This window comes from Pipistrellus kuhlii, unplaced genomic scaffold (genome assembly GCF_014108245.1).
Source record: "Pipistrellus kuhlii isolate mPipKuh1 unplaced genomic scaffold, mPipKuh1.p scaffold_m20_p_8, whole genome shotgun sequence".
Classification (NCBI taxonomy): Eukaryota; Metazoa; Chordata; class Mammalia; order Chiroptera; family Vespertilionidae; genus Pipistrellus; species Pipistrellus kuhlii.
In genome coordinates, this window is record NW_023425584.1 from 28,281,806 (window position 1) to 28,425,984 (window position 144,179).

The following is a 144,179-nucleotide window of genomic DNA, read 5'->3' on the forward strand; positions in this document are numbered from 1 at the left end:
TGGCATGTCAGCTGGGAAGAAGCCGATGTCCAGGGCCACAAGGACTCTATGTGGCCCCAGCCCTCTGTGATCTGCCCTTACCAGGCTGGGCACCAAGGACCGTCCTCTCCGCAATGTCCGATGACAAGCATGGGCTATGCTGTTTCTTGCTCTCCCACCCCACTCCTCACACGTGTACCCCTAAATGTGTTCAACACTGTTGTGGGCAGGGATCTCTGAGAGCAGATGCTGACACAGACTGTGAGTTTATTAGAGAAGAACACTTGTGAAAGGAAATTGAGGAAGCAGCACTGGGCAAAGGGAGCAGATGAATTATGATGTAAGCCTCACAAAACCTCAGGCAACCCAGTGGGTAGCTCGGAGCCAGCATTGCCCATCCCAGGTTGGGTGGAATGGTGGAGCCTTACCCCGCTGAATAGACCTGCCCAGAAGGGTGTGACCCAGGTGGGGTGGGCTCTGCAGGTGAGGCAGATTCTGAAGGCGCTGCTAGCATGAGGCATCTGTTGCCAGCATTCCCTAAGCTGGGCAGCAAGGCCATCCTTGAAGGGGCCTAAGTGGCATCTCTGTGCCTGCCATGGAGAGTATCCAGTGGCTGTAGGTTGTTCAGGCAAGACCCACAGTCCCTCCCTCCCAGGAAGGGTTTCTGCAACAGGCTGGCTCTCTCTAGGCTTCCCGGCCAACTGGCCTGATTGGCTCCTGAACAAGCCACTGGCCGTGCAGCAGAGCATCTCTGCAAATTCTAGGAAGTGCTTGAGGATGGAGCTAGATAATCTGAAATTCATGTAGAGGGCTATTTCGGTGCATTTCAGCAGTGACATGTCATGGAAAGATACAGGCTTTGTGGTCAGACAATGTTCCGATCATGTGTCTGCCACATAGCTCTATGAGCCCAGGCGAATGAGCAGACCTTCTGGAATTATTTTTTCTCTTTGTAAAATACCTGGCATGATGTTCAAAAGATAGGCAACTTGAGGTTAAGGGCTGTGTCTTAGTAGCCCTGTTTCCTGTTTGTCAGGTATTTAAGGTCTTGTCTTATGCAGGCCACGGCAGCTGTAAGCTGGAGGGGGGCGGGTGTAGGAGGGAGGAATTGTTATTCACACAGGTGTGAATAGGAGCTGCCTCAACTTTAGTACTTCTCACATGGTCTGAGGTTTATTCATCTGACTGCCACTTCAGCTGCCTGAGGCTGGCCCACAGTTAGTGCCCGCCATGTTAGCTGCTATAATTGGAATCTGCCTTAACACACTGGGGTGTCAGCAGCGTCCCAAAAATCAGCTCACCACATCCTCTGTAAATAAGGCCCAACCTTACCCTGGCCTCAGCCCATCCTTCTGGAACCTCATTGGTATGGTAGACAGCATGCTGCCCCGGCTGGATTATAGGGTTCTTGATGAGGGAAGCATTTGCCACTGCTGCTGGTTCACTGGTGATTTAACTTCAGCCTGGTGAGCCCTCCCAAGCTCCTTCCTGTCAGTTCTCTCCCACACACAGACATCTGCTTTTTCTTTAGGTCGTTAGAACAAAGACTTTAGTGCCACAGAGGAATACCCCGCCTTTGGTAAGACTACAAAGAATCTAGGTTTGTTCATTTCAGGAAATTTCCCCCTACTTTTTCCAAGCAAGAGGCCTTCCTTTTGCTCCATAAAGTCTGGTGTGCTGGGATAAGCACCTGCTATGAATCTTGCAAGACCTAAGTTTAATTCCTGGGTGGTAGTGAGCAAGTCTGCCCAGCTTCTGAGAGCTTCCATCCCCTTATCTCTGATGCTGATCTTGCAGGTCGGTTGAGGGCTTAGGAAAGTAATTGCTTGAGATAAGGCACCTGCTCACTAGGTGAGGGGACAAAGGGTGAGCAATGCTAGTGTCTGTCTTACACAATGCCATGTCTTACACAATGCCATGTGACTGGAACTGGATGTGGGAGATGGAAAGTTCTGGCATCTGTGGCACATCATGACTGAGGAGGTGAGCAGGGGCCTGGAAGGGCACATCTGTACCCTGGTCCTGAGAGGACTGTCACAGGCAGTAGGAGTCTCTGACTAGAAGACAGAGTAGCACTATAACTCACATGTGCACTATCCTCTCTCCAGCGGGATGAGGAATGAGGCCCAGACATACCCTCTGTTTTCTACCTGCAAGGGAGGATGCTTTATTCCCCAAATACTGAGAAGCAAGCTCTCAGATTTCTCCACATGGTGAAAAGGCAGGAAGTTGAGCCTCATAAATTTATAGGCTCAACTGGAAGCTCCTTAAGAGCAGGAACCATGACTGTCTGGTGACTGTTGAATTCTTAGCACCTAGCATAATGCCTGGCACATAAGATGTAGGTAATAGCTGTTGAATCTAGGCATTGTATACAGATTTTTATCCATCCACCCATCCATCCATCCACCCATCCATCCATCCATCCACCCATCCATCCGTCCACCCATATCTATCCATCCACCCATCCATCCAGCCATCCATCCAGCCAGCAACCATCTGCTTAGTGCATCCTCTGTTTTCAGAGACAAATAAAGCCAGTCTCTGGCAGCTCACAGCCTAACCAAGGGGGGAAGGCATTTTAACAGACAGTCCTATGTTGGGGAGGGACACTGTTCTGCTAGAGGGAAACTGAGGGAACTATGGGAGAACAGGGGACATACTCCACCTGTGAGGTGGGGAGGGAGGGCAGGAAAGCTTTCCCAGAGGAGGAGACATCTCATTTTTTCATTTGATTTTTTAAAAATCCTCCCCAAGGACATTTTTTCCCATTGATTTTTAAGGAGAGTGAAAGGGAGGGAGGGGAAGGAGAGAGAGTGAGAGAGAGAGAGAGAGAGAGAGAGAGAGAGAGAGAGAGAGAGAGAGAGAGAGAGAGAGAGAGATATGTGAGAGAGACACACTGATTGGTTGCCTCCCCCACATGCCCCCAATTGGGGCAGGGAATGAACCTGGAACCCAGGTAGGTGCCCTTGAACAGGAATCAAACCAACAACCATTAGTTGTGCAGGCCCACGCTCCACCCCTGAGCTGCACCAGCCAGGTCTGCCCATGGGGTTTTTAATTCTGTGCATTAAGTTTCCAGGTTCTTGGTCTACACCCACCAGTGATACTCTGGAATAACAGGCTGGGAGATATGTGACTTCTGAAAGGCTCCTTGGGGTCTTCCATAACTTCTTGGTCAAAAGCAGCCATTGCTGGAAAGCCAGGCATTTTATATATATATATATATATATATATATATATATATATATATATATATATATATATATATTGATTTTTTACAGAGAGGAAGGGAGAGAGATAGAGAGCTAGAAACGTCCATGAGAGAGAAACATCTACCAGTTGCCTCTTGCACACCCCCTACCAGGGATGTGCCCCCAATCAAGGTACATGCCCTTGACCGGAATCAAACCAGGGACCTTTCAGTCCGCAGACCAACGCTCTACCACTGAGCCAAATGGGTTTCGGCGTAAACCAGGCTTTGACACACTGCTATTTGAGACCTGTGTCTCCTGGCCCTATCTAGAGGATTCAGTCAAACAATGGGATAGGGGGTAAATTTAACAATTGCCAGAAATGCCAGAGAAGGTTATTGTTGGAAGTTGCCTGTTTGGGACTATATCAAGAATGTCCAGACAATCTTCCCTTTGGTTACCATGACACTTTCAGATTAAGATGCTGTCTCAAAGGACAACTTAGAATAAATGGATAAATGTCTAGAAATATACAACCTTCCAAGACTGGGTCATGAAAAAAAAGAAAATCTGAACACATCAGTTAGCAGTAAGAAGATTAAACCAGTAATAAAAAATCTCCCTACAAATAAAGGTCAGTACCAGACAGATTCACTGGTGATTTTTACCAAACACTCAAAAAAGAGTTAATATCAATCCACCTCAAACTCTTCCAAAAACACAAAAGAGGAGGAAATACCTCCAAATTCATATTATGAGGCCAGGGTTACCCTGATACCAAAACCAGACAATGACACCACAAGCAAAAATAATTACAGGTAAATATCTCTGATGAACACAGATGTGAAAATCCTAAAGGAAAATCAGCAAACCAAATTCAACAATACATTACAAGAATCATGCACCATATGATCAAGTAGGATTTATTCTACAGATGCAAAGATGGTTCAACATCCATAATTCAATCAATAGGATACACCAAATTAATAAAATGAAGGATAAAAATCATCAGCAAAATGAAAAGATAACCTTCTGAAAATATTTGCAAATCATATATCTGATAAAGGTTAATACCCCAAATATATAAAAACCTCATAACCCAATAGCAAAGAAAAATTATCCTATAAAAGTTGGGCAATGAATCTGAACAGATATTTTTTCAAAGAAGACGTTGAGATGGCTAACAGGTACATGAAAAGATAGTGAGCATCACTAATTACCAGGGAAATGTAAATCAAAACCACGATGAGATATCACTTCACATCTGTTAGGATGGCTATTCTGAAAAAGACAAGAAATAACAAGTGTTGGTAAGAATGTGAAGGAAAGGGAACTCTTGTTGGTGGTAATGAAAATTGATATAAATTGATATAGCCACTATGGAAAACAGTATGGAGATCCCCCAAATATTAAAAAAATAGAACTAGTATATGATCCAGCAATTCCATTTCAGAGTATTGATCCAAAGAAAACAAAAACACTAACTGGAAAAGATATACACCCCACCCTCATGCTCATTGAAGCAACATTTACAATAGCTAAGAAAAAAAATACGTAACTATGTATGGTGAAGTTAACTAGACTTATGATTATTATGTAATACAGTTGGCCCTTGCACAACACAGGTTTGTACTATATGATCCACTTATATGCAGATACTTTCATCTTGTAAACAGACAACTTAAAGTTACAATATCAACAGGTACATACAGTACTGTGTGTTTTATCTTCCTTGTGATTTTCTTAATAATATTTTCTTTACTCTAGGTTTACTGTAAGAATATGCTATATGATACATATAGCATATAAAATATATGTTGACTGTTTACTAGTATGTTATCAGTAAGGTTTCCAGTCAATAATATGCTATTTATAGTTAAGTTTTGAAAGAGTAAAAAATTATCTATAAATATTTGACTGCATGAAGGGTTGGTGTCCCTAACCCCTGCCTTATTTAAGAGTCAACTATATATGCAAACATCAAATCATTATGTTGTACCCCTGAAAGTAATATAATGTTGTATCTGAATAATACCTCAATAAGATAAAAGTAAAAATAAAATAAGAACTTCATTATTTAAAGAATAATCGATTAATTAATTAATTAGATATTAATGGTAAATACCAAGAAAGATGTGATAAAGAATTGAGAAAACATATTAGATCATACATATTTTAGGTTCCCCTTGAGAAGTATTTTTGTTAGATTGATACTACCATGGAGTATTCACAAGAGAGGACCAATCACATCAAAGGAAAAAAAGAAAAGAAAAATGATTGCTTTAAAGGAATGGTTTTAGAACTATAATCACTTGATCTACAGAAGGGAAAACTAACATATAAAGTTAGTTTTAATTAGCCTATGTAATAAGAGTCTAATATGCTAAATGTCCAACCATTCATTCTACTGTTTAATCAGTTGCTTTGACTTGCACTGACCACCAGGGAGCAGATGGTCTGACTGGTGTGTTAGCTTGCTGCTGGTGTCCAGCAGATTGGGACTGGGTGAGAGGAGCCAGACACGCCCTAGAGTCCTCCATGGTTCCTCCCCACCCTGATCATGCACCAGTGAGGTCCTTCAGCCTGGCTTATGCCCTGAATCAATGCACCGGGCCTCTAGTAATATAATAAATAATTTTAATTATAACAACATAAAAACCCCAATTATTTTATTCTTTTATAAAATTTTTCTTAGTCCAAGTAATACATCTACTTAGTTTCAAAAGGTAAATAAATAAATAAATAAATAAATAAATAAATAAATAAAATTGTTGTTTCAAGAAGTCCCTGTTAAAACAGGAATACATACAGTACCTGGTAGTTGAACACACTAATACCAGCTACTCACAGTTATGCAGGAAGTAGATCACATAGTCACCAGGAAGCTGCTTCAAAATTCTGTTGAATGAAGGTTGGGAGGGAGGCAGCAAAGATGGCAAAGGTGCAGCAGATGGAGCTCTGCTTAGCAGGGCATTCCTGGGGGCAGAGAGACAGCAATGAGATACGTTAGGCTGGAGCCCAGAAAGGAGGCCTCTGGCAAACTGCGCTCTCTTCACTTATCAAGGTGTGGCCTTGACTCCTTTGCAGCATCCCGGTTACCCCTCCTACCAGCTTACCTGGGACAGCTGCAGAGGACAGCTGCTAGGTGGGGATTAGGTTGGAAAAAATTCTACTTCCTATTCTTTCCTAAGATAAATCCAAGTAATCTTTCTCGAAGGGATGATACCAACCTATTAGTTGACACTGCAGTGTAGTGTTGCTGGCATGCTGTCTTTTATTCAAGCCAGGGGGCGGGGGGGGGGGGGGGGGGGGGGGGGCCTAGAACCAAAGGGAAATCTTTTTTTGTGTCTTTTCAACTTTGTCTTGTGATTTCTGACAGTGCTATGGTCCCATGCAAGAGTGACCCTTCAGATGTCAGCAGAGCCCTCTCCTGGGGAGATGAGAGCAGGACAGTCAGGCTGGGCACAGCATTTGGAACTTGCTTTGCCAATACTAAGCTTTTTGAGTGCCTTTATTTTCAGTGAAAACTTTCTCAGTCATCCTGGTGTGCAAAATTCCAACTAGATTTTTCATCCATACTGGCTCTCAGAATCCAGTGTGGTCGCATTCAAGAGTCCCTTAGCTGTGCAGGTGGAATAACAGCTCTGGCTCATAGAGAATGAAATGAGGGGCTATTTCCAGAATCTGGGACCCAGCGTCTGGTCTCTCATGCTATATGACGTTTGAGTAACAATTTCAGGCTCCCTTTCCTCAAAGGCAAAAAATAATAATTCAGAGTGGTGCCATTTTGTTTTATTTCATTTTTCAATGCTTATGTTTATGTAGTGTTTTCAAGCTCCTGGGTGTTAAGGGAAATAAAACCATTAAAGTGAGAATTGCAAAGGCAATGATAATAAAACCTTATTCAATAACAGATGGAAACTAGGAGGGTGTAGACAATTGTTGGTGAGGCTTCCTCATAGCTCATTGGATGCAGCCCACACCAGTTCGACATGTAATAAGACCAGACTTTAAAGATTCACTCTAAATCTCACCGCCTCTTGTCCATGTACAAATTCCATTCCAGTTCGGGGTAATTTCTGCAAAGTGGCTGTGCCTTTCTCATAATTTATGTTCTCTTTCACTCCGTGGGGATGAACGCAGATGCCTGCAGGAGTATGCATTTGATTAAGTCCCCACAGCTTTTGGCCTGCGTGGGTGGCTCTGTGCTGCTCCCAGCTGGGCTGGCACTTCCAGACCCCACGGGGCAGAGGGCTGAGGAGGAAAGCGCTCGGTCTGTGCACCAGAAAGAGTGTGACAGCCCAGCTACAAACCCCAAAAACTTCAAGGAAAAGAGTGATCCTATATCCCCTTAACCAGAGAAAGCTCTTTTACTGTATATTCCTCCAAGGGGCACCCTGGGCCAGAGCAAGCTGTTGGAAAAGTCAAAGGATGATATAATGGGTCTATGTAACAGGTCTGAAGACAGCTGGAGAATTTCCTGATCCAGAGGCATGGGGGTGGAGTAAAGGGAGGGGGGGTGTGCACTGGGAAGGCAGGATAGAAGAGTCTGCCATTGCTGAGGATCCCCTCCTCTGGGGAGTAGGTTGCTTGCATCTGCAATGTGATGAGGCACGAGTCCCAGAAGAGCTGAGTTCACAGCCCCCTCCCAGGGAGCACCAGGGCCAGTGCATGGACTCCCAGACATTTCAGGGGCAAGGTCTCCTGGCTGCAAAGGGGGTGAGGTCTAAGGGTACTAAGCTGACTTAGTCCATGTGGACTAGGCTGCCAGTGCCAATTTGTTTAGCACCTGCTATTGCCAGGCATGGGAAAGACAACATTAATTATTACTAATAAGGTAATGGAGATTGTAGTCTATAAAATGAAACGATACTACCTCATCTCAATAATTAAGAACTAAAAGTAGATGAAAAGGTGAGTAGCAGGATCTTCCAATGTCAGCTGAGACACTATTAACAGATTCATGCAAAGATTTTTTTATATAGACTCATGAGTAACGTGCCCGTTTGATTTTGCTATTTACTATAGATATAAAATCAGACTTGTGTGAAGTTAAATGCATCACATATAGGTATCTATCCAGTAGAAAAAATATAAGAGGGTATATTTTTTAATGGCCTATAGGATGTTAATAGATTGGATCTCTATCTCGGTGTATTCGTTTTTTATTGTTTGCATAACTAATTATTACAAACTTAATTGCTTAAGACCATGGAGATGTTATTATTTTATAGTTCTGAAGGTCAGAAGTTCAGTACAGGTCTCACCAGACTAATGCAAATTGTAGGCAGACTGTGTTTCTTTCTGGACACAATAGGGGAGAGTCCTTTTCCTGCTTATTCTGCTGCTGGAAGAATTCAGTCCCTCCGGGTACAGGACAGAGGCCCCTGTGTTCTTGCTTACTGTAACTGAGGTCTACGCCCAGCTGGTAAAGGCCACTGTGTTTCTGGGATCAGGGTCCCCTTCCTCCACTTCAAAGCCAGCAACAGCAGGTCCTTCTCAGATGGCACCTTTCTAACCTACTCTGCTGCCTCCCTCTTCCATTTTTAAAGTCTCACGTGATTAAAGTGAGCACACTCAGATAATCCAAGATCTCCCCATCTCAAAATCCTTAACCTAAATTGCATCTTCAAATACCTTTGAAGGTAAGGCAACACTTTCCCAGGTTCTGGGGATGAGAGCGTTGACATCTTTCGAGAATCAGCTTTGGGCCTACCACGTTATAACCACTGCCATTGCTTAAGGATACCTTTGGGGGCAAAACTGTTGTGCCAAGTGCAACTCCAGCGTTACTGCCTAACCGGTTCCCTTGTTAATGTCAGTAAATCTTTGTCACATGTTCATTCTATACTTTTGTACGTTTTAACTTTTTTTAAATTGTAAAAACTATAATTGTAAGTTTTGATGGCTTCGCTGAGATTGCCAAGTGGACTAGGCTGTCAGTGCCAATTCAACTAAGCAGCACGGGAGGGGCACCTCAAGAATGGTGCAGCCTAGCATGCTATTTTGGCTCTAGGATGGTCCCCATGTGCTAATAAAACTTTGTTTCATCTCTCTCTCTCTCTCTCTCTCTCTCTCTCTCTCTCTCTGATTTAATTCTGTTTTTCTTTTATTTCTGGTCCTTGAAATAGTTTTAGCTGTGGTTCTGATTTGAGCATGCCAGCATGTCATTCCGTACTGGTGGCTGCAATGACTGGGTCAGTGTTATGGTCTGGTTATTTGATGGTTTCTAGTGGGATTATGGAATCTGTTCTCTATTGGGTGGGAAACAGCAGAAAATCCAGCTAGTTAGTCTTTTCAGCCCTTGGTGAACTCAAATCCACCAAGGAAGTGTTTTGTGCTTCCTGGAATTAAGAATAGCCCTGTGAGGTCTGAGAGGTGAACATTGGTGTTTCTGTGTCTGTTCTTGATCTGGGTCTGAGTTTGCAGAACTGACACTGCAAGTTCTCTGTAGGTTTGTGTGTCTGTAATAAAGAAAGTTCTCATTATGTGAAGTGTTTTCCTCCTCCTGAAGGATATTAATAAATTAGATTACAATGTTTGTCAAATTTAATTAGCTGTTTCAGAGAGATTTTAAGAACTTACATAAATAATATTCCAAGAATTCTTCCAAAATAAAATGAATTTTTACTATTTTAAATACTTAATATTGTAAATGATTTACAAAAGTTCTTTCTTATAATAAATGCTAGCTAAGAAGCATTTTTATAATCAACATTCAAGTAATCAAGTTGAATTCATTTAATTAATTTTGGCATATATATATATATATATATATATATATATATATATCTCCATCCTCTGGTTTCATCAGAATGGGGTATAAGATTTTTTAAAATTAAGAATTCAGTATGCTTTTCATGAACGGACAGGTTAATCTGAACTTCCAAAACCTTAACACTAATTTACTAATGGTAATAGCTAATTTTATAACTACATAATATTTAGAATTTTGGAAAATGTAAAATTGTAATCAAATTGAATTCTATATCTAACAAACTATTTATATCAACAGCAATTAGGACTGTAGCATGGCAGTTTGAAGATAACTCCTAACACTTGAACTTGAAAATCACAAGCTAATGTAAAATTAAGTTAATTAATGAATAATTTTGATACTTGGATAATTTTTAAGTAAACTAGAATACTTCAATCTTGGTTATAGAGTATATTCTTAACATATAAGTATACGTACTTTTGTTTTTATTCTATTTTTATTGAGACACTGCATCTTTGAGTTATGTTAATGGATGTGTTCCTTTTTGCCACGGTGAGAAGGTATAAAGGTATGTGGGTAATATTGTATGTTCTTATGAGCTTTTAGGTCTGTTTAAATGCTTGTGTAAACAGGTAATTCCCAATTATCCACCTGCCTGTTAGTTATGTCTTTAAATTTGGTCATTTTAGCTAAGTTTTAATGAGTAAGACTATACACTGGGAGTAATGGCAATGAAATCCAACTGTTTGAAAGACAATGAGATGTTTCTCCAGGGAAGACTGGGCAGTTTTGACCTAAAGTGTCTGGCTGTTTCTAAATGTGAAAAGGAATAAGGAAACCTTGGATTGTGTTGCAGAAGGTTGTAGAAGGTTTGTAGAAATGAAATTTTATTTGCCTTAGTTTATAATATTTGCAAATACTAAGTCTAAATAATTTCAAAGTATTGTGCTAAGATTTTGGAAAAGTTTGTTCAGTATTGATGGGCTTATTCCTAAGATGTTTAATAAAACAGTGGGAGTGTCTGGAAAAGCCTTACTGCCTAATCTGTCACTAATATAAATTTTATTTCTCTGTTAAAATGATAAAGTGATCTTAGCGCATTTAATCTGCTTTTACAAGAGAGAACAAAAGATCATTCTTAAATTCTGTATTAGCCATCTGGTCAGTGAGGATTAATTCTCACCAGAATAATTTTCTGTCCTTGTAATGACTTTATGCCCTTGATTTTAAAGCTAAGCTTCTATAAAACTGTGTCATCTTCTTCTATGTTTGGAAATATTATATTGCCATTTTAATTAACAGCTAACTCATGTAATTATTGTTTCTATCTTAATCGAGTGCCCAAATTTCCTTTTATAACTTTTGCTTCCCTGAAATTAGCCACTTTTGGTGCTATCACCAAATTAGACAACAGATTAGAAAAAAATTGGAATTTCTTTTACACCTAAACATCGTTGCAGTGACCCAAAGCTCCCACAGGAACTCACCAAAAGTTATTCTCTAATCTTATTTTAAAAAGGGGGAGGTTAGAAATAATTGGGCTTGTTTTACATATTTCTTAATTAGCTCCACCAGTTGTAAAAACCGAATGACAGAAACTGTTTTGTCAAATCAAAAAATAGTTTTGTAATGGCAAAATGTTATTAATAGTAATGTTTCAGGAAGCGGCCCTGTGACAGAAGGGGTTGGAGGTGTAGAGATTCACCAGTGCCCTCATTCCCCTTCAGGCATTCTTGCCCAAGGAGGGGACTTCACTTGAATTCTCGGGGGAAAGTCATGTATTATACCCCAACAAAGAAATGAACTCTCCTCCATTTTGATATTATTTGCTATACAGATGAACCACAGACACAGTCTCATCTCCAGGTGATTTCCACTCTCCTCTGGCATTTCCCAAAGGCCCCCAGATCTTCAACCAAGAACAGACTCAGTCTGAGGAAGGACTGGATGGGGTGTCACTAATACTGATATCTCAAGTATTAGACCTTTGGGGATGAGCTCTGAAGTGTGAAGCTGACATTTAGACAGCAGCCGGACTGTGTTGGGGGACTGGGCACTATGTCCAGGGTGTTTTCCATTCAGAAGAGGCCAATTTCAGGGAAGCAACTCTGACTCCCACCCCAGAGGAATGAACTTAATGACCAAGGACTGAAAGTCATTTACTTTGGCATATTGCTTTTTTAATATTCTGTTTCTGATAGGTTCATGAGGAAATCCTTTTTTTTTCTTTTTAATCTATCTCTAATTTAGCAGACTGTGCTTTAGCAAACTGAAATATGACACTTTCTGATTCTTACTGACACCTGATAAAACAGAAATTAATACCTCTACTGAGTTTCTTTACTCTGCACAGCAATATAATTGTTTGCTTAAGGTCAATGAAAATCTGGTCTCTGTTCACCAAGATACACTTTGACAAATTGACTGTATTACCCAGGCCATATCTGAAGTATCATGTTAAAAATTAACCTCATTTAATAAAGTGTGACAAGCTCATCTTTAAAACGGTATATTTAACATGCAATGTCAATACTTATAAGGCGCTCCAGGAAACCTGGCCCGAGGCCTGCTCTATAGCTTACAGGGTCTCTCTCTCTCTCTCTCTCTCTCTCTCTCTCTCTCTCTCTCTCTCTCTCTCTCACTTGCTCTCGCTCTCGCTCTCGCTCTCGCTCTCGCTCTCGCTCTCGCTCTCTCTTCTCTCTCCCAGACTCAAAGGAGGTATAGACGGGCACTTCCTGGCATGCCAGTGATCTTAAGATCTTAATAAAATTTGCAGGATCTTGAAGAGAATTCACCAATACCTATTGTCACTGCATGTGAAGTCTGGTAGTTTCTTGGGCCTAGTTTCTAGCCTCAAGTTACAAGAACAAATAGTCAAGCCTTTTAAAAAGACTAGCCCGAGATTCCTTAATGAAATTTCCAGACAGAAATGAATTACCTGGCCTTAGTACTCTGTCAATACTATCTGCTCAAGGAGTTTTAAATGATTAATTGATACCTCTTGCTTCACTTTTGTTAATATATATATGTGTGTGCGTGTGTGTGTGTGTGTGTCAGAACCAGCCTTTTCTGTTATCAAGAGTAATATTTGAATATTATTTATAATCAAAATAAGTGGGCTGTTAGAAAAAATCTTTTAAAACTTGGAAAAGAGGGGGGCAGCATGTGTCTTTAATGTTATACTGGAGAATCATTTCAAAGGCTTCTGAGGATTAACTAACTAACAGGCTATCCCTGCATTTGGCTCTGCTACGAAGGGATTAGACCCACTGAAGTGACATGTAAAATGTAGATTTCTCTGGGGTAAAATGATAACCCCATAGCTTATGTTTTATTGCTCTATAGAAAATTCCAGTTGTACTTCTAAGGCAGCACATGTATTCCAGAGGCCTTTTCTGGTAGACAGTGTAACCCTGTTTTTCCAAAGGCTCTTTGAATCAGCTTACAGGCCCCCTCATTATTTCACTGATGATCTTTGACACACATTCATCCCATATTACAAGAGAGTCATGCTTTTGATTGTTTTAAAGTGATTATTGTACACACCTTGCCTATCAGGATAAAAGCATGGAGAGGAAACAGCCACTCACTCCTTCCCAATGCCGATGTTTGCGGTAATGGCACTTGCACATCTCTCCCCACCTTCCTTCTCCCTCCCCAGAGCTGGGCCCTTGTTAACTGCCACAGAGTCCCGAGCCTGCACTATGATTTATGCCTCGCTTCTCTGTGAGTAAATCAGCCGCTGCCCTAAACTGCTCCAGACATAGCCAGGCAGGCACAGGTCATCTCACCCACTCCTGACAGGGCTTTCGTTTATTTATTCATCCAATGATGTATTTACTTCTCCGCTGTTTATCTCTGCAATGATTTACTCAGTATGCATTCACTAAGACCTCAGAAACTGCCATCAGAACCACAGTGGATGGTTGAATTAATTAGGTAAAACCTTAAAAGCTGCTAATTAAGTGTATGCAGTGAAGTAATCAATAAAGCAAATAGCTTTTCTTGGTATATAGCCAGACATTTTTACGTGCAACTGGCTGCTGTGAGAACCCCGTTTCTGCGGCTGAGCTTGGAAGTTTCTCTCTTACTCTTCAGGGTCCAGTCTGCAGTGGCCACACATTCTCTGCCATGGTCAATGTGTGGCAACTTCCTAAGTTGCCCTGGACACTGACACTCGGTTGACAGATGGGTGATGAGAGAGACTTAAAGACTGGGTGAGAGGTTTGCATGAGCCGGGCTGGAAAAGGTATCTATCTTCCACCCACATCCCACAGGACAGACCTCGGTGACAACGTCACACCCACCTGCAAGAGGGCAGGGCACTTGTCCAGCTGTGTTCCTGGTAGAAGAGGGAAAAGGTCTGATAAACACCACAGAGCCTGTGCCACAGCTTCTAGTAATCACCCAAATCCCAGGGTGCACTCTGGCCAGAGGCACTGACTCTGCAGGTTACCAGAAGGAAGCTGAGGTCAGTCCATTGAAAAGCTCATCTCCCTCTACCTCCAGCAGGTAGAGGACACTGTGTTTCTGGCATCAGGGCCCCTTCCTCCACTTCAAAGCCAGCAACAGCAGGTCCTTCTCACATGGCACCTTTGTGACCTCCTCTGCTGCCTCCCCCTTCCATTTTTAAAGTCTCACGTGATTAAAGCGAGCACACTCAGCTGAAACCAGGTTGGCTCAGTGGATAGAGCACCGGCCTGCGGCCTGAAAGGACCCAGGTTCGATTCTTGTACTTTGGTTGCGGGCACATCCCTAGTAGGGGGTGTGTAGGAGGCAGCTGATCGATGTCTCTCTCTCATTGATGTTCCTAACTCTCTATCCCTCTACCTTCCTCTCTGTAAAAAATCAATAAAAATATATTTTTAAAGTGAGCGCACTCAGATAATCCAAGAGGAGCACATGGTGAAAGTGGAGCACCTCTGTGGAGCACGTGGTGAAAGAGACTCACTTCTCACCTGCAGATCCTGAAGGCAGAGATAGTGCTCTCCTTTCCTTCTTCCTCGGAGACAGCGAGCTTCCACATCAAATAAGAACTCTGTCGGTGGGCACTGGAACCTGGCAGATCTGGGGAGGGGACCGACACGATCACAGCTGGCTTCCTGAAGGGAGCTCTGCTGACGGTGCTGGCTTCGCCTGCGGCGCCCGGTGGATGCTTCAGTGCGCCTACAACTGCAGGGTTTCAGAGAGTCTCTGGCACTTTGGTTTCAGTTCAGCAGAGGTTGAGAGGTCTCCCTAAACCTTCAGCCCACACTCTTATGCCAGGCACTACCTCCATCAAGCAGTGAATGACTGATTTTTTAATTTTATTTTAATGCAAAATATAATGAAATGTCGAGTCGATAGAAATATTAGTGAATATAGTATTTTCTGAACTAAATTTTCTAGTTAACTCATTTTAACCAGAGAGGTCTTTTATTTCAACCTCTGGGGTTGAAAACTGCTCTAAAACAGACCGGTTTGGCTTCCCCACCTTAATAAGCAATGTTCCAAATGAGCAAACAACATTGCCTCGATGTTTTCCTGTTGTCCATATGAATAATTATTATTTGAAGTGGGGAGGGGATGGCCATTTTTAATAACCATGGTGACTTAAATAAACTGTGAAAGTCTGTTTTCAGGTGTTTTCTCCCCTCAACAACCTTTAAATTTCATAATTCAAATCAGAATGCCTGAACTACTAAATGTACTAGGCAAAGCATTCTTGCTATTAGCAAAGGGAGCCTAGCAAATTAATACATCTTTACCTAGGCCACTTCCTTACCCACTGTGGGGAAAAGGCCAATCCATCTAGGTCTCTGAATACATTTTAAAAAATAACAGAGTTCACTTTGTGCTTTGTTTTTAAGTAATATTCATCAAATAAGAACCATGCTAATTATGGTTCCCATAATCATATTTCAGGGTGACTTTTAGGTCATAAATCCATTCAACAAGTATCTGTATTGAATAATAAAACATTTTCCTTATAGTTATCATTGCTTCTCATAATTTTAGATTGCTTTTTTCTTAAAAATATATTATTTTATTGTTACAAGAGCTTCAGGCATGCTTCCTTATAGCTATGAGGAGATGAGACCTGGAAATGGGAGGTCACTTGCCCAGGACAACAAGATAGAACTTGTGACAGCCCAGTGCTCCTGCTTCAAGTTCAATCTCTCTATCCATGATAAGAACTACACAAAATCACCCATTTTCAGCTAAAGTCTTAGAATGTTGCCAGAAATAATCATTGTCTCACTAATAGAAAGATGTAAAAGGTTGGTCAACCTTGAAGCTCTGAAAGGTCAGAGCCAACTACTCCCTATCTAATTAAGACAATGGTAACTGAGGCAACGTCCCCATCTTGTAATCATGTAAATCCTTACTGGTATGATAATCTGATTATTACCTGCCTAAGGGCTATGGGTGTATCCCATAGTCTCAATAAGAGGGGGAGCAAGGCCAGAGCCTAGAGGCAGTCCTCCCACTAGAGGTAGGCTCCTGCCTGGCCCCCCCATATCGCCAAATTAAATTTCTTCTAGTTTCTTTTTAATTTGTGTATGGCCCTTCTACAGAACCCAAACTCTGAACTGGAACCCTGAACTATATGGGACGTGAAAGGGCTTCCCATATAATGTATCACCCCTTTTTCCCTGGTACTTGGACAATAATCATTTGTAAAGCAAAAATCCTATGGCCATATAACTGAGTACTGGATACTGGGATGGAATTTCTCTTTCCAAGATGGGAACAGTGCCAAGGAAGAGAACAGAAGAGATGTTTGTCTTATTTGGGTCAGGGAGCACCTCTTTTCATTTTCATGTTACAGGAGAGATGTCATCATCTACACTTTATAGTTAACAATATGGTGGCGCTGAGTTACAAACTTGCCCCAAATCACAAAACTGGTCCATGGTAAACCAGACTGAAACTTGGCCTATCTGGCTACATCCTGCATGGGACTATTCCCTTCCCTTCAAGCCACCAGAGTATCCTATTCACTCCCTAGTTCCCTGCTAGTCTTCTAGTCTAGCTACATTGCAGAGAGGGTCTCCTGAATATGGCTCTTCCCAACCTGGCCATAGGGCCCACAGAGAAGGAACTCCCAGAGGTCCCCAAACTCTCTTACTGCTTAAAACATGACATAAAGTTCCCAAATAGTGGGAGGACCTTCACCCAAACCTGACATCAGATGTGTATTCTCAAGAGAAATCAACGGGCTGAGAAAATCCTTGTAAACTGGGTATGTGTGGGAGTCTTCAAACTCAAAGCCTTTTCTTCTATTCATTCTCATTCAAAAATATCTTATTGTGAAATTATTTGGAACACGCAGAAAAGTACTACCACCCAGTCTTTCACTTTTAGGTTGGTCTCCTGTCATGCTTACTTCAGATTTTTCTTTTTTAAAGGAAAACCCGAAACTGATGTTTATCCTTCATCTGTGTTTTCATATTCTTACCAAGATATGTCTCCATACTGGGTCTTATTTTGTCTTTTTAAAATTTATAAATATGATTTTAACTTTCTGCAGCTCTGCTTTTGCACTGACATTATGTTTCTTAGACACACCCTTGTGGATCCACTTAGCCCGAATGAGTCAGTTTCCTGAGCCATTCTCCTCAGGAAGGACACTTAGGCTGCCTTTGAACTGAGATGTTTGCTTTTTCAAGGTGTGAGAGATTCCAGTAAGTGTTAACGTAGCCCTGCCCTTGAGGAGCTACAAGTTCGGCAAGGGTGATGCACAGGTAAACAAACCTCATACATGAAGGTGGGGCCTGCACACAGGGAGCCACACCAGGTGGGAGAGGCCCTGAGAGGGAGTTGGGCCAGGCTCACTGTCAGGAAGGGGAGGGCTGTGAGAGCAGGATTTCTGGAAAAGAAAATCTGCATCTAGGTTTGAGGGCGTGTGGGGATTTCTCAGCTGTACCCAGGAGGAGAAGAATGAAAAAGACATTCCAGCAGATAGAAGAGTTAGTATAAAGCTTGGGGCTAAGAAGTAATTGAACATGATCCATTCAATTGAGCAGAATGAGGCCTGAGAAATAGGCGGGGAGGGATGTTGCAAGCCTGCTTCCCCAGAGGAGAGGCCTCTGAAGACGTCAAGTGGGACCATGTCCTCCAGGTCTGGGCCACAGTGGCTCACTGCTCACCTGGTGTGTCTAGCTCTCCTTCATCGCTAACATTGTGACAACTGTGGAAGAAGCTGTGTGATGCGCATGCCCCCACGGGTGAGATTTATATGTAACAAACACTTCAGCTAGAAAAAACATGAAGTGGTTCCTATTTGGATTTCCAGATTTTTCCTTAGGATCACATTTCTGAGAGTGAGAACGGAGCCATGAACCTGACCTGGTTTTGCCTCATTTGTTCCAGGGAGAGGCGGGGCTTGGTTGGGGGCATGAGACCTGAGAGCTGTAAGAGCTTCCTTTTGACAGGAAGGACCCTGAGACCATCAGAGACACCAGCTCTTTTTTCAGAAACACAACTGATTTACTTGACTCATTTCATCAGCATTTTCTTAAACTAATGAGGAAAAGAAAATTCATTTCATTTTGAGAAGTGGCTGTTTTATTAGATTTTCCTGACTCATTCTCCTAAAAAGGAGGTTCCCTTAATTTAAGGACAGAAAGTGGGGGGAAGGGGGGGAAGGGTGCGGGGGGGGGGGGGGGGCTGCCAGTGGGAACCTCACTGACTTCAGGATGCTGTCACTGCAATGGGATTAATTCACTGAAGGAGCTTATTTCTACCTGCTGTTAAAAACCACCCACATTATGGCACACAGGGTAACAAATGCATTTTGTGGGTGTGACTGTGACAGCAGGCCTAGCCTAAGAGATAAGGCCAGTTCTTTGTCCTGAGGGGCTAACCAGGGTGTGACAAACCATGTGACAGTCAATCTAGCGGGCCCAAGAGATAGGGCCAGTTCCTTGTTCTGAGGGATCAATCAGGAGTGACTTACCAGCAGTGGAATGGGAAGGGAGGTATAAGAGGAGGGACTGCCCCTCCATCAGGGCTCTCACCTGGGTGTTTGCCGGCTGCTGCGTCAGCCAAGGTTTGAGCCCGGATTCGAATCTGTAATAAACTCTAGCATGCTTAATCAAATTGGCTCCGGTGGTCCATCTCTTGGGGACTCGCTTCGTAACATTTGGAGGCCCCAGCGAGATCCCACCAGGGGGGCTTCTCAGTAAGCCCCTCTAAAAAAAAAATTTAAGAAATTTCACGTCCTCTGGAACATCGGACCACGCCCGGATCTGCCTGCTCGGCGCCGGTAAGTCAGGCCTGGTTTTTCTTTTAAATTTCTTGAAGCTTCTTGTCCTGGTTTGGTACGTACCCTGTTATCGTGAACTCGGGAGGCGGGACGCCGCTAAACTCCCGGTTCGCAACCGAGGTGGTGACGACCACCGAGGCCTGGTTTTGGAGTCTGGAGACTCCCTGGTTCTGGTTGGTTTTGGAATGTGGAGATTCCATGGTTCTGGTCTGAGTGAGTGTTGTTCTGGTCTGAGTGAGTGTTGTGAGTGTTGAGAGAGTGCGGCCGCAATCAAGTGTGTGAGAATTGGTAAAAGTGTTTTCGTTTTTTCTTTTTTGGATTTGTTTTGGACTTATTTGTTGCCTAACTGTTTATAGATTGGGAAGAAAGAGAGAAATGGGGCAAGGAAACTCGAAGGAGAGTCACCTAAGTCCCCTTGAATGTATGATTAAAAATTTTTCTGACTTCAGAAAACGGGGTGAAGGCTATGGTGTTTCTGTAGATGCCTTCACTCTCCGGAGACTCTGTGAGTTGGAGTGGCCGAGATTTGGTGTTGATTGGCCTTCAACAGGGACCGTAGACATGGGGCCCTGTACGGGAGTCCGGCGGATAGTTTATGGAAGCCCCGGGCATCCGGACCAAATTCCATACATTGATATCTGGATTGATGTTCTTTTTGATAACCCCAAATGGCTGAAGAAGTGTGGTTGTCTCCCTGACAAAGGAAAATTGGGAAAGAGACCTCCCAGGTCCGTCTTACTCGCCCGGCCACAGGCGAGCAGAGAGAAGCCGAGTCAGGCCCCTTCAGCACCCCCTGTTTTAGAGGCTCCTGAGGAAGACCCGATGTCGGGCCTGAAATTCCCTTGCCCACCCCCTTATGTGGCCGCAGCTGCCTCCACTACCTCGCCAGGCGAGGGGAAGGGGCCTGACCGCCCAGTGAGATCCCAGATGAGAGTGGAGTATCCCCCCCTGCCCAGAGAAGGAGCCGCCGAGAAGGAACCCCCTGTGTCACCTGACTCTTCCAGGTCTGGTGAGGGGGATAGGAAAGGGACCACCCTTGATGAGCTCCCCCTCAGCCCTCCCCACACTCGTTCGGGAGCTCAGTTTAGTGAAAGCCGACCGGCTGCCCTGTTACCGCTTAGGGAGGTGGGAAAAACGGACTCCCATGGGCTGAGCCTAAGGACTTATGTTCCTTTTACCACCTCGGATTTATACAATTGGAAGAATCAGAATCCCCCCTTTTCGCAGAACCCCCAGGGGCTGATAACTTTACTGGAGTCTGTATTCTACACTCACCAGCCCACCTGGGATGACTGCCAACAACTACTAAATACCCTGTTTACCAGAGAGGAGAGAGAGAGAATAAAGACTGAAGGGAGAAAGCAAGTTCTTGACGGCCATGGGGAGCCGGTTACAGATTCAGCCCTGATTGACACCGTCTTCCCCTTGGCCCGCCCTAATTGGAACCACAATTCGATGTCAGGAAGGGAGGCTCTTGACCATTACCGCCAGGTTCTCCTGAGAGGCATTCGGGCTGCCGCTCGAAAGCCTACCAATCTCTCTAAGGTGACCGAGACCAAACAAGGGCCAAATGAGAGTCCGGCGGCTTTCCTCGAGCGACTATGTGAGGCCTATAGGACGTATACACCTATAGATCCTGATGCCCCGGCAAATCAGGCAGCCCTTGTGGTCCAATTTGTAGCTCAGTCAGCCCCAGACATCAGGAAAAAATTACAGAAACTAGAAGGCTTTGAAGGGAAGTCTCTTTCTGAGCTGCTGGCTATAGCCCAGAGGGTTTTTGAAAACCGAGAGGACCCATCACAGGCCCTGACCCAGAAGATGGCCAAGGTCCTCATAGCCATAGAAGAGAGGGACAGAGGAAAAGGGGGAAATGGGCAAGGAAAAGGAAAAGGAAAAGGAAGATGGCACAGGCAAGGTCAGAGACAATTGCTCGGGCGGAATCAGTGTGCGTATTGCAAGAAGACAGGTCATTGGAAGAATGAGTGCCCTGAGAGACCAAGGGAAAAGAGGTCGGAGCCCAGTCCAGTCTTGGTGGAAGAAGTAGACTGAGGACGTCAGGGCTCCTCCACCCCCCGGGAGCCCCGGGTAACACTAACCGTGGGGGGCAAGCCTGTTGACTTCTTGGTAGATACTGGGGCCACCCACTCTGTCCTCCTAGAGCCTGAAGGCCCATTGTCCTCCCGAAGAACAGCTATTGTGGGGGCAACTGGGAAACTGAAATCTTACCCTTGGTCCCAGGCCCGCATCACCAACATAGGAGAGAAAACGGTCACTCATTCCTTCCTTGTCATCCCTGAATGCCCCGAGCCACTCCTGGGAAGGGACCTCCTCCAAAAGTTAAAGGCCACTATCTCCTTCACAGAGGAGGGCCCCCAAGTCAAAACGGGGGAAGGAAAAATTCTTGTTACGTTCCCGCTTGAAGAAGAGTACAGGTTACTCGATGAGCCTTCCCCGGGGATGGAATCTGACCTCCTAGCAAAGTGGCACCAGGAGATCCCGGAGGTATGGGCTGAAACGAATCCGCCAGGCTTCGCAGGGCACCGGCCCCCAATAGTCGTCCAACTCCTGAGCACTGCTCTGCCAGTCCGTGTCCGCCAGTATCAAATCAGTGGAAAAGCCAGGGTGGGGATATCCAAACATATCAAGAGGCTTAAAGAAGCAGGGATCTTAGTTCCGTGCCAATCGGCCTGGAACACTCCACTCCTACCTGTGCAAAAACCAGGCACAGAGGACTTCAGGCCAGTCCAGGACTTAAGGGAAGTCAATAAGCGGGTAGAGACAATACACCCAACTGTTCCAAACCCCTACACCCTGCTCAGCCTCCTTAAACCAGACCAACAATTTTATTCAGTGCTGGATTTAAAGGATGCATACTTCTGCCTCCCCTTAGCATCCCAGAGTCAGCCCATTTTCGCATTTGAGTGGGTAGACCCAGAGAGAGGGGACTCAGGACAACTGACTTGGACACGCTTGCCCCAGGGGTTCAAGAACTCTCCCACTCTCTTCGATGAGGCTCTAAGTCAGGATCTCCAGGACTTCAGAGCCAGGCATCCGGAGGCCACATTACTCCAGTATGTGGACGACCTCCTCCTGGCTGCCTCATCTTTATCGGAGTGTCAAGAAGTCACCCGGGACTTACTAAAAACTCTAGGGAGCCTCGGCTACCGAGTCTCAGCTAAAAAGGCCCAACTCTGCAAGACTGAGGTTACGTATTTGGGGTACCATCTTCGCCGAGGAGAGCGCACCCTCTCTCAGAGCCGGATTCAAGCCATCCTGCAGATCCCCACTCCAACCACCAAAAGGCAAGTACGGGAGTTCCTCGGGGCTGTCGGGTACTGTAGACTGTGGATCTTAGGCTTTGCAGAGATTGCTAAGCCACTGTACACCGCCACTGGGGGAAAGGATCCAGCCCTTACCTGGACTACAGCAGAAGAAGAAGCATTCAATGCACTCAAGACAGCATTGGTGAGTGCCCCTGCTTTGGCCCTGCCAGACCTTGAAAAACCATTTCACTTGTTTGTAGCTGAGTCCCGGGGAGTAGCGAAGGGGGTGCTAACCCAGACACTAGGTCCCTGGAGACGGCCAGTTGCCTACTTGTCAAAAAGACTGGACCCTGTGGCTGCTGGGTGGCCCGGGTGCTTACGCGCCATTGCGGCCACAGCCACCCTGGTAAAGGAGGCATCAAAGTTGACTTTTGGCCAGAACCTTCAAGTTACGGCTCCCCACAATGTGGAACAGCTATTACGGGCCCCCCCAGAAAGGTGGCTTTCAAATGCTCGAATAACCCAGTATCAAGTCCTCCTTCTTGATCCTCCAAGAATAAGTTTCCTCCAAACTGCTGCCTTAAACCCTGCCACGTTGCTGCCAGAGCCTAGAGAGGATGCCCCACTCCATGATTGCGGCGAGATACTCACGTCCCTGACTTCTCTAAGGGCGGATCTCACTGACATCCCTCTACCCGAGGCCGATGAGACCCTCTTTACAGATGGGAGCAGTTTTGTGGAAGAGGGCACCCGATATGCAGGAGCGGCCGTAGTCACTCTGGAAACTGTCATCTGGGCGCAAGCCCTAGGACATGGGACTTCTGCTCAAAGGGCTGAATTGATTGCCCTAACCCAGGCGCTCCGATGGGGAAAGGGAAAGAGAGTCAATATCTACACGGACAGTAGGTATGCCTTTGCCACTGTTCATGTACATGGAGCCCTATACAGGGAAAGGGGCCTCCTCACGGCAGGAGGGAAGGACATTAAAAACTCTCAAGAAATCCTGAACTTACTGTCCTCAGTTTGGGGACCCAAGGAGGTGGCAGTCATCCATTGCAGGGGACACCAGAAAGACAACTCTGAGATATCCAGGGGAAACCGTCTAGCCGACCAAACAGCTAGGGACATTGCCAAAAGACCAGTAGGGCCCCTGGAGGTCCTGATCCTCCAGAGGGATGTCACTCCTCCGAGCCCTCATTACACCTCAGAGGAGGAGGAACTAGGTCAGAAGCTCCAAGGGACAAAGAACGAAGGAGGATGGGTCCGCCTGCCCGATGGGAGGATCTTCCTTCCCCAGGCCTTGGGAAGGAAAATAGTTGAGCAAACACATCGGAACACCCACCTGGGAGGAACTAAACTGGCCGAGCTCCTCCGGAAGAGCTATTTTCTAAAGGGACTGTATAAACTCACTCAGGACATTGCTCGAAGATGCCACACGTGTGCCAGGGTGAATCCTAACCCTATTCAAGTTAGGGAACCTGGAGTTCGGTTCAGGGGAAGCACCCCGGGAGAGCACTGGGAGCTGGACTTTACGGAGCTACCTGCGGTGAGAGGAGGCTACAGGTACCTCCTTGTATTAGTGGACACCTTCTCGGGTTGGCCAGAGGCATTTGCCACCAGAAAAGAGACAGCGCAGGTAGTGGTTAAACAATTAGTCTCTGAAATTCTCCCCCGGTTTGGCCTACCACTATATCTGGGGTCTGACAATGGTCCGGCGTTCACCGCCCAGGTCACCAAACAATTGGCATCCTCTCTAAAAATTAACTGGAAACTTCATTGCATATACAGACCTCAGAGTTCAGGACAGGTAGAAAGGATGAATCGGACCCTCAAGGAGTTTTTAACAAAACTGAGACTCGAAACTGGCGGTGATTGGGTAAGTCTCCTCCCTTTCGCCCTCCTTCGGGCCAGATGTACCCCTTATTCACAGGGTTTTACCCCTTATGAGATCATTTTTGGAAGGCCACCCCCAATCCTTCCCAGGCTTGGGGAGGAACATCTCGGGGCCATTCACAACCAACATCTTCTTAAGTCATTGCAGGCACTCCAGCTTACTCGGAGAGCAATCCAGAAGACAGTCAGAGGAGAAGAGACAGGGAGAAGCCAAACTTCCAGAAACCCAGTCGTCGAACCTGGGGAGCTGGTCTGGGTTAAGAAGCTCAACCCCGGTCAACTTGAGCCTCGGTGGGACGGCCCATTCACTGTTGTCCTCAGCACCCCCACAGCGGTAAAGGTTGCAGGGAAGCAACATTGGATCCACCACACCCGACTGAAAAAGGCAGAGGGTGACCAGAAGGGAGAATGGAGAATCCAACCCACGTCCGACCCTCTAAAGGTCAAATTTTCCCTTTCCTAGTCGTCCTCATCTTGAGCCCTACAGGGGCAAGTTCCTCTACCCCCTCTCGGCCTACCCTCTATCGCTGGGAAGTTACTCGAACTCTAGATGGATCTGTAATAGCAAATACTACAACAGCCGGGTACCCTACCCTTCATTTTGACCTATGTAAAATGTTTGGAGAAGATTGGGGAAGATCGAGGAAGGGGAACTCTCTAAGATTTGGATACCGGGGAGGAGGAGGGGCAGCAGTCCAAGGCTACGGCTGCGGGGATCATAGCCTAGAAAAAGGACTATGGCACAGTGAACATTACATCTGCCCTCGGGAAGGTCCTAGTGAGTGCGGGGGTAAAGATAGTTATTATTGCGCTGCATGGGGATGTGAGACTCTTGCCCTCTGGACAACTAGAGATAGGGATATCAGATTCACCAGAGAGATACGCCCAGGGGCTCCAGACCAAGCTGGAACTTGCCGTGTAGGTAACTGCAACCCAGTGAAGCTCGAAATCATCACGTGGAGAGCAAGTTATTGGATGGGAGGGAAGACATGGGGCCTCAGACTCTACGTTTCTGGAAAGGACCCTGGGATTCTCTTTACAATACAAAGAAAATCCTTACCACATCAGGGAAGTCCTATAGGCCCCCTGAGACCCATTCTAGGGCCACCAACTCCCACCTATCATCCCCCATTGAACTTTTCCCCTAGAGTAGCAATTAGAGTAGCAAATAAACTGAAGCCTGGCCAACTGGACGCACCTCTCTACTTCCCCACGAATGTATTAAGAACTTTAGAAGCCATGTTCAGGTTCCTAAACAAATCCTCCCCCAACCTCACGGATGACTGTTGGTTATGTCTCAACCCTGAACCCCCTTATTATTCAGGGATTGCTGTTAACATCTCTCTTGGAGATACCCCACAGGACATAAAGAACATCTCCATGGATGCTGCGGAGGATCACTGCCAGTGGGGTCGTAACCCGAAACTCACCCTCGGGGATCTACAAGGACAAGGGACATGCTTGATGCCTGCTAATTACCCTCTGAAGGACTCTTTCTACGCCTCATCCTGCGCCTCCACCATCCTGCTACCGGAGGAGCCATCTCGGGGAGGAGCAGCCCTGCTGGCTGCCCCTGAAGGGACTTGGTGGGCTTGTACCAATGGGATAACTCCTTGCGCCTTTCCCCCGTTTCTCATAGACAAGGAATCGCCAGGCCTTTGCATCTTAGCACACATACTTCCTCAGGTCTATTACTTCTCTGGGGAAGGGGGCCGAGAACACTTAGGTCTCGCCCCAAACCGGGTTAAGAGGGCCCCAGTCCTTGTTCCCCTTTTACTGGGAATTGGAATTGCAGGATCAGCGGCTGTGGGAACATCAGCCCTTGTTAAGGGGAACCAGGACTACAAAGAATTGAGCCAACAGATAGATACTGACCTTAGCACTCTTGAGAGTACAGTCAGCAAGCTAGAAGGGTCACTGAGCTCCCTAGCTGAAGTTGTCCTCCAGAATAGACGAGGTTTAGACCTACTTTTTCTCAAACAGGGAGGGCTTTGCCTAGCCCTGGGTGAAGCTTGTTGTTTTTATACCAACCACTCTGGAGTCATAAAGGAGAGCCTTAGCCAACTAAGAAAAAGATTAAAGGAAAGGGAGGAAGCCAGGGCCAGCCAGGGGAACTGGTATGAAAACCTCTTTACGTGGTCCCCTTGGCTAACAACTCTTATTAGTGCCTTAGCCGGCCCCCTCCTCATTCTATTGCTAGCTCTAACTGTGGGACCTTGTTTGTTCAGATCTCTGGTAAGTTTAATACAATCCAGAGTCCAGGACCTTAAGATCATGGTTCTCCGAACTCACTACCATAACCTTGCTACGGAAGACAGGGAAGAGGATGAATCAAAGATTTGATTCTCCAGTAAGACCAGTAGGGAATGTGACTGTGACAGCAGGCCTAGCCTAAGAGATAAGGCCAGTTCTTTGTCCTGAGGGGCTAACCAGGGTGTGACAAACCATGTGACAGTCAATCTAGCGGGCCCAAGAGATAGGGCCAGTTCCTTGTTCTGAGGGATCAATCAGGAGTGACTTACCAGCAGTGGAATGGGAAGGGAGGTATAAGAGGAGGGACTGCCCCTCCATCAGGGCTCTCACCTGGGTGTTTGCCGGCTGCTGCGTCAGCCAAGGTTTGAGCCCGGATTCGAATCTGTAATAAACTCTAGCATGCTTAATCAAATTGGCTCCGGTGGTCCATCTCTTGGGGACTCGCTTCGTAACAGTGGGCTCATTTCCTTTCTCACCACCAAGCTATTCAACGTACTACCCTCCTTGCCTGAAGCCATTCCACCCTTGCAGCTTGACACAGTCACTGCAGGGAAGAAATATCTGCACAGCATACGTTCCAAGGGACCTGGCGAATATGGCATGCTGTTTTTAATATGTTTGCTCCCCTTCTTAGCGCTTATGTGCTCTTACCAGGGCCACCTCCCCTGGAAAGGCTGTTTCCCCAACTGGGAATGTTTTCTTAGAGTTGGGGGTTCATGGGACTAGGCAAGGGAATGAATCAGTAAAACCCCCTAGTGTCACAAAAAAACCACTGCAAATAATCCAGGCAGGCTCCTTATCTAAACATCTCATGCGAGCTATGCAAGCAGAAAGACTCAGACTAGGTGTCAGACAAATGGTTAACCACTGTAACTAAGAATAATCGTGCTTAAGCTACATAACCTTTGCTTAAGCCATAGAATAGGAAAACTTCCTGCAGTTATTTCCTTGTAGCTTAACAGTAGAGCAATAGAATAGTAACCTCACAACAGAAACAACAAACTAGCCCTTATAATGGAACATAGATACTAAACTTTAGAATAGAATATAGAAACATAGACAATAGATAAGATTAAAATCAGCAGAGCTAAATAGAAATAAGAATTTTAGCACAGGTCAAACAAGAAACTGTAAACATAAAACAAGAAACTGCAGTCCCAGCATCAGAGCAGGGACATTTCTGATAGGATCACCTGGCGGTTCCCAATTGAGGCTGCAAACTGACTGCTAAGAGCTTCCCTTCCACTGTCATTTGAGGTCAGGTAAGGGCATTGCAAATCAAGGCCATTAAAATAAGGATGAATGAGATCACTCAGTGGGAAGCTAGATTGCCTACCTTTTTCCTGTTGAATCATGTATCATTTAGAATTGTAGAAAACATCTCCTCTAAGGCAAAGATACTTCACAAAGAGAAAAAATGCGTAACATAAACACTGTGTTTATCCGGTGTTCCTGAGTCATGGGGATGGTTATCTTGCCTTTCTGCAGGCTGTTTTGACCCTTTTTTTTTTTTTTTTTTTTTTAAAGTTCCTGTTATGGTTTTTGTTCTTAACCTACAATGTGAGTACAAGAAGGTCAGCCAGCCCTGTGGGTCTGTAGAGAGCCAGGTGACAGGTCAGAGAAGGCCAGTGTTTTGAGAAGCTTGTCTCAGGTGTTTGCTCCGTGGGGAAGGTCATGCTGGCTCAGAGAGGAGCTCAGACAATACTTACAGAGAACAAGAGGAAAGGAAGGGAAGGGGATGCAAGCACCACTTTCTTTTTACCCACACACTACCTGGATACTGGCCATGTTTACGGTCTTCAAATTTGGTTTTACGATGCCTCGGGATAAATGGCTGTTTCAAAATTAATTACAGAAAATGTAAATGTTTTTTAAATAAAAGGCACTTGCTAATGCATCCTCCCTCAACCCAGAGAGAGGCTGTGGTAACCAGTTTACCCATGCTCAACAAGGTAAGGAATGCTGTTGACGTTTTCTGATTGCATAATGGGTGCCAGCACCTCAACCTACCACAGATAACAGTTTTGGCTGTCTGTGCCTTTAAGACCAAAGGAGGTAGAAATTCTAAGGGGGAAATTGAAGATGGCCTTGGCCTCTCTGGCCTTCAATCCAGCCTAGAGTGACTTTTTTCCCTGCTGGCCAAGGATCTGTCCTGAAATCTGGTCTTGTCTCCCTTAACAAGCTCTGCTTGCCCTTGAATCTGACTCTAAATTCTAATTTACACACACTGCTCAGATTAGACATCTCCTGTGGAGCTGCTCTAGCCTCAGACTCCAGACCCCTCCATCCTCCCTGCCCCAGCTCAGCCTCATGTCACACTTCCAAGTCTGACATTCGGCCCTACCCCTCCCCCGCACTTGCCCTTGGCTCCTGGCTTTGTGTTTCTCCTAACTCAGTCCTGACAGCTGGTGTCACTGATACCAATTCAGCATCTCCTTCCCTCCTGGGTACAACTGAGAGTCCTGGAGGGGAGATGGGGGCAGCCTATGCCCTCCAAGCTGTGCTTCTGGCCTCACCCAGGTATTAGAACAGAGCAGCCTGCCCAGCTTGGGCCCACAGCCCCATGATTCTATCCAAAAGCAGACCCAGAATTCTCTGCTTGGGAGGAGACCACACATGCCCATATTCAACGATTCATAATATAGGATCCTATAAGGATTGACCTATTTTGCAAAACCCTTAATTTTTTTATTTTCTTTGTTTTCTAGTTTTGTTTTGTTTTTTTCTCATCATCAACCCCTCCCTCGAAGAGGCTGAGGTATATGTGGTTCTGTATCAGAACCAGAATTCTCTAAGTTATGGCTCATGGGCATGCAGGGCCACTCTGTCCTGATTCTTGTCCCAGGATTCTGAATGTGTCTTCCCTCACAAAGAGCAAGATATCATCAGATTCATGTTTCATAAAATCACATGGCTTCAGTGTGAGGGTGGAGCAGAGGAACACAAGGCTGGAAAATTAAGAGACTTACAGAGTCATATTAAGAGTCCTGAGAAGGGACATTGAGGACATCTATTGTCCTTGAACATTAGTGATTATTTAGTTCAGCATAAGTAATTAGACAAAAGAGGCTATCAGAATAGTCTGTCTATTCCTCACCTTCCACTCCCCCAGCAGCCAAGTCTTGAAACTTATTGTTATTAAGACATCCACCAGCTACAGTGGGAGAGACTCTACCTGTCCACTAGAGCCTGTTTATGCCCTTATGTTGGTAACTTATTGGAAAATGAGTCCCTGAAATCAGACCAATCAGATAACTACCTTCTGCTGAGTAAAATCTATGGAATTAGAGGGAAACTTTGATTTGATCTCCATTTTTTAAAGGAAGAGGAAATTATTAGTCAATTCTTAGGAGTCTTTGGGCTTGAGGGTAATTGAGGTCACTTATGCCCGTTAATTGGCGCCTTTCTCTGACTTCCTACCAAGGCAATAAAGAGAGATTTAGGCCAAACCTGGAAAGCCAAGGAGAGAAAGGAAGTGTTTTAACAGAGGCAGGAAGGTTTGAGATTTCATTGAGAGGAAAATTATTTAACAAGAGCCTCGAAGACAGCATGACAGAGTGGGGCATAAAATATTCCTGGGACAGTGGGTGACAGCATTATTAGTTATAAATTAAGAGACACTAGAGTCAGAGGTACAAGTATGTTTATCACATAAGACTCTGTGTTATTAACAATAAAATAGAAGGACTAAATTACTCTTTGTTTAAACTTCCAAAAATTTGATTTACATGAAAACCATTTAAGAATATGAGCTGTTGGGGAAAGAACAAACAAATAACAACCCAAACAGAGAGAGGGAAGACACAGGTGAAGAAGACAAGAAAACAATGCTCCCTCATCAACAGTGAATAGGAGTTAAGATGAAGGAAGAAGAGAAGATACATGGCCAAGCATTAGGGACTCAAATTATTAAGCGACATCTTTCTTAACAGGGTGAAATCTATGGATATACAGTCAAGTTTAGAACAGCAGGAGAATGGGAAGCTATAAGATGAGGACAGTACAAAGTAAGGTTCGCTTATCTTTTATGATTAAGAGTGGCTTAAAACTGCACATTGAAAATCTGAGGCAATGTCTGGATCAACAGTAGAGTATTGCAGTTGATTAGTGAAGTTTCTCAAGGGCCCAGGGTTGGAGAATGGGCACAACTAATGTGAGAGAAGGAAATTCTACTTGTTTCCCGGTCTCCTTTACTGGCATTCTCCAAATTGGGGTTTAGGGTCGAAAGCCCAGCTAATACTAAAATAAATCTGGCTTTATCTTTGTCCTATACATTATTTATTATGAGGATTCCTATGGTGGATAGGTAGTATTCCTGGATCCCCTGGCATTGTAAAACCTACTCTTGATCCCCCAAATTTAATATGCTGATAGTTTGGATCTTATAGGGTCAGATAGCGCTTGCAGAGGTCTTGGTGGTAACTTGGGTAGTGGAATAGGAATGGGAACTCCAGGTGAGCTTCATTGAGCAAGAATTGTTCCTATGCTCCTACCCTCTCTCTCATCTGAGAAAAGTGCTGCTCAAGTTTCTTGTCCTACAACGCAGGGCATTATGGATCCTGATACCCCAGGCCAGGAGCACCTAGGGGGATTTAAGGACTTTAGTTGAAATGATTCACCTTCATTTAACACACAAGTATCCTGTGGAGGAGGTTGACGTTATCTATCTGAATCTCACCATTGCCTTCCCCCTTGACAGACAGAGATAGATGTTCAGGCATCCATGTGAAAAGCTTCTTGGAATAAAAGTAGATTGAGTATTGATTCTCATTTATGGACTCAGGATTCCCCCTCCAGGAAACAGGACAAGGAGTCTACATGGCAGACCCATCAGCACTGACCTTTCTCAGAATGACAAGGCCTAAATGTGAAAACACACACACACACACACACACACACACACACACACACACACACATACAAAATGCCTTTGGGTCAGAGCTCATTTTATTCCTTCATAAGAATATATAAATCAAAAACCTTGGCCAAGTGCAAAGTACCAGGTCAATAAAACTTTGGTTGTGTTGTAATGTTTTCTCTTTGTCATCAGGAAAATAAAACAAACAAGACAAAACCACCTTTTTAAAAAATAAAAATACACATTCATCTAGGTGAAATGGTGAACAACATAGACTAAAGAACAAGAATGGACCCAGAGATAAGGAGCCATGGGTCAGACTGTTGGACCTCAAAGGGAGGGTGGGGATAAAAGGGAGAGATCGACCAAAGGACTTGTGTGCATACATATGAGCTTAACCAGTGGTCAAGGACAATGGGGGGGGGGGGATGAGTGAGAAAGGGTGGGGGATTGGAATGGGGGGATGAGGACAAATATGTGATACCTTAATCAATAAAGAAATTTAAAAATACAAAAAATACAAAATTGAAAGACCACAAAATTATTTGTGTCTGTATGTTAAGTTCCTTTCCTACATAACATGTTTTGAGGACAGCACTGTATAACTCATTTCTGTATTCCCCCAAGTGTCTTGAGCTTGAAAGAATTGTTAAACTGAAAAGAGGAGTTGCATTGTTGAGTGGTAGAGGGAGCCCTCTAATTGCATTTGAGTTTGTTTTCTGCTGTATTCCCAGCCCCCTGAATGATGTCTGGTATGGGCAAGCTTGTAACCTGTCTGAGCCTTAGTTTTCTTAAAAGTAAAATGGGGTTACTTCATGCCTTTGCTCAACATAACTTTCTCTTCCAAGAATGTCCTTGACTCTCTCATTTCAAAACCTTGCTTGGGGTAACTTTCCCATTGAAGCTTTCCTTGACACCCTCTGTTTCCCAGGAATAAGTGTCATCTCCCTCCTTTGGGCTCTGCTAAATCCCATAATCATTCTATCAAGGCACCCACAGCCCTTCGTGACATTTACCTACTTACAAGTCTATCTGCCTCTGTCAAACAGTGACTTCCTAAAGGGTAGGAACTATAGAACTATATCTTCGTATTCACTCCTAGATGCCAGGAACAATGGAAACCTGATATAATTTCTGAGCGAATAAAAGAATGAATAATGAAGGTCTATAATCAGCTGAGCGATGTGATCCATTTGAGGTTTTAGAAAAATCTCCCTGGCATGGCAAAAAAAAAAAAAAAAAAAAAAACGGGGGGAGGGCGCGCTAGAGTTCAGAGGGGTTAGATAAAAAGCATCAAAACTCCTTGGAGCTCAGACACGATCTCCAAGATGCTTCTGTTAATTTCATAAGCAACCCAGGATCATGCACCCAATGTCTGAGTCTACAGAGAGGAAGACACAGAACACATGGCGTGAGGGGCCCAAGAAATAATTGCTGGAGCACAAAGCCCCTTGGGAATGGATCAGCCTTGGTGGGGTCCTGGGTGGGTGTGGTCAGAGATAGCACTGGTTGAGCAAGTGGGCACCTGAGACCCTTCATTCACTACACAGCTCTCCCAGGGTGCCTTGAAAACATCTTTTGCTCAAGGGTAGTTGGTAAAATAAGACTTGTTTCTCAAAAGCAGGGACACATCAGTCTTTTATTTGGGTCATGAGAGTCCCCAAACTAAGTGGGATATAGGGGTCACCGATGCCCAACACTGCCTGGAGAAAAGGAGGACATGGAGGCAGCATCTAGTCTTGTCCTCTAAGCAGGGTCATACAGGAGCAGATGTTATCCCAATATTCTATCTTTTAAAAAACTTTATGGGGGTATGGATTATCTAAAATAAACTGTACTCAGCTAAAGCATACAAATTGATGAGTTTTGACAGATTATACACCCATTAATATGAACTGAACCCTGACCAACTCATATGAAATTCATATGTTGAAGCCCATGCTCCCCAATGTGTTTGCATTTTGAAATGGGGTCTATAAGGAGATGACTAAGGTTAAATGAGGTCAGAGGTGAGGCCCTGCTATGATGGCACTTATAGTGTTCTTATAAGAGGAAAAGTCAGCAGAGCTCACCTGCCTTCCCTCCTTATTACCCCCTCCCTTTCTCTCTCTCTGGGCCAGATGAGCACACAGGCAGAAGGCAGCTGTCTACAAGCCAGGAAGAAAGCTCCCTCCAGAACTTGATCATACTGGCACGCAGATCTCAGACTTCCAGCCTTCAGAAAATTGTGAGAAAATAAATTTCTGTTGCTTAAGCTATACAGCACATGACAGTGTGTTATAGCAGCCTGAGCTGACTAATACACCCATGAAATCACCACTCAAGATATAGAGCCATTCCATTGTACTCCTGTCTTGTTATTCTTGTTTACAATACATGAAAACTCTAACCTTAACATCAGGAGAGAGATGTCTGCTGTAGGAAACAGTGCTAACCTTTCTAAAATGCCCCTTGAAATGATCTGTTGCCTATGATATCATTATGCCAAATTCTAATGAAGAAAGAAGCCATTATGCTTACGGCAATGAATTCATGCTAACTCAACCCTGAGCATCCAATTAAACTGGTCATAGTTATAGCTCTGAACTGGTTCTGATAACCTGCAAAAATCTTCCAGATGAAGCTTTTCATCAGTAGCAATAGGTTCCCTAAGAGGAGAGAATTTCAGAATGTTTTGGAAAAGGGAAGCCTTTGATTTTTTTGGCCTCTTCCTCCCTCACTTCTCAGAAGCCAAATTCCTTTCTCCTCCTTCTATAAATGTTAACTTAACCCTTGTCATTCCTCTGAGACCTCTGCCCCAGGCAGAGTCATGCAGCAGACTGACTGGCAGAAAGCCTCCTGTGCTCCCTGCTGTGCCCCTAGGCCTGAGCGGTGTCCACCAAGAGCTGCTGCACGGGAAATGTTTGAGGAGGGAATTACTGATTAAATGAACTGAAAAGGAGTTGGCCAAAGGAATGGCAGCCCGATGACCCAGAGCTGGATTTTAATGCACATTAATGCAGCCTGGAATGTCATCTGGTTAGTTGTCTTTTGATATTTATCAGGTCTCTGGGCCAGCAGAGCTGGCAGAATAGAGAAAGTATTCTCTTTCCTAGAGGAAATGTCCTGGCCACTGTATGTCCAAAGCCCCTTTGCTTGGTCTCATCCACACTTCTCACACCATCTCCCACCTCCCTGCAAGTACCCTGTAGAGCAGATACCACAACTGCTTATTAAAACTTAAATTTATTGGTTATGCTGAGAGGCAAATGATTCATTCTGTAGTGAGTTTCTTTCTGGGCCAACAGTCCTTTTGAGTCCCAATTTCAATATCAAACAGTTCCTTATGTGTACATGTCAGCAACGCATTTGCCTCTCAGAATAACCATTACGGCTTGTCTCATTTTTGGTTCTTATAAGTGTATTCCTTGTATCACATGATCTCATGCATCTAGGGGAAATAATGAACAACATAAACTGATGAACAAAAACAGACCTGGAGACAGTTAAGCATCGATCAGACTACCAAACCTCAGAAGGAGGGTAGGGGAGGGTGGAGGTAAGGAGGAGAGATCAACCAAAGGACTTGTGTGCATGCATATAAGCCTAACCAGTAGTCATGGACAGCAGGGGTTTGGGATGGGAATGGGGGGATTAGGACAATTATGTGATACCATAATCAATAAAGAAATTAAAAAAAACCCTTACATGTATTGTATGTTCTGTCTCTATTCTGCCCAAATCCAAGCTCTAAATCTCCTTTCCTTTGGAACCTTCTCTGACACCAATCTCACAGCACACTGTTTGCATGACTACTGCAGGTTCTTATGTGGTTTCTAATATCTGCCTCTGGTTTGACTTTCACACTAGATACTGAGCCCCTGAGGAATGCTGCTGAGTCTTAATAGTGTTATAAGCCCACCACCTAATTCAGCACTAAGTCCATAAAGGCTCTCAATAAACACTTGTAGAATTTAATTGCCCAATAAACTCTCTCCCTTTCTCTTTCCCACGTTTACCTGGAAATTCCCTTTAGATGATCTCAAAGTCAACCTTAATTAGACCTGTGTACAGTCCTTCTGCCATATAACATAATCTAATTATGAGTGCTGCCCCATCAGATTCATAGTTTCTGCCCACACACAAGGGGTCACTGGGAGTCACCTTAGAATCCTGCTCACCCCGCCTACTCAGGCTGTTTCCCCCATTTAATGTCAGTTTCCTTGGCTGGAACACAATAATAAATAAATCTACCTCCTACACTTATGATGAAGATTAAATAAAAGATACAGGGCCACTTGGTGACAGGTCTTTTCTCTTCCTATTTTGTCTGGGCTTCCATCTCATGACTATTCCCAGGTTACCCAGAGAACACACACCAGCTTGACTATGTGCCTATGAAGTGTCTCTATGAGACCCTTAGTGGCACATGCAGACTTAAAAAAGAAAAGACTAATTGATTATAACCAGTGATCTGATTTTTGGAGAACAGAAATAGTTGAGATCTCTAGGATTAGCCTATGACTCAAGTGATGATGATCACTTGAGATCCAAGCTTCGTAAGTATATTACTGCTACAAAGTCTCAAACCTTTGTTTGTCTTCATAAAACAAAAACACTTGCCCATGCCACCTGAATTTTAATGAATTGGATGACATGAGAAAGAAAGCCCACAACACTGGGTTTTGATGAGCTAGATGCTTTGAGCCCAGCCATAAAGATGCTACTGGCTTTTAGATACAGTGGATACTGGGTAAGGCTAAGTTGGTCCTCTTCAGCTCTCTTTCTCAGACAGGCCTTGCTGCAAGTAACTACTGCTTATGCTAACTGTCTGCCCAGCTGCCTGGGGACCTTCACAGTAGTGTCCCATATTGTTCTCCCCTGGACATTATTTTTTTAAATATATTTTATTGATTTTTTACAGAGAGGAAGGGAGAGGGATAAAGAGCTAGAAACATCGATGAGAGAGAAACATCGATCAGTTGCCTCCTGCAGGCACACTGGGGATGTGCCCGCAACCAAGGTACATGCCCTTGACTGGAATTGAACCTGGGACCTTTCAGTCTGCAGGCCAATGCTCTATTCATTGAGCTAAACTGGTTTCAGCTCCCCTGGACATTATTGATTCCTCTCCACAAAACTTATCACTCCTGTGTTGTAGCCCTTCAATGCCCCACTTGGCCCCTGACTAATTAGGTACAGGATGAATAAAGATGTCAGCCAATCAGAACAGCTGAATATGACAGCCTCTTCCTGGTTACATCTGCACTCCCCAGAGACCTTCTGTGTTATTCAACCAGAGTATACTTATTCCCTTTCAGGTTTAGCTTCCCCAAACACTAAGAACCACAGATCCCACCAGCTGCAATAGAAATCTACTGCTTACAGAGCTCAGGGCGGTCTGGGAGAAATGCCTACAGAGATTCTGGTTCCATCACTCCACCACCTCACCCTAGATGGAAACTTATCATTTTCATTTTTCAAAGGGCTCTTGTCCTTCATTTCACAGCTATAAGACAAGATTGCACCTCTTGGTCAGAGAAATGCAAATAAATAACAGTAAAATGCAATTTTTAAGTACGAATTGGAACCTAAACCATTTTGTACCAGTGGATTTTTAGATGAAAGAAACCTTGACTATATCCTCTAAAGTCTATACTTTCAAGCATCTGTTTTATTTAGATAACCAGGAGGAATAAAACACCAGCATTCTTCCTTTTCTGGCTTTTTATAATGAATTTAGAGACACAAAAATCCAATTAACCCTCATCAAATGTGTGCATGCTTCAGTCAGGGACCTGTATGCTCTAAGGCTGAGCTGGGCAGAGGCAGGCTGTGCCCAGCGGAAGCACTGAGATGCTGTATCACCTAAGACAGCTAGGCTGACCCAAGGAACCAGTGGGCCTGGCTGGGTGGCTGGAGAAGGCTAAGGCTTGACAATTGGAGCTGTGAAGCTTCATGGTCAGCTCTGGGGGCTCTTTGGGGACAATGTGGAAGCAGTAAGTGGCACCTCTTAGAACCCTGTAGCTATGTGGGGGTTGGGAAAAGAAAGAAGGACCATAAAAACATGAGACTGACATATCTTTGAGCAAAGCAGATGACTAGGGCAGTGGTTGGCAAACTCATGAGTCAACAGAGCCAAATATCAACAGTACAATGATTGAAATTTCTTTTGAGACAAATTTTTTAAACTTAAACTTCTTCTAATGCCACTTCTTCAAAATATACTCGCCCAGGCCGTGGTATTTCGTGGAAGAGCCACACTCAAGGGGCCAAAGAACCACATTTGGCTTGCGAATAGTAGTTTGCCAAAGACAGTGGTGTACTTTCTTGATAATTTCCTTGTTTTTAAGTAGTTATATCCTTGTTCTAATTATAAAAGTGGTTTGCCGACCAAGGGGTTAGGGGACATGGAGGAGTGATGAGGCCATCTGAGCTCTTAGAACATCCTGAAGAATGACAACAGACACTCTGCACCAGCACCTCAGTGTACCTCAAGGGCAGGCAGCCACCCTGGCCAACAGCTTCTACCATACACTTATTATGAGATCCTAGACCTGTCCTACCACCAAGAAACGTCTCAGCTTCCTGTTGTAGAATGAGTGGTTCAGCTGGATTTCCTGGCTTCTCCACTGATCCACCAGAGCCCGAGCCTCCTCGCTGCCCAAAGCTTAGCTCTCTGCCTTTGACTGAGTCTGAGGGGGCTCGTGATCGAGTTAATAAACGAGCATCTCAGACCTGAGGTTCCACCAAATAAGATGGCAGTTTGTTTCCGCCCTTAAAATGACAAATGAAAACTGACTGGAAATTATCAGGAGATGTTTTCTAGGTCAGGTCTGTTAGTTTCTCCATTAATCTGTTCCATCAGCAGCAGTAATACAAGGCTCTCAGAAGAAGAGTCCATGCCGGTTTCACAAAGCCTCACTGGACTCAGTGAACTGGTCCTCGTCTGGCACAAATACAGGGCAGTTTGTGGGCTAAATGTGGGTTCTGTATTTTACAAACCTGTGTTAACCTCCTTCCCTAGTTCCACACAAACCAGGGAAGAAGGTAAGGGGCACATCCTTTGTTCTCATATCCCTTGGTGGAGGGGCGAGGAGGCTGTAAGCAAGGGGTTCATTTCACTTAACTAAAAATGCCTGATAAGAGAGTGACAAATAAACTAGGAGCCATGCTCTCACATTTATAATTTACTTTGGACAGTGTTACATAAAACAGGGGAAATGCTTGTATAAGATCATTTAAGTGAAAGAGTAAGATCCAGATTTGTATTTGTAATGTGGTCATAATCATGCAAACAAATAAAAGCAAATTTCTCAGAAACCTATATATGAGGACAATGGTGGAATCATCATTGAAAATTATTTTTTCTCTACTGGTATTTCTGAAAAATGACTATATCCATTTATAAGGAAATATTTTAAAAATGAGGAAGAGACTTTAAGGGTCATTTCATCCAGTGGCACCCAAACATGGTTTTGCTGAGCACCCAGCTGGCTGCCTTTGCATCCCAGGGAAGCTTGTTAAATATGCCAGTGTCCAAGCCATAGCGCTAGAGGTCCCAGCTTAGCAAGCCTGACACTGGGTCCAGAGATCTGAATTTCTAAAGTTAAAACTAAAAAAGCTTTCCCAGTACTTCAAAGTGGAACCAGTTTGGAAGTGGTGTTTCTAATGCAGAATGAGGAACCGGAGGCCCCAGAGAGTGGGGTCAACAAGAACACAGCTCAGTCCCCATCCTGGTACAGCACAGCGGATGCTGGGTGAGCAGATAAAGAACTGTGTGCTGTGTGGACTCTATGACCCTTCTGGAGTAGCCTGACCCTCGAGACTGCTCATGAATGCTTTTCTGAGTCAATGTACTCTTCCTGTAACCTCTCATGACAAAGGCATTTGGCTGTCGGGATCTGAAATGTTAATATGGAGGAACTGCAAGGAGGGGCTCTGATTCTGCCCCTCTCTCTAAGGGCTGGCATTGAGATGCCTGTTTATTTTGGCCTTCAGGGCAGAAAGTGTAATTGCTCATAAAATGGGATGTGAGTAAATGAGATGCTGATAGGGCAGGTTGGCCCCAGCTTCCGGCCAGACCTCCGCTCAGTGAGGGGCTAGCCTTTGGCCTGGAAGGGGCAACACAGTCAGAGCTGCTTAGTCATTGGAACAGAAGAGATGCGGAGTGCCAACCTGCATCATCCTGCCAGCTGTCAAAACAGCCGTATCTGCATGGTGCTTCCTTCTCATCTCTGCAGCCCACAGTACGGAAATGAAAGGGTTTGGGCATGCGACCATGTGCTCGCCAGAGGCTCCCTCAAGTCACTTCAGAGGCAGAATGGCTTTATTGTTGGGATACCCAAGGTCTGGAGCAGGGCCAGAGAGCAGTCAAGAAGCATTCAGGTGTAGGTGCCAGCATTAACAATGGATGATGACAACAATAATCATAGCTAATGGGCACCATACGTTTCCTTTCATCCTCCCATTGTCTTACCTTGCACTCCTCCCCCTGGGGAAGCGGGTGTCCGTGATGAGACAGAGACAGAGGTTTTCCTGAGCGTCTCACAGGGCTCAAGGAACATCTACTCTGCAGTATCTAACGACTCCCTGTGGACAGTCAGGAGGAGGTTCAAAATGGCCACAGAGCGGGCACGCCTCTTGGATGAAGATGGGGCAGGAGGAGAGGATGGAAACTTGGCTTGACAGAATAAAGAGACAGAAAGAGTTAAGGGCAGGGTGAGTGGAGAACACAGGGAAGAAAGGGTCTCCTACACGCCCTCCAAGACAGCAGACTATTTATACTGCAAGCAAGTCAGGGGAAGAATTAAATATTTGCATTATTTTTCTATTCTCTTCACAGAAATTTGAATTATGAAATAATTGTCAAATGAAGGAGGAAAGAGAATACAAACAAAAATAGGAAAATAGATGATTCAGCCAATTAATAAACATGTTAATTATGCAACAGGATGTTATTTTTCTATTTTTTCTATGTTTGGGATATACCAGTATGTCAGTCTTTTAAATTTTATTATCTTTTGTGATCTGTTTTCTCAGTCTAAGTAAATTTTCCCTCTCTGTGCCTTACTTAGTATTTATAACTTAGTATTACCTTTCTTAAATACAGTCTCCCAAACTGTGGAAGCTTCATGCCCAAATCCCTCCTGGGTGATGTCACCAGCCCATCCAGACCTGAAGAAGGTCTGGGAGCTGGACCCAAGCGTGTCAGCTGAACAAGGCCCAGGAGTGTAAGTTGCCCATAATTGCATCAGGATTATTGAAGCGTGTGCAGGAGAAGATGGATGTGAGTACATGCTGGGGAACCGAAAAGATGACTGAGTGGACACTACTGCGTGTCCACTCAGCAGCCATGTCCCCTCTTCCTTCCCTCAGGTCAGGCAGTGGTAAGTAACCCTTCTCTCTAGACCCGGTGACAGAGGCCCAGACAGCATTGCGTTCTTTCTCCTTCCTCATTTATAGCCCATATAGTCACAGTTTTCCTCTCCATGTACTTTTATACTGTTGTGTGTGTTTTGTGCTTAATATTTTCATAAATATTTGCCCTGTGATATTAGGTACTTTATATTTAAAACCATTTTTCAAAGGTGCTTCAGCATCCATCCTGAGCATGTATCGTTATTATTTAGCATCTCCCCAATCTCCAGCCATTGGAATGCTGCCATGTACAGATATATGCACAGATCTTTCCCTAGCTTTCTGTTTTCCTAACACAGACCCCAGACAGTGCAGTTTCTATTTCTTAGAAAGCAGAAGATCAACAGCATGTTGTCTACAAATAGGGGTTCTGGAGTCACAATAGGGACCGGAATCTTAGCTTAGCCATTTTTAATGAAGGACTTTGCTCTAAGCCTCAGTTTCCTTATCTGAAAACAAGAGAATGCAGGGTGTAGATCACAGGATTTTGGTAAAACTTAAAAAAAATAGCCTAATCAGTTTGGCTTAGTGGATAGAGTGTTGGCCTGCAGACTGAAAAGTCCCAGGTTCGATTCCGGTCAAGGGCATGTACCTTGGTTATGGGCATGCTCCCAGTGGGAGGTGTGCAGGAGGCAGCTGATTGATGTTTCTCTCTCATCGATGTTTCTAACTCTCTGTCCGTCTCCCTTCTTCTCTGTAAAAAAATCAATAAAATATATTTTTTTAAAAACTCAAAGGAAATGATGCATGTGTCAGCAGAGCCTTCAACACACCAGCAGCATTCAGTAAATGATGTAGAATCATTACTGAACAAGAAAATAGTAACAATATGTATCTTGAGAATTTGAAGAATGCCCGAGTAGAAATAAGTCACCCATATTATATTAACTTTTCATATGTTAATATTTGCTTCAAATTTTCATCTCTGGAATTACTCAAATCAATATGAATACCCTCTCCCTTAAAAATTACATTACAGATAAATATCAAGCCAAAGTATCACTTTCCCAATCTTAGCAAAATTACAAGTTCAGTTATATTTGTTTTTATTAATCCATCTTTGTGCCAACTGTTTGGCAGACTTTGGAGTCACTTCTGCTGTCACCTATACCTGAAGTTACTCATCCTAGGCTTCCACTAGCCGATTACATGGAAATGCACGTAAAGTCTATTGCTGCCCTTCACTGTTGCTCACACTCCTGAGCCATTCCCTACCATTCCAGCCCTGGAGCACACCCTTCTCTTTGCTTCTCTCAGAGTAAATGATAGCTGTGCTCTCTGCTGCAGCTGAATCAGCAGGGGGCCACTGGTTGAGGTACAAAGGACTGTCACCTGCAGTGCTGTCAGGAGGGCTCCCAGGGAACACGCAGTTTGTGCAGGTAACCGCAGTGCTCGGGCTGAGGGCTGGCCACCAGCCTTTCAGGTGCAGGCACCTGATTTTGTCTCTTGGGACAGATTCATATCATTTCGTCTCTCAGAGCTTGAAGTAAACTCACTGGGCCAATTTTTACGGTGAAAAATATCACTTTCCTGGTGCCATGCCATTCCCAGTGCTGCCTCTCCCTAAAAGAGGTAAACATACCAATCCAAATTTAAGGCAGAAGTTGCTTATGTTTATAAAATTAAGATTAATATTGCCAAGTCTTTCCAGGAAGGTGGTGCCAACTTGGGATCACCATGGTTGTAGATCAGTGCCCGTTTAATACACCCTTGTCAATGCCAGTGATGACTGAAACGGTTTTGGTTAATTTGCAGGCCAACACCATTCTCATGTCAACTGGCATCAAGTAACATTTGAAAGCTCTTTGCGTCTTTGGGGTATACTGTGTCCTGACAATACCACATCAATCAAGGTATGCGCAGCTCTATTGAAGAGGCTGTTTGGTTTTTTGGAAGGTTCCACAGTATTGGAGAGATTTTTTTTTTTTTTTTTTTTGGCCTGGAAAAAACATGAAAACATTTCTGATTCTCATGCTAGAGCACTAGGTTGTAATCCTTCCCAAACCTCATGCACATCTTGTGTTTAAACTTCCTGAGCACAGCATCACTTGAGTTAGCTTTTATAACATATACCTTCTAGTTCTATCATCATAAGAAGGATAAACTAGGGCTGAAAAGTAGAAAAGAGTGAAATAGAATGGAGATGTTTATGATGAAGGCTAGGGAGGAGGAAGAAAGGCTGCCAGGGGTGGACCAGGGCTCAGAGTGACCCCTGACCCCGCTGGGAAGAGAGCCAAGTCCAGCGCACAAATCTCTGAGAAGAAGGACGCTGACAGGCTCTGTGCTTAGGACTCCGCCACTGGGACTACAGCGAGCCAGGCAGATGGCAGTGAAGAAGTCTGAGTCATCTAATAAAAAAGAAATTAAACATTTGGAATGAAAATCAAGGAGAAAAAAGTAATATGATATTCATGACAAAGTAAAATGAATTTCCAGGCATTCTTCTGAAGCTTCAAGGAAGAATGATGCAGAAATTAAATACAATACCAGTTACTATTAATTTAAAATATACCAAACACAGTCAGTAGTGTTTTAACTGGATCAGGTTGTATTTATTTTGTGTTGATGAATATAAAAGTTTTACAAGGGCATTTATAGGTTTTTCTGTGATGTTGGTCCTGGCAACTCTTTTAATTGTGGTTTTAAGATCCTTAGCCATGCGTTTTTCTTCAAGTGTGGAAATTTTTATTTTTAAAAAATATATTTTATTGATTTTTTTACAGAGAGGAAAGGAGAGGGATAGAGAGCTAGAAACATCGATGAAAGAGAGACATCAATCAACTGCCTCCTGCACACACCCTACTGGGGATGCGCCCGCAACCAATGTATATGCCCTTGACCAGAATCGAACCTAGGACCTTTCAATCCTCAGACCGATGCTCTATCCACTGAGCCAAACCGGTTTCGGCAACCGTGGACATCTTTAGAGAAGAGTCTATATACAGTGAGTGGTGCTGGGACACCATGCTTTCTTCCTCCTGCTGTGGTTCCATTTCCACAAGCATCTCCTGCTGGAACCAGTCAGCACAACACAAGACTGTTTCCATTTCCACGGAGGAGCCATGAGAAGCCCTTGGGTCCAGAGCCCTGCTGGGTGAATCATTAGGGGCTTCACCTCACCTTCTAATCCTCTGACTTCTAATCCAGTTGCCTCAGTTCACTACTTTTCTTGTTTCATGTCAGTGTCCTAACACCCCTATGCCCCCTCTGCCCACCTTCAGGCACACACCCTCTGGTCTGTAGTCATTTCACACAGAGCTATTCCAACAGAGACTTCCTAGCACCATTTAACTTTTCTCTCTTCCTTCGCTGGCCTCATTGGAGAAAGTCCCACAACAATGAGATAGGTCAAACTGACAGGTCAAATTCATAAGCTTGGACATTAAACTGATATGGCTTCTATTTTAAAAATGAGAATTTATTAATGATATTGACTTGACCTTAGGCAAGTCAACCTGTCAGAACTTCAGTTTCCTGAATTTCATCTATGTCAAATAGATATAGTAATAGCACCTACCTAGAATGTTAAACTAAATGCTGGGCATTCAGCCGGTGATCAATAAGCATTAAATGTTATTACTAAGCCATGATGCTGGTGATGAACTAGATGGCGTGCTAGGAACTGTATCTCATCTAATTACTCAGCAATTTTTTTAAAGATGATGATGCCTCCACATTATAGATGAGAAGGATGAGGTTCCCAGGGTAAATTAAGAGGTTACTTTATTAAGTAGTGTCTCTGAATCACAATTGTAGGACTCCAATGCCCGTTTTCTTTCTCCCATATCACACTATCCCCTTAGTGTGCATTTTAAAATAAATAGAAAGTTATTTTTTAAAGTAGAATTTACTGAGCTAAATTGTGTTGGATGCATTCCTTCCATCATCTCATTAAAGCCTCACAACATCTATTTATCAGTACAATTGTTAGTTACAGGCAGTCCTTGGTTTACATCGGACGCGATATACATCATTGCGTGGTTATGTCGCCATCTCCTATATATCTATATAAAAGCCTAAGCGACCATCGCAACTGAACAGACAACCAGACAAGCTGCGTGGGGTGACTGGCCAGCAGAAGGGTTAGTGAGGGATGAACAAATGATGAGCAGCAGGCTGCGTGGGGTAACCAGGCTGGCAGGGGAGTTAGTTGGGGGCAACCAGGCCTGCGGGGTGTGGGGCAGTTGGGGACAATCAAACTGGCAGGCAGAGGCAGTTAAGAGGGACCAGGCTGGCATGGGGGGCAGTGAGGGGCAATCTGGCCAGCAGGCAGAGGTGGTTAGAGGTGATCAAGCTGGCAGGAGGGTCAGTTAGGGGTGATCAGGCAGGCAGGCAGGTGAGCGGTTAGGAGCCAGCAGTACAGGATTGTGAGAGGTCTGATTCCCAGGATCGGGCCTAAACCAGCAGTTGGACATCCCCCGAGGGGTCCTGGATTGGAGAGGATGCAGGCTGGGCTGAGGGGACCTTTGCCCCATACACGAATTTTATGACCAGGCCTCTAGTTTATTTATTAAAAAAAGGTTCCATCATTTCAACGTATGCACATATGTGCTTTATAATTTATTTACCACAAGTAAAGGTCAGGAATTGTTATCTTTCTTTTAAACTTTTTTTACTGTTTCACTTCATTACTGCTTTGTATGTGCTCCATGTGAGTGACATAGGTGCTTACGTAGGTGGGTTCTGACTTACAGTGAAAATTGCATTACGCTGCACTGTAGGAATGGATCTCGTAAGTAACCCGAGAATCTACTGTATACACAATTTTGGAAAACCCATTCGCAAGTCCAGTAAGCAGTGCAGACATGAAGGACAATAATTTTCCTCTTTCCCCAGGGGAAGCTCCAGGGTCCGCCTATGCCACATGACCCCTGCAAGCCCAACAGGTTGCTGAAAGCCCCAGGCTGCAGCTCTTATTCTGTTTTCCCCTGGCTTCTCTGCCAGCTTATTTTGTGCTGTTTTTTTCCATCCCCCTTGAGTTGGAATACTTTGAATTACTGCCACAACAGATGCCAATGTTTCAGTGGTAAGACAGTGCAACTAGAATAAAATTAAAAGTGTGTCAACAGTGATGCATAATGGAAGCATTGCTGTTGTTTTCTGGTGAGATGTTGTATTTTGTTTCATTGTAGGATTTAAATTAACTCATAAATATTGGCCGGTATGTGATAAATATCCCATCTAAGTGAAGAACAGAGATTCCTCAGGAGTGTGACCTTGGTTTCACTCAGTAGGACCCACCCAGAAGCTTGTTGGGTGCATGGCTCACTCCAGCAAGTGCTCAGCATGGCAGGTAGGCTGTGCTCCTGAGCCCAGTGGTTCCACCACCACTCACATGGCTTCCTAGTGAACATTGAGCTGGAGTACTGAAAGGTAGGAGATCAAAGCCCACTTGCTTGAACGACTGAGCACCCTCATGGGGAAGTGCATCACCCAGTTACAAAGCTTTGCTATCAGAATGGAGAGCTGCTGTGGGCATAGCATAGTACCTGCCCTGCCACTGGATGTCCCTAGCTCAGCCTCACCCCCCTGCACTCATGCCTGGGTTTTAAGGAGAGAGGACACTGTCAGCAAATACTGAAAGTGCCACACTTCTAAAATAAAACAAAAAACAAAACCCAAGATAGGAAGCCTTGATAGAATGATGTGCCACCATAAAGTGGTGGGAACATGCTCCCCCAGGTCAACCCAGACATGATACAGCGCCTGGATGGTGCTGGCAGTCCCCATAGAGGCGGGGGAAGCACCAGCAGTGGATTATGGGAAGTGGTAGTGTTTGATGGAAAAGTATAGGTGTGTCTGGCAGAAGTGTCAGTGGTGCAGAGGTGGTTTAGGTCTGCACAAGGCAGTGGTTTTCACTGGACTTGATGACGCCTAGGTGAATGGGATGATGGTATATAGCAATCCACTACAGTGGCTGACTGAACCTGCCCATGAGCATAGGGGAGGCCCTCTAGTGCTCCCAGGAACAGTGTCAGAGACTTTATGGGAGGTTGTAACAAAGGGAAGAAAGAGCCTAGAAAATTTAGTTCGTTACTATAACCATGACTCCATACGTCCAGGCTGCCTCAGACATTAAGAAACTATGTCATATATTTGGGTATAAATCTTTCTATACACATGTTTTCATTTCTCTTGGGTAAAGGCCTAGGAGTGATTCATAACATACACATATATTTATTTCATATTCAATCATAAAAGTGTGTGCCACAAATGAATCATAAACATAAATGTTATTGTAATACCTGAAACTACTGTATAAAACTCAGAAGAAACCATAGGGGGAAAGCTTCATGACACTGGATTAGGCAATGATTTTGGGGAGATGAAACCAAAGGCATAGGTAACAAAAATAAAAACAGACAATTGGACTGCATTAAAAACTGCACATCAAAGGACACAATTAATGAAGTGAAAACACAACTATGAAATGAGAGAAAATGTTTGCAAATCATATAGCTATTAAGTGGTTAATATCCAGAATATATAAAGAAACCATACAACTCAACAAGAAAAAGCAAGTAACTCAATTAAAAAATGGGCAAAAGAAGTGAATAGAAATTTCTCCAAAGATATACAGGTCAGCAAGCATATGCAAAGATGCTCAACACCACTAATCATTGAAGAAATAGTATATTTCCTCCCAAATGCTTCAGCATGAAAATCATCAAGTTTAATATTTGTGCACAGTTTTTATTTTTAATGAAAATTAACATACAATGAAATGCACAAGGTTAAGAGTACATTCTGAGTTCTGACAAATGTATACACCTGAGCAGCCCGAACCCCTATCAAGATGAAGAACATCACCATCAGCCCAGAATGTTCCCTCAAGACCCCTCTGTAACTCCTGCTCTCAACCTCAGAGGCAACTACTGCTCTGATTTCTTCTAACAAGTTAGTTTTGCCTGCTCTGGAAGGTCATATAAATGGAATCATACCCTTTCACTCAGAATGTTCCATGCCATGGTGTGTATCAATTGTGTGCTCCCTCTTACTGCTGTGTGAGTACACACTGCATGAGTGCTCAGTTTGATTATACATTCTTGTATTGGTGGATGCTTAGGCTGCTAGGTATATTTGGGTATAAGTCTTTCTATACACATGTTTTCATTTCTCTTGGGTAAAGACCTGGGAGTGATTCATATCATACACATATATTTATGTCATAGGAAATGGAAAGCCTTCTTTCAAAATAGTGGTTGTACAATTTTACCCTCCTACCAACAATGCAGGAGAATTGTCTTTGCTTCAAATTCTCACCTATGTTTAGTGTTGTCAGTGTTTTATAAGTTATTTTTGAGTTGAGTTGGAAGTTGGAAAGTGCTTGTGGGGAAGGCAGGCATGGGAAGGGTATGCAATGTTGGTAGAACACCATGGGCCTGCTAAGTTGTGAGACATTTCCTAATTAATCCAGGAAGGCACTGATTCGCTTTCTTTGATATTTAAGAGCTGTGATATCCCTGGAACCTGGTAAAAGTACGTGAGAAATCAGTCGTTGGGAGCTACATTATTAACTTGTGGCAGAACAGGTGAAAATGGGGCAGGTTTTCCTCTGCCTCTCATCACTGAGGAAGGGACCTCAAAACTGAGCAATTGACAGTGTAGAGGCAAAATTGCAACTGCTTTTACCCTGGCTGAGAAAAACGTCTAGCTCTCTATTCCTTTAAAACACTGGCTCGCACAATCGGTGCTCAGAGACAAAGCAGGATGAGGAGGAAAGTAGGCATCCAGCTGTAAAGAACACAGTGACTCATTGCTAAACTGATGGTGCTTCTGAGGGTGGTGAAGCCAGAAAATAATTTCAGGTGCATGTGTCCAAGTGTGCTCAGTGTTGCCGAGCCCAGGACTAAGGAGGGTAGCGACGTGAGGAACATGCCACATGTCTACCCTCATGGACCATGCAGTTGGATGGCAAATATGGCGACCGAGGCTAGTAATGAACAGCATAAAAAAATGTGCTCTTGTCCCTCATGGGAGGGATTACACTACTCTGACAGGCAGGGCCAATTTCCAAGGCAAGCTAGGAAATCAAAGGCCACAGTGCCAGAAGGATGGTCCTGTTGATGTTCGATAATCCAGGGAGCAGGACATGAAAAGGCAGAAATACTTAAGAAACTTCAGTGCAAATGAAGATGAGCCAAGGAAAAGTCAGCAGAGTGGCGTCCTGAAAACTATGATCTGGAAAAATGAGTCAGAGTTCAAGGTAGGCATGATTAACAGACGATATTGGAGCTTCTAAAACCAGCTACAGGAAAGTCAGAAATCCATTGCAGCAAGCCAAGGAAAAGGAGGTCAGGGCGGAAAGGAGACATCAGCACAGAGGCTGGAACAAAGGCGATGGCAGGAGAGATACTGAGGGTAAAATAACTGAGGTGCTTGCGCATTACCAAAGGGCAGAAACAAGCAGTCTCTTCCCAAGGGCAAGAATCCTGCAGGCCAGCGGGAAACAAAGGCCTGTAACTCTGCTGGCCCCCAGGCCAGTGTCACACCAACCTCCACCCTCCCAGCTGCCTCATCCCTCAGACACAGAAAACCAAGCTGATGTGCAGCAGACACCCTTGCTGCTCCCTCCCCCTCGGGATGCAGGCAGAAGGTGAAGTTGGTCAAGTGGCTGAGAATGCTGAGAGCCATCCCCTCTCATCTTCACTCTGATACCCCCCATCCATTTCTGCTTCTTCAATCCTTTATCCTCAGAGAAGGCAAAGGTTGATCATGTAACCCCTAGACCCACCAGGCCCCACTCAAACCACTGTCCAGGCTTCCCATGGGGCTCAGGATAAAATCCTAAGTCTTCCTCTTCCAAGGCACTCGGTCTTCTGACCTTGACCTCTCTCTTCCACCTCTCCTAAAAACCTTAATAGCCTTCTTGGCTTTGCTCATTGGCTCTGATCATGCTAATTCCTTGAGGAACGTGTTAAGCATCCCACCACAGAGTCCCCTTCCTGGAATACCTTTCCCAATCACATCTGCCTCATCCCTTAGACCCGGGTGGTTGCCCTGATCCTCTCCCACAATCCAATAGCAAGGAGATTCCTTCTACTATTTCCTATATTAGTAACACCCTCCGCTCCATCACCGTTTGTAGTTAGTTATACTTTATTTGACTTTCATCATGTCACATCCCTCCTCATTGGCCTGTGAGCTCCATAAGGCAGGGGCTGGTCCCAGGGCCTGGCAGAGGCTGGGCAGGAGCTCATGGTATGCACATGTTAGTGGAATGGATGGAGAGTGAGTCCTGAGCTCCGGTGTTCCATGGCCACCTCTCCACCCTCAAAAACTCATCTGACAGTTCAGTGGGACTAGTTTGCATTTCAGACTCTTTTCTGAGAAGGGGCTGGCCTTCCACAGAGAGGAACCAGTCATTTTCTCCGGAGTGGCTGAGTCTCCTCACAAGACATTATGCATGCTCATCCACTGTGATCTTACCTGGAATGTAAATTAAACTTTTCCTGGCCCTGCTAGGTGGGAAAGGCTTCCCAGAAGCATGGCAGGTGGAAGGCAGAGATAAGTAAGTGGGCTTTATCTTTGCTGTCGTTGCACAGGAGCTGTGAGTATTCCAGTTCCAATTAGCACCGACTTTAGAAGATTAAAAACTCTATATTTTTAGAAGAGCCTTTCATATTACAATGGCATTTCCGAAGTGCAGCCTCAACAGCTGTAGGGATTAGTATAAACAGCCTGAGACACAGCGCCAAGCCAGTAGACCTCACACATGCCCAGTGAGGAAGCATAAGAACAGGGATATGGAGCTACAGGCACTTGAGCGATGCTGTGTTACAGAACTGTCATATATGTGCCATACACTTGCCAATCACACCACAAAGGAGGTGGGTGGGAGCAAAGCTGTGTTGGTCCAAGAAAATCACTAGAGATAGAGCAATAATTACAACAATGTGTTCTTGGATTTATAACATGAATAGATGTAATATGCATAATGATAATACCACAAGTAAAGTGGAAAGAGAAGGAGCTCTAGAGCAGCGTTTTTCAACCGCTGTTCCGCGGCACAGATGTTGCCGGTGTGCCGTAGGTGCAGACAAGACAAGAATTTTATAATTTTTCACTATTTTGTTTACTTAATATTTCATAATAAAGTAATTATAAAATACTTTCTTTGTGTTTATTTTATTCCTATTCAAGAGAATTACTTTATATATAGTCAATATAGGCATAGAGTTAAATTTTTTAACATTTTCTAATGGTGGTGTGCCTCGTGATTTTTTTCATGAAACAAGTGTGCCTTTGCCCAAAAAAGGTTGAAAAACACTGGTCTAAAAGGTCCGGGGTTTGATTTCGGTCAAGAGCACAAACCTAGCTTGTGGACTCAATCCCCAGTGGGGGCATGAAGGAGGAAGCTGATCAACGATTCTCTCTCATCATTGATATATCTATCTCTCTCTCCCTCTCCCCTACTCTCTGAAATCAATAAAAATATACTTTAAAAAATAATAAAATAAACTATGAAATAACTAGCGTGTTTTCCCAAAAATAAGACATCCTCCGAAAATAAGACCTAGCTCATGGAAAGATAAGACATTCCCTGAAAATAAGACCTAGCGCAACTTTGGGAGAAAAAATTAATATAAGACACTGTCTTATTTTTGGGGAAACAAGGTAGTATAGATAATATCTATCTTCTCTGTGACAAAATACTTACTAAACATAAAGCAAGGAAGAAATCAGAAAAATATTTATATGTTAAATACAGAAAATTTTCAACATGTGGAAAAAGTTTGGATATAGAAAACATATTTGTAGCACTTACAACAGGGGGTTAATATTTTAAATATAAGATACTTTTATAAATCAGTATAAAGGCAATATCCCTACAAGAAAATGGCAACAGACATAAAAGGCAATTCTCAAAAGAAGCAACAAAAGTGGTCAAGTTGAAAACAAATTTAAGCTTGCTGTAATCAAGAAAACGAAAATTAAAACCATTACATATAATTTGTGCTTATTAACCAGGTGGGACTTTTTCATTGCAATTTACAGAAAACCTGACTACATGTAGCTCAGAAAATCAGAACGTTATTATCTCACACAAAAGAGTCTGGTCTGGAGCTGGTCCCTGGTGGTTAATTTGGTGGCTCACGGTGCTGTCAAGGACCCATTTTTTCCATCTTTCCCTCTTCATCCTCTGCATATCTCTTGTCCTCCATGGCCCCTATGGCTTCAACAGCTCTAGTTTCTAGACATCCCCTTCCACTTCAGGAACTAGTTTCTGACCTCCCCTTCGGCATCTCTTTTCATTGAAGAGGAACCCTCTTCCTAACAGCCTACAAAGAGATGTCCCTTTCAGTCTAGAGCCAGAATCATGTCATGTGCCCACGACTAGTCACTGAAAGGGATATGGACTTACCACCATTGGCTTAGACTACCTAACGTGTATCTCAAGATGAATTAAATCTCAGAAGCTAGTGGTGAAATAGAAATTGATTACAAACCTCCCAGGTAGAATATATGTCAAAATCATTAGAACTATATACACCTATTATTCAACAATTACTATTCTTCCTGAAGAAATACTTTTGGATGAGCTCACATATGTAGCTAGAAAACTGTTCATCACTTAGTTCACATGTGTCAAACACAAGGCCCGCGGGCCAAATCTGCCCTGCCAGGCCTTGCAATGTGGCCCGCACCGCGCTGTCATCACTGCACTCCGCTGCGTTTCCATCACAATGACAGTTTATGACTGTTCAGTAAACCATTCGGCCTGCGATTTAGGCTGGATTTTAGATTTTGGCCCCTTCTCTGATTGAGTTCGACACCCCTAACTTAGTTGTTCATAAGAATAAAAAAAAAAATCAGAAACAAGCCACATATACAAAAATTAGAGGCTGGTTAAGTAACTAAGAACAAGGTGGAATACTGTGGAACCACAAAATTCTGTTTTATATACAACCATTCTTCACAGAGGCACTGGTGACACACGACAGGATGGATGGATCTGCAATCAGTCCTACAGCCCAAACTCCAAGGGTTTCCTGACCCCTCTGTGTCCCCCCCACTCACCTGAAGCCCCTAAAATAGTCCAGGCGCCCAGTGCTCGGAGGCTCCCATGAGCTTGTGGAGGCGGGCCTTGGTCATCGGTTTGTTTGTTTTTTTACTACATTTCTCCTATGTGCAGTGATCACACTTCATCTGGAGCAGGGCGGGCTCGAGTGATCTTGTGGAGTGACCTTGTAGAGCGTCTAGGGAGGGGAAGTGGCTGCAGTGCCTGAGGTCATGTTCCAGGAGGCCGGCAGGATCGTGCCAGCAGCACTGGTCCATCATCGCCTGGCCTGTCCTCTTGATATTGAACCTGGAGGACTATGAAGGGAGCCAGTCCCCAGTCCCATCCCACCTCCGCCACTGCTTGATTGGAGTCTGAGGGCTGGGATGAGGTCTGCCTTTCAGCCACCGCTGCCACTGATTGGTCAGCTCCTGCTCCCTCAGCTCCCTAGCCTGGCATTTGGTCGAGCCTTTTGACATTTTGGACATTACAAACCCTGGGTTTTTATATATTAGAACCAGAGGCCCAGTGCATGAAATTCATGCATGAAGTGGGGGGTGTCCCTCAGACAGCCTGCACCCTCTCCAATCTGGGACCCCTCGAGGGATGTCCTACTGCCAGTTCACAATTCAGAGCTGCTGCCTTCCAACTGCTTACCTGCCTGCCCTCCTGATTACTTCTAACTGCTTCTGCCTGCCAGCCTGATCACCCCCTAACCACTCCCCTGTCAGCCTGTTTGCCCCTAACTGCCCTCCCCTGTAGGTCTGGTCACCCCTAACTGCCCTACCCTGAAGCCCTGGTCACCCCCAACTTCCCTCCTCTGCTGGCCTGGTCACCCCTAACTACCCTCCCCTGCAGGCTTGATCATCCCAAACTGCCCTCTCTTACAGGGCTGGTGCCTCCCAACTGCCCTCCCCTGCTGGCCATCTTGTGGTGGACATCATGTGTCCACATGGGGGCAGGATCTTTGACCACATGGAGGCAGCCATCATGTGTGTTGGAGTGATGGTCAATCTGCATATTACTCTTTTATTAGATAGGATGATGATAACATTAAAAAGGAAAGATACTTCATTTTGTTATGTCTTTTCTTTCCTTTTACAGCTGAGATGAAGGAATTGGCCACTATACTATGATAGTCTGGGATGTATGCCTCAATAAAGCAGAGACTGGTTCAGCTCTGTGGGGCTTATTCCTGGCACCAGGAGCAGAGAGGGCTCAGGCTCACTCTGAGCCTGGGCCATATCATCCTTGTCACAGGAGATTGTCTCTCCCTCATTCAGTTCTTAAAATGAAATAGGAAGGTGGCTTTGCATTATTTTTCAGGAAATTTAAATGGGTATACATGCTTATTCTCAGAACCAGCTAGTAATAAGAGAAAAGAGCTGAGGGAAAGAAATCTATAAAGTGTCTAGTAATTTCGTTTTATCATTAAACAGCACAAATCTCCATGCTCATATCTCCTTTCTGAGTGAGGTTTGCTATCAGACTTCTAAGTCGCTGCCAAATCTATTTGGAAGGGTTTCAGTAACAACCGCAGTGAGATGTTACAGCTGCTATACTTACTCTGTCTGCCTTGTTAAATTCTTTGCACATTTATTACATTTAATCCATGTAGGAAAGTGATGCTGTTTTCATGCTCTTTCCTCTGAAAAGGAAGTTGGCGACTTTTTATGGTCACCGTGCTAGGAAGTGGCAGAGGCCAGAGTGTGTCTTTATCTGTCAGGCTCTGAAGCATAAGCTGTCCACCTCTTTACTGTGTTGGTGTTTAAACTCGGGGAGAAGGAGTTTAGGGTTGTGACATGCAGCTGAAGAGCAGGGTCAGAGAAGGTACAGTATCTGTGTCCCAGGAAAGGGTGCATTGGAGAGTTAGCTGTCAAATTGGAGGCCTTATGTTGGGGAGGGGGAGGTGTTCCTGTGTATGCGTGTGTTTGTGTTTGTAGCAACTGGGTCTGTTTCCCTTTGGTGAAACATACAGCATTTCACTTGGCTTTGGGGCTTAGAATCAAATCAATTGCAGCTACATTTCTCAAAGGCTATGGACAGTCTTATCAGTTTTAGTATCCAGGTTTATAACCCTTAGATCCTTGGTTCATAAAATTGTAAGACTGTCACCCTATTACCAATGATTTTCCCATATGCTCCTGTTAAGGGAAACATATTCTCACACATACTCACTCACACACCAGGACTAGTCAGTTTAAATTTTTTGGGTCCAGGAGGGGTGGACATGTAAGCCTTAAGGAGGTCTGGACATGGGGCTGTCTGATCCCCTGGACACATTACCTTACGGTAGAGGTTTCCTTCTGGGTATTTTACTTTGAATGCTAAGCCTAGGGACACCTTAAACACAAAAGTCGCCATGGCCACCACCATTCATGCAATGGCATTTGTACAACACACAAAAACAGAAATGATGTAACAATGACCTTACTAGTGTATGTCCTATCTATCTATCTATCTATCTATCTATCTATCTCTCCATATTTATATACAGTTGTGAATATGTGTAAGTTTATTCTTGTATTATCATTGTATTATTTTCCATATGAACAATTGTAAACCTATTTTGTCCCATTCTGTGACCTTTATACATATTACATATCTCTGAACTTCTGAATTTCTTTGTATTACTATTACTTTAGTGTTCTGTACATATGACTTCTAGAAATGTCTTTCCAGATTCCTTGAAAATCTTAGGAAATTGGTTCAGGTAGCATTCTTCTGTGAGCTGTGATAAATCTTCATATTTTAGGATGGAAAGATTATCATCCACTATCTCATGATAACAATTTAGGGCCTAAATCTTCAATTATCACTGTGTTTACATTAGAATTCCCTATTCAAACCACCATTAGATGTCCACAGTGCTCTGTGCATCTTTAAGGCTGGATCTGTGCTACTGCAGATAGTTTCTACTGTGAGGAAACAATTGTCAATCATTGTTGTTATATTTAATTTTTAGTCCTGAAAGCCAATGAAATGTGTTAAGAGCAAACGTATTTACATCTTTGTACCATACCATCTATTTTTATAGTTTAAAAAAGTTTATAAAAGTTTATAAAAGGCAGTTCAATAAAGAGGAAAAGCCAATAAATGTGTGGACATGTTAAAAATATGTAAATAAAAAATTAAGTAACCATTTTTATCTTTCAAATTGGCACATTTTGTAAAATGATTACACCATAGTTAGCAATGGTGAGGGGGAAACCAGAATTCACCTGACAAGAGTATAAATTGGTCTAGAATTTCTGGTGAAAAATTTGACAAGATGCAACAAAAGCCCTTAAAAAATGTGCATATTTTATGACCCAAAACTTCTTCATATAAAAGTTCTTATAAGAACAACTATAGCAATATGTACACGTATGTTTTGAGATCTTTACCCAAACATCATTTTAGAATATTTAAAAAATAGAACTAAGTAGCAAACAATTTATGAAGTTTTGACAGCTATTAATTAGGCAGGATAATCATTACTAGTATGGAAATACAATTATTTTACTCAGCAAAAATAAAGGGCTACAAATATTCTGCACATTATCCCATTTGACTTTATATGATACTGTAATACTGTGTGTGTGTGTGTGTGTGTGTGTGTGTGTGTGTGTGTAAATAAATGGAGGGATAGAGGGCGGGGTGGACAGATACACAGAATGGAAGAACATATGTCAGATTATTATGCTCTCCATCTAGTCGTATTAGAAGTAATTTAAGGATTGGCCAAGAAAAGCTTTAAGGCCAAAAATGTTATTTCATGGCACAATTTTCTGTGTTAAAATAACCAGTTGTGCTGTGACTTCCCTGACCCAGTCAACACCTTGTGGAAGCTGATATTTAATTTCCTGCTATTGCAAATCCAACTATAGGCTCAGACAAGTCCCAGTGTCGGGGTCTCAGTAAATAATGGTCTATAAGAATGGACAGCACCCTCACTGAAGTCCTTTTTATTAATAAAAAGCATCTTGTGATGAATACTTAATATATCCTGAGCTCAGTACACTGTTTGGTATATAAATTCACACTATGCTTTCACTATCCCTGAAACCCAGATACAATTGGTATTACCGAAAACCCCAAGCTTGAGAGAGATCAAGAGGCCTGCCCAGGCCACACAGTCAGGCATTAAAAGAGCAGTCACTGAAATCCACACCTCTGGACATAGCCCCTCTGCAAGGCAGTCTTCCCATCCACAGGCCCACAATCAGAGTTCAAGGTACTCTCAGGGCAATCATCTCATTCACCCTTCAACTCCATCACTCCCCCCAAACACACCAGTTTCTCTGTTCTTCTGGCTAAATGGAAGTCAACTGGAAGTCAACCATAATTATTAAAGATAATCTGGTAAATATCTAGTGAACAAAGAAGAAAAGGCACCCACTTACCAAAAATTCTTTAGGTATATGTTTATAAGAACATGTTTGGAAAGAGGCCCAATGAAGCTAATGGGTTTAGCATAAATATTATTATTCTCATACCTTGGAGTAAAGCAAATATTAGTTTATATGTTGCCTAAAGAGTATAGAGGAGAAATTAGTATGAAAAGCATTTGCTTCTTAAATACAAAACTTAGCTCACAAAGTCTGGCTGGAATAAAGATGGCACAGTGAGATAAATGTGACAATAAAGATCTCCGAGATGACTGAGGAGGACAGAGGATCTCTAGAAGAGTTGGTGAAATTGTCCAGTTATCTGGTGGTGGTCCCCCTAAGGCCTGATGCTCTGCTCCTCACTTTATTGACTTGTCTGGCTGGGAGATGTTATTACCCTAGGCAGTGGAAAACAGTGATGTGATGGGCTGCCTCCAGAGCCAATGTATGTCACAGGAGGAAGAGGAAAGCACACTCAACCTAGAAACAGCTTGCCAAGGGCCAGGGGGAAAGACTGGAATGCTGATCTTTCTTGGTGCTGGGTCCTGCAGCATTCACAAAACTTGACCTGTTCTAGGACCTGATTTTATTATTGTTGTTTAGTCCTCACCAAAGAATATGTCTTATTGAATTTAGAGACAGAAGAAGGAAGAGATGGAAAAGGAAGGAGGAGAGAGAGAAAAAGAGAGAAAGAGAGAAAAAAAGAGAGGGAGAGAGACAAACATTGGTTCCCTCTCTGCACACTCTGAGTGAGCATGGAATCCACTACCCAGGTATGTGCTCTAACTGGGAGTTGACCCACAGGGTTTTGGTAAACAAGACAATGCTCCAACCAGATGGAGCCACCAGTCCAGGGCCCAGGGCCTGGTTTGAGACGATACAAGAAGAGCAGCCTTGCTGTCCCCTGGCATGTGCTCCTGGCCGATCTGTAATTGCTCACTTTCCAGAGGCAGCTGTGTTGTAGAGCTGTAGACCCATCAGTTCAAAACAAAGATGCCCTTGAGACCTAGTTCTTCTCCGAAAAGCCCACGGTCCTGTTCAGGTAAGAAAGTAAAGGCAGCAGTTAGGTTGGGGGTCATATTCATATTTCTGGCCAAATTCACTGGGGAGCCCCAGCCTTGAAAACCCCCATGGCCTTGCTTTGCTACTCAACGTACCCTTCTGTTTGCTTTGTCTTTTTACACCAGCACCTCAAACTACTAGGGACTGGCTAGCAACTCTGTGCTGGCTTGTCATCATGTCTGACTACACTATTGTCCCTATCCTGTGATCAGCCAAAGAGCAAGGTCCGTAAAATGGGAGGACAGAATAATCCATCATCTACTAGGTAGCGGACTGATCACAGGGTTGGCAAAGCGATGCAGACTAAGAACTGATGCTCTGTATCAATCACTAACAACTTGGGAATAATGTTCAAATAGCAACATTTATAAAAGAAGTAACAAACAACCCTTTCCTGACATAGCCTGTAGCCTGTCACAATCATCCACATATTGGAATGATATTGGGAAGTCAGATAAGTATCTGAGTTGGGCCCTTTAACTACCATCTGTTCATATTGCAGAATGAAGTCTTGAATGTCTCATTTTCACTGGGTAAAAACGGAGAGAAGAGCTTACTCTGGAAGACAATATTTATAAACAGACGCCCGAATCCCATAAAACTGCCTGTTGCTGTGTTGTGACTGAAGTTATTTTCCCTTCAGGAAAAACCTCGCTGCTCTCACATGTGGATTCTCAGCAACATTCATTCATCTACCATTTTATTGCAATTTTCCTCTGAGGGAGGTAGAGAGCGAATCATTAAACCGATGGACTTATGGTGATCAAGGAATAGTGCCAAGAATTCACTGGGGGAGAAAGGAATGCTTCATTACACTACTCCCTCAAGGGGATTATTTCACCACCACTGGTCCACTAATGCCTATAATCACACGCAGCTCCTTGTGAATGTCCGGCCTGGATCCTGCATACCTGTCTTACGAGGTAAAATAAGAATTAAGTGTTCTTATAAAGCAGGCTGTTTAACTTCTCAGGTGGAATGTACAGGTGGGTATGGTAGCCACTTATTAGGAACTGGCAGTTTTTTGCAGGCCAAACTTTGAAGGCCTGTTGGTTCATACCATGTACCTAACAGCAGTGGTGGGATAGAGGGTTTGCATAGAGCTTCCTACCTTCAGATTTGTGCTGAGACCATGAGCTTCTTGAGAGATGGGGACAGGGGGCTGATGCAAAAAGGACTCAGCTTGGCATGGCCACTAAACGCACCACAATTTATTGATAATGATGGCAATAGCAGCTTCATCATCCTCATCAAACGTGTGGACATTCTTGAGAAATGACGACAAAGCTTATCCTTTTGCAAGGCTAAATTTCTGCATAAAAATATTTATCATACAGCTTGTAGAGCTGGAACTGGGAAGTGATTGTTAAAAGGGGAAAAATATGTTTAAAGATGTGAAGTGAAATTTGAAACTTGTGTTCACTTTAACTGTCAGAAACACCAAATCCCAGTTTGGCAAGATAATAGCTGGTGAGCCATCTTACAAGGACGCTGCCCACACCCTGAGCTACAGCAGGTGAAGGATGAGAGTCACTATGATGTGGTTCCTGAAATTATCCTTTGCTCTAAAGTTTAGAGCAAAGAAACTAGAACACTAAGGAGGATAATTAAACTGGCAGTTCCATAAAGACCAAAATTCTATTGCCTGACAGAGTCACCTTGCTGGTGCTTTTAGTAATAAATTACGTTTTATAAAACCAATCCTTTTCTTTGCTAAAAGAATGGCCACCATAAGTCAGAAATAGCCTGACATAAGAGTGAATCTGGGTAATCCAGGTAATGCCACAGAGCCCTTACTATGAGGCGAGTACATAACAAGCATATAATATATTGCAGGGAGTAGTGGTCTTACTATTATCATTCACCTTTTGTTATCATTTCCATTTCACACGTGTCTAAGTCATGAAAACAGAGCCTTTACAAGTATTATGAGATTAAAGGATTGGGTAGAAAAGTGAAAACATAGAAGTGCACTGGTGACTCGGAGAGTCACTTGCCATACCTACCTGACATACTGTGATGATGGACAAGTCAGAGCTTGTAAGAAAATATAAGAAGCCATGTGTACCTGGACACTACAAAGGTGGAAATCTTAGAGAGGCCTGGGAAACTCCCGTCTCTGTGGCATTAGTTGCCCCTTTGGAATCCACCTCAGCCTTTGGCCAAGCACCTGGTGTTAGACTGCCATTGGGTGTCAGAGACAGATGACTTACAGGAGCACAGGGAGACACAGGAGCTGGCTGAGGCTTACCAGCAGCTCTGTGCTGGCTTGTCATCGGGTCTGCTCCACCTTTGAGTGGATGGCCTATGCCTCACTTCCACTTCCCAGATCTCAGCTAAGTTCCTCCTGTGCCTAACTCGGCACTATAAGAGGAAGAAGTCCTGAGAGATATTCCCGCTTTAGACAAGAGGAGCAGTGCCATGTTAACATTGTCTGTCTCAGAGTCATGATGAGCTCCGGAACCAGACTACACCTTTCATGCATGCCTCAACCACTTACTGGCATTATAACCATGGCAGGTGTCTTCCCTTCATGAAGCTTCAGTTCTTCACATGGGAAATGGAGGTGATAACAGAATCGATATCATGTAGCTGTTGAAAGATTAAATGGAAAAGGACACATCAAGGGCTTTGCTCAGGCACAAAATAATCATCAGCAGCAGCATTATAGCTTGCCTTGTAATGGCCAGGACATAAAATCCAATCTGGTCTTCTTCAGTCAGTACTCCAGAAATTGGCCAGGGCTATACTGATTAATAGCTAGAGCAGTGCAGTCTGTTACATACTGAGTCTCTGACAAGATGCCATGGTCTACATGAGAATATGTGTTACCCTATTCTTCTAAGCATGAGCCCTTGCCAGTAAATTATAGGAAGAAATGTGCTTGAATCCCAAGAAAACCCTCGGGTCAGCTGTGGGCTCAGTGAGATATGGAAGAAATGAAGATGACACTCAATATACTTTTTGGCTTGAAAGTTGCCACAGGCTGACTGTCAAACTAGACACAAGGAAATAGTTTTAAATATTGTGAGTTGCTTCTTATGGTATCTAGCCAATTCAATTCCACTCAATCCGACAGCCATATATGAACACTTTGTGTGTGTGTGTGTGTGTGTGTGTGTGTTCAGTAAGCTAAGAACTTCCATTTATTGAGCAACTACTAAGTGTCAGGAACCAAGTTAGGCATTCTCACTTCATTATATGTCACATTAAAATTAAAATTTAGCTTGGCCAGTTTGGCCCATGAGCATGGTTGAGCATCTACCCATGAACCAAGAGGTCAGGGGTTTAATTCCAGATCAGAGCACATGCCCAGGTTTTGGATTCAATCCCTAGGAGGGGGCATGTAGGAGGCAACCCATGGATGTTTTTCTTTCATCATTGATGTTTCTCTCTCTCCCCTTCCTTTCCTCTATCTCTAAAAATCAATAAAGAAACATATTTTTAAATACAATTTAAATGTATTTCAATGTAAGGGGTTAAATAAGACAGTTCTTGTCCTCAAAAAGTTCATAATCTAACAGACTAAGGCACATGTGTCAAACACAAGGCCCGCGGGCCAAATCCGTCCCGCCAGGCCTTGCAATGTGGCCCGCACCGCGCTGTCATCACTGCACTCCGCTGCGTTTCCATCACAATGACAGTTTATGACTGTTCAGTAAACCATTCGGCCTGCGATTTAGGCTGGATTTTAGATTTTGGCCCCTTCTCTGAATGAGTTCGACACCCCTAGACTAAGGCAAAAGAAATACCACATGGATCATGAGAAGTATTTTGCAAGTGGGGCAAATACACTCTTTCCCAGATGAATGAAAGAACACACCTTCAGGTATTCTAGTGTTGATCCACATTACCCTCTCACCAAGGTCTTAGTCTACAGTATCCTATCTGCCTTTGTCACAATACTCTTTATTTTTTTCCCATAGCCACTTGGTGATTTAAAAAAAATTTTCTTTACTATTGTCACTTTCAATTGGAAGACAAACTCCACAAAATGATAGAATTTAGCTATTTTGTTTGCTGATAATTCTTCCAAGGACTAAGACTGTCACTGAAAAGGTGCTCAACAGCTATGTTAGATGAACATTTAGTTGATAGAGCAGAGGAAGCTTCATAAAACGAGTGACATCATTTCAAATATCTTTAGAGAGGAAGGATTTCAAAACAGTAGGGTTTGGAGTTAGAGTAGAGGGTCATTATGGCCAAAAGAAAGAGTGGGGACAAAGGTCCAGAGGTGAATCTCTCAATTCTCAAGGAAACCAGATCGTCAGCAGAGGTACATGCCTTGGGGTATGAATGTATGAGTGCATGTGTTCAAGATGCCTTGACTATTTCATGTGCAAATATAACTCAAATATAACTGTGCATCCAAAGTGGGCTGTGCTTCCTGGGATAGCTGGGTTTGATGCAGAGTCATTCTTCTTGGGAACTCACACAGAAGCCCAGAGGCGCCAAGCTGCCACAGGAGGTACATGAGATGAGCTCTCTGAAGGCAACAGACTCTTCTAGCTAGAATTTAATGATTAGCTTACTGCCTGGGGCTGAGCTGCTCCTCCTCGCTAACTTTTCAGTAAGCAGCTTGGTGTAGGGGCCACGTGACTAATAATTTAACCTAAAAGATTTGGTGCCCCTAGTCATAGGCAACTAAGAATGGGAACACTTTCTTTTTGGTTCCTCTTTGGTTCCTCACTCACTCCAATTGCTCCTATCAGAAGAAAAGACTCCAAGATAGTGAACTAGCAGGATAGAAGAGGCCTCAACCCTGGAGTCAGTGCCTGGAGGAGACGCACTCAGCAAAGTCCCTGACCCACATCAGACTGATATAAGCAAGGGACATACCTTTGTTGCTATAAGCCTAAGAACTGGGGGTGTTTATTTTACTGCAGCATAAACTAGACTAGCCAACCTGACTGATTGTAGTAAATTCTTTATAAAAACATAAAAAAACTACTTTTATACATTCTCCTATTTTTGTGGGGGGAGCTCAGCTCTGACTAAATTTTCATATATGTTATAGTCATAATTGACAGTCATTAAGCTATTTAGCCAATCAGACTAATGGCCCTGTTTTAAATCTACTATTCCCAATTCAAACTTGGCACATGGCAATATAACATTAGTAATATATAGTATTGATTTGATCACTATTTTCCATAATTATAGTCAGTAGACATCTATTTAGGAAGTGAAGTTTGAACACTATTTTAAGGATTACAGAATCTGATGTGGATAAGGTCTTCAGATTTCCCCACATTTTTTGACCACCTCCACTTCCTCCTATGATGTCTACATTGACCCCTATTTCATGGTTGATATAAACAATTCTACCTAACTGGATCATGGAAGTATGATTGGAGGAGAGAGGTGAGGAATCAAGTACAGCAGGAATTTGTGTGAAAACCAGAGCTCCCTCTCCTCTAAGGGCACTGCCCACCAGAATGCTGTGTGAACAATGCTTTCTCGGAAACAGTCCCTGAGGTGCCTGGGAGAGAGTGCTTCGGGTGTGCAGGGGTGCAGCATGGCTGTGCAGAAATGTAGCCAAATCCGAAACCCATAATGAGTTATAAATGCCAACCCCCACAAATACAAATGGATGAAATTAGAACAAGGTCTCTGAGTTAAAATAAGCTTGTCTTTAGAGAAAGACAGAGACTGATTAATGCACACACTGAAATCTCATCTTCTGAAAAGGGAGTAACATCTGACTTCAGAGCCTCTGGCTCATTTCATTTGCACTCACAACATGACTTCCAAATAATTGGTACAATTATTCTAGATATTGGTTCAATAACTATATAAGCTTTGAAGTTTGAATTCACAGAGAAAATTAAATAAATGTGAAAATTCATATTCACTTAAGTCTCAATTATTCTCCTCAGAGTTTAAGTAATCAAAGCTCTAATTTCCACAGTCTAAAGTTCTTCTAATATGAATTTTTCAATAAATATGTATGTGTGATTCATGTTCACTAATGGAAACTTAGACAACATAGAAAAGATAAAGCATGGGAAACAAATGTCACTTGGGATCTGCCATTCACAGTTATCTACTGAACATTTTTATGTGTATTTTACAGAATTATGATTATATAAAAAAAGTATTACATTATGAATAAAATGTGTAAATTAGTTTTCTTAGCACAATATCTGCTGTGTTTCTCTCCAAATCATTACAAATCTTTTTAAAATATCTTAAATGGCTGCATAATAGTCCACACTGTAATGGTACTGGTATTAATTTAATCCTACATATACTAATTCTTGCATATTTAGATTATTTTTAAAGTATACTCATCCACTGTTAGTAATAGTTTTTTTATATAATCATGTTTATAAGTTAACATATCTTCTTTTCATGTGCAAATATAACTCAAATATAAATGATATTAGAACTAAACAATTTCTTTTTATATTGAAATATTTTGGTACCCATTTGACTTAGCCACCAGATACCCAGATGTGGGCAGATAGGAAGAATGGAATGCCCATCCCTAAGGCTAGGACTGAATTTGCAAACGAAGGAATGGGAGAGCTTAAGTGGACCATGCTGGCTGTGATGAGAGCAATCTGCTTTGAGCCAGCCTTCTTGCTCAGACCTCCAGTTAACATTCTCCTCTGAGCCTCCTTAGAAAGATTCTGTCACTTTACTTCTAAGTATTTTCTGCCTGACAGCAGAACTGGCTTCTCTTCAGATACCATCAATAGAAATCAATGTGGTAGTAGTTGCCCATTCCAAAAATAATCACTTTAAAGATGCCTTGAATATATAAAATCAATAACAGAGCAAGCCATGGCAACCCATACAATTCAATCACTCCCAAGCACCCCATTTTTTTCTCTAAACAATTGTGTTAGGAGTCTGGGCTGGTGGAATCTCCTTGGATGCTCAGCTGAGCTCCAGAAGGACCAGAGTTTGATTCAGATTCAGCTTGTCCCTGTGGTAGTCAGGCTTCTGGCTCAGACAACAAAGCCAGAGCTCCAGGTATAAAAGGAGAAAAAGTTCAGGTGGGAAAACAAACACTCCTACTCTTGAGTGGCCAATGACTATCTGGTGGGGTGACTAGTCACATTGGCTTTATTAATTGACTAATTAATAAATTAGAAAAGCCCTGACAAGTCAGATCAAGTTAAGAAAATGAAGAACAGTGCCTGGTCAGTGTGGGCCAATGGTTGAGCATTGACCTATGAACCAGGAGGTCACAGTTCAATTTCCTGTCAGGGCACATGCCTGGGTTTTGAGCTCCAGCCCCATTGTTGGGTGTGCAGGAGGCAGCCAATCAATGGTTCTCTCCCATTATTGATGTTTTTATTTCTCTCCCTCCACTACCTCTCTGAAATCACTAAATATATATATTTTTAAAAGAACAGAGCAGAATGGGAAAACAGGAAATTTATAGAGGACAGACCTGGAAGACACTACCTTAATCAGGTGATGAGGGTTAACTTCATCACTATTATCATGTGAATACTGTGTGTCCTCTGATATAATATGACTTCAACTTCCTATATTTCAAAAATCCCACAACACCAGTCTAATAATGAAAAAAACATTGGAAGAACTCAGATTGGGTTACTTCACAGAATACGGGGCTAATAATCCTCAAGATTGCTAAAATCCTGAAAACCAAGGAGAGTCTACGAAACTGACACAGATCCAAAAAAACTAAAGAGATATAGCAACTAAGTACAATACGGTTCCTTGGATTTCTCTAAACCACAAATAAAATGTCAATGTAAAAGCTAATGAAATCCACATAAAGTCTGAAGTTCAGTAATGTGAACATTCACATTGGATGAGGAATTCAGCCTGGAAAGATGACATTCATCAAGGCCAAGATCCACCTGTAGTTGATCTCCTATGATCACTAAGAGGCTACCTGATCTCCACCTGCCTTCTTACAATAAGAAGGTAACTTCCTATAAGTGTTCCTTAGGAAGTTCTTCCCTACATTTTCCTAAATACTTTGGATGAAGAGCTGTCCCAGGTGCTAATGGGCACATAGGACTGGGTACTGAAAAAGTAACACCAATGTCCTGTAATCTTCTGGATGGATATCTTTCCCCAAAACAGTTTCTGACTCTTCCTCACTATTCCCACTGCTGACAGCTTGGGAGCCTGGGCATCTTGTAGTGTGTAATGAGCCAGAATCAGTGCAGGATGCCTTTAATTTGGACAGTTGCAGGGTCACTCAAGAGGTTTATGACATGTCTAAGAATATAGTTTGGGAAGTTTTCTCTTTATCCTGAAAGCTTGTAAGCACCTTATGTTGTCAGACAGGAACTCCTGACTTTTTTAATAACAGCAGGAATAAAACATAATTTGGAAAGGAAGTCAAATGTCTGGATTATTGTTAATTTGATGTTATTTGGAAGTTTTTCTTACTTCTAATGTCTTAAAGAGAATTTTTTTAGAACTGTAGTATATGTCTTAAGGAAGAATGATATGGTGATAAGATGCTAAAATTAACAAATATCATGAATAGTGGCCTTGAAGTTAACATATGTCTTGAATATGTATTATGTAATCTGTTAAGTTAACATGTCTTGAATATGAGTGTGTAGTACCTTGAAATGACTGAAGACTTTATTGAAATAAACATTCTGTGGGGATGTGCCCATTCTATATGAGCTTCACATTATCATAGAAGCAACAGGAAGGGATCCTTGGAGACAGCCAAATGCAACCATTTCCTCTTACAGAGGTGAGACCTAAGATTCGGTAGAGTGAATTTGCTGAGAGTCACACAGTGAGTTACTAATACATATGACTGGAGCACATTCCCTGCTACTCCCAGTCCAGGGCCCATTCTCAGTGACGTCTAGATATAGTAAGACTGCTAGCTTTAAATTATATATAAATAGTTGGCCACTGCCAGAAACATCCCATCCTAATCCTTTTCCATTAACTCCTGTGATTGCTCACTTTTTTCCCACAGATTTTTTTCTAGGCCTCATAAAACAAACAAAACCAAAAATAAAAGTAAAGATCAGACCAAGATGGCGGCATAGGTGAACAGCTGGTCTGCCGCTCGCACAACAATTTAAAAAAAATTAAAACTAATACAAAGGACATCTATCATCCAAAACCATGGGAAGGCTGACTGAAAGAGAGGGGAGTGCAAGTGCTGAAAAGCTGAAGGGCCTAGCACAGGCACGCGAATCAGGCTGGTGGCGGGCGACTGAGCATGCGGCATGGTTTTTCTTTTCAACCCGAAAGGAAACAAGCTCCCTATCACTTTGAAATCCAGTTTCTGGGGTCACATGGAGGACCCAGACGCCTATGGGGAGAAGCTGGGCCATCGGGGCCAAAGTGAGGGCGACTTGCAGAGGTGCGTGCTGCAATCATTGTACACTGCCCTGGATCGCAGGGAAGCGGGGATTTGGAAACGCTTGGGGCTAAGACAGTCATTGCTGTTAGCCATGCCCCAACCTAGTGATGTCCTGAGACCCTGCCCCACCCTAAGGCCCTGCCTCACCCTGAGACCCTGCCCTGAGGCCCTGCCTTCAGATTCTACAGACCTGCCCAAGCACCACAAAGCTACTTTTACATATGAATGACCTGTATTGAGGCAGCTTAATCAGATATAAACTGCAGCTCCAGCAACAAAATTACCAAGTCCCAAGCAAAAAGGAAAAACTGTAGTTCTCCCTGTAGCTCCTGAACTGAATCCCATTGGAGATCTAGAAGCCAGTGTTCCTAGTGGTCAATTTCAACCATTCACACCCATAAGTCACACAGTCTGGAGACAGACTCAGTGAGCACCAAAGCCCCACTGAAACAAACAGTGTCTCCAGCGCAGCAGTTCTTCCTTTATAGATAAGAGCGGGTCCTCACAGACAATTGGCCTGGAGGTCAATTCCTCCCAGTGTACCAACAGCAAACAAGGCTTAATTACACCAAGACTGCACTCAGCCCACAAAGGGATATACCAAAAGCGACCACCCCAGGTGATTGGGGAAACTGATAGGTCACCTACCACACAAAGTCACTCCATCAACACAGGGAGGAGACACAGAAACATGTCACAAATGGGAGAGATGGAGGAAAGTAAACTACTGGATGACACAGAGTTCAGAATCACACTTATAAGAATACTCAAGAATCTTCTAAAAACCTTTGAGAAACTTGATGAGACCTCCAAGAAGCTTGGTGAGACCTTCAAGGACCTTAAAGAGAATTCCAAAAAAATGGAAAAGGACCAGTCAGAAATTAAGCATACAATTTCTGAATAAAGAATATACAGAAACTCAACTATAGATCAACGTACCCCAAGAATCAAACCAAAGATCTGGAATATAAGGGAGAAAAGATCACCCAATCAGAGAAGCCGAAAGAAAGAAGGATCCAAAAGTGAGTGTGAGGATAGTGTAAGGAGCCTCCGGGACTGCTTAAAGCATACCAACATCCGGATTTTTGGGGTGCCAGAGGAGAGCGTGCAGGATATTGAAGGCTTAATGGAAGAAATAATGACAGAAAACTTTCCTTTCCTAGTAAAAGAAATAGACTTACAAGTCCAGGAAGCATACAGAACCCCAAACAAGAGGAATCCAAGGAGGAACACACCAAGAAACATCATAATTAAAATGTCAAGGGCAAAAGATAGAGAATCTTATAAGCAGTAAGAGAAAAACAGCTAGTTACCTACAAGGGAGTACCCATACGACTGTCAGCTGATTTCTCAACAGAAATTATGCAGGCCAGAAGGGAGTGGCAAGAAATATTCAAATTGATGAACAACAAGAACCTACAACCAAGATTACTCTACCCAGCAAAGTTATCATTCAGAATTTAAGGTCAGATAAAGAGCTTCACAGACAAGAAAAAGTTAAAGGAGTTCATCAACACCAAACCAGGATTACATGAAATACTGAAGGGTATTCTTTAAGAAGAGCAGGAAGAAGAAAAGTAAAGGTAAAAATTACGAACAACAAAAAGACATAAATTACATACCTACCAACAAGTGAATCTAAAAATCAAGTAAATAAAAAATCTGAGGAACATAATAGAATCAGGGACATAGAAAGGGATTGGACTAACAATTCTCAGGGGGAAGGGAGTCTGAGGGGTGAGGGAAGAGATTGGACAAAAATCTTGCACCTATGGATGAAGAAAGGGGCGGGGGTAAGGGCATGGGGTGGAGTTGGGAATCAGGTGGAGGGGAACTATGGGGGGAAAAGGGAGGGAAGGGGAACACCTGTAATAAACTGAACAATAAAGATTTATTATAAAAAAAAATTAAAGTAAAAACTGACCAACAAAACTTTACTTAAGAATTATTATAGTAGCTACTATTTAATGAGTGCCACAGGTGCACCATTTGGTACACACTTTTACATAATCCTCCCAACAAATCTTGAGGTAGATAGTATTTATCCATTTTGTGTGGACACCTGTATTTTAAGAACATAGGTATCCAGGTCTGAATTGCTGCTTATGCAAGTTACTTGCCAACCTCGGCCTCAGTTTTGTCATCTCTACAATGGAGGCCAGACCTGTTCTGTGATGTGTATAAAGTAGGCAGGCAGCACACTCCTGGCACAGAATATCAAACTAATGGCAATTATTATTTAGGTCATTATAAAAAGTAGAAATTCCATTGATTAAAGTGATATAGAGATGGGATTTGAAGCCAAACTTGCCTAACTCTGTACTATGGCCACATAGGCCACACACACACACTATAAAACAGAAACTTTTTTCTCATGCAAAATAAGCCCAGAGCTGACAGTCCAGACTGCTATGGTGGCTCTATGATGCCTTTGATGGCCCAGCCTCCTTGGTGCTGCTTGGTGAGAGAATAGTCACTGTACTCTCCCCATGTTCAAAAAAGGCAAAAAAGAGTAAAGAGCAAAGGGAAAGAATAAAATGTGTCGCTTGGATGGCTTCTTAATATTTGGGTTCCAATACACTGCCTGTCATTGTGTGTATGCCACTAAGACATTTCTAATCCCCAAAATGAAAGCTCAGTAGGAAAGCTTTCCCACCCAGGGCTGTTTCCCTGTGTGTAGTATCAGGTCTAGTGGAAACAGGAACAGAGTTAAGAACCATGTTTTTAAATCATACTGTCTACTGAGTAAGACCATCTTTCTCTCATATCTCAGTGTCGCTACCTATGAAAGGAGGGGGTGAGATCTTATTGAACCTTGTCTGGCACACTTGTCTAGACCAATATTCCTCGAGTTCTCAGGCGATAGACAGAGCATTACTGTTGCCAGGTGGCCACCTGCAGCACAAAGCAGAATGTCAGTACGAGTCACACAACTGGTCACTGGTTCTCACTGTCTGTTCTTTGCATGCCCACACCCTGCTCTAAACAACGGAGTCGGGAAGCCGAAGTGGTCCCTGGAGCCCTTCCGTTCATTCTCTTCTCTGCATACCTTTAGTTGTCCACAAGTGGCAGCCAGGGGTATGCAGGTCCTGGGACCACCATGTTCCTGCAATTTTCACATCATTTTTTCTATTCCTCACCACTGTCCTCACATCCCCTGCTCTCTGATATGGTGAATCTAGTGGAAAAACTCTTCCAATGATGTTAACAGCCAACTTTACCTCACAAGGAATGGGGAAGGCCAAAAACATTTTTCAAATACCCATCAAAGTGCCTATCATTGCACTATTGCCACCTTCCCTCAAATGAATCTTCATATTAGGTTTGTGGCAATACCCCACTTTATAGATGAGGAAACTGAGGCTTAGAGTGGGTAAGTAAGGTCATAGAGCTAGTGTGATGCCTGTCAGGATACAAATATAGGTCCATCTGATTTCCAAGTTCTTGAAATATTTGCAACTTCAGGAAATATTTGTATTTCATTAAGCCCTGCTAGACACAACAGTAACATTTCTGGTTCCCTCTCAAGTTTGAGGTATACATGTTTTGTGCACAAAGCCATTTTCTTGTGTCACAAGGTCATCCTTTGCCTGCTCTGTGCTCAGTTCTGAGATTTAGCGGCAAAAGATTAGCCTCATTTATTTTGCAGATTGACACAGGTTTACAGCTCTGTGTATCTCTTCTCTCTCCTCCTACCTGCTGCTGCAAGAATCAGGGAATACCCAGGACCTCTTTGCCAGCTGGCATGGTGACCTCAATGTCACTTCAGAATTCTAAACAGGACATGTGCTCTCACCACACAGCCCCAAGCTGGGTCCAGGAGAATGCGTCAGGTGTTCATGCTGTGAGGCCCACTGCATAACTCGCCTGCATTCACTGCCCCTTGAAAGGGATCTTTTCTTCACCCTCTACAAACAGATAGAATGGAGACTAGTTTTCTAACAAAAATACATGAAGAACTGTATAAAGAAAGGCGTTCAAAGAGAGAAGAAATCAATAGCACTGGAGAAAAGCAATGATGAATGTGACACCTGCAAACATCTTTCCCCCACCAGTATTGTCATCATAGTCTAAAGAATAATCAGACGAAAGACTCCTGCCTGGGTTTTCTAAAAACAGCTAATTACAGAGAAATATTAGCTTAGTTCGATCTCTGAAATGTGTTTAGCAGAACACTAATTTTAAGATTATTAAAAGGTCGTCTGCAGAGAAAAATAGTCTGCAGTCAGAACAATTTAGAATAACTTAGGTTAAAGAAAATTAAATAGATTTATGTGCTTCTCTATGAAGATTTCTCAATCTTTAATATGCTAATGAACATGATGAATTTCCAAGAGGGGAGCTACAGTCTACGGAATTTTCCAGACTTCACAACCTTCCTTGACTACATAAAGTAGATTCCCCTTGTTATTCTCAATCACCAAGCCATGCTTATTATTTCCTCAGACTGTATCACAATTTGTAATTTATATCCGTGTTTACTGGTCTCTGGGTCTTCCTCATGAGGCTCTGTGACCTTCTGGGGATAAGGAAGGGGGAGGCACCAGATCAGTCTCATTTATTACAGCATCCTGGGCATCTAGTGCTGGGTCTGCCACACAGATGCTGCTGCTCAGATATTATTTTCACTTTTTTTCTTCTTTTTATGTTTAACATTTACCAAATGTTTTGTAGGTGCTGGATACATTTCCGGTTGATTTAATAGATTACCTCATTTAATCTTCAGTGTAGATAAGATTCCTAACCCATTTTTATAAAGAGACCAAGGCTCAGAAAATTCAAGTAACTTGCTCAAGGTCACACAAGTAAATGGTGGAGAGAGCATTTGGACACAGGCATTCTGGTACCAGAGACAGCATTATCATATTTTAACGAATGTATCAGGTCTCTGTCCAAGCCCAGGAGGGAGGCTAACATGAATGATTACAGCAGTCTTGGCTCAGAGGTCAGCCAGGGCTCTTTGAATTAAGAGGGGATCATCTGGTGAGTTCTCATTGACACTTAACTATGCATCAGACTCTGTTTTACACATTCCTTCATTTAATCCTTACAGATGCACTTCAAGCAGCAGTTAATGTCACCTCCTTCCACCAAGAACCAAACAGGCTCAGAGAACTTGAGGGACCTGCCCAGTGTCACTGGACTGGGAAGCAGCAGAACCGAGGCTTATCTATCTGGGTGGCGCAGAACTGAGTCTGTAGGGTGATCTCAAAACAGAAGCTATATTCTCACATTCCTCCCTCTTCTGTTGCCTATGTCATGCCCCATTCCAGACATCATGTGGCATCAACATTGCAGCCCTGATGCTGCCCAGGTTCCAGCCTGGAGACAGAGAGCACACACATCTCTCCCTCCGCGCTCGCTTCATCCTCAGTTTGTTACCTGGCTCACCTAGCCTTCCTGATCTGGCTAACGGTATGGACTCTGGAGCCTGAGGTTACACCCACTTCTGCCACCTACTAACTCTTATGACCTGAAGTCATTTTGCCCCTAATACTTGGTCCGACTTTACTAGATTGTTGGAACAATTAATTGAAATGACACATAAAGTACTTTAGTTCATTGCCTGTCTCTCTCTCTCTTCTCTCTCTCTCTCTCTCTCTCTCTCTCTCTCTCTCTCTCTCTCTCTCTCTCTCTGTGTGTGTGTGTATATATATATATATATATATATATATATATATATATATATATATATATAAAAACTGGCAGCTGTTACCAACAAAATAGTTAATTATCTTTCATGTCCCATACTAGTGACCCTAAGGAACATCAATACTTCATTCCCTCAGCTGGGGACACAGGGGTACATAAGCAAGCATAGCAATTGGTGAGGAGAAGGTGCTCAATAAATGTTTGCTGAGCTGACTTGGCTTCTTTCCCATATCAGAAAAATCCACAGAGGGATAGGTTGTTAGTGAGGCCTAATGAACCTAAAGCAAGTTCTATTGGAGCAAAGAAGTGAAAGAGAAAGAACCTCAGAAGCACAACTACCTGATGTTTTTATGGAAAGGGAATCCTCTTCCAAACAGTAACATTCCAACATCCCTCTATTTGTCCTGTCCATGCTCAGTCATCAGTAAATCTGATCTCAACATTAAAGCATGTATCCATGTCAAGAGTTTAATTATTAAGAATTACTCTCTGGGGTTCAAAATGGTGGCCGAATAGACAGACATGTCCTGTGCCTTCTCACAGAGCAGATAGGAGGTACAACTAAATCAAACTGGCAAATTAAAACATTGTCGCCCTAAGCGTCTGTAGATGCAAGCAGTGGACCTTCCCTACACGCCACATGTGCCTATAGCCACAAACCTTGCATATCAACTCTGGCTGTCCAATTTTAAATCAGACTTGTTAGTGACATCTCTGAGGTTGTAAAATTATGGTAACAAATTTGTAAATATTCCAGTGCATATGGAAGATATGGGGATAGTTTCCATTTTGGACATGTGGCAGTCAACTGGTTAAACACAGCTGGTGAGACAATCCACAGCTGGAAAGGATAGAGGATGCCTGGAGAATGGTAGGATCGGGGATCTACAATAGTTGGAGAGAGAGACAAGGGGACCACTGGGACAAAAGGGTCAGAAAACCTGCACTGCATCAAGTCTGCATCCCTTGGGGACATGTGTAACGTTCGACTGTGGAAGGGGGTCCACAGGGCTGCTGGCATCTGGGGAATCTAGATGTAAGTCCACAGCTGCAAGAAGCTACGCCCAGAAAGGCAGCATGAAGAACTGCTGGAGCCAAGCAGTATTGGGGGGAGAGAAACTCATAGTGGCGTGGTTCTTTTGCCTTTATATTTTTTCTGCATTTATTCGCTAAACCCAGTTCATAGGACTTTTCAATTAAAAATACTCACTGAGGCTCGGGTGCAGGTAGAGGTGCAGTTTGTGGCACAAATGCTGCACCTGGGGCCAGAGTGATCCTATCTGCTTGTCCAAAGACAGACTACTCAGTAGTCCACGTACTGGTACTGTGTCCTCGGCTGCCTGCTGAGACTCCGCATGGTACCTCATTTAATTCCCACAGTCTTCTGTGAGGCAGGTGAAGCACCTCCATTATATTGTGAAGAAGATGAAGCTTAAAAAGATTAGGGAATATGCCCAGCCATGTCATTTCTGAGGGCTGGAGCCCTCTATCACCCACACCTGCCTTTTAAACATTAAAGTCCCTTTCCCACTACACATTCTTTTTCTCCCACAGATGGGCATCTGGCTGGCTCTCAGGAGTCTTGGCTTCCAGGCCTGACACAGCCTCTAATTCATTTATCCTTATCAAGCCTTTACACTCTTCTCGGCCTCAGCTGCCCTATCAGTACATTAATAGTGTTATTAATAATAACCATTGGTTGAGTCATTACCAGGCACTCTGTGAATACTTACCTGTGTCACTCATTTAATCCTGATAACTGTGTTTTGAGGCAGAACCAACAGCTTGTCTCATTTTATGGAAAGGCAAGGAGGCCGGTGGAGAGGAAGTGAATGCAGGTTCAGGGTCTGCAGGTGGCTGGGCCAGGAGCCAACCTGGAGTCGTCTGATCTTGAAGCCTGATTGATGTTTCTCTCTCATCGAAGTTTCTAACTCTCTATATCCCTCTCCTTTCTTCTCTGTAAAAAAATCAATATATATTTTTTTAAAAAAATTCCTCCTCCCTCCTCCCTTTGATCTGAAAGAAATGAAACACTTTGGGACTCTTACCAGGTAATAAGATATCGCCAACTGTTTTCCAACCACTTGGCCTTATCCTCCTGGCCTGAGTGCTACTGCGAGTTACTTAATTAACTTGGAAATGAGTTAAGGTTTTTCAGTTGCCTTTTCAAATTCATGGTGCTTCCAAAGTGAAATTTAGCAAGGCAGACTGGGAAGTTGCTATGTTCCTGTGCTCAGATTTTTATTTGCTTTTTTCCCCTCTTCTTTTGGGGCAGACTCAAGAACTTCTTCCTGAACACCATTAGCCATCTCCTACTGTAAAAATATTTTTGGCCAACTAATTAGTTAGGCAATTTGTGAGGGGGAGAAAAGACTGAAAGCCTAAGCCCAAGTCCTTTGATCACTTGTTTTTGATAAAATAAAACAAGATAAAACCCATAAGTTAAAAATAACTGAGTCTTAAAACTTAATTGAGGCATGAACAGAAACTTAATGAATTTTCATGTTTTCCTTTCCTATACTTATAACATGTTAACACGTCTATTGTTTGTCAGGGTGGGAGATATATTGGAAGTGAGGGAGGGGGAATTATCCAAAAGGAAATATGGCTGTCTGATTTAATTATTTCTTTGTGTAGAATAATATCATCTGTAGTAAAGAAGTGTAGTCTATTAGCCTGTATAAGTCACTTTATGTTAGTTTTCCTACCCAATGGGAAAGGAAAAGTGCACATTAGTTAGCTAACTGACTGCAGGGAGGCCATCAAGTGAATTTAGTTAATGAGAATTCTTAAATGTATTTTTTGTTTCTGGGAAAAGAAAAGTGTTCTTTGAATAAAGGAAGTCATTGTTGTTATATTCCTAATGCCAACCTAATTCCACCTTGATGTATCTCTTTATAATGTGGTCTTAGGACACGTAGAATAGGTTAATTTGGGAAAATTAACTCTTTTTACATTCATGCTGTGAAATCTTAAAACATGAATATATTCATTGATCACTATTGAAAATGTTCTCAGCTGTGGCTGGGAAAAGAACCTGTGGAAATATGAAAACGTTCATTTTTCCCACTTCACTCTGCACTTCCTCAGTGAATTCCCGATTTTAAAGTGCCCAGGTAGTCAGGATGATCATCCATTCCTGGAAACTAAGAATCTAGAGCAGTGGTTCTGCACAGTTAGTGTGCATCAGAATTTCCCATGGCTCAGTGGTTGAGCTCCATGCCTAAGGCTTCTGCTTAGGTAGGCCTTGGGTAGAGAATGTGCATTTCTACAGTTTCCCAGGTGATACCATTTTGCTGATCCTGAGACCACACTTGGAGAATCAGTGATCTAAGGCAACTTGCCTCCGGTTTTTAGAAATATCTTAGGCTTTTATTTGGGACTAGAGGCCTGGTGCACAAAATTCGTGGGTTGGAGAGTCCCTCAGCCTGACCTGTGCCTCTCACAGTCTGGGAGCCCTGCAATGGATTGCCTCTGCAGAGAGAGGCCCCGCCCACCAGCCACAGCCCTCTGGTTGGTGGCCTGGGCCTCTCTCTGCAGGGCAATCATGGGGCAATGGCTGGGCCCCCAACCAATCACATCACACCCACCTTTGGCTGGCCTGGCACCAGTAGGTGTCATAGCGTGGTCCTGTGGAAGGTTGTCCAGAAGGTCAGGACAGTCATTCTGTTGTTTGGTTGTTTGGTCGATTTGCATATTATGCTTTTATTATTGTAGATAGGATTGCCAGATAAAATACAGGGCACCCAGTTAAATTTGAACTTCACATAAACAAGGACAGTTTTTAAAAAAATCTAAGTTTACCCAAATATTACATGCATAAAACCACTTTGGCAGTTTCTTACAGAGTTAAAGATACATGTACCTTATGATACAGTCATTAATTCCTCCTAAATATTTACCAAGAAAATGAAAGATATGTCCATACAAAGAGTTGTACTAGTATGTAAATGTTCATAGAAGCTTTATTTTTAATTGCCAAAAGGTGAAAACAGTTCAAATGTCTATCATCAGGAGAATGGATCAACAAATTGTGGTATGCAATGGGATACTATTCAGCAATAAAAAGGAATGAACTGCTGACTCATACAACAACATGAGTGAATTTCAAAATAATTATGCCAAGTGAAAGACATCTGACAAAACACAGTATACTGTATAATTCCATTTATGTAAAATTCTATAAAATGAAAACTATTCTATCATGACTGAAAGCTGGAGAGTGGTAGTCTGAGGATTGGGGGAGCAGAGTGGGATGGCAAGTGTAATTTACAAAGGAAACTTTTTGGGTGATGAATATGTTCATTATCTTGTTTGTAGTGTTGATTTCACAGATGTATGTAGATGATATTAGGTATAGTAATAATTAATGTCGTTTTCTAATACTTTTTTAAATCAAATTTATTTAAACAATACAACAAAATTTAATCAACAATATAGTTGCTGTTGTTTTCCACTACTTGTGCCCAACACTCAGGAAGCATTTTAATCCTTCTGTTGTAAAATTCTTGTGATTTTGATGCAAAAAATTCGGTCAATGCATTTTTGAGGCATTCTTCATTATTAAATTTTTTTCCAAGAAGAAAGTTTTGCAAAGAATGAAACAAATGGTAATCGGAAGGGGCAATATCAGGAGAATATGCAGGTTGAGGGTGAACTTCCCATTCCAACTGGCGCAGTTTTTCAGCAATGATTCTTGCAGTATGCGGTCGTGCGTTATCGTGGTGAAGAATTACCCCCTTCCGATTAATCAGCACGGGTTCTTTTTCTCTTAAAGCTTGGGTTAACCTTTCCAATTGGGCACTATACACTGCACTTGTAATGGTTTGGTTAGATGGTAAAAGTTCATAATGAAGAATTCTTTTAAAATTCCACCAAACACACAACATCACTTTTTTCGCATGCAAGTCAGGTTTTGGCATGGGCTGCGGAGCCTCATTTTTGTCCAACCATTGAGGCCGCCTTTTCAAATTAACATACAGCACCCATTCTTCATCTCTGGTAACAATTTGCTCTAAAAACGGCAAACGGTTTTGACAAGAGAGGAGCGAACTGCAAATTCTGACTCTTTGATTACGGTTGTTGTCGGTCAACTCATGAGGAACCCATTTTCCAAACTTTTGGACTTTGCCAAGTGCACGCAATTGATTGGAAATTGTTTTTTGTGAACAATTTAAAGTTGTTGCAAGCTCTTGTTGGGTAATTTGAGGATTTTGCACCAAAAGAGCTTGAAGAGCTTCTCGATCAAAATTGGACACACGGCCTCAACCACTCTTGTCATCTAACGAAAAATTTCCCTCGCGAAATTTCTCAAACCAACGCTGGCATTTTCTGGTGCTAACTGCATCTTGACCAAGAGCACTACAGATGTTTTTTGCAGCCTCACTTGCTTTTCTTCCTAATTGGAACTCGTAAATCATGCAGTGCCGAATATGCTCTTCATCCGCCATCTTCTTAGCTCTAGTTTTGCAACAAAAACCAAACCAAACACAAACTTTTTCAAGCAAAACTTGTTAATTGCACTTCACACGTTCTGTAGATACCACGTGTTTGAAGGTTATGTCAATACAAGTCAACGCCAAGCAAGATTTTAAACGAATGTTGGAAAACGACATTAATTATTACTAGACCCGATAAAACAAATAGAATTGTACATTTTAAGGATGGGCAGTTTATTACATGTCAATTATCCCTCCATAATGCTATGTGAAAATGAGTCTACACTTTACCTCTGGTTTTATTGACTCCACTACCCCAAGCTCTGATCTGAGAATTAAGGCTGGAGCAGATGCTGACACTCTGGCAACAGTTGCACTTATTTGAATTCTTTGTAACTGGGAGTCTGATCTTTCCTGTTAGATGATAAGGTCCTGAAAGGCAAATCCTCATAGTTAGATGCCCCTGGGCCATGCCTGCTGGCTCCATGCTCCCCCATCTGCCACTTCACTAGAAACTCCAATCTATGTTGTGTCCTCAGTCTCTGCTATGTAATTACAATAGAATCCCACCAGATTCTACCTAAGCAATTGGCTCCCTGCCCTGACAGAAATGCCTGCTGGCTGCTCAGAATCCCCAATTCTCACTCCTGGCTGGGCCAGCCTCAGGCCGTGTCACTGAACGACTACCTGCCTTTGGCTGGTATGCATCTGCATCTCCTGGCTTCTCTTGGCTTTCTGTGTAAAGCCTTCCACCAGGGCCCAGAGAGTGGACTGAGTGAACAACCTTGATCTAATCTGTCTGGGAGCAAGGTCTGAAGGTTAAAGAGGGAAAATGGTGTCATTGAATTAATGTCACTCCCCTTGATTATCTGCCCTGATGGTTTGGCAGGATCTGATGGGAGCAGAGTGTGTATAATCAGAGAGATATCTGTCCTGTCTTCCTCCTGAAGGGTTTCTGAGACTGCTCCACTATAGAGCTGAGTGCCCCTTAATGTGGGCCACCACAGACACCTGTCCCCTCCCAGGGCAACATCCATTGAGCAATAAAAATATCTTGCATGGGAGAGGAAGCAACATGATGGCGGCATAGGTAAATACGTGTACTTGCTGCCTCTTACAACCAAGTCAAGGCAACATCTAGAGATCTTGTCTGAGACCTGAAAGGGCCACGACTGTGAAGACCACTGAGCTGCTGTGGGGCCCCGGTTGGTGTGGACACGTGGATTCCACAGAAAGGTTGGATTTTGCTGGGGATAACGTGGGGTATCTGGGTCCCAGTAGTGGAGGTGGCAGCTGCAGAGTCTGTGGCAGCAGAAGCTGCAGACACCACAGTGGCAGAGACAAAAGCTTGCGCTGTGTGACCTTGAGGACCACGGAAATCTGTGTCAACAAAAGTCCCCCGCTGTTGGGTCTGGCATGATCCGTGAGAGTGGACGGGGCTCCTCAAGGTTGCTAATAGTGGAGTTCACTAGGAAGCAACCCATTCGGATCTGACATGGAAGGAGAACATAGCAGTTTGAAAGATATGCAGTCTGTTTGTAATTGCTTGTAGACTGGCCGGTCACACACCTGGCCTTGTTCCCCTGCAACCCTTTGCTTCTGATTACAATGGAGAGACCACCCAGATTGACTGGCCCTGAGAGACGGCAAGGGAAAACTGCTTTTCTGGAAGCTGGGAAGCAGAGCAGGGGAGAGACCATTTGGGAACCAGATCCAAGGCAGCCCACTTCCACAAACTGGTATTGAGAGCCATAGAGAAAGAGGGCTAGAGCAGCCAAAACGACAGGGACATCAATCCAGAAACAATGCCACCTAGGGACTGGAGTACAAACTGACTGTTTATTATTAGTTTTATTTAATAAAAAATCAAGAAACTAAGAAATCGCCAACTAAAAATTAAGAAACTAAGAAATCGCTTACAACACTGAGGTACAGCGGAACGCAGGGAACTGCAATACTGTCTAAACTGAGACACAGGCGTTCCAAACAGAATAATGGAGGAAGTGAATGGACTTCACTACTGCACAATTTTTTTGCTAAATTTTTTATTTTTTATTTTATTTTCATTTTTTGTATCTTTTATAAGAAATAATTTTTTTCCTTTGTTCCTCACTTGATTTTACATTTTTAATGATTACATTCTTAGGTTCAATCAGCATTATTACTACTGCTATTTTAACTTTTTGTTTCCTTTTTCTTTTTTTTTTCTTTTTTTAAGTGCCATTTTATTTTCTCTTTATTTTATTGTACATTGGAATTAGTGTTCTTCATTCTATTTTTATTTCTCCTTTAGCATCATTTAACCCTATCTCAACAAGACCTTTACACCATCACTCTCCTTCTAACCTTTCCCCTTTTGCTATCCTGTTTACCTTAACCCTTTCCTGGTTTAGATTTTCCCTACTCTTCCTGCCTATCCCCTGCTGAAATTTTTACCCTACTTATATATCTAATTTTCAATCCCCTGTGCCAAGTACATACACACCCCTTTCTTAGCTGTATTAACTAGCAAAAAAAAAAAAAAAAAAATTGTTTTCCTCTCTGTCCTCTTGATGCTGTTTGTGTGAATGTTGATTATATTGTATTTTTATGATTTTTAGTGAGATTACTTTGCTTATTCTTTTGTTGTTGCTGTTGCTTGGTATTTTTTATTTGTTTTGTTTTTGTTTGTTTTATACTTCTGTTATCCCTTGCTTTGTTGGATATTAGTGGGTGTTGTAGTTTGTATTAATCTCCAGGTACTGTTGCAGGCATTTGCTGGTGTTAGTGGTTGTTCTATTGAAATCTTCTCCCCATATATATAGTTTGTTCCCCTTTTCTCTCTTATTCTCTTTCTTGTCTCTCTCTCCTTTTTTCCCCATTTCCCAATTTCATTTTGACACACCTTTTTTTTCTTTTTCTTTTCCTCCCTTCCTCTTCTCTTTTTACTCTTCTTCTTTCTTTCCTAGTCCCTAATTTGCCTTTTTCTAGTGGTCAGCTTTATTGGAGGTTTATATTATCGCAAATACATTTCTATTCAGTGCATTGTGTGTTCTACCTGGTTGTGCCATATTTTGTGCCTTTAAATCAACTCAGGAGAGAGAGAACTACATTACCAGGCATCCTGAAAAGAGAGACCATGGGGAGACAAAGAAATAGCCCGCACATGGAAGAAAAGCAAGCATCACTAGAAAAGGAAGTACCGTATTTTCCAGCGTATAAGACGTTTGAAACGAAAAAAAGTCAACCGAAAATTGGGGGCAAAAGATCAAAATTGCACAAAAATTACCTGCAGATCTTGATGGCAAAATAAGTCTTTTCTTTGAAGTGGGGGGTAGTCTTATACAGCGAATATAGGCCTAAACCTATGTTTTAACTTTAAAAATTAGGGGGTCGTCTTATACGCCGGAAAATACGGTAAACGAGTTAGAGGTAAGCAACCTACCAGAGCAAGAAGTCAGAGTAATGATCATAAGATGGCTAAAAAGAATGGAAGACAAATTTGACAATATGAGTAAGAACCAAGAGCAAATGAAAAATGACATCACTACTGTAAAAAACTCAATAGAAAGCATCAAGTGTAGGTTAGAAGAAGCAGAGGACCGCATCAGTGAACTAGAAGACAAGATAGAAAAAAATACCCAATTAGAGCAGCTTCTAGGGGAAAAAAAATTAAAAAGCAGGAGGAGAGCCTAAGGGAAATTTTCCAGAAGGATAGGAAACTGAGGAAGACATGGAAAACATATTTCAAGAAATAATGACAGAAAACTTTCCTGAGATAGAGGGGGGGGAAAAACGCAAAAAACAAACAAACAAAAAAACCCCACAAATCCATAAATCCAAGATGCTCACAGAGTCCCAACAAAATGAATCCCAAAAGACCGACGCCAAGACACATTATAACTAAAGTGACAAACACCAACAATAAAGTAAGAATCTTAAAAGCAGCCAGAGAGAGAGATAGAAAGTTACATATAAAGAAACCACCATCAGACTAGCAACTGATTTCTCAACTGAAACTCATCAGGACAGAAAGGAATGGAATGGAATATACAACGTCATGCAAAGGAAGGATCTGAATCCAAGAATACTGTACCCAGCAAGGCTATCAATCAGAATTGAAGGTGTAATCAGGAGCTTCACAGAAAAAAAAAAAAAAAAAAAAAAAAAAAAAAAAAAAAAAGGCTAAGGGAACTTATCACCACTAAACCAGCAATGCAAGAAATCCTAAAGGGTCTGCTGTAAAAATAAAAAAGAAATAGGAAATGAAGAAGGAACACAGGGGTATAGAATAAAAATGGTGATAAATAAGTACCTATCAATAACTTTAAATGTAAATGGTTTAAATGCTCCAATCAAAAGACATAGGGTAACAGATTGATAAGAAAATAAGACCCATACATCTGTTGTCTACAAGAAACCCACTTCAGGAAAAAAGACGCACACAGACTGAGGGTGAAGGGATGAAAAAAGGTTTTCCAGGCGAATGGAGATGAAAAAAAAGCTGGGGTAGCAATACTTATATCTGACAAATTAGATCTCAAAGTGAAGGACATAACAAGAGATAATGAAGGCCACTTCATAATACTAAAGGGAGCAATCCAACAAGAAAAAATAACCCTCATAAACATATATTCACCCAATACAGGAACACCCAAATACATTAAAAAAAAAACAAAAACTGCTAGAGGACATTAAGGGTGAGATTAATAGCAATACAATCATAGTAGGAGATTTTAATACCCCACTGTCACCTTTGGACAAATCATCTAAACAAAAAATCAACAAAGAAACATCAATCCTAAATGACGCACCAGACCAGATGGAATTAATCGACATCTTCAGAACATTTCACCCCAAAGCCACAGAATATACATTCTTCTCAAGTGCACATGGGTCATTTTCAAAGAGAGACAACATATTGGGACATAGGCAAAGTCTCTTCAAATTCAAGAAGATAGAAATCATATCAAAGATTTTTCTCAGATCATGGTGGCATAAAATTGGAAATCAACTACAATAAAAATAATCCAAAGAAATCATATACATGGAGACTAAATAGCATGCTATTAAACAAGGACTGGGTTACCAGAGAAATCAAGGAAGAAATTAAAAATATCCTGGAAACAAATGACAATGAAAACACAACAATCCAAAATCTATGGGACACAGCAAAAGCAGTTTTGAGAGGGAAGTTCATAACTCTACAAGCCTATTATAAAAAAAAAAAAAAACAAGAAAAAATGGTGACAAATTATCTAACCCTACAACTCAAAGAGTTAGAAAAAGAGCAACAAGAAAAACCCAGTGTAAGCAGAAGGAAGGAAATAATAAAAATCAGAGCAGAGATACATGACATAGAGACCAAAGAAACAATACATAATATCAATAAAACCAAGAACTGGTTCTTTGAATGGATAAACAAGATTGATGAACCTCTAGCCAGGCTAACCAAAAGACAAAGAGAGAGGACCCGAATAAACAAAAACAGAAACGAAAAAGGTGAAATAACAACAGACCACCAAAATACAAAGGATTGTAACAAAATACTACGAACAACTCTATTCCAACAAACTGGACAACCTGGAGGAAATGTACATATTCCTAGAAAAATACAAACTTCCAAAACTCAATCAGGAAGAATCTAAAAATCTCAATAGACCAGTGACTTGGGAAGAAATTGAAACAGTCATCAAAAAGCTTCCAGCAAACAAAAGCCCAGGGCCAGATGGCTTCACACAAGAGTTTTACCAAACATTCAAGGAAGAACTAAAACCTATCCTCCTCAGACTATTCCAAAAAATTCTAGAGGAAGAAACACTTCCAAACTCCTTCTATGAAGCCAGCATCACCCTGATACCAAAACCAGATAAAGACAACACAATGAAAGAGAATTACAGGCCAATATCCCTCATGAATATAGGTACAAAAATCTTCAACAAAATTCTAGCATATCGGCTCCAGCAGAACATCAGAAAGATCTTACACCATGACCAAGTAGGATTTATTCCAGGAATGCAAGGATGGTACAATATCCGCAAATCAATAAACGTGATACATCACATAAACAAATTGAGAGATAAAAATCATATAGTCATATCAATTGATGCAGAAAAAGCATTTGATAAAATCCAACACCCTTTCCTGATAAAAACTCTCAACAAGGTGGGAGTACAAGGATCATACCTCAACATAATAAAAGCTATATATGATAAACCCACAGCCAACATCATACTCAAGGGGCAAAAACTAAAACCATTTCCCCTAAGAACAGAAACAAGACAGGGATGCCCACTCTCACCACTCCTGTTTGACATAGTACTGGAAGTACGAGCCATTGCAATTAGACAAGAGGATATAAAAGGCATTCAAATTGGAAAAGAAGAAGTAAAGTTATCCTTATTTGCAGATGACATGATATTGTACATAAAAAACCCAAAGGACTCCATCAAAAAACTAATAGACTTAATAAATGAATTTGGCAATGTAGCAGGATACAAAATTAGTGATAAGAAATCTATGGCATTTCTATACACCAGTAGTGAACTTGCGGAAAAAGAGACTACAAAAGCAATCCCATTTACCATCGCACCAAAAAAATTAAGATACCTAGGAATAAACTTAACTAAGGAGGTAAAAGACCTATACACAGAAAACTACATGACACTGAAAAAAGATAGAGGAAGAAGTAAACAGATGGAAGAACATACCATGTTCATGGATTGGTAGAATCAGTATCATCAAAATTTCCATACTTCCCAAAGCAATTTATAGGTTCAATGCACTCCCCATTAAAATACCAATGGCATATTTCACTGACCTAGAAAGAACTCTCCAAAAAATCATCTGGAACAAAAAAAAGACCCTGAATAGCCACAGCAATCCTGAGAAAGAAGAGTAAAGTAGGAGGGATCTCAATACCAGATTTCAAGCTGTATTACAAAGCCACTGTTCTCAAAACAGCCTGGTACTGGTACAAGAACAGACATATAGATCAATGGAATAGAATTGAGAACCCAGATATCAACCCAAACCACTATGCTCAATTAATATTTGACAAAGGAGGCACGAACATACAATGGAGTTAAGACAGTCTCTTCAATAAATGGTGTTGGGAAAATTAGATACATGCAAAGGAATGAAACTAGATCACCAACTTACACCATACACAAAAACAAACTCAAAATGGTTACAGGACTTAAACATAAGACGGGAAACCATAAAAATACTAGAGAAACCATAAAAATATTAGAGGCATCCACAGGCAGCAAAATCTCAGAGGTATGCCAAAAGAACTTCTTCACTGATACTGCCCCTAGGGCAATGGAAGCTAAAGAGAAAATAAACAAATGGGACTATATCAAAATAAAAAGCTTTTGCACAGCAAAAGAAACCATCAACAAAACAACAAGAAAGCCCACTCTTTGGGAGAATATATTTGCAAATGTTATCATTGATAAAGGTTTAATCTCCAACATCTACAGACAATTTATACAACTTAATAAAAGGAAAATAAATAAGCCAATTAAAAAATGGGCAATAGACCTAAATAGAGTCTTTTCAAAAGAAGACAGAAGGAAGGCCAAGAGGCACGTGAAAACATGCTCAGAGTCACTAATTATGCAAAAGATGCAAATCAAAACAACAATGCAGTACCATCTCACAACTGTCAGAATGGCCAACATCAACAAATCAATAAACGACAAGTGTTGGCAAGGTTGCGGAGAAAAAGGAACCCTCGTTCACTGCTGGTGGGAATGCAGACTGGTGCAACCACTGTGGAAAATAATATAGAGCTTCCTCAAAAAACTGAAAATGGAACTCCTATTTGACCCAGTAATCCTACTCCTAGGAATATATGCCAAGAAACTAGAAACAACAATCAGAAAGGATATATGCACCCCTATGTTCATAGCAGCACAATTTACAATAGCTAGGATTTGGAAACAGCCTACGTGCCCATCAGCAGATGATTGGATCAAAAAACTATGGTACATCTACACAATGGAATACTATGCTGCCATAAAAAGAAGGAATTCTTATCATTTGCAGTAACCTGGATGGAATTGGAGAACATCATGCTGAGTGAAATAAGCCAGTCAATGAAAGAGAAACACCACATAACCTCACTCATTTATGGATAATAAAGAACATTATAAACTGATGAACCAAAAGATAGATATAGAGACAGTAAAGCAACAAACAGACTGTCAAATTTTAGCGGGGAGGGTAGGGAGATATGGGGGAGATAGATCAACAGTAGGACTTTTATGCATGCATTTAAGTATAACCAATAGACACAAAACTCTGGGGAGGGAGGCATGTATGGGAGTGGGGGGGGGCAATGGCAAGATATGTACACATATAATAATTTAATTTAAAAAATTTACTTTAAGGGAAAAAAAAAATCTTGCACATTCTCTGTCCCACAGAAGACACTTTGAAGTAGGTTGCTTTATTCAAGCCTCAAAACCAGCCTGTGAATTAGGAGTTACTATTCCCACTTCACAGCTGAAAAAGTTGAGGATCAAGGAGTCTACTGGTACTGCTCAACCTTTAGTGTGCATGTGAGTAACCTGGAGCTCATGCTAAATGCAGATTCTAGTCTGGCTCGGGACCTGAGACTCTTCATTTCTAATCTGTGTAGCTCGGAGCCAAAGATTGGGCAGCATCCCATGGAATCAGCCATAGTTAATAGGGGCTGGGATGGGACCCAGATCTGTCTGACACTAGGCCAGGGCCCTTCTACCTAACAGGTATGGGGATACTGTAATTAATGCAGACCTGAGCTGCCCTTGAGGACCGCCCGCCAGGTCAGGCAGGTGGACACCTCCTCAGGTGGCATGAGGCATGAAGTGCTGCCATAATACTGGGAATAAATTCCTGCTGGTGGGAGCCATGAATGCTGAGGGAGAGAGTAATCCTATCTGGGGAGCAGAGGATCAGGAAGGAACTACAGAGCTTAGCCTTCAAAAAGCAGCAGAACTCAATCCCAGGGGAGGAAACAATTGGCATCAAAGAATATTACAGTCTGAGAGGGCAGCACAGGCAAAGGCCCAAAGCTGTGATGACAGTGAGTACTTGCTTCTCAACAGTGAGAATTCTGGTGTGGCTGGAGTGTGTCCTGTGCTCCCCATCTGCAGTGTTTGGCTTTTGTGAGAAATGTCTGGTGTCCTCCATCCCGAGTCCTCGCAGACCCTGAGTAAGTAGGTCAGGAGGGATGGATTGGAGCTTCAGCCAGGGTATGAGAGGACTCAGGATTTGCCCAGCTTCTGTCTGGTTCTGGCCACCAGCTCAGAACCATTCCCTCCTTCTTCCTGGCAACCCCCGACCATGTGAGACAGAGAGGAAGGTATGGACTGAAAATGCACTTAGCCTCTCTTTACCCTGGAAGCCAGTTTGGGGACTCTGAGAGCAGAGGGAGGGAGCCCACTGTCTAAGTATTCTCGACCCTGGCTGCATAATAAGGTCACCTGAAGGACTTAAATTTTATACACACACACACACACACACACACACACACACACACACACACGTATATATATATATATATAATTTTTTCTGCTTTAGTCAGTCTGGAGTGAAACCCTGGCACTGTATTTGAAAATCTCCCCAGAAGATTCAAATGCAAAGCCAGGGTTTAGAAGCCTTGATATGCACAAATTCAGAAAAGCTTGGGGTAAAAGGAGCTGGCAGGATTCCTGGGAGAGGAATAAATATTTCAGACATTGGCACAGCTGGGGGGGGGGGGGGGGGGAATGCTTCTTTTATAACATAAAGAACATAAACAAAAGAAGGTGAAAGGAGAGCACCTATACCACATGTAGTTTGTCAAAATTTTCTAAGATTAAATTCTGTTTTTAGTCATATTTATGGTTTACATCTGATTATATCAGAAATATACAGGTGCTGCAGAATATTTGAAAAACAAAAACAAAAAACTTAAGTGCAAAGAAGAAAATAAAAATATGACAACCCAGAGATAACCATCCTATGGTATATGTCTTCCTAGCCTTAGGCATGTTTGTAATACACACACAGCCTCATGTAGCTATCAATATAGGATAACATCTCCCATAAACTCTCACTCCCTCCCTAATGCTACAGTTTCTTTGATTGTTAATTGTTCTCCCCTTCTCTGCATTCTGAAAGAAATCCCTAAAGGCAGAAACTTTGTTTTTCTCTCCTCTCTGTACCCATGTCTAGAGGATCTAGCACACAGCAGGCACTCCATAATTGCTTGTTGAGTGGTATGTTATTGTTTAAGGTCATGGACATTGAAGTCAGACCTGAATCTGACCCCAACCAGCTCTGCCACTTACTTGGACAAATCACCTAAATATGCTAACCCTCAGTTTCCTCATCTATGCAAGGGACACAAGAAGAAAACCACCCAACACAGCTTCTATGATCAGTATAGGGCCTGGCATGTAGTAAGTGCTAAGTAAAGTGTGGAGGGTTGATACCCTGATGATAAAGAAATACAGAACTGGAGAGAAAGAAGCACTGAATTTCAATTGATCTTATCTACAAAGTTCTGTTTTAGAAGAAAAAAAATAAAAAAAATCAGAGAGTATTCTGTTCCCATCCTACATGAAAAGCACCTTGGGATGCTGTTCAATAGAAAGCTGAAAGGCCCTGGCCAGTGGTGCTAAGTGATTAGAGTTTTGGCCCAAACACAGAAGGGTCATGGATTCAATTTCAGGTCAAGGGCATGTACCTGAGTTGCAGGTTTGCTCCCTGCCCCACTCCATATCTGGAATTGTGTAGAAGGCAACCAGTTAATGTGTCTGTCACATCAATGTTTCTCCCTCTCTCTTTCCCCCAGGCCCTTCCACTCTTTCTGAAGAGCAATAGGAACAATATTCTTAGGTGAGGATTAACAAGAATAACAACAAAAAACACAAAACAAAAAGCTGAATGTTATTCAACAACCATTTGTTTTCTTCTTCTATATTCCTATTCAGGGGACAGAATGGTGCGCTGGCAATAATACCCTCTTACCGGATACAGAAGGGGCTTCGCTGCAGGTCCACTCTCCCGAAGGCAGAAGTGTTGCTTCATAGCATGGCCTATCCCCTGCAGAACCCCCATGTGCAAGAGGGCAGCATTACACCTGGCTCTGGGGAAGCTGACCTGGGCCCCATATCACCTTTTGGTCATCACCAGTTGTCTTCAGTCACGTTATGATCTGAGAAACTAATAGGAGCTTCAAGAGAGAGAAAAATCCCCAGCACCTCGGACAGCCTACACAAAGCAAGCATATAAATGTTTGTTGAGGAAAAGATTGAAATAATGTATACTGATTTTATGTGGTTGGGTTTCTTTTTATCTTTTCATCTTTTGTTTCATCTCTACTAAATACGAATGGTTGGCCTTATTTGAGTATTAGGGACCCTATTTCACTCTGAATATGGCATGCTATAAGGTATATCTCTTCCTTCCTTAAAAGTACTCAAAACCCTTTACTTGCAAATAGAGAAAGACTATACATTTCCCCAGGGTTAACTTGGAATGGTTCTCTCTTGTGTATCTGGGAAGCATTCCTGTTATGTAACTTGTACCTTTGGCCAGGGCACTCCTACAGATTAGATCAATCAGATGTATTATCCCTGGTCATTTTAAGGTTTGTGGCCTCAAAAAGCTAATAAACCACAACAGACTATAGGCTAGGACAGGCTGGGCAGTGGGCGCTGAGTTGATCTGCTAGAGCTTACCAAGTGATGGTTAACCTGCCTCTGCAGAAGCCTCCACAGTGGTAAAGAATATGAACTTTTGAATCATACAGTCATGGGTATAAGTCATGGCACTGACAGTTCTTTTTCTGTGACTTTGAACAAGTCATTTAACATTTCTAAGCATATAAAGTGATGGCATGAGGGCTGAACTTACAAGCTCACTGTATGGATTAAGTGGGATAAATGCATAACAAGGGTTAAGCAAGGGCTCTGGAATGTTGAAAACATGCAACAATGGTAGTAATCATTCAAATCATAATTACAAGTTAGGGAAACTACACCAAGGTCCATTATTGAAATAAAAATGGTACAAAGTTTCTCAAATAGCCCCGAAGATATGCTACTTTTTATTATTTTCCTTTTTTTCAGCTGATCAATATGGAAGCTAAGCTCAAAATACAGCCAGAAAGAGACAAGAGCTTGACCTGGAGGAAGAGCACTGCTGCCTGGGGCCCCGCCCCACCCTCCTCAGACAGCAACGCGGGCCCCTTCTCCATTCCCCCAACCGTGCTTTGAGTTTCATCTTCACTAAACCCCAAGGCCTCTAGAAAAATGGGAAATAAAGCCCTGTATGATACTCCATCTAAGGGGAAAATAGGTTTCCTGGGATGAAACCAGTAGACAAGCTGTTTTTTATTATAGGTTAAATTATTTGCGGGTTCAATGTAGAATAAATTCAGATAATAACATTCAATGGCTAAACAGCTACACAGATACTAAACTGAATAAAAATCTAATTCCAGGGCAAAGCCGATGAATGTGCAGTCTTTGTGCAAACCGCTTCTTATCGTTTGCTGCTTTTCTTTCAGCATAGAACTGCCTTCAGGTTGAGTCTTGGCTCGCTTTTCCTCCCATATGTGAATGCTTCAAAAGCAAAACTTGGGGTCAGAGAGATGCAGATGAAGACAGTGTTTGCTTGAGAGAGGCTGCTGTTGAAACAGGGCTCAACCTGGCCTAACTTGACTTTTTCAGAATGGACTCATTTTCAGTAAGTGCACTGAGATTAAGTAGTGCATACACAGAAACACCACTTTCTCACTTGCTAGTGAATGAGAAATTGATAAGGGGGTCATACATGTCCTTCTTCTGACTTGTACCCCTCTCCCTGTGTATCTCTCATCATGTGAAGGCCAGTAATAATCAGAAAAGTGGCTACCTAAAGAGAGGATCCGAACAACTTGTTCACTTAATAAGCATTTCTTGAACATCTCTTGTGAGTGTGGCTCTGTGCAAGGCACTGTGAATGACTAAATTATACCTCACTCTTGCCATCCTATAATCCGCAACCTACTGAAGAATTAAACAATGATGTGGAACTAGCACAAAGTGATGTGGAAAGTGAACAAAGCTTTGGGAACCCAGGACAGAGGCATCTATCCCAGGGCAAGAGCCACAGTGGAGGGGAGTTGGAAAAGTTTGGAGGCAATGATCCTGGAGCTAAGTTCTAATTCCAAAGGATGTTCTGAAAAGTATGAGATGAAGAAAGAAGAGGGCTGCTGGGGAATGGTAGAAAGAGGGAACAAGGAAAAGTGTTCAACAATTCCTATTTATTTTGGCTCATAAGCTATGTGCCTTTTGCATCCAGTATGAAGCTGGATGCTGTTTCATACCTTCAAGTCCCAAATAGGTATCCTTGGGAACCTTCTCCTCTGAATATTGCTAAGAAGGCTGATGTCAGTTTCCCCCTCGTGAGAATCACACTGAACAGCATCCCTTTGTTGAAAAGTTAAACCAATCTCTTTGGTCTGGATTACTTTCTCTTTGTACATATCTACCCTGACCTATTATGTTTTGCTCATTTCTCAGAGGGCAAATAGATATTTGTTATGGCAAAAGTTTTTGTTCAGGGAACATACCCATTGATATAGACATATGTATTATCTTTATGATCTTTGAAAAGTGCAAGGAAGATTGCCCCAGATTTGAGGGCCAGTGAGATGTAAAAGGTCAGTAGCTCACTGCCTATAGTTCTCTTATGTTTTAGTGGATATCACTCTTTCTCTGGACAATTATTCATTCAATCTCTATTTGCTCACTGGTAGATTTATCATTTTAGTATCCTGTCCCACAGAGTAGAGATAAGATGTTCAGTGAAAAACAGACCAAGTAGAGGCCCTAATGAAATTCATAGCCCAGTGAAGGTAGCAGATAATAATCAAGTAAGCAAGGACTTAAATGAAAAAATTGAAACAGTGATAATACTATAAATAGACTAAAGAATAATGGTGATGAGAAAAAAGGGAGAAGTTAAAAATAAGGATTATAGATGTTTTTCATGTAATAGGAAAGGAGTTCATTTCAGTCCAGGTAAGGCAAGAAGATCAACTCAAATCAGGCAGTACAATTGTGAAAGAAGTTACCGTTTTCTAAGAACCAGAAAAGGAGGTATGGACTGACTATATATTAAGGCTCAAATCTGAGGCTTAGGTGGAATTATTCTGAATCTGAGGCTTAGGTAGAATTATTCTGAACAGGCAGCCAAATCCCTCAGTATCCTAAATCTGAGGCCAGTGACTTCAGTTGGCCAGAAATGGCAAATCTGCTCTCTTAATCTGAGGAAGTGTCTTTCACCCTGGAAATAATACTACAGTTTGTAAAATGTATACAAAACACACCCATAGTATTAACACTTCTGTATTTGGCTTTGAAAGATTTTGCAATCATAGCAACTTGTGTGTTTTTTTGTTATTTGTGGTAATTTTTCTCATCCTCTCCCAGGAATTACCAATAGTCCCATAAAAAAAAAATTAAGTTTTTTCCCCATATATTTTACATGAGTCTGTGTGATAAGTATAACTTTTCCTTTAAAAGTATGTTTGAAGAAAATATAAAATGTAGAACTTATAAATAAAAATGATTCCTTAACAATATAAAAACAACATAAATTGCAACCAGGTTTTCTTTCAAATAGAAACATAACATAAGATGAAGTAATCATCTTCTTTATAAAGCAAATCTGACATAAGGAGAAAATTCCCAAGGACCACGGCACTGAGATTTCACTAGCCAGTTTGTTTTCTCCAAGAGCAGGGAAACTCACAAATGCCTGTAACACCAATATCACAACTCTGATTCTAACTAAAGAAAGTCTTTTTAAGTACACATCCTTCTTTCCTGTTTTTCTCATATTTTCTCCTCTCTGAGGAGACAAAGAGTACTGAGCTTTATATTCAATGTTCATTTTCAGAAACACAGCAACACTGAGGAGAGGAGCATTTTATCACAAGTGTGATAAAAACTTTCAACATAAAATAAAATATGTGTAGGTAGCAGTATGCCACCACACAGACCTAAATAGTTTATAATTCATATAGAGATATTGACTATTTGATATATGTTTATCATCAAATCCCTGTGTATCAGGAATCTTTAGGGAACACGGTATATAGTAAATGTGTTACATCAAAAGTCATTTTATTTGTAAAGAGTATTCTGTAATCTATCATATAAATCAAAATATGCTCTAAATGTCAGCTATTCTGTCACTATGTTCAGATAATATAATCAGCAGCATGGTGAGGCTCTTAGATGTTGGAATCTAGCATCCGGGGCTGGCTGAAATACTGACTTATGCCCTGACCTTTGAACTCTGAAAGTGCCTTTCCACATCAGGAGAAGAATGCAACAATGAAGCCTACTTCAAAGGGCTATGGGGTGTGGAAGAAGTAGATAAGGTGATGTGTAAGTATTTGATAAAGTGTAGGATACAGAAAAGTTAATGATAACTTCCATTAATGATAACCCATTAATGATAACTCATAACATTAATCCTATCAAATAAAAGAGTAATATGCAAATTGACCAACACATAAGATGGCTGCCCCCATGTGGACACAAGATGGCTGTCACAAGATGGCCAGCAGGGGAGGACAGTTGGGAGGGACTAAGCCTGCAGGGGAGGGAAGTTGGGTCCCTTGGTCTGGCCTGTGCCCTCTCACAATCTGGGACCCCCTCAGGAGATATTGGAGAGCCTGTTTCAGCCTGACCCCTAAAGACTAGGCCAAGGAATCTCCCACTGGTGCACAAATTCATGCACTGGACCTCTAGTTATAGATAATTATAAATAATTATTGGCCCCACTTTTATCAAGTTCTGCTCATGTTCCACTATCTTCATGGAAACTCATACCCCACCAAGTGCCCATGGCCTTTCTTCCTATTTCTGCATTCCTCAAGAATATGTCATCTGAATTACATAATGCAATTTTTTATCATGTACAACTGTGAATTATTCTCCAGATAGTTACATGTGTAATTCCTGTACTGTTATGAATAACATTATATGTGCAATCTCTATCATCTCCTCTAGGAAATTCTCCATGAAACCGCTTAGGTTCCCTCCAGGATTATCAGGTGTGTTCTGTGCTTCCCTGGTGTCCAATGCCTTACGTTCTACTACAGCAAGTCATACGGAATTACGAATTTTAATTTTCATGTAAATACCTTTTTATTATGTTGCATGTTCTTGAGAGAAAAGACTGTACCTTACTCATCTCTCCATGACCAGGACTGGCACAGAACAAATGCTAGTGAACTGAACTGTCCCATGCTCAGAAATTCTTAGAATTTGGATACTAGGTTTTTACTGTGTTTTGGCCACTCGGTAGTAAGGCCGAGCTACCCGTTTAATGATGCTTCTTCCACTAGCCATCCTAGCCATGTGGTCAGCATTAGAACACTAATTAGATGGGAGAGAGAGAAACATCCTGTGAGAGAAACATCGGAATACCTTCCCAGACATGCCCTGACCAGGGATCAAACTCACAATCTTTTGATATATGGAATGACACTTTAATCAACTTAGTCACCAGGCCAGAGTTATGTTACTTTTTTTTTTTTCTTTTTTAAATTCTCACCCTAGATATTTTCCCCATTGATTCTTAGAGAGACTGGAAGAGAGGGGGAAAGACAGAGAGAAATATCGATATGAGAGAAACACATCGATTGGTTGCCTCTTACACACAGCCCTACCAGAGCCTGGGCCCAGGGGGAGCCTGCAATGGAGGTGTGTGCCCTTAACTGAAACTGAACCTAGGACCCTTCAGTCTGCAGGAGGATGCTTTACCTGCTGAACCAAACTGGCTAGGGCATGTTACAGTCTTTTAGAAACACTAGAGATACCAACATGGCCACAGCCACCAATGAAATAAGCCATACTTGCTGGGTTACCAAAACCTCTGACCTTTAAAATCACATGGCTCTAATTTGTACGTTCCTCTGAACTAGAGTTGTGATATACTATGTAAATCATATGGTTTACACACATATATCCTATGTCTTTTTTGTTTCCTTCAGAGTTTTTATTGCTCCTTCTTTCCTTCCTCCTCCCCTTCCTTCCTTTTTATCTTTCCTCACTTATTGGGGCTTTTGCTTTCTCCTCCGTTTTCCTCCCTCCCTCTCTCCTTTCATCTTTTTTTTTTTTTGTGAATTTATTTACTATGGCTCTGTCCCAAGGAATTTAATTTTTCTTTAAAATATGTTTTTTATTTATTTTAGAGAGAGAGGAAAGGAAAGGCTGAGGGAAGGAAACATGGATATGAGAGAAACTTTGATTGGCTGTCTCCCATATGCCCCCTACTGGGGATTGAGCCCACAATTCAGGCATGTGCCCTAACCAGGTATCCAATGACAACTTTTCAGTGCATGGGATGATGCACAACTGGCCAGTGCTTATCTGACTGTTTTACCATCAAAACTCCAGAGCCTAAAACATCACCTAAATATATATATATACATACATACATATATATATATACATATAAACACACACACACACACACACACACATATATATATATATATATATATACATATATATATATATATATATATGTATATATATATATATATATATATGCAGTATTTACAATACCCAAGATAGAAGCAACCCAAGCGACCAACAATAGACAAGTGGATAAAAATGTGGTACATATATACAATGAAATCTTATTTGGGCATAATGAAAGAATGACATTTTATAATTTTGGGACAGACAACATGGGTGGACCTAGAGGGTATTATTGTAAACCATAAATCAGTCAAAGAAAGACAAATACTATATTATTTCATTTATATGTGGAATATAAACAACAACAACAATATAAACCAAGAAAACAGAAACAGACTTATAGTTACAGAAAAAATGCTGATGGTTGCCGGAGAAAAGAGGGGTTAGATGGGGGGGGGTTAGGTGAAAAAGGTGAAGGGATTGAAAAGTACAATTAGTAGTTACAGAATAGTAACAGGGATATAAATTGAAGCATAGGGAAAGATCAATAACATTGAAATAACTATGGGTGATGTCAGGTGGATACTGGAAATACCAGGGTAACATTTTATAAAGTATATCATTGCCTAACCACTATGTTCTATACCAGAAACCAATACAAAATAACATTGAAAGAAAAAATATATACACTTTGTTTAAATAAAAAAAAAATAGCAAAGCTGGGTCTTTAAGAGAATGAAATTTTTATGTCTAGGAGTTTGGAAGTAAAAACCGTTTGAAACATATTTAAAAAATTTTATGTAATGTTACTGTGTCTAGAAAATCATTACAGTAGGGATTTATCCACTTAAGTTTTCACCAATTTAGTAAGTATTTATTGAGTGTCTAATATAATCCATGAACTTTATTTATATCTAATTGGTTATACAATACTGTACAAGGCAGATGGGAAATTTAAGAAGAAAAAAGTAAATGGAAACCTATGCCATTCTGTTCTCATGAAGCATGCATTCATGTTGCAAGTAACAAGCAATAAACAATAACACATACTAGTCCATTTCTGGTGAGTTTGATGAATCAGGATATTATGGGTTAGATTAAATACAAGTACTGGAAATGCATTTTCTCTTCACAGCAAGGAAGACATTGCTGTTGTGCCTTGGCCATGCTATTTGCACTGCCCAGTTATTGCAGTACATATTAAAGTGTGGGTGAAGATCCCCTAGTAGGCTAGGAAATTAAGTTTTTACTTACATTTTTAATGATTAAAATAGAAAATATCAGAGATTATCCCACATATTGAAGGTAAGTATTAATTTGTTTCAGATTTAATTGTATTGATATACTGGTTCTAATACAGAATTTGTCTTACAGCAGGTCACCATAAAAAATGTGTGAGCCCCAATCAGTGTTTCTCAGTGGTGAGGACATCAGCACTGAATGGTCTTAGTTTCAATTAAGGGCCTGTACCTGGGTTGCAGGAGAGAGGAAACCAGTCAATGTGTCTCTCTCACATCAATCTTTTTCTCTCTCTCCCCCTCACCCTCCCTCCTTTCTATTCTCTCTGAAAAGCAATGGAAAAAATATCATCTATTGAGGATTAACAAAAATAAAATAAGAATAAAAAATAGATTTTAAAAAATGTATGAAAGCATGGTTCCTCAAGCTAGAAACTCAGCATTTTCCCCACCCTGTATGAAATGCAAAGGGACCATTTATACTGATGACAAGATAGAAAGCTGGTTCATTTGGGTGTTAATAAATAGATACATTTAACTTCAGTCCTATTTCAAAGTAGTTTCTAATTTTGTCTACACTATTTCTTACTTATCTTACCTTGAAAAAGTTTATTTTTGCCTCTCTCTAAAGCTCACGTTCTTGATATAAAACACAGGGAAAAGAAGAAAAAAAAGAAAGAAAAAAAACCACACAGGGAAATACTTTTTTCAAAAGAAGGTTTCACAATTAAAAGAGATGATACAAGTAAAACTCTTAACACTGTCATTCAACTAGTCGTTAATAAGAATCTATCATATCCCAGGCACAGGGTTAAGAAAATCATGAATAGTTCTTAATTCTCATCTGGTTTTAAATCTTACTCTTTGCTATATAAATTAGTGGTCCTCAACTTTGGCAGTAAAATAGAAACATCTGGGGAGTTTTTAAAAAATACTGATTTTTATTCCCATAAGTATGATTTAATTTGTCTGAGATTAATATTTTTATGCTGTCAAGGTGCTGCTAATGTGAAGCCAGTATTGAGAACCAAGGGCTTATAACAGTCAAGTGATGGAAGGAAACTAGATTTTGGGTAGCAGGCACACAATAGAGTATACAGATGTCACATTATAAAGAGGTACAACTGAAACTTATGTAATGTTATTACTAACCAATGTCACCCCAATATATTTAATATTTTAAAGAGCATATACATTTGTATAACTTTTCACTCTGTCTATAATACCTAGAACATTTTCTGGCTCAGTGTGGTACAATAAATTCTTACAAAAGGAAGGACTTTAAAATTCCTCTAAAAAAATGTTAGCATCTGTAAAACCCATGAATTAATTTTATCATTATTCTCTGGCTGAATATTAGTTAACAATCAGTTTGTTATTGTTTATTTATTAAATTTTTTTTCTTTCATTTTTAGTTTTGAACCCCATTTATAAAAGTATTTCAATTAATTTTTATTAACCTTTTCTCCTAAATGATTAATATTAAGGACAGAAATTACCCTTTAATATCCATTTTCAGTGTCAATTATCAAGTTAAAGTTCCATGGTATGTTTTTCTATATGAAATATTCAAATTGATAATCATTTGGATATTTCTTTCATTTTTGCTTTTTGTCCCATTAATACATTAACTAATTGCCCATTTCTCTTCACCTTCTATTAATGAATTTCCATTTAGCAAAAGTGTATTAAAAAACTAAAAAGTCTCTCTTTGCCTGTTTCAAATCCCCATTTCTCTTGGCATCCCTTGTGTTTCATCATTTCAAGAATTTTCAACAAGTTAAAAAACAAACTAATATCTTTAAGACCATGTTTTGCCTTCCATGAAGATAGGATTAAGGTATCTGATTAAAGCATTCCATTCTTTCTTATTTCTCTTTCAAATGAAGCTGAGCAAACCACCTGAAATATTAGGAAGCTTTCTGAATTTCTCACCAATTAAGGCTCACTATTGATGATATTTCTATTTATTCTCTTCTTTGGAGACACATAGAGGTAGCTTCCATCTCTCATTTCTTAATTTAAACCTTAAGAGTGCATGTGGGCTCTGGAAACACAGAGACAATCACTTTGACTTGGTGGCACCTATCTATGTGGTCTTAGCCCAGTCACTTAAATTTTCTGTTTTCCAATATTTCCATATTGGCAAATGGAGAGATAAAGCATATATGACCATTATGACCAGTCAACCAAACAACTGAGCAACCAGTTGCTATGACATGTACTGACCACCAGGCGGCAGACACTCATTGCAGCAGTGGTCAGTGTGCTCTCACAGCCAACCTCCCATGGCCAGCCAACCTCTCATGGTACCTCCTCCCAGTTGGCCAACCCCCTGCGGTCCCTCCCCATGACTGGCCAGATTGTTGCCTATCAGCCCCAATTGCTGGCTGGGGAGAGGGACCCACCCATGCACGAATTTGTGCCCTGTGCCTCTAGTTAGATATAATAAATTTTAAGTACTCAGTACAATGCCTATACCTCCTAGAGTACAATTATTGCAGAAATTACCAGGTGACTGAAAATACACAACAGGCACTCAGAAGATTCAGGGAAACCCCTTTATTTGCAGATGCACTAGTACAGTGAGTCAGGGAAGTCAGTCTCCAAAGCCTGAGCACCAAGTGCAGGGGTAGGGGAAGGCTTTCCCTTTTATCCGCTTAGTTTCTTTGTCTCCCAAATTATGGACCAGGCTTCCAAACTTTTCACAGGCTTTTCAGCCCCCTGGCTTGGAATGGGGGAAGTGAGATTATGACCAACTTGCCCACACTAGCTGGCGCCAGCAGTTAATCTTCTGTGAGGGCTTTTGATGGCCCCACAGATAAACAGGTTCAAGCATATACAAGCAGATAGGGGGTTGTGGCTAGCAAGCATATACATTGGAATGCAGGTTGGGGGACTCAGGCTGCCTTCATATAATAAATGGTATAAAGCATTAACATTAAAGTAGTAGGCTTCCCATCATTCATAACCCATTATGTTAGTATAAGGAATACAGCATTCTTTCCATGAATAATTTCAGTCCATTTCTCATTAGAGAAAGAAGACTTGAACACCGGAGAGTTGGTTCCCTAGGAGCACATCTGTTACAAGAACATTTATCCATTCATTTGACAAAAATTAATCAGGTACTCTCACTTTGCCAGGCTCTGGGCTAGGAGCCAGGGGGCCAGCAGGGATCAGGGGAGACACATTCTCAGCTCATTGGAACTTACAGTCTTGCCAGGGAGAATAAAAGTTTCATGAATGTGTTGTTGTGTGATAAGGAAAAGTTGCCTTCCAATCCCACAGGGACTCTGTGATTGACGAGCCCATCCTGACAAGCACAGAATCAATGATAAAGATGAGCAGGAGGAGGATGAGGATGACAACGACAAAGATAACAACAATGACCTGCATCTTGTATTTGAAAAGATGATGGCTTTCTCTATTGTCATTCCTTTTAAGGAATGTTAAGATGCCCTTCACTACTTATAATGCAAAAGTGTTTGGACCAAGAAGTGACATGGTCCACAGTGAACAAGAAGCCTGAGTACAAGGAGTGCTGCCTGATGACTTTGCTGAGGAGTTCTCCTCTCTCACAGGCTGATTCCAGAATAGTGCTCAGACACTGGTTTCATCAGAAATCCTATAGTTTGCTCTTCTTGACTTTATCAAAAAGATAGTGAAAGGGGCAGAAATAGAGTGTTGGGGAACCAGTTAGTACTGTAAGAAATATTAATCGTGCTCTGGTAATTGTGATTTTTTGTTCTGATTAAAGAAGGCACATTCTAATTTGGCTGACAGCTGCACTCAGACCTGGGAGCTTCCCCTGGAAATGCAGCTCATGCTCCCCATTTGGAGCTGCCCATCATCATGGAAAGATTAACAGCTTTGTTCCAGAAACTAGAATCACCAGCCCTTTAAAGATCCCCAACTTTTTTTGCATAACTGCAGGCCTTTGCAAATCTCCATCCTGTTTACCTGTTAACTGCTCATTTGGCCTACCCTATGGCTATTTCTCCATGTAACCCCAGTCCTTGCATATCACTAAGCCCTTGAAGATCCCCAGCCCTTTTGCATATCTGTAAACTGTCCATTTGCCCTTTTGCCTACTTTCCTTTGTACTTCTACCTATATAAGCAGCTGGGTTATGGTGGGCTACAGAGCAGATTTTTGCTAGATTGGTGCCCGGAGGAGAACATCTCTGCCCTTGCTACTCCAGCGACCCTGTTGGGGAAGATGGTGAGGACTCGGGATGCTGAACCCTTTGTTATCGCCTCCCAACCCTCTTCCCCTCCCCTTCAGCAGCTGTCCATCTTATCCCCAATTCCTGAGTCTTTTGTAACCACCAAAGCTAAGAATAGCTTGTGGAATAAGAATGGGGGAATGAAAAGGAAAATTGGGAAGGGGGAAGGGAGGGGCTTGCAACCTAGTTCAGTATCTGGTTAAAACTGTAGTCTTATTTCCCCACTGACGACTGACTTGGGTGGAGCTCCAGAGCCTAACCCCAGGGCCCTACCATAGCTAACTTGGGAGAAGCTGCAGAGCATGCCCCAAGGCCCCACCAAGACTGACTTGGGCAAAGCTGGGGGGCTGCCACAGGAGGAGATATATAGCCCAGAGCCTCCCAAGGAGTTCATTTCAGGTTTTGGATCTGGAATTCCCCTGGACTAACAGATCTGTGAAATAAAGGTTAAACTTTCCTCCCTCAGAGTGCTGTCTGATCTTTCTCCCCTGTATTCTGCCACAATAATCCCAGGCCTGTATCCTCACTGACAAGGTCAACCTTTACCTTAATTGAGCCTATCTGTCTTTTTGTATCTATAATAACATATCCTTCAAATGGCTGGGTAACTAGTAACTTCCCTTTTTCTGGACCCCTAATGTACCCTGGCACTAGGACAGATACCATAAATTCCCTCACTGTTATCATGTTAATTGTCCCTGAAAGCACCTAAGTATGTGGATATCATTTTACCTTTTATCCAATCCCAGGGGTTTCTCCCTCCCCCCCCTCCTCCCCCGAGTCAGAGAGGCAGTCTATTAAAAAAAGAACTGGTGTTGCCTCGCAAGTGGGGGGTAGTCTTATACAGCGAATATAGGCCTAAACCTATGTTTTAACTGTAAAATTAGGGGGTCATCTTATACTCCGGAAAATACTGTATTCAATATTTTCTAGCTATTGATACTACCCAAAGAACCATCATTGAATATAGGGACTCAGAGTTATTGATAGAAGGATGGTGTGCAGGGAGTCCTAATAATTGAGTCAGATGGGCCACATTCAACAAGTGTCATTGAGTACTACCCTCAAAGCACAGTATAGCCCACAAAGGCAATTCACTCAATTTTTTTCTCACAAGGACCCCATACTCTAGTAAATGAAATAGATATGGTATTAGCTATACCTAGTATAATGCCTGGCACATAAAGACACCCAATTGTATTTACTGAATGATTTCCTCTATTGTTTTCCTTTTCTCCATTTAATTTATTTCTGCTCTAATTTTCATTAAGCACATACCTTAGATTTAATATGCTCATTTTCTACTTTCTTAAGATGAAAGGTTACTTATTAGAGATTTTTACTGTTTTTAAAAGATATAGTCATTGACAGCTATAAATGTCCCCTTTAACAATGCTTTCACTGTAACATTTTTGAATGTTGTGTTTTTAATTTTTCTCAAAATATTTTCTAACCTCATTTCATCTTTGATGCATTGGTTATTTAAGATTATATTGCTTAATTTGCATATAACTTATAATTTCCCTAAATTTTCTTATCTTATTAATTTCTAATTCAATTCTTTTGTGGCTGTGACACAAAAATTATATGATCTCAATTGTTTTTAATATATTGAGGTTTGTTTTATGCCCTAACATGTGGTCAATCTGGAGAATGTACCATGTGCATCTGATAAGAGTGTATCTTCTTATAGAATATTAAGTATTCTATAGATGTGTTAGGTTTAGTTGCTTCATATTGTTGTTAAAGTCTTCCATTTCCTTATACATCTTCAGTCTAACTGTTCTATCCATTATTCAAATATTATTGTTCAATTGTCTGTTTTTCCCTTAAACTTTATCCATTTTTGCATTATGAAGCTCCCTAACAACTTTTGTATTAAAGTTTATTTTTTCTGGTATTAGTAAAGCCCTTCCAGTTAGATTCTGGTTATTGTTTTCATAGTATATCTTTTTCTTCATCCTTTTACTTTCAACTTATTTGTGTCTATGATTCTAAAATGTGTCTCTAGTAGACAGCATATATTGCATAGTGTTTTTGATTATGGAATCTGCCACAAATCTCTGGCTTTCTTCTTTTTGCTTCGTTCCTTTTTCTTTCTGTTTCTCAGAATGGGTAACTCAACTGACCTATACTGATTATAAGTAAGTGAACTTGTGGCCTCATCATAACACTTGCTTAATTTTAGAGATATTCAAGAAAAGTGTAGATAACTTCTCTCTGATGTCTTCCCAAATCAAGTTTTACAAGTCCTTTTCTTAGTGATGTTTTGCTTTCCAGTCACTTTTAAGGCACATCACTATATAAGGAAAATAAAATGTACTAGAGCTCAGCTTTATGACTGACATACATATATTTTCCTGCAAAGTTAAAGAGTTTCTGTAACTTTTCAGGAAAATATATGTCAATTCTTACCTCCATTTTTCCTGTTGTTTCTCCTACTAGAAGATTCATGTCCATCTATATGCACATCTCATTGGTTTTACTACCATCTTGGCAACTGCTCAGAGAGCATTTAATTGGTTCTCACCAGCCCCTCAATCTAATAGACTGTTTAATCCCTCTTATTTCTCAATAATCAGATTTCCAAACAAGACTTGACCTTCCCAAAAAACTTGATCTTCAGCTTCCTTCCAAAAAACCCCAAAAAACAAAAAACACCCTCTTTCATTTCAGCATCAATCAGATGCTGCATCTGTGTGTTCTGGATTCTGCCATTCCCATTTGCTAGTGCATTTGTGTACCATTTAATTTAAACAAGTTTCCCAGATGACTGTATTCACGTCTCTCTGATGATAAACACCTCCAGCAGAGATGACGTGAATGGGGTTCTGTTTTTGTACCAACCCACTGTGTGAAGCACTCAAGCACAGTGCTTGCAATTATTCAGCAGTTATAATACATAATTGCAGAGTTATTTTGTCCTGAAAATTCTATGGGAGGATAGTAATCAGGGATAATGGAAGAAAAGAAGAGGCAGGTTGTGAGTTGAGAGAAAAATCAAAAGAATTAGGCAAAGAACTGTAGAAGAAACACATAAATCATTTTTTCCTTGCAAATGTAGTTTATAAAAATGAAAAACAAAATTTTCTTTGTCTTTTAGAAAAGAAACATGCATACATATACTAACCAGACACTGGCCAAATCTAAAAGGAATCTTACCACAACTACAACAAATTTAAAGAGAAAGAAAAGACTAATATGTTTTTAGATGTGTGTGTGTGTGTGTGTGTGTGTGTGTGTGTGTGTGTGTTTAAAGGAAGATCAGCAGATGATCTCTGTACATGACTAATATTCACAGGGCCTCCCTCCTATTTTACCTATACCCAAATGGGTTACTCATTAAATAGGGAATTTTTTGCAATAATTTTTTCCTTCCCTGGGAAACAGAGCCCAGCTCTCACTAACATCTTGAAAGTTCTCTTCACCTAGCTCTGCAAACTAAAGGCAAGTGTCCTGGCTTTTATAGGTCTCATGCAACATTCTGACTAAGATATATAATAAAATCACTTCCTTCATAAAAAAAAAAAAAAAAAACATAAAAAAAAAAAAGCAGGAGAAGATATTTTCCTTCAATATATTCAAAGATAGGTCTAAATTGTGAGCTTCACATACAAGAAAAAGCTGAAGGGGGCTATCACCACCAAACCAGTATTAAATGAAATATTGAAGGATATTCTTTAAGAGGAGCAAGAGGAGTAGGAGAAAGAGGAGGAAGAAAAGGTAAAAGGAGGAGAAGGATGATGAGGAGGAAGAGGTAGAAAGAGGAGGAGAGAGCAAAGAGGAAATTAATAAAATGGCAATAAATACATATCTATCAATAATTGAATCTAAAAATTATAATAAATGAACAAGAAATATAATGAACAAAATAAACTGATGAATAAAATAGAATCAGAGGCACAGAAACATGAAACAGACTGACAAATATCAGAGGAAAGGGATGGGGGAAGGGAACAGATTTACAAAAAAATTTTATGCATATAAGCATTACCATGGACACAGACAATAGTATGGTGAAGACCTGGGGCAGGGGCAGTTCCAGGTGGAGGAAGTCAATAGGGGGAATTTGTTATACTCTCAACAATAAAGGTATTTAAAAAAGAATACCAGAAAAAAATATAAAAGGAATATAAAAGGAAAAATAAAAATAAAAAAACAACAGAAAAAGAAAATTGGAAAAAAGAATAAGAAAGGAAAAAAGTAAAGTAAGAAAAGAAAAAATTAGAGATATGAAAAAAGATAAAATGAAATCAGGAAGGAAGGAAGGGAAGGAGGGAGGGAGGGAGGGAGGGAGGAAAGGAGGGAGGAAAGAGGAAAAAGGTGGAATTTACCTCAACAGAGTTCAATTGTGCTATGGTTTTCCTCTGGATATGCTATTTGTGAATCTTGTTGAATCCTGCTCTGATGTTGTCCAAATCTGTCTAATTTGTATTGGTTCTGAGACTCCTGGGAGGTTCTTTGGTGCAAGTCAATATCAGACACTGTCCATGCCTGGCTTTTAGCACTGATCCTAAGTAATCTCAAAGTGGCCTGCTCTGACAGTCCTTGGTTAAAAGTTTCCTCCTCAGATAATCTTCAGGTGGTAATTCAGAGTGACTGTTCCTCAATTTAGTTTTATTTTAATTTGAGTTCTAGAAGGAGATTTGAGAAATATCTACTTATAATGCTGCCATCTTGAAACTCCACTATTTTTCTGTCTGGGACCAAAGATTCCAGGAGAACTATTGATAGAATAGCAGGAGTTTGAGGAACTTAAAGGTAACAGAGTACCAAATTGAGAGTTTCCCTTTGTAATACTAAAAATGCTAGAGTGGAATTAAAAGTGTGAATCTATATTAATCTTAAGGCCCTTGCTGCTTACAAATATTCCCTCTGCTATGATAGCTCCCATGCTTTGGGAACTACTGGTCTAAACGAGTCAGGGCAAATGGAGTATGAGTGGCCTCTAAAAGAACTCCAGAACTGGAGGCTTCACAATTTTGTTCATAATTATTTACAATGATTACCGAGGTGACCATATGTCCCAGTTCAATCCCAATCCAACTTTACACTGTTGTCCCAGCATAATCATTAATTATATACCCTTTTACACAACAATACGTCATGATTTGGGACAATCTACTATATAGGAGGTACCAGGTTGATTATTCACCTGTCTATCATTTTGTGAGCACCTGTTCTGGACTAGCCCTGGGACAATGACTAGAAAGGTAAGGAACATAGTTCCCAGCCCCTAAAAAATCAGGGATGGAAGATCAGGGCAAGGAGGAAAGGGAACCACTTAATGACAACAAAAGTGAGGAAAGTCACTCAGAGGTCTACACCATAAGTGGAGAAGGAGGGTGGATGAATCAAAGGAACACCAGGTTCCACAGGGAAAAGGGCAAGCAGATCAGTTAATCAGTGATGCCAGACAATGAATATGCTTCACAGAGGCAGGTAGCCCTTTCTCTTCATTTCCATTTCTACATGTTCAGGGAACTGGTGAGGAAAGGATCAAAGTTTCCAATTCATATTTTTTCAATGATTGTTAAGAAAACCTGCCCTGCCTGGTGAATAGTGTAATATGTAGAAATAAAGATGATTGCAAAAGAAAGATAACCTCTACAATTTACTAGTTTGTTTTTCTGTTTGCTTTTTTGGTTTTGGATATTTTTCCCATTGATTTTCTGAGACAGCAGAAGAGAATGAGAGAGGAAGATCCATGTGAGAAAGATATTGATTGATTGCTGCCTGTAGTAGCCCCTACTGGGGCAGGGAAATCTGCAACCCTGATTCCTGGTAAGTGCCCTTGACCAGGAATCAAACCTGGGACACTTCAGTCTGCCGGCCAACACTCTAACTACAGAGGAGAACTGGCCAGGGTGACAATTAACTAATTTTTTATTTTTTTATTTTATTTTATTTAATTTTTTTTTTTTTACTGGATCATGTTACTTCTTAGCTTAAAACCCTTCATGGGTTGATTACTCTTCTCACAATAAAATTCATTACTCTTTCTCAAGGCCCACAAGCTCTGGCCTTCTACAGCCACAACCCCTGTTTTCTCACACTAGCTCACAGAGGTAACCTTAAAAAAAGCCAAATTTTTTCCCATTTAAGCTCTTTTCTAGAGCTTTGATGTTCCCACTGCTTTGTGTACTTCCCCCACAGGAATTTAAAGATCTGAGTTATATACAGTGAAAGCCTAACTGAAAATGACACCAGCATAGAGAAAAGTGACCAAACCAAGGGATCAGCAAAGGTGACTCCTGCTGAGGTCATAGAGCACCCAGACCATGAGCTGTACTGCTGGGTCCTGGTTTCTGGAACTGACCCAGCATGCTATCAATAGCTGCTGGCCTTTTCCCCAAAGAACCACATTTGTTACTGTTGGAGTTCCCTCATAAAGTCCTAGTACTGTATCACTACATGGTTCTCAAATTATAGGATGCACAGCCTGAGTCCTGTTCTGAGAATGGAAAACGGAGTATCCAATACATCTTTCTGGACAATCAAATTTATTAAAAAACTTGAGAGAATCAAATATTTAAATAAGACCACCCAGAAACATGAGAGCAAAGGAGAGCAGAGGAGGAAGGGCCCCAGGAAAAGCAGTTCAGTCTCTCAAGTTTCACTCCAGTGGAGGCCTAGGGGTGGACTCACAGGGAGGGCAGCTTCTCCACAGGGATGGGGCTCCCGGCAGTCTTCCAAGCTCAGAAGGTATTTTGGATAAGATCCTTCTGAAGGTCATGGAGATGCTGGATACTGTCCTGACGTGCATCCCATGCAGAGAATGCCTGGGCAGTTGGCACACCTCCATGGTCCACTGGCCCAAGCCCTCTCACCTTGCCCACACTGCATGTATTTCTGGCACCGCTCTCACTACAGCTGTTTGTATCCAGCCTCTGGCTCATGTCCCACACCACAAGGCCTGCCTCCCTCTACACTCTGGCTGGGTGAATTGTCATCCTTTCCTGTACTCAGGTCCTCTTGAAGTCTGGCTGAGTGAACTGTGGACCTCTCCCTCTCTGGTTGGTTGAACTGTCGTCCTCTCCTGCTCTGCCCCTGTGGACTGTCCTCCTCTCCCACTTTGGCTGGGTGAACAGTCCCCCTCGTGCTCTGGCCTTGTGAACTGTGGTCTTGTGCTCTGGCCAAGAGAAATGTCCTCACAGCCTGGTCTATAGAACTGTCCTGCCCCCTAGCTCAGGCCATGTGAGGTGTGGTTCCCTTATGCTCTGGCTGAGAGAACAGAACCCCTCCGGCTCTGGCCATGAGACTGCGGTCCCCTCTGGCTCTGGCCTGGTGAACTGTCCTCCTCTCACACTCCGGCCGAATGAACTGTCCTCTCATACTATGGCCGAAGGAACTGTCCTCTGGTGCTCTGGCCGGATGAACTATCTTCCTTTTGTGCTCTGGCCAAGTGTACTGTCTTCTCCTCCTGCCTTGGCTCAGTGAACTGTTTCCCTGGTGCTCTGGCAGAGTGAACTGTCTTTGCCTGGTGCTTTGGCCAAGTGAACTGTGGTGCACTGGCCTCCCCTTGCAATTGGCCTGGGAGAACTGGCCTCCTTGCTCTGACCATGTAAATTGTCTTTCACTCATGCTCTGGCCAGGGGAACTGTGGTGAAATACTTGCCTCTCATGTTCTGTCCAAGTGAACTAACTTCCCCTCATGCTCTGGTCCACTGAACTGTTTTGCCTGGTACTCTGGCTGGGTGAACTGTTCCCAGCACTCTGGCCGAGTGAACTGTCTTTATCCCAGGCCCTAGCCAAGTGAACTATCTTCTCCTCATGCTCTGGCCAGGTAAACTGCCCGCCCCCCCCGCCCCCGCCCCATACTCTGGCCAGGTGAACTGTGGTGAACTGTGCCCCTCCTGCTCTGGCCCAGTGAACTGTCTTCCACTCGTGCTCTGGCCGAATGAACTGTGATGCACTGCCTTCCACTTGCGCTCTGGCTAGGAGACCTGTTCCCAGCACTCTAGCCAAGAAAACTATCGTCCACTCAAGCTCTGGCCAGGTGAACTGTTCCCAGTGATCTAGCCAAGTGATCTGTCTTCTGGTCGTGCTATGGTGAAGAAAACTATGGTGAACTGTCCTCCCCTTGTGCTCTGGCCAACTGAACTGTTCCCAAAGCTGTTGCTGAGTGAACTGTTCCCCACACTCTGGCAAAGTGAACTGTCTTCCCCTCGTGCTCTTGCCTAGTGAACTGTGGAGAACTGTCCTCCCCTCTCACTCTGTCCAAGTGAACTGTTCTCAGCATTCTGGCCGAGCAAACTGTGGTGAACTGTTCTCCCCTCACGTTATGGCCCATTGAACTGTTCCCAGAGCTCTGGCCAAGTGAACTATTCCCAGCACTGTGGCCAAGTGAACTGTCTTCCCCTTGTGCTCTGGCTGAGTGAACTGTTTCCAGCACTCTGGATAAGTGACCTGTTCCCAACACTCTGGCTGAGTAAACTGTCTTCTCCTCATGATCTTGCCAAATGAACTGTCTTGTCCTCATGCTCTGGCCCAGTTTGCTGTGGTAAATTGTCCCCCTCATGCTCCTGCCAAGTGAACTGTCTTCTCCTTGTGCTCTAGACGAGTGAACTGCTGTGAACTGCCCCCTCATGCTCTGGGCCAGCGAACTGACTTCTCATGCTCTGGATGAGTGAACTGTCTTGTCCTCATGCTCTGGTCCAGTGAGCTGTGGTGACTGTACCCCTCAGGTTCTTGTCGAATGAACTGTCTTGTCCTCATGCTCTGGCTGAGTGTAGTATGGTGAACTGTCCTCCTTATGCTCTGGCTGTGTAAATGATCTCCACATGCTCTGGCTGAGTAAACAATCTCTGTGTAAACTGTGGCGAACTGTCCATCCCTCGCGATCTGGCCCAGGGAACCCTTCGCAGCACTCAGGCCGAGTGAACAGTCATTGCCTCGTGCTCTGGCTGAGTGAACTGTTTCCAGTGCTATGGCTAGGTGAACTGTTTTCTGCTTGTGCTCCGGCCGAGTGAGCTGTGGTGAATTGTCTTCTCCTCATGCTCTGGTTGGTGAAATGTGGCGAACTGTCCCCCTCATGCTCTGGTTGGGTAAACTGTTCTCCTTTTACACTGACTGGGTGAACTGTCTTCTCCTCATGCTCTGGCTGGATGAACTGTGGTGAACTGTCCCCCTCATGCTTAGGCCAAATGAACTGTCTTGTACTCATGCCCTGGCCGAGTGAGCTAGGTTAACTATCCCCTTTATTCTCTTGTCGAGTGAACTATCTTCTCATGCTCTGGCTAGGTGAATGGTAGTGAATTGTCTCGTCCTCATCCTCTGGCTGGGTCAAGTGTGGTAAACTGTTCCCCTCGCATTCTGGCTAGGTGAACTGTGAACTCTAGTCCCTTTGTGCTCTGGCCTGGTTAACTGTCCTCTCCTCTCATCAAGTCAATTGTCTTCTCCTTGTACTCTGGACTGGTGAACTGTCCTCATCTCTAGCATTCTGCCTGGGTTTGAATATCCACTGTTCACTCATGAATATTATATAGGTGCTACCTGTGTTATTTTTATGTGTTTTTAGGTCCTATTGTGCAATACAGGAATTTTTAAAAAAAAATCCAAAGTCTTTCTTGCCACCCCTTTTTGGCCCTGGCTCTGACCAGAGGAAGAGGCTGGGGTGCCCCCAAAAGATGGCCCAGCTTGACAGTTGTCATTGGTTTTCCCCTCTGGGGCTCCACCATAGCTTCTGGGGCTGCTGCTGCTCTAGGTGGCAGGGAAAACCTTATCATGATGGAATGCTGTTCTTAGTATCTGACTCCTTAATTCCCTGCTTGCCTGACTGGCTGGTCCTGTCCCAGCGCCCGCTTCCTGGCTGGCTGGTCCTTCCCAGTTGAGAGCTGCCTGGATAAACAATGATCCTCCTCAACTGCACTCTAATTGGTGGAGTGGTAATTAAGCAGACCATACTCTTTTGAAATAAATGGGGTTTATCATAAGAAATGTACAGGGGATAAGCATAGGATTGGAGGTTCCCCACTTTGTAGCTCTGGGACCCTGAGTGAGTCATTAACTTCTCTGGGCTTCTAATCTTTTATCTGAAAATAGGAGAAGACATACTTCAAAAGTTTGTTATGTGGATAAATGAAATATAGAAAGCATTTTATAAATTCACAAGCACTAATCAAATAATAAGAGGTTGGACAGAGCCAGAGAAGATGATTATTTTAAAACCAGAAGACTTTATGCCTAATTGGTCCTTCATAAAATAATGAATTGGGGGTTCCTGCTGTGATTGATTGAAAATAATCACAATTTCTTTATACCTTCTCTCATTAAGAGATGGAGAGTTGTGATTGGTCTTGTGACCTGCTTTGACCTACAGACTATAGTTGAGATGACAATGTGGGACTTCTGAGCCTAGTTCTCAAGTGGCCTCACAGCTTCCATTCTCACCATCTTAGAACCCAGCACCAACAGGGAGAACTTGAGCTGGCTCCCTGGCCTCCTGGAGGATGAGAGACCTTGAGGTAAAAGAGGGACAGTTTTTCCAGCCATTTCAGGTGTCCCAACATCAGTCCCCAAGTAACACAAGTGGAGCAGGAATAAGACACCTCAGTGGAGGCTGAACCTAACTTCTGATCCACAAAATCATAACCGAACAAATATATAAAGATTGCGATTTTAAACGCCTATGTTTCACAGTGGCTTATTAAGTAACCAAAGCTACCTGGTACATCTTCCATGCCTCCTCTCTGACAAGATTCTGATGTATACATCTACACAAAAATAGAGCTCAGTGATTTCCACTGATTTCTGCTGGGATGATGAATAGTTCATGTGAGAGGGAAAGCAGCTGAGGAAGTTGAGTAAAATTTCAGAGAAATAAAATGTGTTTCTAAACTCAGTAACATCTCCTGTGTCTGGAGTCCAACTCTGGAGGACAACCTTGTCATTTCAAAATACAACAGAAAACTGATTTTATAGGAGGAAAGGTTATGCTTTGCACTGAGATGTATGTACTGTACTCACAACCAAATCCTTCTTCATTTTGCTTTACACTTAATTTTAACCAGTTTCTAAGCCAACATAAAATTAGAAAAGGGATACATTGTGCAGACAAGAGTTTTGTAATGAGAAATGAGAGATAACTACTCAAAAACATCAACAAAAAACAAAATAGGGAGGGGAAGAATGCCCAAAATTATATAGGGACCCAAGTAGCACAGGAATTAGTATAGAATCAAACATGTCCATGTGTCCCAAGAAATAAGCACTGAGGACACTACTGAATTATACCTTGATGCAGAAAATTAAGTCATATCAGTACACTTGAGAAAAGGTTTTCAACCAAAAAACATAAACTCAATGTGGATGCTTAGCTTGGCCAGCCTTCAGTAAGCTGGTCAGCTCAGCCCACACATCCTACAGGATCCCACCAGCCTGACTGCTTCAGACCCCCCAGTGAGCGCAGACTTGCTCCTCAAACTGCATGCAGCAGCTCCCTGGCTTACCTGTTTATGGGTGTCTTTTTTTTTTTTTGTCTTTTTTTTTCTTTTCCTATTTCTCTGGGGAATGTTCCCTTATGCCTGGAAGCTTTTGGGGGAAGTAGGTCTAGAAGGAATATAAGTGATATTTTAGAAAAGTCAATGTCAAAATTCTTGTTTCAGGCAGGTCTGAGTTTGTATTCTTTGATTAAAACCATAGGTGAATTCCAGTTAACTGAAGCTTACTTATTTAGGAAGAGCTGTGAGATGTGCAGTTTTCCTTTTTCGTTTTTTCTTCCCTCTTTCTCTCCCTCCTACCAGAAGCAGATATTCATAAACTCTAAGAGGCCCTGATGAGAGCGCAGCATGTGATAATGGAATGACAATGTCATAAAACACTCATTTTTCTAGATTCCAGGAATAAAACAGTGTTTATGTACTAATTTGAAATTATTTATATTTATTTGCTTTTTCTCCACTTACCATTAATGAAATACATAATGTGTCAAAGATTATTTTCTTCAATACATGCCTCCCCATTTTCTTGACTTTCCTTCATCTTCTCTCCTTCCCTGTTCCATTACTGCAAGCCAAAAGGTGATAAGAAAGTAAAATAAAATATAGAAATTGTGTCTAAGTAAACTTAAAGGTTGTGTTTATTTTTACCCATTTTCTAAATTGTCCAATTTTATCCAGCAGTGACATCAATCTAACCCAAAGGCAATTATCATACTCTGATGCATAAATAAGCCCTAGTTTTACTTTACAAAGCATCCCATTTAGTGTTTGCTGGATTCTTTTCTTTTCCTTCTTTATATCAGAAACCAGGTAAATATCATAAGCCAAGAGCCATACTGCTGACTGAAAGATAAGCAAAGAATCAAATAAGGAGAACAGACTCAGAGACAATTTACTGAACTAGAACAACATATTCTGATTAGAGAAGATAAGCATCACTTAACATTTGACAAACTGCTCTCCACAGAACACATTACCACGGTAACCCAGGGCTGCAGAGCACAAAACTTCTGAATCAGTTCCTTTTGTAGTCATTGGTCAGATAATGGCCCAGTCATTGGTCATATCCTGTGCCATCAGGCAGTCATTGGATGGCTATTGTGTATAAAGCATGTCCTGACCCTCATTATTACAGAGTAGAATTGGGACAAACCCAACTACAATTTTCCAGTTCAAGATTGTGCATTATGAATAAGATGGAACAGAAATGTAATTTTATCCCCATGTCCAGGATAGAGGACTCGAGAGAATGTTAGGATCCAGGATCAGGGATGGAGAGAGAAAGATGACCACTTGGATTAGAGGGTCAGAAGGATACTACACTGCACCAAGCCCGCATCCCTTGGGGATCACGTAACATTCCACATGGCTGTTGGCAGTAGGGGACTCTCTAGATCTAAGTCCACAGCTGTGCGAGGCTGGGCCCATCAAAAGTCTCGGATAGCTGAATGGATTAGAAAACATGAGCCATATATCTGCTCTGTTCAAAAGACCCATCTCAAAACAAAGGACTCACACAGGCTGATAGTGAAGGGATGCAAAAAATCCCTTTAGGTGAATGGAAATAATAAAAAAAGCTGGGGTAGCAATATTTATATCTGACAAAAGGAAGGCCACTTCATAATACTAAAGGGGGCAATTCAACAAGAGGATATAACTCTGGTAAACATATATGCACCCAATACAGGAGCACCCAAATACATAAAAATCTTCTGGAAGATAGCAAGGTAGAGACTAACAGTAATACAGTCACAGTATGAGACTTTAATAGCCATTGACACCACTGGATAAAACCTCTAAACAAAAAATCAGCAAAGAAACATCAATCCTAAATGACTCATTAGATAAGAATGAATTAATTGACCTCTTCAGATCATTTCACCCCAAAGCTAAAGAATACACATTCCTATCAAGTGCACCTGGGACATTTTCAAAGATAGACAACATATTGGAACACAGGCAAAGTATCTTCAAATTCAAGAAAATAAAAAATATATCAAGCATCTTCTCAGATCACAATGACATAAAATTAGAAATCAACTACAATGAAAAAAATCAAACACTTGGAGGCTAAATAGCATGCTATTAACAATGATTGAGTTACCAAACAGATCAAAGAAGAAATAAGAAGCATCCTGGTAACAAACAAAGATGAGAACAACAATCCAAATTCTTGGATTGTTGGGACACAGTGAAAGCTATCTTGATAGGGAAGTTCATAACTCTATAGGCCTACCTCAAAAAAAACAAAAAAAACAAAAAAGCAAAAAAAAAAAAAAAAAACAAGAAAAAAATGGTAATAAACTAACCCTACAACTTAAAGAATTATGAAGAGAGCAATAAGAAAAGCCCAGCGTAAGCAGAAGGAAGGAAATAATAAAGATCATAGCGGAAATAAATGACATAGAGACTAAGAAAATACCAAAGATCAATAAAACCATGAGCTGGTTCTTTGAAAGGATAAACAAGATTAATGAACTTCTAGCCAGGCTGACCAATAAACAGAGAGAAGACCCAAATAAAATCAGAAATGAAAGAGGTGAAGTAACAACCAATCCCACAGAAATACAAACAACTATGGAAAAATACTATGAACAACTCTATTCCAACAAAATGGACAACCTAGACAAAATGCACATATTCTTAGAAAAATACAAGCTCCCAAAACTCAATCAGGAAGAATCAAAAAGCCTGAATAGGCTGATAACTACCAAAGAAAATGAAGCAGCAATCAAAAATCTTCCAGCAAACAGAGGCCCTGGTCCGGATGGATTAAAGGGGAGTTCTACCACACATTCAAAGAAGCAATAAAACCTATCCACCTCAGACTATTCCAAAAAATTCAAGAGGATGACACACTTCCAAACTCTTTCTATGAAGCCAGCATTACCCAGATAAAGACACTACAAAGTAAGAGAAGTACAGGCCAATATCCCTGATTAATATAGATGATAAAATCCTCAACAAAAGTCTAGCAAATTGAATCCAGCATTACATTAGAAAGATCATACACCATGACCAAGTGGGATTTATTTCAGGGATGCAAGGCTGGTACAATATCCGAAAATCAATTAACATGATACATCACAGAAACAAACTGGAAGACAAAAACAACAACAACAACAACAAAAATCACATAATCATATTAATTGATATAGAAAAAGCATTTGGCAAAATCCAACTCTGTTTCTTGATAAAAATTCTCAGCAAAATGGGAACAGAGGGATCATACCTCAACATAATAAAAGCCTGATATGACAAACCTACAGCCAAAATCATACTCTGCATTAGTTTTCTTGTCTCTATTAAGCCATTTATGAGCATCCCTAAACAACAAATTCATATGCTGCCTCTATTATTCCCTTGGCTCAGGACCCTCCCTAGTACAGACTAAGGGGTAATGTTGGGACTTTAGTTTGAGATAGGCAGGACAGAAATCTGACCTTCTAGTTTAGCCACAAAAACTGCCATCAAGTTGACTCACAATTAGACTGAGCCAGAATATACCAGAAAACAGAGGAGTCATGGGGCCTTAAGAACTTACCCTAGCCCAGTGGTTGGCAAATTCATTAGTCAACAGAGCCAAATATCAACAGTACAATGATTGATCTTCTTTTGAGAGCCAACTTTTTTAAACTAACACTTCTTCTAATGCCACTTCAAAATAGACTCGCCCAGACTGTGGTATTTTGTGGAAGAGCCACACTCAAGGGGCCAAAGAGCCGCATGGGGCTCTCGAGCCACAGTTTGCTGACCACAGCCCTAGACTATAACCAGGGTAAAAGGAGCCTAGCACTTGGTGAAACAATATTGAGCAACCAATCCTACTGCCTGTGTGCCTGTAATGAATTTGAGGGGTGGAAGAATGTTTATTCACAAGACTGTTTAAATCAAGCTGTGAGTCTTTAATCCTGCTTTCATTTTCGCTGTGATTAAAAGCCCAATGAACTCCATCACATGCAATTTTCATTTCCATGGCAGATCAAAACATCTTAATAATAACTGATAGCCCTGCATGTTGCATCTGAAATGAGGTCAAGATTAAACCAACAAAAGAAAAAGGCCATAGGAACCAGGTGCATTTAAACTTAATGTTAAAATGACAAACAGGCCAAGAACCAAACAGGCTTGGGTGTGTGTTGGAACCAACAGGTAGGGAAGATGAAAATATGGGTAAAGATTAAAGAGCATACAAATTAGAGGTCAAGTGCCTTATATATGGATTTGTTGTGATTTAAAAAATGTAAATTGTAAATTTTTGAAAAATAACTTTTTCAATAAGACTTCACACTGTCACTTTACATTTAATTTCCTTATGTACCTTTCATTGCAAGGGCAGCCAAAGCTAGGGAATGCTAAAACAATTCTGCAAGCAATTGGTATTGTAATAGGTAAACTGCTTAGCCTTCTGCAAGTTTCTCTAATAGCATCTTTGATTGTTTGAGATGAGAAAATGCAATCTTCCCTTCCATGCTGTCGATCTTGTGTGTAGGACCCTTAGAGAAGGAAGAATGCAGCCTAATTACTCACACACACACACACAAAAAAGTCCCTTTGAACCCTTATACCCTAAAAAGAGGTCCAGTGCACAAAATTCGTGCATGGGGTGGGGGGGGCGGAGGGTGAGTGTGTCCCTCAGCCCAGCCTGCACCCTCTCCAATCTGAGACCTTTCAAGGATGTCCTACTGCCCTAAATGGGCAGTCGGACATCCTATCACAATCCAGGACTGCTGGCTCCCAACTGCTTGCCTGATTGCCTAACCACTTCTGCCTGCAAGCCTGACCACCCCCTAACCACTCTCCTGCCAGCCTTATAGACACCTAACTGCTCCCCTGCCAGCCCAATTGCCCCTAACTGCCCTACCTTGCCAGCCTGGTAGCCCTTAACTTCCCTCCCCTGCCAGCCTGGTCTCCCCCAACTGCCCTCCCCTGCAGGCTTGGTCCTCCCAACTGCCCTCCTCTGCAGGCGTGGGTCCCTCCACCAATTGTTCTCCCATGCAAGCCTGGTAGCTGCCAACTGTCATCCCCTGCAGGCCTGGTTCCCCCAAATGCCCCCCTGCAGGCCTGGTTGCCCCCAACTGCCCTTCCCTATAGGCCTATTCCCTTCAAACTGCCCCCCCTGTAGACCTGATCCTTCCCAACTGCCTTCCTCTGCTGGCCCGGTCACCCCTAACTGCCCCCCTGCAGGCCTGATCACCCCCAACTGCCCTCCCCTTCTGGCCTCATTGCACATGACTAGCCCCCCTGCAGGCATGGTACCCCCAATTGCTCTCCTATGCTAGCCCAGTCACCCCTAACTGCTCTCCCCTGTAGACCTGATCACCCCCACTGTCCTCCCCTTCTGGCCTGGTCCTTCCCAACTGCACTCTTCTGCCAGCCTGGTCATCCTTAACTGCCCTCCCCTGTAGGTCTGATCACCCCCAAATGCCCTCCCCTGCTGGCCTGATTGCCCACAACTACCCTCACCTGCAGGCCTAGTCCCCCCACCCCCAACTGCTCTCCCTTGTGTGCAGACCTGATTGGCCCCAACTGCCCTTTCCTGTAGACTGGTCCCCCCCCACCCCCCCGCCCCCCAAACTGCCCTTCCCTGATGGCCTGGTCCCCCACAACTGCCCGCCCCTGCAGGCCATCTGGTAGCAGCCATCTTTGACCACAAGGGGGTGGCCATCTTATGTGTTGTAATAATGGCCACTTTGCATATTACTCTTTTATTAGATGGGATATAACCAAAATTTTAAGTAAATACTCATCTTCAAGCACTACTCTTTACTAGAAGCCCTTCTCTGTCTCTTTATGTCTTTCTGCATCAGGTTTGAATTTCATTCAGCTCTACATTACTGTTTTACCTAGGCCATCGTATCAGCCAGCCTGACTCCCCATGACCTTGCAATGTGCATTCTTCTCTCTGGCTAGCTGGTCTTCTCCCGGTCCCCCATACTCATCTCTGCTACTGCTGATCCTCTCAGCTGGATTGCTTCCTCCCCACCACCTATCATGGTAAGTGGCCATCTACCACAGAGGCTGGACATTTTCCATGCTGTATCTCAATATATGCAATCATCTGTCATATAAGATTATTATTCCTATTGCATAGATAAGGAAATGAAGGCTCAGAAAGACTCAGGAGGCAGACAAACCTCACAAAATGTGGAACCAGAATTTGAACCCAGGTGTGTTGCATGCCAGAATCAGAGCATTTAGTAACTGCTTTTCCTCCGATCTTTGTGTTGTAACTTCTGTAGTCCCACTGAGACCTAACTCTTCTGGGAAACTCAGTCTTGACAGCCAAACCCACATGTTCCCACCCATCCTATTGGTCAGAACCATAGAGCTAAGCACTGAATTGTTTTCTGATTGCTCTGTTTGTATCTGTTTCATCTCACAACTGAATTTTCAATTTCTCAAGGGAACTAACTGATAAGACTCCTTACACAAAATACACACATGGAGCACTGAGCTGATTGTGCATATTTTAGTAAGGAACTAGGTATGCTCTCTGAAAGGGATCATTCACCTGTCCCTACCCTGAGAAGAGGAAATAGTAATCTGATTGGACTGGTTTCCAAGACTAGTGAGTGGGACAGTGTGAATTTCCAGGATGCCCCATTTTATTGCTTCTTTTCTCCTTGTGGTTTATGTGGCAAAGTAAGGCAGAATCTACTCCCAGGTGAGGGGTATTCTTAAAAAAAAAAAAAAAAAAAATATATATATATATATATATATATATATATATATATATATATATATATATATATGTGTGTGTGTGTGTGTGTGTGTGTGTGTGTGTGTGTATATTGTATATATATATATATTGTATATATATATATATTGTGTGTGTGTGTGTATATATATGTGTGTGTGTGTGTGTGTGTGTGTGTGTGTGTGTGTGTGTGTTATTGATTTCAGAGAAAAGAGGAGAGGGAGAGAGAGAAACATCAGTAATGAGAGAAATAATTGATCAAATGCCTCCTGCATGCCCCCTACTGGAAATGGAGCCTGCAACTTGAGTATGTGCCCTGACCCAGAATTGAACTGATACCCTCCTGGTACCCATATTTCCATATTCCCCTCAGTGGTTGATGTTCAACCACTGAGCCACACCGGCTGGGTGAGCTTACGTAATCTTGCTGTCTGAATGTAGGGTAGGTGGATTCTGAAATTTAGGTTTGAGCTAAAGATTTTGAAAAGTCCATTAGACCTCACCCAGCCCAGCCTACTAGGGAGTGCATTGAGCTTGAGCCAGCCTTAATAATAAATATTACAGTGGTACACTATTACCCACTTGCTATTATTTCCTATACATGTTCTCTTCTTGAGGATCTCTAGAGGTAGAATTCAGACTCCCTGGTTCCCCTAGACAAATACCACTTACCAGTAACCCCAAGGCTCATGATCTCTCCAACATCCCTCCTCACATGCTCTTGGACTGACCTTCCTGGAAATTTGTGGTATGCATATGTTTATGTATGTGTTTTCTTTTCAAGTCATAGTCAACAAAGTAATATTAAACATGAGCTTTTGTTTCGGTCTGGATCTGACACAAAATGTCCACATAAAAGGAAATAAGGAAGAAGCCAGGATAGGCTTTGAGAAACATCAGGCTGTGACACAAGTCATATCTCAGGTGAGAGAGAAAAGGAAAGTTGGGAAGAAGTATCTGATTTTTTCATAAAAATCAAAGGGAATTTCAGCAAATGCATTAGGGAGTTCTTGAGCCAAAGGTAGCTCAAGAAGCAGAGAGCTGCTCATGGCAAGTGTGGCCTCAGTGCAAAACCAAAACAATTTCAAAGGGTAGTATCTGGCCCTAGATTAGGGGTGTCGAACTCAATCAGAGAAGGGGCCAAAATCTAAAATCCAGCCTAAATCGCGGGCCGAATGGTTTACTGAACAATCATAAACTGTCATTGTGATGGAAACGCAGCGAAGTGCAGTGATGACAGCGCGGTGCGGGCCACATTGCAAGGCCTGGCGGGACGGATTTGGCCCGCGGGCCTTGTGTTTGACACGTGTGCCCTAGATATCAAGGTCAGCCACTACTCTTTGACTAGGCATGGAAGCTGTGATAGAATGAAACTGATTTTACCGTTCTCTTACTTTAAAGCTGGGTGGGCTCTAGGACATAAGAGAATGGTAAAATTAGGTTCATCCCATCACAGCTTCTATGCCTTGTCAATAATTGCTGCCTGCCTTGACCTGTCATGGCAAAACCATTCTCATTTCTTTCTTAGACTTCTATTTTCACCCAGAAAGAGGAAACATCTTTGAGACAAGACCTATTTTGAATGAAAAATAGAAGAACCAGTTTATTCAGGACGGTTATAAGCTGAGCACATGCAGACCATAGAGAGCCTATTATCTTGGGAGTCTTACGAAAACTCCAAAGACATTATACCTTCTTCTAATGTTTCATACTCTGAAGACAAATTGTTTCTCATATTCCCAATGTCTATGCCTATCACCTAACAACTTTTATTGTTGTTGAAAAGGTGTGATCCAGGCCCAGTACACAAGGGCTGTATCATATTGGAGGCCATGATTCTCCATAAAAGAAGTTGCTTGTGATCCTGTCACTCATTGATGGGAACCACAAACAGGATTATGCAGTCTCTAGACTAGAGCATTCTTTTTTTAATTTCTTGTTTTTAAAATTGATTCCAGAGAGAGATAGAAACATAGATGCATCAACATTGATTAGCTGCCTCCTGCATGTCCCCTACTGGAGATTGAGCCTGAAACTCAGGCATGTGCTCTGATCAGGAATCAAACCAGGTCTTCCTGATGCATGAGTCAGTACTTAACCACTGAGCAATACTGGCTGGGCTCTAGGACATTCTCGTAGTAGATACACATTATAAGCTCTGACTCTCCTAGCATAATCTCTCTCTCTCTCTCTCTCTCTCCCTCTCTCTCTCTCTCTCTCTCTCTCTCTCTCTCTCTCTCTCTCTCTCTCTCTCTCTCCCCCAGACTATTTCCTGAGTTTAGACATCATTGGAAAATACACAAGTACAGATGGTCTAGTCTAACTTTCTGCTTCTTATTCTTTCTGCTACAGTTAGAAAGGATGTCATGAATACAAACAGTAGTAGTAGTAGTAATGTAATACTATTATATTTAGTTTTTTTCTGTGTGCTAGACAACACACTAGGCACCTTAAATATGTTATCTCATTAAATCAACACAACAACCCTATGAATTATATACTATTCTCACTCCTATTTTACAGATAAGAAAACAGAATTTAAAATGTTAAATGTCTTGCATAATGTAACACAGCAAATAAGTAGCACAGCCATGATTTGAACTCTGGTTTATCAGAGTCCAGGGCAAGAGCACTTACTGAGCATACCACTCAGACCATCAGTACAAATTTAATCCATGAAACTAACCCTGTTTCTGCAATAACTAAGTGTATGGATTTCATGTAAATATAGTTTAACATACTAATAAATCTTCTTTCATCTCCTAAAAGTTAGGAGGAAAATTGTCATATACTGTTGGTGAAAATACAAACTTTAGAAAACCATTGGGATTATTTTACTGAAATTGATGATTTTTCTGTTCAAGGACTTAGCAATTCTTGTCCTGGGTAAATGTGCAAGAATGAGGTGGGCCCACATATATCAAAAAAACATGCAAGAATGTTCACAGCAGCATTATTTGTAATAGCCTTAAATTGCAAGTAAACTGAAGTTTCTAACACAAATATGGATACATATTTTCAGTATACTTATGCACACAAAAATGGAATGCCATAAGGGCAATAAAAAGTAAGGAACAGAGTTACTCACAACAACATGGATGAATTCTATGCTCAGGAAGCCAAACACAAAATACACATGCTGTATGATTTATTTTTTTGTCTTTTTTTTCTCTTCATATGCTATATGATTTGATTTGAACTTCAAACACAGAATTTTTAAATACTGAGTTTATAGGGTCATATTTAGGGGGTAAAGGTGAAATAAAGCAATGAAGTAATTACCATAAGTCAGAAAAGTGGGAAGAGGGGGCGAAGTGGTAATAGCTACCTATTATATATGGGAGAGGCTTCTGGGCTACTGACAATGTTATGGGGTGTTGGCTTGAGAAGGCAGTTACATGTGGCTTGCTTTATAATAATTTGTTATCCAAACATTTATAATGCATTTTCTGTAGGTGTATAATAGCCTATCATAGAAATGGCTTTAAAACAAGTTTATGGGAGGAAAAGGCAAAATGCAACTTTTGCTTTCAAATTCAGGTTAAAATATCTTGGCTAGCAGCCCATTTTAAGATAGATTTTAATTGGAAAAAGTCTGCACTTCTGGAGTCACTTCCACCCTCTTTGCTTATCTGAAACTCCCCATGCCCACCCACTTGTTATTCATCAATGGTTTTCTTTTAAAGAATCTTGCTCACACTGTAAGTGACTGCATTCAGTGTTATTTCTCTAAGAATGAACTGATTAATTTTTTTGGTCTGTTCTTACAGAAGTAATCATGAGCTTTTTAAGTCACCCTTGACCCAAGGATGCTTTTAATAGGGAAATAGGAAAATAAATTTTATTGCTTAGATTAACACATCTGAATAAACATGGGCAAATATAATACTAGAAAAGATGTCTGAACAGAGCTGAGCATAGGGAGGAGCCTCTGAGATCAGTCCCGCCAGAAGGCCAGCTCAGGTACCTCAGCCCTGAACATGCGCAGTTTCTGTGGGTGTTAAAGGTTGAAGTAGGCAGTGTATAAAGATATTCAGTTGGGATAACCTACACTAAGTTCTAAAAGATGTGGTTTTTAAGCTAAGAGAATTCATGACATGTTGAGGATTTTTTATTTTATTTTTTTTTAGTTTCAAATTCAGCAACAGAGAAAAGTGGTGGTTAGGAACCTTGTCTCATGCTCTTTGAAGTAACCATTTATCTTGACCGTGATTTGCATTGTCTTCTTGTATAAGAATTCACCTTCACAATCATATGCCTAATCAAACTAAACTTTGTTTCATTGGGATTCTCCATTAGGAACAGGAGTAAATGAAATTTTGCAAAGGTTTATGTGGCCCTATGTACTTCATTCTGGGTAACAGAAGTACAGGTAGTAAACACTGACTTACTGTACTGCCAGGTACTGTTCTAAGCTATTTATATCAGAACTTCATTAATCTTCACAAAACTCTATAAAGTTAGTTCTATTTTAATTATTTTATTTGATCAAGAAGAAAACTAAGTAAGGCACAGACAGGTTAAATAGTTTGTCTTATGATAAGCCACAGTACAATCTTTTGGGGAAGCATACAGTGTGCAAATTAAAATTAATCTGAGATTTTCTTTCTTCCCTTCACTTCTCTAAATTTTACACATCTTTCAAGACCAACCAAAATCCTACTTCATTAAGCATTCAACAATATACTTATTGTTCTCTAAATTATATATCTTCTCAAACTACACATTGTGACATCATCTGTGATCCTGTTTGTGCTTTATCTCCCAAATGGTCTATAAGCTCACTGAATATAAGAGTTATAGCATATACTCCATAATCTTCACTCTCAAACTTGCCTCACTTCCCAATGGTAATGCTTGCAGACAGAAGGCATGGACTTTAATTGTTGAACTGAACTGAAGCACCTAATCAGAGCATATTTTTGCTATTTTCTTAAGTAACAAGATCAGGACTATACACATAAAATGTCATATTTGAGGAATCAAAGACAGATACCAATTTTTATTCCACATGCTTTTGAATTACAGTTGATACTTGAACAACATGATTTGAACTGCAGAAAGATCATACACCATAACCAAGTAGGATTTATCCCTGAAATGCAAGGATGGTATAATATCCACAAATCAATAAATGTGATATAACACATAAACAAATTGAGAGATAAAAATCACATAGTTATATCAATTGATGGAGAAAAAGCATTTGATAAAATCCAACACCCTTTCTTGATGAAAACTCTCAGCAAGGTGGAAATAGAAGGATCATACCTCAACATAATAAAAGCCATATATGATAAACCTACAGCCAACATTATACTCAATGGGCAAAAACTAAAACCATTTCCCCTAAGAACAGGAACAAGTCAGGGATGCCCACTCTCACCACTCCTGTTCGACATTGTACTGGAAGTATAAGCCATTGCAATTAGACAAGAAGAAGAAATAAAAGGCATAATTGGAAAAGAAGAAATCCAAATAAGGACATAATGCTCTCCAGGTCCATCTGTCCTTATTTGCAGATAATATTGTACACAAAAAACCTTAAAGACTCCAGCAAAAAATTATTAGACTTAATAAATGAATTTCGCAATGTAGCAGGATACAAAATTAACACCAATACATCAAATCTATGGCATTTCCATATACCAATAGTGAACTTAGAGACTAAAAAAGCAATCCTATTTACCATCGCACCAAAAAAAATTAAGATACCTAGGAATAAACTTAACTAAGGAGGTAAAAGACCTATATGTGGAAAACTACAGGACACTGAAAAAAGAGATGTCCATACTACCCAAAGCAATCTATAGATTCAATGCACTCCCCATTAAAATACCAACAGCATATTTCACAGACCTAGAAAAAAATCTCCAAAAATTCATCTGGAATAAAAAAAAAAAAAGACCCCAAATAGCTGCAGCAATCCTGAGAAAGAAGAACAAAGTAGGTGGGATCTCAATACCAGATTTTAAGCTGTATTACAAAGCCACTGTTCTCAAAACAGCCTGATACTGGCCCAAGAACAGATATATAGACCAATGGAATAGAATAGAGAATCCAGACATTGACCCAAACCACTATGCTCAATTAATATTTGACAAAGGAGTCATGAACATACAATGGAGTCAAGACAGTCTCTTCAATAAATGGTGCTGGGAAAATTGGACAGATACATGCAAAAAAACAAAAAGAAACTAGACCACCAACTTAAACCATACACAAAAATAAACTCAAAGTGGATAAAGGACTTAAACATAAGATGGGAAACCATAAAAATACTAGAGGAATCCATAGGCAGAGAAATCTCAGACATATGCCAGAGCAATTTCTTCACCGATACCACTCCTAGGGCAATGGAAACTAAAGAGAAAATAAACAAATGGGACTACATCAAAATAAAAAGCTTTTGTACAGCAAAAGAAACCATCAACAAAACAACAAGAAAGTCACTGTATGGGAGAACATGTTTGCAAAAGTTCTCACTGATAAAGGTTTAATCTCCAACATCTACAGGGAACTTATACAACTTAATAAAGGAAGATAAATTATCCAATAAAAAAATGGGCAATGGACTTAAATAGAATCTTTTGGAAAGAAGACAAAAGGAAGGCCAAGAGGCATATGAAAACATGCTCAGTCACTAATTATCTGAGAGATACAAATCAAAATGACAATGTGGTACCATCTCACACCTGTCAGAATGGCAAGCATCAACAAATCAACAAACGACAAGTGCTGGTGAGAATGAAGAGAAAAAGGAACCCTCGTGCACTGCTGGTGGGAATGCAGACTGGTGCAGCCACTGTGGAGAACAGTATGGAGTTTCCTCAAAAAAATAAAAATGGAACTTCCAGGTTCCATTTGACCCAGTAATTCCACTTCTAGGAATATATCCCAAGAAACTAAAAACACCAACAGAAAGGATATATGCAGCCCTATGTTCATAGCAGCACAATTTACAATAGCTAAGATTTGGAAACAGCCTAAATGTCCATCAGCAGATGAGTGGATTAGAAAACTATAGTACATCTATACAATGGAATACTACACTGCTATAAAAAAGACAGAATTCTTACTATTTGCAGCAGCATGGATGGACCTGGAGAGCATTATGTTAAGTGAGCTCACTTAACATGATCTCACTCATTTATGGAAAATAAAGAACATTATAACCTGATGAATGAAAAGATAGATACAGAGGTAGTAAAGCACCGAACAGACTGTCAAATTATAGTGGGAGGGCTGGGGAGTATTGGGGAAGGGGGGAAAGGATCAACCAAAGGACTTTTATGCATGCATATAAGCACACCAGTGGACACAAGACACTGGGGAACGGGGGGGGGGGGGGGGGGGGGGGGCGGCGGGAGATGAGGGCATGCAATAGGGGGTAGGGGAGGCTGAAGGAAGTTCAATAGGGGAAAAAAGGAGATATATGTACTAAAAATATTTTTAAAAAAGAGTCAACTGTATTTACAATTTTTACAGAAAGATGTTTACTTACAAAACTCAAAATTAGTTTTATTAAGGAAGAGGGGTGCAGCGAGCTGAAAAGCATGAAGTAGAAATTCCCAAAGTTGGTTTTACCCTGGAATGTCTTAAAAGCTTCCCTGGGCTGAAGAGAAGAGATTAAGCAAAGAGACTAAAAAGCCCTGCTCCTTCTCCTTAACTTATAAACCTAAGAATAGAATAAGTTCTCAAATTTTTCATTATTCAAATATATATACACTAGAAGCCTGGTGCACAAAATTTGTTCCGGGGGGCGGGGGGGGGGGTGGTCCCTCAGCCCAAACTGAATTCTCTTCAACCTGGGACCCCTTGGATGATGTCCAACTGCCAGTTTAGACCAGATCCCTAAACTGGCAGTCACACATGCCTCTCACAATCTGGGACCTATGGCTCCTAGCCACCTACCTGCCTACCTACCTGCCTGCCTGCCTGCCTTACTGCCTGCCTGATTTCCCCTAACCGCCTCTGCTTTGGCCCCGCGCCTAGGACCTGGGCTTTCCTCCCTCTGGCCAGCCGCAGGCACCTGGAACCATGGGTGGGCACCCTTTCCTGGGCTGCAGCCCAGCCGCAGCCACTGGTGCCCGGGACTGTGGGCAGGTGGCTTCTTCTGGGCCCAGCTTTGTAAGGAAGGATGTCCAAAAGACATCTGGTCTATAATAATTAGCATATCACTTTTCATTAGTATAGATGCATAGGAAGAAATAAGATTTGTCAGGACCCGAGGGTAAATTTGTTACTGAAATTAAGGCACCAAATTTTTGCTCTGAGCTTTCTGAAAATCAAAACCAAAATGTTAATATATTAAGCCATAGTTGTTTAGAATTCTTATTTCCATTAAAGGATATTAACACACAGCATGTGTTTCTTATACAGGAACTGGTCCTGTAAGCTGTGTTATTTCAACCTACAATTTTTCCTGGCCAAAAGCCTGAGCATGTTTAAATTGGGAACCTTGATCGTCTATCAATTACCTCTCAACAAAGTCTGAATTTATAGCATATAAGGAAAAATATAGCCATTTTAGTGATTTAAAACTGTGAGAGACCACATAGCACTTCTGCTTGTATTTTATCCATGGAAGGTCATCCAACAACTATATAAAAAGAAATTGTGAGTGTGTGTGTGCACAATATAATTATTTCAGAATCAATATGCTTTTTCTATTAGCTTTTAAAATATGTTTGCATAAAATGTATCTTTTCCAACCCAGCTCTTCGGAAGGTTTTGTGGGCCAAAGTGACTAGGGACATGATCTTTGCAATATTTCATTTCGTTATCTCTTATTATTACATGGAGGCCCAGAGCGTGGCATGAATAAGGCTGTCTTGTCATCAAAATGCATTCATTCACTTAACAAGTTGCTGAAAATAATGGAATGGTTGCTAAGCAATGGAGAAATTATACATTCCCAGGGATCTGTGCAGATTCTGAAAGCAAAAGTAGTTCTGGGATTTGGTATTAGTGTCTCCAGAGCCCAGCCAAATAGAAAACGGAAAAAAAAAAAAAAATGTCATGCTCTACCTAATAGTCAACAGGCAGTATTTTTTTATTTTCCCTTTTCTGATCCAGGTTTGCAACATAACAATAGAGGCAGAAAATTTTCTATCAAACTGTGAACTGTGTCCATTTGTAGATTACTGATAGTTGGTGAGTTTGTATAAGCTTTATTTTAAAGGAGCTATGACATAAGAAAATATATTCTTTTAATTAGATAGTAAACTTACCTTAGTTAGAATAGTCATATTTTAAATGCAAAAATATCTGCTTACTACAGAATATTTAAATACAGACATTTAAAAAAACACGAAGTTAAATTTTTAGATATAAATAAATCATCCATAATACAACCCTTCTCAAATAGCCAATGTCAATATTTTGGGATATGTTTATCTGCCACTTTTATAGGCATATGTAAACATATTATCTATTATTATTTAACATACTACACACCCATGGACTATAATGCTACACCTTTTTTCCTCCTGCTTTCCATCCCAATCTCAGTGAGCACTAGGTGCTAGACCAGGGGTAAGAAATCTTTGTCCTGTCAAGGACCACCTGGTTATAACATCACTTGTGGACCATACAAAATTATCAACCTAAAAATTAACCCATTATATTTTATCAAACTTTTAAATAACTCACCCTTAATGCCTTGCCAAGACCAGACCAAATGATTTCTTAGGTCTTATATGGCCCAGGGGCCGACATTTCTCACCCCTGATCTAGATTATGGGAACATAACTGGGTGTGCACTCGGTCCTAGGTCCTCAAATATCTGAAATGGATGTAGAAAAGAGTTTTCAAATAAAATAAAATTTTAACCTCAAAAACATTTCCTCACTTGAACACAGTCAGAATTCTTTCAAAGCCACTGACCTAGCATTCAGAAAGGTCCTTTAATTTCCATCTATTTCAAATAAATGGGCTAATAAATTATTGGGACTTGGTGCATAGCTCAGGATCCTTTTCATGTCTTATCAATTTTGACTGAGTCATGATTTTTTAGAATTTTTCATCGACAGTATTAAATTGATGGAGTATAGCAATCCATCAATTTATGGATTATAGTGATCACAAACATAGCAGTATCTTTTCAAATAAATACTTAAAGAATTCTTCAGTGTGGCTTCATCCTGTCAGGCTATTATATTCTAACTAGAGCCCCAGTGCATGAAATTCGTGCATGGGTATGGTCCCTAACAGCTACTGGCTGCTGGCTGCCAGCTGGAGCCTTCCTTCGTTCCACACTGCCCCCTGGTGGTCAGTGCATGTCATAGTTACCAGCTTGTGGGTTGTTCCACCATTCAATCTATTTGCATATTAAGGTTTTATATATCCTATATAATAAAAAGGTAATATGCAAATTGACCCTCACACCATCATGCCATCACAAGATGGCTACCTTACCCAGCCCCTCCCCTGGTGTCACCCATGATCAGCCTCCCCACTTCAAGTGAAGATGGGGCGACTAGCCCTCTATGGCTCCTCACTCAGGCCAGCCACATCCCCACACTTCCCCAGGCTGGGGGTATCCCAGGCAAGCTGCAAGCACAGCACTGATCAGAGGCAAAGATCCTGTCTGACCCTGGCCAGTACAGAAAACCTCAGCAATGACCAAAGACTAAGACCGAGTGGAAAGGTCCTGCCAGCACTTATAGCTCAAAGTGCCAGGAAGAGGCAGAGCATCTTGAATCTGCAACCCTGGTGTCTGCACACCAAGTCTTGGGGAACACCATGCTGGTGGTACCTGTGGGTAAAAGGGGGAGTGCAGGGAGCTGGAGCAGCCCGCCTGCTAAGGTTGCTGACCCAAGCACTCAGGCTTGATCAAAGCCCCTGGTCAGCTCTGCCACTTGCCTTCCAGGTGTGACTAGCCCTGAGATTGCTGGTGTTGTGCTCAGAGAAGCAGCTGTCACTAGGCTCAGCTAAATGAGAGATATAAAAGAGCCGAGAGTAAATATCCTCCCAGCCCCTTCCTACACCCTGGGCAAGAAGGGATGGGGATGGGGGTAATGAAAAACGATTGCTGCTTTGCATTTTATAATGAAAAGACTCCTACTATGTAGAGAGGAGAGCTGATTCATTTCTAGCAACACCTGGTGTGCTCCCTGCCCCAGCCCTGAAGCCTGATAGCACCTAGCAAAGGTGTGTCCACACAGCCACATTGGCCTGACTCCTGGGACACTGAGCTGCATTGATTAAAAAAGAAAAGTAAAGATTGAAAAACACCTCTTTGTACATAAATGGCACTATAAACTGTAGATTACAGCATCTGATTTTGTCTTCTGTGTTGTTTTTGAGGCAGAGTGCAAATAGGTTCATTGGAAAAGCAGAAAGAAAAAAAACAAAGGGAAAGGGAGAGGATGCTGCCAGCTGCAGCACTGAAAATTATTTTTGTTTGTGGTTTTTAGTTGTTGTTATTTTTCCTTCTGTTCTTTGAGACAGTATATGCCATTTAAACCACTTTATGGCATTAGGTAATGAGCTAATGCTTCCTCTATTAAGAGCAAGCAGCAGTGCCTTTCATATGAATCATATGCATACTAAGTGGAGAGAATGGTATGTGTCATTATATAAAGAACTTGGCATTATGATGCTATGTGGCTGAAGATCTTATTTATTTTGCAATTTAGAGAATGTAGACAAATCAAGCATTGAAAATGAATGTGCATGCTTAAGTGATGACTTTATTTTCATCTGTAACGACCAAATAACAGGTCACCAGGAGGTGCATTGATGGGTCCCATGGCGCAACGGGTCTGGGTGAGGCTGGGTGACATAGGCCAGGGCCAAGGGACTTGAGGCTGCATTCCCTGCCCTGGCACCGGGATGTGAGGCTGCATACCCCTCCCCTGATGAGGCTTGATGGGGGTGGAGCTATCCGGGTCTTGTTGTCGCCCAATGGGAGTGGGGCTGGCTAAAGACTTCTGTTATAGAAAAAGAGCAAACAGCGATATTAAATATTTTCTCTAATTAATTCCCTTTAATCGTGCATGAATTTCATGCACCAGGCCACTAGTCTACGCTAATAAATGAGAAAGATGCAAAATGTACCTCCATGACCATGACACACACCAGCCAATCAGGAGTGAGTATGCAAATTAACCAACAAAGATGGTGGTTTAATTTGCATACACAGGTGCCAAGCTTTGTAGCACCAAGCAGCCTGGGTCAAGACAGGCGCAAGCCCCTGCCCTCAGGGTCCCGGGACCATCGCTGCAGGGCAAGAGCAGAGTGAGCAGCTTGGAGAACTTTGCAGAATGGGAGGCAGCCAGAAGGAGAGCAGAGCGAGAGAGCTGGTATCTTGGAATTAATTCACAGAAGAATAAAAAAAGATCATGGACAAGAAATAGGTGTGACCTGTTTAGATTAAAGTAATCAGGTACACCTTCTTGGAAATAGGGATGGTGATAGTAACATGTAAGATAGAACAGAGTGTGAAACTACCTGGGGTCAAAGCAGCATGTGGCCTCCATGGGTGTGAGGAGTCCAGTGAGTGAGAGCAGGCAGGGAGTGGGACATGGGCAGGAAATTAGGTGAAAGAGGGAACAGAGGCCAGATGTCCACCATGGTTTATCCAGATAAATCTTAAAATAATTACTTTGGCATGCCCAGCCTGCATGGCTCAGTGATTGAGCATTGACCTATATACAAGGAGATCAAGGTTAAATTCCTTGTCAGAGCACATGCACGGGTTGCGGGCTTGATCCCCAGTAGGAGGCATATGCAGGAGGCAGCCGATCAATGATTCTCTTTCATCATTAATGTTTCTAGCTCTCTCTCCCTTTCTCTCTGAAATCAATAAAAATATATATTTTTAAAATTACCTTGCAGTCTGAGTTTTCCCTAAGTCATGTTTAGTTATGTTAACCATTATCACATAATTAAGCAGTGTCTGTGAATGGGTTTAACCAGCATTCCACCCAGGTGAACACTGTAATTTGGTGATAAAAGTATAATTACAATAGATCACAGTAATCTATATGACCCTTGATGTTTGCTAAGGAATGTCAGAACATTGTACTAGGGCTAAACAGTTTACTTTGCACTTAAAAAGAAAATGTTTTCATAATATTTTTTTCAGAAAAATAATGTTTATTAATGTAAGTTGTGCATTTAATAATCCTATGCTTTTTTTTGTCTACATACATACACACACACACACACACACATATATAAAATTGTTATGTGGGCATAAATGGAGTTGATCAAAGATTAATTAAGATTACATATGTCAGTACCTAACCAAGTTCTGGACTTATATTTAGTAACTATTATTAATTTATTTCCTTCATCTTTTACATGTCAGGCACTGGATTAGACACTTTATTTGTATCTTACAGAAGACAGTAAATTTATTTTATTTTGCCTTCATCCACATGAGAATGAGGAATATAAAATTTGTTTTTAAGTCTCACAAGTAACATTATTTTATAGTATAAAAGAAGTGTCTAAAATATCTTGGAAATGTAAGCTAAAATGAAATTCATAGCAAGAAGATTTTATAATTTTCTATAGGAACGCTATGAACAAAGGTATACCAGTAATTTAGATGACTTCCACAATTGGTGTAAATTATTATACACAGTGGGGCAAAAGTAGGGCTACAGTGGTTCATATAGAAAAAGACATGCAGGTTATGATTATTACAATAGCTTTATTAATTCTGTTTTGCATATTCACAACCGTAAATCTACTTTTGTCCCACCCTATACAAAGGAGATTTTTACAACAACCTGATAACACAGCCAGTTTTTCCCTATCTATAACCTCTTGCCTATCACCTGAGGCAAGAGCGCTCAACCCTAGCTGCTTATGAGAGTCACCTGGAGAGCTCTTAATGTCTCCGTGACCAGGCCTCTTCTGATATCAAACAAACTTAATCTCAGTGGCAGGGGCCTAGCATGTCTGCCTTGAAAGCTCCCTGGGTGGTTGCAGTTGGGTGGACAAAGTTGAGAATCATTGTGCCAGGGTCCTCTGTGTAGCAATGGAGGGCTATCTTCAAAAATGAATGCACTTGGCTTTTCAAAAAATGTCTGTCCCTTTTCTTTCTTTTTTATATATTTTATTGATTTTTCACAGAGAGGAAGAGAGAGGGATAGAGAGTTAGAAAAGTACCATAACTAACTATATAGCCATTTTTAAATGTAAAAATATTTTTTCAACAGAGGATGTTTTCATTTTTTAATTATTTATTGTTTAAAATATTAAATATAGTATTACACATGCCTCCTTTTTCTCCCATTGACCTCTCCCCAGCCACCAATTACCCTCATCCCCCTAGTGTCCGTGTCCATTGATTATGCTTGTATGCACACACACAAGTCCTTTGGTTGATCTTTTACACCCCTCTCCCCGCAATCATTGCCTTCCCCAATAGGGGAAGTTTTTAATCATGTATCATGAAACAAAAACAAAAAAACAAAAAATCATTTTGTGAACAGTGTGATACAATCTAAACTCAGTAACAAATCTTAAAAGCTATGGATCAAAATGTTAATAATAATTATCTTTAGGTATAGAATATGGCATTTAATTACTTCTTTTTGCTTATCTGTATTTTTCTAATTTTCCTACAGTAAACATGTATTACTTAAGTAATTAAAAATGTTATAAAATAACAAGATATTTCCTCTCTGTAATTAGTTAAAAATGAAGTACTCTCAGAGATTGGGCAGCAATACATATTTTTCCATTGTGTTAATTTCCTGTTCCATTAAGCATAGGTAATAAGCAGTCTGCCAGCATTCCAGGTTGAATGAGAGCCAAGTGCTTCACAACTAACAATGGAAAGCATCCATCCCTAGCTTTGACCTCGGCCAGCAAACCATGGTTTAGAAAAGTTTTCAAGCCTATTAAGAATCTATGTGAGCAAAGTAGCCCCTAGTAAGGCATTCCTTCCTGGTAACTGCTGCCTCAGTGAATTTAGAATGTTATCAATGACTTCACAGCTGAAAAATCTAGTGAAATGCCTTGTATGTTGTCGATGCTCAGCAAATGTTTGGACTGGGACTTAATGCCCTTTGTTTTAAGAGTGACAGAACTAAATTTGAAAAGCTAAAAAAATATTTTGTATGTACCACCAGGAAGCCATGATTGATGCCTAACTGCTCCCCTGCCAGCCTTATTGTCCCTAACTGCCCTCCCCTGCAGGGCTGCACCCCCCCTCCCCCAAATGCCCATCCCTGCAGGCCCATTTGCACCCAGCTTCCCTCCTCTGCCAGCCTGGTCACCCAAAATGCCCTCTCCTGTAGTCTTTATTGCCCACAACTGCCCTCCCTTGCAGGCCTGGTCTCTCTTGTGGCTGCCGTCTTTTGTCCTCATGGGGGCATCCATCTAGTGTGTTGGGAGTGACGGTCAATTTTGCATATTACTCTTTTATTAGATAGGATTTTATAAAATATTACTCATGTAAAGACCAATTAAAAAGCAGGTTTTCATAATAAAATAAAAAAATAAGAATCAAAGGCCAAATGGGTTTTTACCAGGATTTCAAGATTATATTAACTTTAAAAAGTCAATACACATAGGGTGGGGCAAAAGTAGGTCTATAGTTGTTCCTATGGAAAATAATATAATCTATACTAATAAAAAGATAATATGCTAATTTGACCAGGAGACCTTCTGGGAGACTTTATAGATATCCTTCCAGACAAAGCCATGGTGGCAGGACCAAGGCAGAGGCGGTTAGGGGCTATCAAGTCATGAGGGGAGGGCAGTTGCGGGTGATCAGGCTGGCGGGGGGGAGGGGGGGGGAAGGGCGCGCACAGTAGGGGGTGAGCAGGCCAGGAGGGGGGCAGTTGGCAGTGAGCAGGCTTGTGAGGGGGCAGTAGGGGATTATCAGGCTGGTGGGGGAGCAATTGGGGGTAGAAGGTTGGCAAGGAGGACTGTTGGGGGCGAGAAGGCCAGTGGGGGAGGGCAGTTGGGAGCAAGCAGGCTGGCAGGCAGAGTGGTTAGGGGTGATCAGGCAGGCAGACTGGTGAGTAGTTAGTAGCCAGCAGTCTCAGATTGCAAGAGTGATCCCTGCCTGGCCTAAAATGGCAGTCAGATATCCCCCAAGGGGTCCTGGATTGGAGACAGTACAGGCCAGGATGAGAGACAGCCCCCAGTGCACAAATTCTGTGCACCAGGCCACTAGTAATAAATAATCCTATATAATAAAATCTCAGCAACTGAATGGCAGAACAACCAGAATGACCAGTCAACCAGTTGCTGTGACATGCACTGGCTACTAGGGGCCAGACTCTCAATGCAGGAACTGCCCCCTAGTGGTCAGTGCACTACCACAGTTGGAGCACTGCTTAGCTGACCAGGATGTGTGACTGCTCCCTCTGCAAACCCGGGCCAATGGGCAGGAACCCGGGCTGCTATCATTGCCTCTTTGCCCTAGGCTCTTCCTCCTAGCTCCCTGCCATCTCCTTCAGATGCCTGCAGGCCACACAGCACTGCTGCTGGGCTCACAGAGCTGTCCCTGGAACTGGGAGGCATGTTAGTGTCTGCCAAGGGACTGAGGCCTACTCTGCCACCTTTCAGTGCTATTGTCCCTGCGACAGGCCCTGACCAGGTCCCCTAGAGAGGTGAATGCTCCAGTCTCATGGAAGATGCTGGACCAGGGAGCAGTCACTCAAGAGGGCGGGTCCACAGCCATTGGGCTGACAGGGATGAACAGTGCTCCCACAGAGGGCTGATCCCTATAGGCCGTGCCCCCGACCAGTGCACAAATCCCAAGCACTGGTCCCCTAATAATGCAATAATAAACTCTGTTTTGAATACTCAAAACTGTAAACCAACTTTTGCCCCACCCTGTATCATTTATAATCAGCAAACATAAATAAAAACCTCCTAATTATAGAAATAGATACAGAAAAAATATTGTAACAAATTTCAATATCAAATCATGATAAAAATTCTCAACAAATTATGAATGGAAAGGAATTTTTCAGTCCAATAAAGTGGATAAAATAGTTTTGGTACATTTACACAATGCAATTACTACCTGGCTGCAAAAAGGAAGGAACCTCTTACCTTTTGTGTAATTCAAGAGGAAATGAATACTTTACATAAATACATTACATAAACCAAGTGGAACCTTGGTTCTTGAATCTAATTTGTTCTGGTAGGCTGTTCAAGAATCAATTTGTTTGAAAACTGAATCATTTTTTTCCCATTAGAAATAATGTAAATTGAATTAACTCATTCCATTCCATAAATGATTGCCCAATTTAATCTTTCTTATATGCAATACATATCTCATGTACTATTTAATTTATGAACAAACATTTATTTTCTTAAATGTATCCAACCACCCCTACTAGCCTTAAATGAATCACTTCAGCACTTGTTACAGGTTGTGTTTCAGGAAGTCAGCATGCAGCATCTTTGTTTTTTCATATATCACTGCCTCAGAAATACTGTCATGGCTAACTGCTTTTTGTTTATCCAAATTAACAACAGTTTTTCTACCTCTTCAATTGCCTGTGATTATTGCTTTTGAGCACTTTCATACCTTTAGCAACATTAGCACTCTTGATAGCCTCTTTATGTTTTAAAGTTGTGCTAATCACCCATTTCACCAGCAACAAAAGCAAAACAAAACAAAAGCCCCCAAAACCCACAAAAATATTCACAGCACAATTTCCTGAGATCTTAACAATTCCAGGTTTTGCAGTAAATTGACTCACATTCTCTCCTTTGTTTGTGGCCTGAGAGACACCTTTTATTATGCTTATGCATCTGCATAAAAAGGTTGTTAGTTTCAGAACCAAAATTCTGTTCAACAACTGAAACTATTTTTTTCTGTGAACAAGTTGGTCAAAAACAGAATTGTTTGAGTGAGGAGATGTTCGACTATATATGTATATCAGTGTTTCCCAAAGTGTGGTACGGGAAGAGTTTGGTGGGGGTACGTGTTGCACTGAAATTTGGTGGGATATGCACTGCACCGTGCTTAGCTGCGCCTAATTCTACATTCTCATGAGTATGAGGGGTACTCAGTGTTACAAAAATTACAGAAGGGGTACACATATGTCAAAAGTTTGGGAAACACTGATGTAGATAATAAGAATCCTCAAAAATTCTCTTAGAACTAATATGTGACTTTATTGAGTTTAGGATACAAGGTCAATATACAAAATTGAATTGTATAACTATATTCCAATGAACAAAAAAACATCATTTGCAAAAGCAGCAGAAAAAATGAAATATCTACATATATATATATATATATATATATATATATATATATATATATATATATATATATAAAAGGCTAATATGCAAAGTGTCCCTGCGGGAGTTTGACTGGGAGGCCAGGAATTCTATTGTTTGCTATTACATGCACTGACCACCAGGGGATGGCACAGAATGAAGGAAGGCCCTTGCTGACAGCCGGCAGCCCCTGATTGGCCCCGATTGCTGGCCAGGCCTAGGGACCCTACCGGTGCAGGATTTCATGCACCGGGCCTCTAGTTTACATATAAATCTAAAAAAATGTGTTAAGGCTAATACAATGTAAGCAATTGTAATTTTATATTGCTAGGTAGTGTCATCACTTCTTTTCTGTGTACTCTACATTGACATATATGAGTGAATTATTTCCTTAATTAGTGAAATCTCAGTTTCTTAATTGTGTAATTCATTTTTTTCTGTCATTGAAAGTACAAATCTTGAATACACAGAACTTTAAATAAGCCAAATAGTTTGGGGGTGGGGGTGGGAAGAGTTCTGCCCAGAACAAGAGGACTAATTACATGATGCCTGCTTGAAACCAAAGTGGTGGCTTATGACACAGAGGAGTGGTGGGTTGTGAGGAACTTCAACATTGTGCTGACTATCTGACAAGAAACAGACATGCAATGCAGAACACAAAAGAGGGGTTTAAACTAGCCCCCATGATGCATTGAAGCTCTGCTGAAGCAAATGATCTTCACTTTCTTTTTAAAAAAATATATATTTTATTGATTTTTTTTTTACCGAGAGGAAGAGAGAGGGATAGAGAATCAGAAACATTGATGAGAGAGAAATGTCTATCAGCTGTCTCCTGCACACTAACCATGTATGTGCCAACAACCAAGGTATTTGCCCTTGACTGGAATCAAACCTGGGACCCTTGAGTCCGTAGGCCAACGCTCTATACACTGAGCCAAACTGGGTAGGGAACAACTTCACTTTCTTATTTTTTATCTTTCACTTAAGAAACTAAATTTTTCTCACTTTGTTTTACTTTTTTAGTTATATTTTTAAACATTATTATTACTACTAGAAGACTGGTGCATGAAGATTCATGAAAGAATGGGCCTTCCTTCCCCTGGCTCTCCATACTGCCTGCGCTCTGGCCAGAGCCACCTTTCCACTCTGGCCTAGAGTTGCCTTTTCACTCCAGCCCAGAGCTGCCTTTCTGCCTTCCCACACTGCCCAGAGGCCCGGAGCAGCTAGGGCAGTGTGGAATGCCTGCACTGTTGCCATGGCGATGACACAAGCATTCCTCCCCACCCCTGGCCATTTGGCACCTGGGTATGCAAATTAACCTGCCATCTTTGTTGGATTAATTTGCATACTCACTACTGATTGGCTGGTGGGCATCACAAAGGCACGGTCAATTAGGATGTTACTCTTTTATTAGGTAGAAGATTATTGTACCTCTTTTAAGTTTTATTTTATTTTTGGATCAAAATTATACATTCTTTTTATTTTTTTATAATTATTTTACTCTAGCTCAGTTTTTCCTTTATGCCAATCCTTTCTTCCTCACTTTTCCCATTTTTCATCCTGTTTCTCTTCCCCTGTTCCTGCTTTAGTTTTTCTATAGGCTTTCTTTTTACTCCCTGCTAAAAATTATCTTACATATCTAATTTCCTTTCCCCTGCTCCAAGTCTATGCACATTTCTCCTTTCTCTTTCTTTACTAGTCAAATTTTCCCTCCATTCCTTCCTTCTTTCCTTCCCTCCTTCCTTCCTTTTTTCCTTCTTTTTCTTTCTTTTTTCTTTTCTTTCTTATAGTTGTTGTTTGTTTGCTTGTTAGTTTTTTTTTCTTTTTTTTTCTTTTTTTTATGCTTTTGTTTTTCCTCTCCTCATTTGTTCTCTTCCTCTACTAATAGCTTAAGTAGTTTCAATCACCAACTCAGGCCTATCTGCTCTCTATTCTCTTCCAAAAATAGACAAATACATACATAGGTAGATTAAGGAATGGGAAATGTTTTTTACATTTCTTCTTAAACACTCATTCTTTTTTTTACCTTCTCTATACTGGCCATTTCCCCATTCATTCAATTGCATGACATTACCTTCTAGAAATAAGCTCTGCCTCCACAAATTCAGCTTTCCTCCTCCTTTCCTGGGCATTTGTTGTTTGCATTTTTTTAATTAGTTGTTGGCTTTATGAAGTTATTTTCCCATATATATATATTTCCCTCTTCTTTATTCTTCTCTTTCTTTTCTCTCTTACCTTTTTTTATTTTTTCAATGTCATTTTTTCACTCTTTTCTGTCCCCTAATTCTTTTTTCTCTGGTAGTCAACTCTATTTGGGGTTATTGGCATCATGAATACATTCATGCTTGGTGCCCTCTTTGTCATGTCTTGTGTTGTATTTTGTGCCTTTAAGTCAAATCACTGATTTCTTTATATTTCTCATGAAAAATCTGCAACACCCTGAGAGTAAAAATGGGAAGACAAATAAACAGCCCCCTACTAAAGAAAAGGAAGTAAATGAAATGAAGGCAAGTAATTTGTCAGAGAAAGAATTCAGAACAATGTTCATAAGGATACTGAACAAGATGCAAGGCAAGTTCAACAACATGTGTAAGAACCAAGAGGAAATGAAGAACCAAGAAAAAATGAAAAATGACAGTTGCAATAAAGAACACAATAGGAAGTATCAACACTAGACAAGAATAAGCAGAGAACCACATCAGTAAGCTAGAAGACAAGGTAGGAAAGAAAAAACAAAGCCCAAGCAGAGCAGTACCTGGGGGGGGGGGTGGGGGGGGAATCTTAAAAAACAGAATAAGAGCCTAAGGGAATTTTGGGACAACACGAAATGAGACATCTGCATAATAGGGGCGCCAGAAGGAGAGAAAACTGAGCAAGGAATAGAAAATCTGTTTGAGGAAATAATGACAGAAAACTTCCCTGATATTGGGAAGAAAAGAAGTCACACAGGTTCAAGAAACACACATATTCCCAAACAAGAAGAATCCAAAAAGACTGACATCAAGACACATCATAATTAAATTGGAAAACACTAACAACAAATAAGGATCTTAAAGGGTGCCAGAGAGTGACAGAAAGTTACCTATAAGATATCTTCCATTAGACTATCAACTGATTTCTCAACAGAAACACATCAGGCCAGAAGGGAATGGAATGAAATATACAAAGTGATACAAAGCAAAGGGCTGAATCCAAGAATACTATATCCAGCAAAGCAATCATTAAAAGTTGAAGGTGAAATCAGGAGCTTCATAGACAAAAAAAAACAAACAAACAAACAAAAAAAAAACAACAACAACAAAAAAAAAAACACACACAAAAAAAACCCCCCACAAAACCCAAAACTAAAGGAGTTTATTACCACCAATGCAAGAAATGCTAAAGGGACTCCTATAAAAAGAATAAATAGGAAGGGAAGAAGGAACACAAGTATCCTATATAATAAAGACATAATATACTAATTGACTATAATATCATGTCCTCCCACAAGATGGCTGCCCCCATGTAATCAAAGATGGTCACTCCATGTGGTCAAAGATGGCCAGCAGGAGAGGGCTGTTGGGGGAAGACTGTGCCTGCAGGGGAGGGCAGTTAGGGGTGACCAGGCCAGCAGGGGAGGACAGTTTGGGGCTACCAGGTGGGCAGGGGAGGGCAGTTGGGAGCAATCTGACTGGCAGGGGAGAGCAGTTGGGGGTAATAGGGCCAGCAGGGGAGCAGTTAGGTGTCCATCAGGTTGGCAGGGGAGTAGTTAGGGGGTTATCAGGCTGGCAGGCAGGCGAGAGCCAGCAGTCTGGATTGTGAGAGGGATATCTGACTGCTGGTTTAGGCTTGATCCCTGTGGGCCTGTGGAGAGGGTGTAGGCTAGGGGTGTCGAACTCAATCAGAGAAGGGGCCAAAATCTAAAATCCAGCCTAAATCGCGGGCCGAATGGTTTACTGAACAGTCATAAACTGTCATTGTGATGGAAACGCAGCGGAATGCAGTGATGACAGCGCGGTGCGGGCCACATTGCAAGGCCTGGCGGGACAGATTTGGCCCACGGGCCTTGTGTTTGACACATGTGGTGTAGGCTGAGCTGAAGGACACCCCACCTCCCCCATGCACAAATTTTGTGCACTGGGCCTTTTGTATAAATACTTCACTTTTGGATGTTTGTTCATTTACACAAGGATCTGGCCAAAAGCCATATATGAAGGACATTATTTTCCCATATATCTTTCTCTGGATCTTCCTTATTGTAGAAGGTGGCATCCAGAGGGCAAGGAACAGGACATGAACAGGACAAGGTTTCATAAACAGGACACTGAGAGCTATATTAATTTCATTATGGGCTGTTGATTACTTATTCATACCTTCCCAGAATTTTCTGGGTTTTGCTTTCCCAAGACAAACATATTTTCACTTTGTGAAAATAAGATTTGCCCTTTGTTAATAAAATTCTATTTTATCTCCAATTGGAATTCTAAAGTGTATTAGTTTTAAAATGTTTAAATCATTTCTTCAATAGTTTAACTATTTTTATGCAGAGAACATCCAAGAGGAGAATCGTTATTAAACACTCCAAAGAGAAAAAAAAAAAAAAAGTCTCTTAAAGCAGGACTAGCTGTTTAATAAATAATCCCTGAATTCTTGCAGTCCTTTCTTCCAGATCATAAGCAATAGCAAGGTTTGCTGAAGAAACCCATCACTGAAAAATCTACATGCAAAAAAAAAGTGTCTAATAGAGTGAGATGACAGTACAAAGGACTGAAATGCACTTGTCTTTGTAGAGAGAACAAAGATGTCTGGCAATTACAACCACGTCTGTTTGTGTGTGGGGAGAAAAATAATCAGATCAGCCTTTGGTATGAGACTATTTAAATGTATTATAAAATTGTAGTCTCATAATTTTTAGTATACAGCATATATAGTATACTATATGGAGATATATATATATATATATATATATATATATATATATATATATATGCTCAGATGGAGATAAGCCATAATAGAACTGAAACAAATTAGTCTCCTGAGACCTTCATTAATCTGGCTGGCAAGGCTCTTCAGATCTAGGACTAGTCTCCTATTTCAGAATATTGTTTCTTATACCTTCATATCTGTGCCATATGCTCTGGCCAAACCCAGGAGTTTGTGGTCTCCAAATGAGTCATGCCCTCTGACAGTTTTAGCAGCTGTTTCCTCTCCTGGCCCTTCCTCCTTCCCACTCAAAATATGCTTCTTGCCCACTGTACTTCTACTCTCAGGAGGCATCCCTCACTTCCCCAGGCAGAGTTCATTGTTCCTGGTATTGTGCCTATAGTGCTCAGTGCCCCACTTCCTTCAGGACTCAGAAACCCGCACACTATTTACTGGTATGTCTTCCTATGAGAAAGAGTGAGAGGGCCCAGAAATAAAGCCATTTTTTTTATTCTTTAATTCACATATGGTCTTTATTGATCCTGAGACTTGTGCTAAGCACCAAAAACTTCTAATAATTGTAACTTATTTCCATTCACTTGCTCCTGTCCTACATAAACTACTGGAAATCTGTATGCATTTAATTATGAAATATTTACTCAGAACCAAACTTGTCCCCTATTAAGTCACAGAATATGGTCAAGATTTAACTCCCCACTTTTGCCTAAACGGTCATCCAACCACACAGCTTAAGCACTACTATGATAAAATGTTATGATTTCCAGACCCTCACATTTCACCAAATGTAATCCCAGCTTTCTCCATAATATATCCAGTGCCATGCACCAGACATTCTATCCCTAAACACCTCTGCAACAGAATTACCTAGGCCCCAGACCAGACCAGAACTGGGACTCTGCATTACAGCATGGTCCTGGTTCAGATTTAGGCAACCTTATAGAAAAACAGGCCTCATGAGTACTTTAAAGGTATTACCGTATTTTTCGGACCATAAGACGCTCCAGACCATAAGACGCACCAGTTTTTAGAGAAGGGAAATGAAGAAAAAAAGATTCTGAAACAAATAGTGTCCTAAAATATTTTATGTGCATTAAAACCCAACATCACAGTCATAAACACATGTAATCAACCCTGTAAAGTAAACAGCAGCATTTAGAACCATTTTAGAGCCGGGCAAGCACACAGAGACCACACAGAGCCGGGCAAGTAAAAAAACTTTTTTTTTAAGTATATGTGTAGGCTATATTTGGACCATAAGACGCAGGGACTTTTCCCCCCCCACTTCTAGGGGGAAAAAAGTGCGTCTTATGGTCCGAAAAATACGGTAATTA

The 144,179-nt window shown here is 41.7% G+C and overlaps 1 long non-coding RNA gene across 1 annotated transcript; it reads left to right on the plus strand.

The window, feature by feature from the left end:
* The first annotated feature begins 27,313 nt into the window (after positions 1–27,313).
* LOC118711569 lies at positions 27,314–48,518 on the plus strand. The gene is made up of 3 exons (XR_004985743.1): positions 27,314–27,704; positions 31,846–31,850; positions 48,508–48,518. It is a non-coding gene; the product is annotated as an uncharacterized LOC118711569 (long non-coding RNA).
* The last annotated feature ends 95,661 nt before the right edge of the window (positions 48,519–144,179 follow it).